Below are 144179 nucleotides of genomic sequence, written 5' to 3'. Positions count from 1 at the left end.
CATTGTTAAGGAGGGCAGCAGTAGCCGCTTTTCCCCTTGTGGAATGCGCTTTAGCCTCGCTAGTAATTGTTTATTAGCTAGCTGGTAAGTAGTAACAATACAAGAAACTATCCATCTTGATATCGTTCGTTTAGATGCTGCCTCTCCTGTCCTCAAATGACCATAATTTACAAACAAGCGGTTAGAGTGTCTAATCGATTTTGTCTTATCCAGATAAAATTTCAGCACTCTTTTCAAGTCTAAGGAGTGCAATGCTTTCTCTGCCGGAGTCTCCGGATTGGGAAAGAAAGTCGGTAAAGATATAGTCTGATTGATATGGAATTCTGACACCACCTTCGGAAGGAAAGATGGGTGAGTTCGCAGAACCACTCTATTGTCATGAAAAACCGTGTACGGTTCTTTGGAAGACAAAGCCTGGATTTCGCTGACCCTCCTCGCTGAAGTAATGGCCACTAGAAAAGCCGTCTTCCACGTAAGGTGTTGTAAAGAGGCCTTATGTATAGGTTCAAAAGGAGGGCCCATAAGTTTTGCCAATACTATGTTCAGTTCCCATGGAGGAGAAGGTCTCCGAAGGGGCGGAAAAACTTTTTTCAAACCTTCTAAGAAATCCTTGACTACAGGTTTCGTAAAGAAGGATTCCTGAGAAGGTGACTTGCGATAGGCTGTAATAGCAGACAAATGTACCATAATAGATGATACCTGCAGACCGGACTTTGCTAGATGAAGCAAATAGGACAGTATGACATCCTCCTGAGCCCGTATGGGATTCTGACCTTGTTGACAGCACCATATGTAGAATCTCTTCCACTTAAAAGCGTAAGAACGCCGCGTGGAAGGCCTTTTGGACTCTTTCAAGATGTTCATGCACTCCTGTGAGAGCCCTAGGTGCCCATACTGCAGGAATTCAGGAGCCATGCTGTTAAGCTCAGAGAGGGTAGGTTGGGATGTAGAACTCTGCCCTCCATTCTGCTCAGAAGATCCGGTCTGCACGGCAGCCTCCTGTGAGGTTTTTCCGACAGGTTGAGGAGATCTGTGTACCAGAATTGACGGGGCCATTGTGGCGCTATGAGAATCATTCTGGTTCTGGATCTGTAAAGTTTGTTGATCACTGCCGGTATGAGGGGAATCGGCGGAAAAGCGTAGAGAAATATCCCTGACCAGTTGATCAACAGGGCATTCCCTCGAGATCCCGGATGGTAGAACCTGGATGCGAAGTCTGGGCATTTCTTGTTTACTTCGTCTGCGAAGAGATCCAGTTGAGGCCGACCCCATTGCGCGAAGATGTATTCTGCGACTTCGCCGTGTAGGACCCAATCGTGAGCGTCCTCTAGGTGTCTGCTCAGAAAATCTGCTTCCACGTTTTGCTGACCTGGCAGGTGGACCGCTGTAAGTGACATTCCTCTGGCCAGGAGCCAATGCCATATCGCTTGGGACTCTCGAGATAGGGGTAGGGATCTCGTTCCCCCCTGTTTGTTCAAATAATACATCGTGGTTGTATTGTCCGTTTGTATTAGGAGAGTTTTCCCCTGAATTAGTGGTATGAAAGACTTGAGAGCCAGATGGACCGCTCTGAGTTCTAGCAGATTGATGTGGTACTGCTTTTCCTTTTCTGACCACAGGCCCTGAGCTTGAAGGGGACCCAGATGAGCCCCCCATCCCTGAAGAGACGCATCCGTTACTAGGGTGTTGGATGGAAGTACCTGGTGAAACGGAGCACCCACTGACAGGTGAGGTCTGTGCATCCACCATCTCAATGATTGAAGTGCTACCGCCGGTAGTCGCACTCTGTCCTCCCAGCGACCTGTCCTTTGGCTCCAGTTGCTCTCCAATGCCTCTTGGAGAGGCCTCATGTGGAGTCTGGCATTTGGGACAATAAAAATGCATGATGCCATGGAGCCCAGCAGCGATGTCACCTGACGTGCCGTAGGTGCGTTGGCTCTCAACAGGTCCTGACACTTCCTGTCTATTGAGGATAGTTGTTCCTCCGAAGGATACACTCTTTGGAGTTCTGTGTTTATGATAGCTCCCAGGTAGTGAAGGTTCTGTGTTGGACTCAAGGTTGACTTTTGGTAATTGACCTGAAGACCTAGAGACTCGCAAACTCCGAGCACAATGTCCCGATGGCTTCTCGCCTGCTCCGGAGAAGAAGCCTTCAGTAACCAGTCGTCCAGGTATGGATATATGAATATCTTTTGTTTTCGAAGATGCGCCGCCACCACCGCCATACATTTCGAGAAGACGCGTGGGGCAGATTTCAGGCCAAATGGTAGAACTCTGAACTGGTAATGCTGTAACGCTACTTGGAAGCGCAGGAATTTTCGATGTTTGGGAGCTATTGGGATGCGAAAATACGCATCCTGTAGGTCGATGGAGCACATCCAGTCTCCCTGATGTAGCTGAGGGAAAATCTGGTGAAGTGCCAGCATCCTGAACTTCTGTTTCCTTATATATTTGTTCAGCAGCCGTAGGTCCAGAATTGGCCTGAAAACGCCCTCTCGACCCTTCTTCGCCACCAGAAAGTAACGGGAGTAAACCCCCTTTCCTCTGTGCGCAGGTGGAACCTTTTCTATAGTATTCTTTTTTAGGAGGGCGAGAGCCTCTTTGCGCAGCAGGCTGAGATGAGATGGATTGCCTTTGGTTGGCGGCAAGTGTGGTGGAGGCTGTTTGAAAAGAAGAGAGTAGCCATGTTCGACAATATTGAGCACCCATTTGTCTCTTGTGATAGAGTGCCACTCGTGAAGATAAGCTGTAATACTTCCCCCCACCGGAGTGGTGTACAGTGTCGAGGGAAGCGAGATCTCATTGTTTGGTGGGTGCTTTCGGAGTGGACTGCTGAGGTCTACTTGACCCTCGCTCCCTTGTGTTCCTTCACTGAAAAAGAGGGCGTCCCTGTCGTTGCTGTGACCTTTGGGACCAGTGAGGGGTTTGAACCCTCTGCTGGAAAGGGCGCCTGTCATAAGGCCTGTACCTCCGCCTGAAATCTTTCTTTCTTTTCAGGCCCACTGCCCTCATGGTATCCACCTCGGTCTTCATGCGGGCCATTTCCTCGTCTGCATGGGCACCAAATAGAGAGTTCCCGGCGAATGGGAGATTCACGATGCGTTGTTGTGCTTCCTGCTTTAAACCAGTGAGCCTCAGCCAGGAAAACCTCCTTGCACAGATTCCATGCGCGTACCCATGTGCAGCTAAATCCGCCCCATCTGCTGCCGCGCTGATAACCTGGTTGGATACCAGGCATCCTTCTTGCAGGATCTCTTGGAAATCTTGTCTGTCCTCTCTGGGCAATTTCTCTGTGAATCTATTGAGAGAGTCCCACAGAGAACGATCATACCTACCCAGGAGTGCAGAAGCACTGGAGACTTTCATTGCCGAAGCCGCCGTCCCGCATATCTTTCTCCCCAGAGAGTCTAGATGCCTGCTCTCTTTATCCGGGGGGACCGTGGATGATGATGCCACCGAGTGGGTCTTTCGGGCTGCGGCTAATATTACCAAGTCCGGTGGCGGATCCTTCCTTAGGAACAGAGGGTCCTGTTCGGGAGACTTGTATTTTTTGAGAATCCTAGCCGGGGCAGATTTGAGCGAGGCTGGGGCCAGAAAAGTGTCCATGGTTGGCTGCAACAAACCAGGCACCAGAGGCAGCAGCTTTTTTGATGCTGATCTCTGTTGTAGAGTCTCAAAGATGACTGATGAGGAGGTAGATGGCTCTGGAACTTCTATGCTTAGTTTCTGCGCTCCTCTTAGCAGCACCTCGTTAAACGTGGTAATGTCATCCACCGGTGAGACCCTAGCAGGTGGTGAATCTGTTAGGGTGGGTGAATAACGGCCGACAGATGATCCTGAAGACGACCAAGAGGGTGATCTTCTTCGTGAACGAGACCTGGATCGTCGTTGAGAACGAGACCTGCTGCGAGACGCTGTAGCAGAGCGCCCAGGCCTCGCGGCCGGTTGACGAGGAGCAGAACGAGCCCGTCCTGCCCTTGCTGTCGGTGATGGCGTTCTTGGTAGGGAGGCAGTAGGCGAGTACATTCGCGAATATTGCGAATCTGGGGAGGCCGCTGGTCTGTTAAGGCTCTCCAGCCATCTTGGAGATAGATTGATGGGCGAGACATGCCCAGATGATGCCGCTCTTGACCGAGAAGAGTCGCTCGGTATGGAGACCACTGGAGATGGTGCGGCCTTGTCTGGCGTGGGGCGATGTTCTACTCCCTGCGGGACAGGTAAAACCTGTGTCGACGTCGATGGCTGAGTCGACGTCGAAGGGCGCCCCACCGGTTGCTCATGCCTCGACGTTGAGAGTTTCGACGTTGAGTGTCTCGACGTTGAATGTCTCGACGTCGAACGCCGATCTTTGGACCTCGACCTGCTCGCCGTTGTGTGCCTCGACGTGGAGCGGTGGGAAGCCGACGGCGGATGTCTCTCATGCCGTCGTGGCGATTTCGACGTCGTGTCTCTTGACGTCGGGGGGCGCACAGCCTTTGGCGGCGACCTGGCACGCCGGCGATGGCTCGACGTCGATCGGCGGGCTGCCGTCGACGGAGACCTGCCCCTGCGATGGTGTTCCCTCACCGCCGTCTCCTTCGACGTCGGGTGTGTCGCCGTCGACGGCGATCTATGCCGGTGAGACGTGGTAGCGACGACGTCGACGGGGAACAAACAGGTACTTTCCTACCTGCTGACGTCGACCTAGCCATTCTCTCCTGAGAATGGCCTGCTGGTTGTCTGGGAAGTGAAGAGGACGATGTTTTCTGCCTCTCCTGAAGCCCATGCAGCCTGATCTTTTCTCTGTCTTTCAGAGTCCTCTTTGACATATTCTTGCAGTGCTTACAAGTGTCAGGGCAGTGACTCTGAGGCAGGCACACTATACACAGAGAGTGTGGGTCTGACTGGGCCTTCTTCTTCCCACAAGCAGGGCATTTGACAAAAAGTGAAGGCATTTTTCTGTCAGGAAAAAACTGCCAAGCTCAGACAAAGATGTTATTTGTCGAATGAAAAAGGAAAAAAGGCTTTTTTAAAGGATTTTTCTGAGAAAAACTCAGAAAAACTGAGAGCTCAATGCTCCAGGATCCTCTCAGAAGAAGCCGGAAAAAAGAACTGGCCTAACTGTGAACCAACTGTCACCTTTCCTTCACCCCTGAGGCATGGTGGGATACTGGAGGTGCTCAGGGTCGTAAAGGCACGGTGCCAAAGTTTTTATGGTTCTCCTGTGTTAACCTGCATGCAGCCTATTGGCTAAGAATGCTCCATTGTTTTTCAATGCAGTTTTTTCTCTTTTTCTCTAGAGTTTACTGCTGCTTGCTTCCCTAAGCCCAGTTTTGGGGGCTTGCGTAGATATTTATTCTCTATTGTAATTTTATAATATAAAAAAAAAAAAAAAAAAAAAAAACTTCATAGAAATAAAGCATTTTAGCCTGTTTTAACATTATAGCCTGCATTGCTGTTTTACACATGTATAATATGTGTGTATTTTATATATGCTCCGGGGTCCCCGCACAAGGGCGGGAATATTCAATGTTTAATGTTTATGACTATTGATGAGGATCCCCTGGAAGAGAACACAGCATGTAGCTGATTAGTTTTTCGGGCTATCCAAAACGGGATTTTCTCTCATTCTGTTTTGCACTTTTCCCATGATAGAATGTACGATTTGTGGATTAATCCCAGTAGTAGCCAATTGGTATCAAGCAGGTGCTAGTGGTGCTGGACGTGCTGGTGGTGTGTTCAGAGTTCTCATTACGAACTGCACAAGTCGTCTTTATAGTGTTACTTGCTCAAGGTATAGATTGCACAGATCATCTGCCTGCATGTTTTGTACACTGGGGTGAGGTGTATATGTGGCAAACATGGGCCACATTGGTCCTCCATTACCTAAGGGACCTATTACGTGTGGTGGGTGCCATTAAACCAGTTCTGATGTTCTTGATACGTAATTGGAATTTCATGATACTGGTATGCTTGGTACCGTTTTGGTATGTTGTGGTACGTTTGCAATTCTGTGTGTGTTGAATGTGTATGATCTTTGGTCTTCCTGAGGAAAGGTGACCCAAGAATAAAATGTTTCTGTTTGGTAAGCTTCATTAGCTTATACAATGAATGTGACATCCTTGCCCTCGTCTGTTAACCCATGCGATAATAGGTGTACTATTAATGCCTGTCTGTCATTCTTAGGATTGTCTACAGCATTAGCCATATTGTGTTAATGGGTAAAGAGAAGGAACACCAAGTGGGGAGGAAATTTCCTTTCAACAGTTCGTGTTCAAACAACCTACAGCCTAATTAGGAGGGAGAGCTGAAGCTGGTTTGGGCCAGCTGTGCACGACTGGTTGCGAAGCCACTGCCGCCGTCAGACTGTTTGAAGAAGTTTGATGCTTCTTTTTGAGGACCCTTTTTTGTTTGCATTTGTGGTGTGCTGCCAGCCTTGCTTCGTGTGTCCCAGGGATCTGTCTCTTTAGTCCAAGAGGATGAAGATTGTGATGTTGCTGCTTCTCCCACCAGTCTATCTGATCCTTGTCCGTGTCCCTCTGAGTGTGTTATATCCACCAAGGTTGGTCCTTCGAGGTGTGGCGGGAGTGTGCTTTTTATGGTCATGGTGTCTCTTCACTTCTCCAGTTCATTGAGTGGGAGGGACATAATACATATATTTGAAAAGCGCCCTTTTCCCCGAGGGCTTCTTGACACAAATGACTCCAGATATTTAATCTAACCCAACTCAGTAGTTTTCATTTGATCAGCCCTGGGAGGATGAAAGGCGTAGTAGCCATGGAAGGATTCCTATCTGTGTTCATGCATGATGGGTTCAAGCACATATCTGCTTAGGCAATGTATTAGTCCATTGAGCTCCCAGATTCAGGCTGCTTTTAGTGAAACAACCTGCCTTTATGTTTACAGCAACTGTAGTTGACAACTACCAAATGAAACAAACACACAGTTAGTTATTTGAAGGTAGGTAATGCAGATATAGCGCTTTTCAATCTTTTATGGGGTCATTTACAAGTGGAGAACAGCTTTTAAGATGTAACTAAAAGACTCTTAAAAACAATGGTAATACACAATCATGACAGCTCTTAACAAGAGGCACATTGCTATGGCTGCATTCTGTTTAGCCAGATAAAGTGCCATGTTCACTTCTCCCCCACAGCCATACCCTAAAACAACAGAATAGAATCCCCTTATCATTATTATCTTATGAAAGTATTTGGGCACATAGCTAAATGTTTCACTTCACTTTGCATTTAACAGCGAAAGTTAAATGCAAGTAAAGGACTCCAGAATGTATTCATTTGTTAATGCATCTGTGCAGGTAGCATGCCCTACAGTAATGTGCTTTTGTCATACACATGTGTATGCAGTCAGCCGTGGCGTGATGGCTGTGTCCTTTCTGGAAGATTGTGGTCCACAGCAGGAAGAAAGAGCCCAAGAGATGGGGGAATTGTAGAGCCTAATGTTGTATACAAGTCTAGCAACTATGACCACCAATCAAACCCTTGATGGCAAATCTCTCTTGTTAAGGTCGAGCACGCAAGCGCTCTGACGTGTTGTAATCTATCTGTGGGCTTTTAACCACGCCCACTGCACCCCATCACTATCACTCGTTCATGGGCTTTCCTTTCAAAAATACTTTATCATCATTGGTAAATGCATTACGTTTGTCCCTGCATGGGGCAGTTTTGTTACCGCCTTGGCCATCATTTCTGTTAAATGGATAATTGCACGTTTGCCAATACATTTGATTGTGAGCAAACTTTTTTTCCTTTTGTCTCTCTCTCCCGCTCATGGTGGCCATGGCGTTTTGAATTGGCTCGTTTAAGTCAACTGTTTTACTTTTCAATTTCAATTTATGTGGCAAGAAAAGACCACTTAGGAATTTACAATGATATTAGCTCTAACTCGGGCAAACTCGAGACCCATTGCATTGCAAATATTAGTTTCACAATGTTTATAGGGTAAACCCCTCGGGCACTGATTGAGGAAGGTGGGCGTGTTCACTTTGCGTGCTCGCAGTCCGGATTTAGGCATTCAGAGACGTGGCTTTAGGGGTGGGTGTGTTGTGTGGAGTGAGACACCCAGGGCCGGCCTTAGCACTGGTGGCGCCCTGTGCAATAGTGTTGTTGGTGTCACCCAATGACCACCTCCGCCACGGATTCTCTCGCTACCACCCTTTAACAGTGCCCCTCAAGTCTCCATAACCACTCTCTCTCGGATACATTTAATTTGTTCTATAGCGCCATTCATACCAGTGTAGGGTGTCAGAGCACTTTACCTTGCACACACATTACACAGATTCAATCAACTATAGGTATGTAAGTCAGTTTATAAGAAATGTTACATGAGACAGAAGTCAACAAGGTTTAGGAGTCACATGTCATCCATATTAGTAGGCTGTATAGTTTGAGTGCGTGGTCCGGAGAAGCACAAACTCAGGATTTAAAATGTAACACCAAGATTTGGGAGTTCCCTTAAATAATAATTGGTTTCTACCCAAATCAACCCTTTTAGCAATATTAGGATAATGCAAGGTTCGAGAAAAAAACAGACAGCTCTAATCTATACCATGCAGAATGCATGCATTTCTTTGATGACAGTTAATAGCTTACTGTTCTATATTAGGATTTTTACTTTAAACAGCAAGTAACAAAAGGACCTCTGACAAAAGTAGTAACCCAGTAACCTATTTTCATTATTTTCACTTTATTATCGGCATAGTACACGTTCTCTGCAGGAGGCATATTAACCCTCTGCGCTAAAAACTTCCACTAGAGAAAACTCTGATCTCCCTCCAGGCAGAACATCACCAGCCTTGTCTTGACATATTTTTTGTTGCCTGAAAATTGCTGGAGGCAAGGAACGCTGCAGCAGGTGCTTTTAAAACAATAATATACCTGCAAACGTTGCTCCCAACTGAATTCAGAACCCCTGGTGCATTGGCACCTGCTGCACCATCCTAGAGCTGGCTCTGGAGACACCCCCCACTAATAATTTTGTAGTCGGGTCATGGCCTGGAAGTGACAGTCACATCAGTGACCTCTGCATCAGTGACATTAATTCACCGTAGCAGCAGACTGGGTAGAAGTGGGTAAGCCAACAAATAACAAGCACTGGCAAAGCTAATAGGTATCACCCATGCAAAACCTATTGGTTTTGCCACTGTGTTTTAGTCATGCTGTACCCCAGTGTGACTGCTGTCTAGCATGGATAAAAGTGAGTGGCATAGAGGAAATTGGCGTGGAGTGTTTTAGAGTTGAATGGTGAAGAGTGGAGTGGAGTGGAGTGGCATAGAGCAGTATTTCGCAAACTTTTTCAACCCATGGCTCCCTTGACCTATTGGCCGAGGCTCCCCATTATGTTACTTTTTTTGGTGGGTGGGGTGATATACCCCTGGCCTCGGGAGTAGTTCTATTTTTCTCCCAGAAAATAATTGGATTGAAGCCTATTGAGTATTATAATCATAGATGTAATCCTTTCCTATCCCCTGCAGAGCCCCATGCAGTGTCAGCAATTGAAAGGAGGGACATAGGGTTCTCGGAGAAGTGAAGCATTACTGCATTGTGATGTAGTACTCTTTAAAGAGGTGTGTCTTTAGCTCGTTCCTGAGCAGGGTTGGTGAGGGTCTGAGCACCTATAAAGTTTCTTCATACTAAGGGCCTGATTTAGGTCTTGGGGTAGGGGACTACTCCGTCACAAGCGTGACGGATATCCCATCCACCATATTACGATCCCAGGATATCCTATGGAGATCATAATAAGGCGGAGGGGGTAGCCGTCACGTTTGTGACAGTGTAGTGCCTCTACCAAGACCTAACTCAAGCCCTATGTTGGTTAGTTAGTTGAAGGTGTTTCCATTTCTGCTGCTTTTAACGGTTGACTGAATTAGAAGTCATCATTATCCAATTGGTGTTTGAACCTGGGGGCAATGGCACAAGTGACAGACTTGTGTGTGTTAATGTATCTTCACTGTGGGCACTTGTTGGTTCACCTTTCTCAAAAACAGGGCCATAACATGAGGAATAAAACTGCAGGTTAACCACTGCTAAAGAAATGAATCGGGAAATAAGTTTAGTAAGTAACATGATCATTGCTGGCATCTGTGTGTATACTGCAGGCCACATGTTTAAAACTTGGAAAGGCCAATTCAGCTTCTTGGCCTTCTGAGGAATTGAGAAACTGACCACAATTTGTGTAATGTAGGCATTCAGCATGACAGAACACTCATTTAGGACAGACTGGCCGTCTATAATCGTACCGCTATCAAGAACGTCCACTGGATGGCTCCATTGCCTAAAGAATGATCCCGACCTCCACGGTACTACAACATTTTACTCCTTATAAAAGGAAACTTATAACAGAACAAAAAGCGGTTACTTTCAAACAGGCTCTTTACAGTATCACTTTCTTCTGTTTGTGGCACCGACGGCTAATTTAGATGGTGCACCAAGGTGCCAAGGTACTTGGGTGGGACAACTGGCACAGAGTGTTGTGTTCAGGAGTGGCTTAGAGTGGAGTCGCCTAGCGTGGCGTACAGTGGAGGGACATAGAGTGGCCTAGTGCATTGGCATAGAGTACAGCAGCATAGATTTCAGCTGTGTACAATGCAGCACCGCAGAATGCAGTGGCGTAGATCAGAGTGTTGCATAGTAGAGTGTAGTGTTATGTTATGATTGCTTGTATAGCACTTAAACTGCCCGAAGGCCTCGTAGCGCTTATATTGCAGGCAGAATCGCAGAAACACACAACACCACATAAGTTCAGGCTCTGAATAACCATGTTTTCAGGGTTTTTCGAAATGTAATTTCCTGAGAGCTTGCACGAATATTAATAGGCAGACTGTTCCAGAGTTTCGCTCCTTGATGGGACAAGGATCTTCCTACCCATCTCGCTTTCCTCACTAAAGGAACATTCGCTAGGATGGCAGAGGATGATCTAAGTTGTCTACCTGGTGCGTCTGAGCATCTCAGGACCAAGGTTACGTAATGCTCTGTACATATAACATAGGGTCTTGAATTGAATTCTCTTGGCAACAGGGAGCCAGTGTAATGAGGAAATTCCATTACGTATAGACTGATGTTTTGGGATTATTAAGAGCATTCGTGCTGCTGCGTTTTGTACCCTCTGAAGTCTGTCTATAACATATTTTGGTGACCCTACAAATAAAGCATTACCATAGACAATCCGGGACCCTATCAGGGCCTGAATGATCAATCTTTTTGCGGCAAAAGGCAAAATTGCCAGTACCTTCCTAAGAGTCCTGAGAAGAGCAAAGGAGGCTCCAGCAATTCTGTTGGCATGTTGGGACATTGATAGAAGGGGATCCAGCCAAACCCCCAAACTTCTTACAAGATCTTTAGGCAGCGGGAGAGTGCCCACCCCTTCTATTATTGTTGAGGCTGGTGATACATTTTTTGAGGGCCCAAAAAACATCACCTCCGTTTTTCCGTCATTCAGCTTCAATTTACTCTCCGTCATCCAGGCAGCAACTGCTTGAAAGCAAGGTCCAAGTGCTGTCCCAAGATCCGGTTGCTTGCTGGCGAAGGAGACAATAAGTTGTGTATCGTCTGCGTAGGATACAAGTTTTTAACCAAACGCTTGAACAATCTCTGCAAGTGGCAGCATGTGGATATTAAATAGCAGCGGACTCAGGGAGGAACCGTGAGGTACCCCGCAGCCACTCGTAATGCGTTTAGATAAACAGGATCTCTCTAGTACCTGATAGGATCTACCATTAATAAAAGAGGAGATCCAATCAAGAGCAGTCCCGGAGTGGTGCTGTGTGGAGTGGTGCAGAGGAGAGTGCAGTTATCTATAGTGCTGCAGAGTAGAGTATAGCTTTGTAGAGTGCAGTGGCATAGAGTGTAGCGCTGTGGGGTAGAGTGCAACGGCACAGAATACAGTGTTACAAAGTGCAGTGGTGTGGTGTACAGTGGTGCAGAGTACAGTGCAGTGGCATGTGGCATAGGGTGCAGTGGCATAGAGTGGAATGTGTAGAGTGCATTGGCATAGAGTGTTGCAGTGTATTGTGGCCCATAATGCATTAGTGCAGTGTAGAGCGTCATGGCATAGAGTGGCATAGAGTAGTGGCATAGAGTAGAATGTAGTCACATTGAGTACAGTGATGCAGAGAGTGCAGTGATGTGTGGTGTGGAGTGCAGTGGCATAGAGTAGAGTGGACTGGTGTTAAGTGCAGTGGTGTAGAGTGCAGCAGCATAGAACTTAGTGGCATAAATGCAGTGGTATAAATTAGAGTGGTGCATAGAAGAGCACCGTGGTGCAGAATGGAGTGGCATAAAGTGAAGTGGCATAGAATACAGTTGTGCTGAGCACAATGGTGCAGAGTACAGTGGTGTGGAGTAAACTGGCATAGAGTGCAGTGGTATAGAGAGGTGCAGAGTAGAGTGGCATAGAGTTGTGCAGAGTAGAGTATAGTGGTGTACGTTGGAGTGGTGCAGAGTGAAGTGCTGCAGAATGCAGTAGTGCAGAGTAGAGTGACGTAGAGTTCAGTAGCTGCGAGTGCAGTGTTGTAGAGAACAGTGGTGTAGAGTGGATGGGTAAAGAGTAGAGTGGAATAGAGAGCAATGCGTAGCCTACAGCAGGGCCGGGTTTAGGGCGGTGCAAGCTGTGCCGCTGCACTGGATGCTTAGCTGGATTAGAGGTGCCAACCTCAGGGAGGCACTGTGTTTAGAAATAACTTATGAAACTTGTTTAAAAGCAGCTGCTGAAAGGTTCCTTGTGCATCCAGCCTTCAAGAAGCAATTAAAATGTCAAGATACCTCTTGTAATTAATGTTCCTGCTAGGGAGAGAGATGGGAGTTAGCGTAGAGGGTTAATATTCCTACTGTAAAGAACAGAACTATATTTTGTGTGGGTAGCTGAGTGGATTAGTAAAGCCAGCCTTTACAAGAGCTTTAAAGCAAATGAATGTATGGGAAAGGGGGGCTATGGAGAGATGAGGGGCACATTTCCCGGGTGGTAGTGAGGGAATATGAGGAGGTGTTCATGGGGTGGGCTGCCAAAAAGGACTGTCGCACAGGGCACCACCAGCGCTAAAGCCAGCGCTGGACTACAGTGGTGTGGGGTAGAGTGCAGTTGCGTAGAGTGTATTGGCATAAAGCACAGTAGTTTAGCGTAGAGTGTTGTAGAGTGCAGTGGCATAGAGTACATTGGCATAGAATGCAGTGGTTTAAAGAAGAGTGATGTAGAGTAATGGCATAAAGTGGCGTAGAGTAGATTAGACAGGCATACAGTGGATAGGCATAGAGTGCAGGGGCATAGAGGGGTGTGATACAGAGTACAGTGTATTGGCATAGAATTCAGTGGCCTAAAGTGAAGTGTTGCAGAGTGGCATAGAGTGGAGTTGTATAGATTGAAGTGACCTAAACTGGTATGGTGTAGAGTACAGTGGCGAAATAGGCAGTGGTATAGAGTAGAGTGGCATAGAGTGCATTGGCATAGGGTAAAGTGATGCAGAATATAGTAGAGAGGCATACAGTGCAGTGGGGTAGAGTGAGTAGTGCATAGTGGAGTACAGTGCTGTGGCTCAGAGTGCAGAGGTGTGGTGTAAAATGGAGTGGTGCAGAGTAAAGTGTGGTGGCGTGCAGAGTAGAGTGGAGTGGTGTTGAGTGGAGTATGCATGCAGTGAAGTAGCACATTGCCATTATGGACAACACATTTTCAGTTGAAATGACCATTTCATTTGCACAAACATACAGTTTTACTAATAAAACTATGCAGTGCACAAACAATAATGCGTGGAAACGTCATCACCTATGTATTGATTTGATCACTTTCAAGTATTTGTTCCCAACATACTTCAAAATTAACAAAATGTGCTTCCTTTGTGCTTTGCTAATTCTGATTTATTCTGAAATACTTGCACAGTTCATTTAAATTTGTTGTATGATAGAACAAACCCTCTCCTCTACCCCAGTATCCAGCAAGATTGTCATATAAAGCCTCTCACTTTGAAGTCAGAGAAAGGAAAGTAAATACCACACTCCCTCGGAAGGCAGAGCCTGACATCTGGCCTCTGTCTTTGAATGCACAGCAAATGTGACAAGATAAGAAGATTTACAGGCCTGTTTACAGAAAAGAACACTCATGGAAGAATGCAAGGAGAGGTAGTGTGAAAAGGCTTTGCTCCTTAGGAGAAACAAACTGAACCTGGACAGCCTAAAACAAATAAAGCCAGCAAATAGTCAGAAGATGTGAGTTACAAACCACAAAGCCAATGGTAAGCAACAGGTGGAACGCATTCCCAGGGAAGCTTTCTGAATGACCCCAAGATGTCTTTAGCCAACCAGACAGCTGTGCTGTTTGGTAGGGTTGGACCTAAAAAGGGTGCCCTGACCCAGAGCTGTTAGGAGCTGGGCTTGGCTCTAAGATCTCGTAAACGAGACGCATCATGAAAACATTTGACTTGTAAATAATGCAACAAGCATTTAGTATGAATATTATAAAGTTGCTTCCAGATTACCAAAAATGTGTATTAAACTTGCTGACATGCTGAGGTGTTTCACCTTAATACATCCGTTTATATCACTGCATAGAGAGGTATTTATTAAAAGATAGTTTTAAAATATGACCTTAGATAGTTTTAAAACATGACCTTAGAAACATTCGGGTAAATACTGAACTCTGAGGCAAGTCAGTTGTTCTGTGTACCCTATATGCATAGACTCCTACTATAGATGAAGCAATATTATAGTTTGTTAAATGAAACATAAGAGTTTTTTGTACTACACACTTCCTGAACTCACTCTTTGGAATACACTGCCTGCACAGCTTTAAATGGATTGGTTCCTGTCAGGTCCCAGATGTAGCAGTAATTAACAACTGTCTTTTAAATTGATCCCTATTGGGCCTTAAAATCACGTCTTTTACAGGCAAAAAAGGAATGCTCGAATTTCCAACTATCATATAAAGCCTTGAGGTAATCCATAAAAGAGACTGAGTCACCCTGGCCTAAAAAGCAGTAGGGCAGCGAGTGCACAAAAGCCAGTGTGTGTGCTGGAATTTTGGTGTTTGTGGCCTCTTTTATGGTCTGCTGGCCCGGTTTTTACTTTTGATTTCCATGGCATTAAAAGAAACATTGCCTGCAGAAAACTCAAATTTGTGCAGTGTTCAATATGTTATCAAATATTTATAGTGCATGTCTTTACAAGTTCAAAACAGAATCAATTGGCAAATATGGACTATTTTTTGATAATTCACTAATGGGTCTGCTTTTATTTTGGTGCCCAGGCCTAATCTGTGTCCCAGTCCGACCATGAACAGCGATGCTGCCCCTGATTATATTTCATTTTAACTTTGCCTTGCTTCCCCTAAGAGTCTTTGTTTTTTCCCCCGTATTGTGTTTCTGTAGTGTTTTCATGACATTTTATGTGATCTGAGCTCCCTTTCAACGCGTTGGTGAGTTCCGGTTGTCAGTCAGTGTTTATTACATGGCAGGAATAAGAGCTTCTTGCACATGCAATTCCTAGCCTCTCTGCAGTACGCACAGAGCAATGTGTACCATCCTGTTGTCTTGTGCTGCAAGCTCCACATGGAACCCTCTGCTTTTGGAGATCTAAGTAGAATACTGTGGCTGAGGGTTTCTTTCCAGGCAGCTGGCTTGCTGTTCCCTCCGTTAGGATTCATCTAATAATCATCTGTTCACACTATACTTTGCAGTACCTGGATTAATTTAACTTGGAGATTTAGACAACCCAGAATATGAGGCTGATTTATTGGAAGGGGGCCCATTTCTCTACCAGGCTGAGAGAGTAAATTACTCCATTGCCCTGATTTTGATGCCGCCCACGAAATTTAGAAATGAATGCCTAGCTGGTGGTCATTTCTAAAGCATTGGCAGGAACTGTCTCCACAGAGGTTTCAGTCAATGCTTTAAGCAGTTTGGTGCTAGAATCTATCAACATGACAGAACCTTCCACCAAACTGCTTTTATTTATTTATAGTTTTTAAAAATCCCAAAACAAGATTTTCGATTTGAAAATAAAAAAGGTAATGCCCTTCCTTGCCATGGGAGATATCTCACATTGTGAGGAGGGCATTTTTTTTTCACCTTTCCTTACCGCCAGGGTTTGCCTGGCAGTGATGGACCATAAAAAGGCTATATGTCCACCCAGCCTAATTGTGTGGATGGACATTTAGCCAATTCTCTGATGGCCTTTCTTGGTTGGGCCATCAGAGAAGTTTGGCTACAGCAATTACGAAGTAGTCACCGCCGTAGCCTAACCTATGATTCGCCCACATTTGAATTGGGTGGGTGGACCACTGTGTTAGCGGGGAAGGAAATCTGTTGCAGTTTTGATGGAGTCCCCTTCCGCCAACATCTAAATCGGCCCTGTTTCTTTCAAGCGTGGGACTAAGGGACACTTGTCTTCTGATAAGTGCCATTGGGCAAACTTGCTGTTGTAAATGAAAAATGAAGGGACACTATGCCCATGTGTGCTGAACCAGAAGGGTTGGGAATCAGAGCAAGACCAAGGGGACAGTTAATTAAGTGCTTTTTGGAGAGTGTAATGAAATAAAAGAAGAGTTTATCCTGCAGATTAGTGAGATGGTAATCAAGAAGGGGGCAAACAATATTGGACCATTGAAGTTGATGGGAATGATGTGAGAGTGATGGTGGATTCGGTGGCATGTTACACTTTAATTGGAGAGGATCACTGGCCATTATTCTGGAAATATAAGTTGAAACCTCCAGACTTTTGGCATATGGAAATAAGCTCATTGATGTTTTGGGATACTTTCAAGCTGAACTAAGTTTTATAGGTGTAAAAGTCCAGTCCAAAGTGTATGTGGCACATCAAGTATCTTGTTTATTAGGCTGTCTCCAGCAGGGTGATTTACAAATTTACCTTGATCCAAATCACCCTAACCAGGTCCTCAGAAAAGAGGTGGCAGAGGTAAATACAGTTTTATCAAATGATTGGGCAGAAACGTTCCATGCAGTGTTTACAGAAAGTTTGTGGTTGCTTAAGGGATTCCCACACAAAATAATTTTGAGGAGTAGGGGCGGTACCAATTGCACAGAAAGTGAGAAATATCCCCTTGGTTATGTGAGAATCCTAAAAGAGAGCTGGAAAGTTTATGTAAGGAAGACATGACTGAAGGCTTTGAGGCATCGGAATGGATAGCCCTCTATAATTTTGGCAAATAAATCAAATGGTGAGCTGAGGCTTGGTGTGGACCTGCACAACCTCAGTGCTGCTATCTGGGTGAATGGGCATCCCTTACCTAACATTGGTGAAATGTTGAGGACAGTGAAGGGAGCAGTAATGTTCTCTACCTTGGATCTGGCATTAGCATATCACCAAATTGCTCTACACACTGAGTCCAGACCTCTGGCCTTATTTGTAACTCCTGAGGGAGGCTATAGACATAAACACATGGTATTCGAGGTGGCTCTTGTAGCCCAACATTTTTACTGTCTAAGAAAAAACTGTTTAACAATACTGAAAGAAAAATGCATAATTGAAGTTGATGGTGTAGTTTATTTGGGGCACAGATTGGACTGGGATGGCATATCACCCAAACGGAACCTTGTGTGAGGGCCACTGAAGAAGCTCCTTTGCTCAGAACAAAGATCAGTTAGAGTCAGAGGAGTTACTGTCTTTTGCCAGATTATTCATGCTTTATATCAAATATTGCCACCAAGACTGTGTCCATGAGTGGTTTAATGAAGAAACATGAAATGTTTGTGTGGTGTAGCAAATGCAAAGAGGAGTTTAAGGTGTTAAAAATGGCATTGTTGACAGGTGGCTTCGGGCGTCAAGATGGCGGTCGCACTCTGAGAGTGCTCTGGACCCCTCCGTCATCCGCCCTTAACCACCGCGGTCCAAGAGAGCAAAAAGTGCTATACATGGCTCCCCGGCGTCCCGGGGGCCCGTCGAGAAGTCTGCTGGGGCGATCTGGTGAAAAGCCGGCGTCTCACCTTCATACGGCGGCCCGGCTGATCCCGTGAAGAGGTGTTCAAGATGGCGGCCACCGCGAGATGCACCCCGCGGGTCTGAGGTGGGCTTGGGGGCCCTGCCGGAGACGAGTGCTGCAGATTGAAGGGCGGCGGGAGGCCCGGAGAGAGCGGGGGCGCGCCCCGGCGGTGGATCCCTGCCGCGGGAGTGCCGACGGGCCCCCCCCTCTTGTCGAGGAGGAAGACACCAGGTGAGCGGCGCCGTGCTGACCCGCTCGAGCGGCTTGCGGTGCCGCACTGAGGCCGCGGCGGAGGTCCTTCCCCCGAGGTCCCCCTACTAGCTGGAATTAAGAACTGGAGACACGCCGAGGATCAGGACCCGGCCGGAGATCCGGGTGGCACCCCGGGGGGACAAGGACGTAAAATCGGAGATCGGGAGGGGGTGGAAGGAGAAGATAAGCGGTGGCATCCCCCGCCCCCCCCCCCCATCCCTGCAGCAACAAGAGGGAGCCCGAGGGCCTGGAGGCCTGGTTCCGGCCTCCCTTCGGACCCGGACCCGGGCGGAGCACGAGCTGGACTGCTGCAGAACCTAGACTGCGAGCTGAGCAGTGGCGGACAACACCTTGGGGCAATTGGATATCCTGGGTCCCGGGTCGTACATGGTTGACCTTAGACCCTGGTCGGAACGACTCAAGAGATTGAGAGCGCGGTCGTGACGGCGCGGGGCCTACAGCGGGGTGCAGAGCCCTTAAGGTGGAGAAGCCTGGGTCTGGGTCTTGGACGGGTCCCCCCCACCCCGGTGGAGGGAGCGAGAAAGGGACCTGATAAGAAGGAGCCAACGGTGCCAACGCCGGCCGTCCTTACGTGGTCAGACACTGCGAGCCCCCCCACAGTCCGAGGCACTTGACAACGCACTGAATCCTCAGGCTTGAAACCGCATTATAGAAGGTGTGGCCCACCTGACACCCGCCTCAAGCACCACGATGGGAAAAGATAAAACGAACAAACAACCTCCGCCCTCCCAACAAAAAATCGACCAGTTCACGACTACGACGGGCCAACGGGGAGGGGGAGAAGTGGCTGGTGGGGGCTCGGCCCCAGACGGGGTGAGTGCCATTCTCCAAGCTATTCAATCATCGCAGATGGCCGTGGAAGCGAAAATTGGAGAGGTGCGAGTGGACATGGGCCTCATTAGGCAGGACCTTAGAAATGCAGTAACCCGAATTACGGAGGTGGAAACCCGAGTCTCCCAAACCGAAAGCAATTTGTCTGACCTCAAAACCAAAGTAGCCCAGCTACAATCCCGAACCGGCGAGCTTCACCGCCGTGCAGAAGATGCGGAAAACCGGGCCAGACGCAACAACCTACGCTTCATAGGTTTCCCGGAGGGCATAGAGGATGACAAGGCCGCCGAATTCCTGGAGACGTGGATCAAATCTTGGATGCCGGACCAATCTCTCTCGCCCTTGTTTGCAATTGAAAGAGCCCACAGGGCGCTCGCGCCTCGCCCACCCCCGGGCGGCCCGAAGCGCCCGATGATCGCACGATTCCTTAACTTTAAGGACAGAGACAATATCCTCAGGGAAGCGAGGCGGCAAGATGGTACGCAGTGGGAAAACCACAAAATCCTAATTTTCCCGGACTACACCAGAGAAGTCCAAACCCGCCGTAGGTCTTACGAACATGTTAAGCAAAAACTAAGGACAATGCAACTCTCGTACATGCTCCTTTTCCCCGCACGCCTCAAAGTCCTCATGGCTGGGAAAGCCTACTTTTTTGAATCTCCTGAGGAAGCTTGGGACTGGCTGACAGAGGAGGGCATCGGAGCCCGAAGGGGTCCCCCCGAAACCACTGGAAGAATCCCACATGTCGGGCCCTCGCCATCGGAGGGGCCCCGGAGGAGCAGGCGACGCATCAGATCCCGGAGAGGCGGACAGAAAGACTTGAGCGCCCCTGCAGAGGATGGAACAGCCCGGGACCCTGGTCCTCATACCGAATCTAGCACTAGGACTCTTCCGGTGTCTCGAACACCGTCCCAGCCCGCCGAGGATGGGCAATTGAGTCAGTCTCCGGTACTCGGCTGACGGGATGTGTGAGGCCCCTGCGCGAGACGTAGGGGGATTCGGGCTACGCTTGATCCTCTCAGGCGACCCCTAGCGGGAGTAACATTGATAGCACCAGAGACTTCCTAGAGTATGGTGTTGAACGCTTGATTTGTGAATGCTAATTGCAATTGATCCGAAGGAAAGGAGGGGTCCACCACTCCACTCCAATGACAGTTTTACTGGCTGTCTGGTTTTGGTTGGGTACATGGGCGACAGATGCTTCCGGGGGGGGAGTATGGGGAGGGGGGGAGTTCAGGGGGGAGGGGAAGTTTAAGTTAGGCTTAAGAGGCGACAAGTTAGTTAGCCTGGTTTGTAAATGTAAAATTTCGTGGTCACGTTCGAAATGGTCATCCCTGGGCCTGCACCCACACATCCAAACATGCCCAACATCGGCACACCTCACGCTTGGCCCTCAGTAACCCAGGTCCTCTCCTGGAATGTAAACGGCCTATTAGACAAGATCAAAAGATCGGCAGTATTTAACACCCTCCGCAGATATTCCCCCTCAGTAGTTCTCCTGCAAGAGACCCATCTTCTTGGGTCCAGATGCCCTAAGCTTGCGAGGGGAGGATATGATAGGGTATACCATGCAGGGTTTTCCAGAGGCTCTAGAGGAGTGGCAATTCTGCTCCATCGATCTCTGCCCATGGTGGTCACTTCCACGCAATCTGACTCACAAGGTAGATTCATGGTAGTCACAGGGACTCTTCATGGACAACCGCTAAACTTGGTGTGCGCCTATGCGCCCCCGGCAAATCTTGACTCCTTCCTACTTTCGCTCCACCGAGTAACCTCAGGATTACCCCAAGGAACCACCCTACTGGGAGGCGACTTCAACGCGGTCCTTGACCCAAAGCTGGACATTTCTGGGGAAACTACCATAAATAGATCCAAGCGGGCCTCAGCCCTAAGTAATTGGGCGGAGAGCCTCGGCTTGTGTGAGGTGTGGCGCACCTGGCATCCCAGAGAACGCCAATACACACATACATCGGCAGCCCACCAGACGCAATCCAGAATAGACCTGGTGTTCATGCCCGCCCTAGATTTCTTAAAAGTCGCAGGGGCAGAGATTCTTCCACGGGGGGTCTCCGATCATGCACCAATACGAATCCGATTGGGTAGAGCAGACCTTACCAGACGGCCTATGTGGCGCTTGAACGCGTGGCACTTACAAGATAAAGAGTATACCCAAGAGATCAGGTTGCACCTCGGCCAGTATTTCGAATTAAATGAGGGCTCGGTTCGGTCCCCAGGAATGCTATGGGCTGCCTGCAAGGCCACTATTAGAGGACATGCCAGAAGCATTCTTCGGTCCCGTGAACGGGATCAAAACTCCCAGATCACCGAGCTAGAGAACAAGGTCCGGAGACTCGAATGCCAACATATAAACTTGGCATCGGCCTCGACAATGAGGAAACTGACCAGGGTAAGAGAAGATATCAAACATATAATGCTAGAATCGGCCAAGCACATGTGGAGAGCCTCAGCAGCCCGAATCTATGGATGGGGGGATAAAAACGGGAAGCTACTGCACTGGCTGGCCACCCGCCCCATGGCTAACAGAATTATACCGGAGATCTTAGATGACTCGGGCACCCTTGTCAAAACAGCAGTGGAAATCGCACATAGCTTCGCCTCCTACTACGCCCGTCTCTATGCCCGTCTATATGCCAGACACCCACGCCCTGCTGTTGAGAGAGAGTCCCCCCTACTAAATGAGATTACCCTTCCCGGGGTATCCCCAGAGGCGAGAGACAGACTGGACGAGGCCATCGGTCTCGTAGAAGTCTGCAGCGCAATATCGGGCCTGGCATCAGGCAAAACACCAGGCCCCAACGGCTTTCCAGCGGAATTTTATAGTAAATGCGGCGATATTCTGGGTCCCCACCTGCTCAACATGTACGAAGAAGCGGAGAATCATGGCCGCTTCCCAACAGAAATTGATCAAGCCACTATTGTGGTGATCCCCAAAACCCAACCCCCATCACGACACTGTTCGGCGTACCGGCCTATCTCGCTCCTAAATGTGGAAGTCAAGGTGCTCTCTTCGATCCTTGCCTCCAGACTGAAGGAGGTAATGCCCACGCTGGTGCACCCTGACCAGTGTGGTTTTATGCCCACTCGTAGCACAAGGCACTGCATCAGACGATTGCATCTTGCTTTGGCGCACCGCAAAGCGCTATTGCATACGCAATTGGCACCGCTTTTACTTGACTTCGAAAAGGCCTTTGATACGGTAGATTGGTCCTACCTCGAACAGGTCCTATATAAAAACGGGCTCGGACCTAAATTCCGGGGATTGGTGAAACTCCTATACTCTAATCCGACTGCCCGAATCAGGGTGAATGGAGTAGTCTCCGACCCAATCCCCATTGGCCGTGGGACTCAACAGGGATGCCCGTTATCTCCCCTGCTCTTCGCACTAGTGGTAGAGCCACTGGCGATACTACTGAGAAGCGACCCACTGATCGAGGGCTGGCACTGGCCCTCTGGTTCGGAAGACAGAGTGGCATTGTACGCAGACGATGTGCTCCTGTATATCTCCAACCCATCCAAAAGCGGCCCACGCGTCCTGGAGATCCTTAGACTTTTCGCGGAAGCCTCAGGACTGACCCTGAACCCAGCCAAATCTTTACTGATCCCCCTTCATTGCTCGCGCGATTGTATAGATTGGCAACGGAATATCCCTGTACGGAAAAACAGCTTCAAATACCTCGGGATGCATATTTCACTTCTCCCCGAGCTAGCGTGGGAACTCAATGTCACGCCGCTTACAAAGAAAATCTGAATCGACCTCCTGCGCTGGAAGGCCCTCCCCCTGAATCTACTTGGTAGAATAGCGCTGTATAAGATGATGATTCTCCCCAGGCTCTTATACCTCCTGCAGAATTTCCCACTCCCCATCCCCGTGAGATGGTTCAAGGAGATGGACTCTTTAGCACGCCAATTCATATGGAGTGGCTCACATACAAGATTGTCGCTAAAAACCTGTCAGAGGGATGTATATGAGGGTGGACTGGGCATGTCGAAAATTCAATACTATTATCTAGCGATGCACACACTTGTAATCAATGACTGGATGGGAGGTGGATGGACAGACCCCGCATACCAACTAGAATTACAGACAATGGGCTACCCACGGATCCTTGACACACTTTACGGGAGCCCGATACCCCGAGAGACCCCAGATGTGACCAAAGTGGTACTTCTGGGATGGCGTACAGCCCAGAAAGTGACGGGGTGGTGGGGACGTCTAACCCAACAAACCCCGCTATGGCATGGAAAACAGCTGATACATGTGGCAGGTCTGGAGGGCTTTCAGAAATGGGACACCATAGGGATCTCCACGCTGGGAGATATTTGGAGAGGGGCACACATACGATCTTTTCAAGACCTCCAGAAACAATATTCCTTAAACAAGACACAATTCCACCGATATCTCCAGTTACGCCATGCCCTACTAGTTCACCTACAGACAGGAGACACCATACCCGAGCATAGCCCCATGGAAGCCAAGGCACTGATGGGAAACCTGGGAAGGGGAGGGGTTTCTCAGATTTATCGCACCTTAATCGCCGCCGCTGGGGGACCCCTGAGAGAGCTTCGCCAAAGGTGGGAGAGTTGGGTGGGACCCATGGAGGATGCGGACTGGGCAGAAGCACTAATGGCCCCGCGCTCCCTAACAATGGCCACACGCTTCCGGTTAATACAATCCTATTTCCTACATGCAGTATACCTCACACCCGCCATGTTGCATAAAGCAGGCCTCCTCCCCACAGCAGAATGCCCCCGCTGCAGGTATAATACAGCGGATTTCTACCACATGGTATGGACATGTCCGATTATAACGGCCTATTGGGAAAAGGTGGTGCAAGAGACATCCGGGGTCCTACAGGAGGAGGTAAAGAGGTCGCCACTGCCCCTCCTTCTGGGGGTCATGGGAGATACAGAGCTACGAGGAGCAGATCGGTCCTTCTTAGGGGTGGCGTGTCTAGTGGCCAAAAGGGACATAATGGCAGATTGGAAGGCCAGGGTGGCGCCGGCACTGGCTAAGTGGAGACGGGGAGTGGACTGGTGTGCGCAGCGGGAGAAACTTGTGTACGAGGCCAGAGGTTGCTTACACAAACACAAGAAGATATGGGGGAAGTGGGAGGACGTAGCGGGCCTTTAAGCGTTGATGGTGAGCAATATTTAGTAATAAAAAGTGGCAGGGACCGAGGACTTGACCATTATTGTTTGATGCTCGTTGGCATCATGTTGTACTGTAATCACAATTGGTTTATGAAAAAATTTAATAAAAAACTCTTTATCAAAAAAAAAAAAAAATGGCATTGTTACAGCACCTGCATTGAAGCCATGTGAAACCCGTAAGGAGAGTGTTATAGGTACCAATGCAGTAACACAGGAAAAGGGGAAGTTTTATCCCAAATTAGAGATGTGAGAGAATTCACCATTGTTTAAGCTTTAAGGTCTTTTAGGGATGCATAGGGAAACTACTCCACAATAGAAAAAGAGGCATTGTCTTGTTGATGGGGATTTTGTTACTTTAGGAGGTATGTTTGGAGGACAGATTTTATTATTAGGACAGATCCTCATCCTCTTGTTGATATTTTTACCACCAAGCGAGCGGGAGTGCCACCTCAAGAATATGAAGGTGGTTATGAAGATTGCAAGAGCACAGCTTTAAAGAAGAGTACAGACCGGGGAAAAGGAGTGTTTTGGCTGATTGCCTTTCAAGGCTAACTTGCATATGCAAAAACAGAAGAGAATGTTGTTGGTGATTTGGAAGAATGTGTGGTTGCCAGGATAAAAGAAGCAACTGTCGGGCACATTTAGGAGGAAGAGTGGTTAGATATTTGATCAGGATTTATCAAACGTTTGCAGTCTACTCTGTTCTGGATGGCCAAAACAAAAAGGAGTACTGAAGGACGAAGTTGTGGCATACAGGAATGTGAGTGTAGGACTGTCATATGAAAGAGGACCTTTATTTCAAAAGGATTTGCTGGTTGTGCCTGCAAGTTTGAGAGAGAAAGTTGTCACCTTAGCCCATGAAGGACATCTGGGTATGGGTGGAACAAAGCGTTTAGTGAGAGAAATTTTGGTGGCCTGGGTTTGACCATGATGGTGAGACACAAAGTTAGGAATTGTGGGCCAGATGTATCAAGATTCAAGGTAGCAATTTCCGAATTGCAATTTTTAAGAAATCACAACTTTAGAAATGCAAAACGTGATGTATCAAATTTGAAAATCTCAAATAACGATTTCTTAAAATTCGCAGACGCTATTTGTGAGATGCAAATACCGAATCACAAATAAATCTGCGACTCAGTAACTGAAAATCGCAAATAGCGAAAATGGCAAAACGGAACAGCCTGATGACATCACAACCAGGAAGTGAGTCATCCCATGCTGTTTCCAGATGCCACACCCTTAGGAGCAGTGAGAGAGACACAGCCCAGCACCAGGGAGTCAGCATTGTGAGGAAGCCAGGACCAAACTGGAAGATGGCCAATGCTTGCAATAGAAAGGAGAAGGGAGACAGGAAGAGGAAGCTGAAATTCAGTGAGAAAGAATTGGAGGAGCTCATTGAGGAGGTTGTTGGGAACCATGATAGACTCTTTGCCAAGACCTCACTCCAAGTACCTGAGAGTGAGAAGCGGAAACTCTGGTCTGACATCCAGACAAAATAAATGCGCTGTGGGTGTTGCGCAGCGCTCTGTGGAGGAGATACGCAAGCAATGGTATGACTTGCAGTCCCGTGCCAAGGAGAAGGTGGCCAGCAAGCTTAGGGATGCAAGGAGCACCGAAGGCGGACCATCCACCCACACACTGTCCACCCCTGTGGAGGACCTGATGGAGTCCACATTGCTGCCAGAAGCTGTCAGTGGTGTAACTGACATTGACACTTCAGGGACACCTAGCACCAGCAAAGGTAAGGTAAGATTGTGTGTATCCCTACATGTGCATGTACACATGCCCCTTAGGAAATAGAACACAGCTTGATGCACAATGAAATTTACTTTGCTCGCGCAATGAAATTTACTTTGTGAGCGCGGGCAGCCATCGTGATATTGCAATACCGCTTTACATCTTGCTTTAATTCCTTGGTTTTTGGCTGATTGCAGACATGTTGTTTGTAAAAAATCACCAATAATGTGTGGAGAAAATGAGTGACACTTATATCATAAGCCCTGAAGAAGTCCTTCAATAAGGATGAAACGCGTTGGCTGTTTTGTTTTTATATTCAAGGACACTTTAATAAAGAGAAACTACGTTTGTCACAATATGGACTAAGTCGATTTAATTATTTTGCCTTTTGTGGTGCACGTTCAAAAAATAATTTTATTTGAAACTCTTTTGAGTTAGTACCTTGGCGGCAGGTACTTTGTTCAGTGCACACATTCCATGATGAATAATATTTTTTGATTACAAAGACTTTACGTCAGCTGGCGATAGGAATAGGTGCATTTCTTTCTTTCAATTTCCAACCCGCTGCCAGCTTTTGTCTATTTTTGCACAATGAAAAGTAGTCCATGTCACATCTTACATACAAAACAACAGTGCCTTGTGGGAGTGGTAGTGCACAACCCTAAGGTGAATACACAACATGAATAGCAAGACAGTGGTCAGCCACATAGAGAAACACCACAAATGACTCAGGGTGACATCATTTAATTGTACAGTTAAAGCAACACTGTGGAAATCTGTGACAAATGCTAGAACTGAGATGCTGCACATTATCCTTGCAGATGACTCAGTCCCTGCTGCTGCAGGATCTGAAAAAGTGGGGGAAGCAGAAACACAGCCACAGTCACACTTAAATACAAGTGAGTCCTACAGTATTGTACCGACTAGACGCAGGGCAAGGGTGTTACCACTGCAAGAGTACAACCTGAACGCAGATGAGATGCCAGAACAAGAACCCACACCACCACCAGAGCCGAGTCCCACAGGAAGACAGCAGTCCCAGCACCAGGGCCAGCATCAGTCAACTCCCCTCAGGAGACCCCACGGTGCAGGCAGACAGGGCACAGAAGAAGGAGTGGGCCCATCAATCTTTGGCAGCCTGGAAGCTTCCATGCTGAAGGTGCAGCGCCTGCAATGCAAACATTTGAAGTCACTGCACAGACAGTTTGTATCTCATAATAGCAATGTGGGGTTACAAAACAAGCACTTGGAGACCCTGATTGAGGGACAGCAAAGAGTTGCTGAAAACACCAAGGAGTTGACACAGGCCATTGGGGAACTATGCACTGAGAGAAGGCAGAAGCGTGTCAGCCAGCGCAGGTGCCATCACCAATATTTGGCTAAGTTTGACAGCTTCTGTAGATCAGTCAATCAGCTTGCAAGTTCAACAGCCCACATATTATGGCGTGACACTGCCACACAGGTGGAGATGGCACATGGCAGTCGGGAAATTGCACAGGGACTGGTGCAAATTACCAACGTAGTGGATGCCATGCAAACAGCACGCAGTGCCACAACCAGAGAACTGGGTGTTGGTGACAGTGAGGAGTCCTCAAGCCTCAGCAGTCTGACAGTCCCTGTGATTGACCCGAAGTGTCGCAGTGCCAGACACAGTAGTGCAGGTGAACCTGCTACTAGAGGTGCCAGCCAGGGCACTTAGCACTCAAGTGGAGTGCGTGGACGTAAGAAGTGATGTGGAGGGCTACAGGGGACCACCTCAACATGTGGAATTAAGTCATGCTATGATGCTAATAGTGTGACACTATGAATAGATCATGTCTGCCCATTGTGAATAGCTATGTCCTACTGACACATTGTTTACCTGAAGCCAAGGTGATAAAGATGCTAACTACTGAAATACATATTATTGAAGTGGATTTGTCATTACTTACATCAAAAATGGGTGCGCGTGAAGTCAGCATATCTTTGCCTGCCCTCTGCTGCACTGGTCCTGTCTGCTGGTAGAAGGTGTGGTAAGGGATCATCATCCTTATCTGAGTCTGGCTCCGTGAGTTCCACTGGTATGCCCCTAGTGGTTGCTATGTTGTGCAGGATAGCACATGTGGCCACAATTTTGCATGTTGTCTCAGGGCTTTACTGTAGTGTACCTCAACTCCTATAGATGCACCTGAAACGGCTCTTCAGCAGCCCAAAAGTGCTCTCCACCACATTGCGGGTAGCCCTATGTGCAGCATTGTACCTCCTCTCTGCTGGGGTGGCAGGGCTCAGGAAGGGTGTTAGCATATATGTGCGTACTGCGTAGGCACTGTCTCCTGAATGCACAGACAGTAAAATGAGTACATTTGCTGTCTGACGTCATGCTTATTGTGAACTATCAAATTACCTAGTAGATATCCTTCCCCAAACTCCCCAGCTACCAGTCTTGTGTGTATCCCACTGTGGCGAAAGATGCAGGAGTCATGTTTGCTCCCTGGGTATCTGGCCACGAGATCGGTAATGATGTAGGAAGCATTGCATATCACCTATATGTTCATAGAATTATGGTTTTTACGGTTGCAGTACACATACTTGGTGGCCGATGGTGGACAGATTGCTACATGTGTCCCATCAATGGCACCTAGGACATGTGGGAACTGAGCTATCTGGTAAAAATTAACTTCAGTTTGTTGTAATGCCTGTGGAGTGTTGGGGAATCTTATGTACAGTTATATTCTGCTCAGCATGGCATTGAGAAATGCGTTGAAAACTCTAGAGAAGGTACTCTGTGATACCTCTCCAGCTGCTGCTATGACCCCTTGATAGCTCCCTGAGGCTAGTAGGTGCAGGGAGCATAATACCTGCACATGGGTGGGTATGCTATTGGTCCTGTGTGTTGTGCGCTGCAGCATGGGTTGTAGCTCAGCCATCAGGTCAAGTATCATGGCTGAGCTTTACCTATACTTATCATAAATTTCCTCCTTAGTCTGCTCAAAAAGGGTTATGCGCACTCTGAAAATGCACTCCTGTCTCCTCCTCCTTCTCCTCAAACCTGCCAAGATCCTCATTCTCCTTGCCATGACGTAGAGTGCAGCCATTGTGGAAGAGGGGCTGAGGCACTATGGGCCTCTTTATATAGGTTGCACCTAGTTACCACCTGGTTTCAGTTCGTGGTAAATTGCATGTGCAAATGGCCATTCTGCAAATATTCGCTATATGCAATTTTTTGCTACATCACATTGCGATTCTGTTTTTGTGTGTCGCGATCTGCATCTCGCAAATAGCGGCACGATTTATGAGATCGCTACATGCAAATCGCTAATTTGTATCACAATTAGAGTTTCGCAATAAGCGATTCAGTAAATCATATCGCAAAATCGTGTCTCATTCGCTAAAAATTGCTATTTTTGCAATTTCTTTTTTTCCCACTGCGAATGCCTTTCATACATCGTAAAACGCATTTTTGCATTCGCTAACGGGCATTCGCACCGTTTGCGAATGCAAAAAGGCTTGATACATCTGGCCCTGTAGTCTTTGGAGGGAAAAGTCTCATAAAACTGCCAAATGTCCCCCAGTGGTGACTGTTAAAACTAAGGAACAGTAAAGAAAACTGACATTAGAAATCACCGGCCCATTTTGTAGGCTTGAGGTTTGACCAAGTGTGCCATTGTTGCAATAGACTACTTTTTTTTGCATTTGCCCGAAGTCAAGTTTATCAAGTTGTCAGAGAGTTCCTGGAAGAGCTATTTGCCAAGATGGGCATCCCAATGACATTAGTTACTGACATTTGGGGTATAATTAGTTTCAAAAGAAGTGAAGGAATTCCTGCTTGAAAAGGGGATTAATCACATTAGGACCTCTTCTCTACTACACTCCCCTTACGATGGTAATGGTTTCATCATAAGGTGGAATTGTGTCCTGAAAGAGGTTCTACAATTGGCCCATTATGAAGAGGGTAACTGGAGAATTTCCATCAAGACACTAGTGTGGGCATTCTGCACCACCCCGGTAAACGATGTAGGTAGAAGTCGTTTTGAGATGAGGAGGAGAAAGCCAAGAACTTTATCGTGGGCAAGATGGATGAATAAGGATGGTGAAGCTATTCGTTCTGGGAAACATGTTTGTGGGAATTGCAGTTATCACATCCATACCAACCTGCACACAATGCTTTAGGAAGGAGATTGGGTAAAAGAGAAGAGAGGAAGGAGTGTTGGGAAAGAGTGGTCAGGTTTTTCAGAGCCACTCAGGGTCAAGAGAGTTGACAGGTATAGATATGTGTGGAATATACCAGCCAGTTGGCTGGCTATTCCCTCCCTGCTAGGATTCATCTAATAAACGTCTGTTTGCAGTTTACTTTTGAGTACCTGGATTAAGTTCACAGTAGTCATATATGTGCCAATTGTAATTGCAGTTTTTTTGAAGAATGTGAGAAGGAGGTACACAGCTGTCAAAAAATTGACAATGCCAAATGGAAATAAAAGGGAATAGTTAAAGCCCTGTTGGTGGGTTGGTTGTACGGGGTGTTGGTGAAGGTAGGAGAAGAACTGAAGTACATAAAGAAGAAGAGAGTGACAGGATGGCATGGAGAGGAAAATGATGATGTGTGGGGTATGCAGATTGAGAATTTCATAAAGATGTAGGAAGGAAAATGGAGTGTCTAACCTAATGAGACAATAGAAGATAGTGACATGAAGAGGAATTGATGTGACTGAGACAACTTCCCTTACTCACACCTTAGTGTTTATTTAGTATCACTGTTTCAGAATTGAAACATTTTCAGGTATAATTATTCATAGCACAAACATCCTGTTGACACTTTTAATAAGCATTGGCAAAACCAACATGTTAGGCTTTTTTAGGTATATGTAGGTCGTGGTATTTTATGTCTGAGTCAAATTTAAAGGAACTCAGACACAAATACTGGCCAGATACCATCCTCTGTATAGCAGAGGAATTTAGTTTTCTGGTTTTAAGTCACACTTTAATTGCATAGGGCATTCCTCTTTGAAAGGATTGCTAGTTGCATTTCTTTACATTATAGAGGCCCGCCACCTTTTTCATCCCACTTAAAGCATTGGTTACTTGACATGGTGATGACCAAAGTGATCCAATCAATTCTCAGTGTTCAGCCTTCCCAGCCTTCTTTGGCCTCTGGTGTGGTGCTTCGTCACTAGGGACACAGGGCTTCAGTGACTGAAGTCCACTCTTAAATGAAGTCTTCCCCACTTCTGCATTAGTTTTTCCTCATTGAGTCCCCTCAAGTATATGCGTATTACCAGGCATGGGATCAGCATGCTAGGTCACGTCTTCAAAGACCCAGTACTGCACAACCTGCTTCCCTAAGGCACCGTCTGGACTCTCTCATCTGTCTCTGTAGTGCAACAGTGGGTTGCAGGGCCATGGTTTGTGGCGGTTCTATATCTACTCTGAGAATAGCAGCACAAACAGGTACTTTTGTTGACAGCCCATTAGCATCCCAGAAATTAGTTCTTATGATGCTTCACGTGGTGTCATTCTCAAGCACTGTAAATAATAAATGTTATGATGAATTGGAGCATGTGATTAACACAATTGCTGGAGTCACAGTTGCATGTTTAAACTTCCATCTGGAGTATATGTCAAGAACATGTCATACATCACTGAGATGGCCCACAGTTGTTAGTCTGATATAAGCTTCTCTTACGGCCTTTAGTGGCCAGGTTAAGCTGTCATATCAAATACATCACTTTTGTTGTAGAACCTTTTGTTTTTAGAATGTGATTCCTAAGTGCACATAAGACAACCTGAAGTCATTGCGCAGTATCAGCATTCATGATGAGTTTCAATAATAATGCGTCCAAATCACAGATATTTATTGCGCTTTGTTGCCCAGCAGGTAAATGTACATGCCCTTCAAAGTCAGTAGGCCCTTTGAATAGCTCTGCAAGGGGAGCAGCGCCAAACACACTAGCATTAGAGTCATTTATACACATCCCATCCACATATATATCCATCTGGGCACACAAGCCTCACTCCTATTTACACACACCCAAATTTATGCTTCCACTGCTGATGGTGTGCTGTACTTATTCTGTGAGGAAATTAAACTTGTGCTGAAGCTGGCCATCTCATGATTTGAAAGCATCAATCATACCCTACTGTTCTATACCTGTATGCTTGTGCCATGGTGGCTGCATCTAGCTGTGGATTCTTATCATGATTGTAAGCATCCAGTGGGTCCCCCTATCTTTGAGGACCCACCAGGAGGGTGATCACACTCCTGGTAGAACAATACTTGACATTTCTTTGCATTCTGAGGTTGTGGAAGGTCCAGGAGATGGTGTAGTAGGCTGGCCTGGATTGTAGTGGGTACCAAGGGGTACCTACACTCTGTGCCAGGTCCAGTAATCCCCTATTAGTGTAGAAGAGGTGTTTCTAGCATCTTAGGCTGATAGAAGGTAGCTGTAGCAGAGCAGCTTAGGCTGAACTAGGAGACATGCAAAACTCCTACTATACCACTGGTGTCATATGCACAATATCATAAGAAAACACAATACACAGATATACTAAAAATAAAGGTACTTTATTTTTATGACAATATGCCAAAAGTATCTCAGTGAGTACCCTCAGTATGAGGATGCCAAATATACACAAGATATATGTACACAATACCAAAAATATGCAGTAATAGTAAAAGGAAGTAATGCAAGCAGTGTAAAGTTACAATAGATTGCAATAGGAGCACATAGGTATAGGGGCAACACAAACCATATACTCCAAAAGTGGAATGCGAACCACGAATGGACCCCAAACCTATGTGAGCTTCTAGAGGGTCGCTGGGACTGTAAGAAAACAGTGAGGGTTAGAAAAATAGCCCACCCCAAGACCCTGAAAAGTAGGTGTAAAGTGCACCTGTATTCCCCAGAGAGCACAGAAGTTGTGATAGGGGAATTCTGCAAGGAAGACCAACACTAGCAATGCAACCAAAGTGGATTTCCGGACCCGAGTACCTGTGAAACAAGGAGACCAAGTCCAAGAGTCGCGACAATGTCGAGAGAGGGCAGATGCCCAGGAAATGCCAGCTGCGGGTGCAAAGAAGCTGCCACCGGATGGTAGAAGCTGTGGATTCTGCAAGAATGAAGAGGACTAGGAACTTCCCCTTTGGAGGATGGATGTCCCACGTCGTGAAGAAGCTTGCAGAGGTGTTCCCACGCAGAGAGACCGCAAACAAGCCTTGCTAGCTGCAAGGGTCGCGGTTAGGGTTTTTGGATGCTGCTGTGGCCCAGGAGGGACCAGGATGTCGCCACTTGGATGAGGAGACAGAGGGGGCGCCCAGCAAGTCAGGGAGCCCTCACAGAAGCAGACAGCACCCGTAGAAGTACCGGAACAGGCACTTGGAAGAGAAGTGAACCGAAGTCCACCCGAAGTCAGAAAAGGGAGTCCCACGACGCCGGAGGACAACTCAGAAGGTTGTGCACTGCAGGTTGGAGTGTCGGGGACCCAGGCTTGGCTGTGCACGAAGGAAATCCTGGAAGAGTGCATAGGAGCCGGAGCTGCTGCAAATCACGCGGTACCCAGCAATGCAGTCTAGCGTGGGGAGGCAAGGACTTACCTCCACCAAACTTGGACTGAAAAGTCACTGGACTGTGGGAGTCACTTGGACAGAGTTGCTGAGTTCCAGGGACCACGCTGGTCATGCTGAGAGGGGACCCAGAGGACCGGTGATGCAGTCTTTTGTTGCCTGCGGTTGCAGGGGGAGGATTCCGTCGTCCCACAGGAGATTTCTTCAGAGCTCCTGGTGCAGAGAGGAGGCAGGCTACCCCCAGAGCATGCACCACCAGGAAACAGTCAAGAAGGCGGCAGGAGAAGCGATACAAGGTTGCAGTAGTCGTCTTTGCTACTTTGTTGCGGTTTTGTAGGCGTCCTGAGCAGTCAGCGGTCGATCCTTTGGCAGAAGGTGAAGAGAGAGATGCAGAGGAACTCTGATGAGCTCTTGCATTCGGTATCTGAAGAATTCCCCAAAGCAGAGACCCTAAATAGCCAGAAAAGGAGGTTTGGCTACCTAGGAAGGAGGATAGGCTAGTAACACAGGTAAGAGCCTATCAGAAAGAGTCTCTGACGTCACCTGCTGGCACTGGCCACTCAGAGCAGTCCAGCGTGCCAGCACACCTCTGAATCCAAGATGGCAGAGGTCTGGGGCACGCTGAAGGAGGTCTGGGCACCTCCCCTGGGAGGTGCAGGTCAGGGGAGTGGTCACTCCCCTTTCCTTTGTCCAATTTCGTGCCAGAGCAGGGCTGGGGGATCCCTGAACCGGTGTAGACTGGCTTATGCAGAGATGGGCACCATCTGTGCCCATCAAAGCATTTCCAGAGGCTGGGGGAGGCTACTCCTCCCCAGCCCTGACACCTTTTTCCAAAGGGAGAGGGTGTAACACCCTCTCTCTGAGGAAGTCCTTTGTTCTGCCTTCCTGGACCAGGCCTGGCTGGACCCCAGGAGGGCAGAAACCTGTCTGAGGGGTTGGTAGCAGCAGCAGCTGCAGTGAAACCCCGAGAAAGGTAGTTTGGCAGTACCCGGGTCTGTGCTAGAGACTCGGGGGATCATGGAATTGTCTCTGGCATTGGGGGTGACAATTCCATGCTCTTAGACATGTTACATGGCCATGTTCGGAGTTACCACTGTGACGCTATACATAGGTAGTGACCTATGTATAGTGCACGCGTGAAATGGTGTCCCCGCACTCACAAAGTCCGGGGAATTTGCCCTGAACGATGTGGGGGCACCTTGGCTAGTGCCAGGGTGCCCACACACTAAGTAACTTAGCACCCAACCTTCACCAGGTGAAAGTTAGACATATAGGTGACTTATAAGTTACTTAAGTGCAGTGGTAAATGGCTGTGAAATAACGTGGACGTTATTTCACTCAGGCTGCAGTGGCAGGCCTATGCAAGAATTGTCAGAGCTCCCTATGGGTGGCAAAAGAAATGCTGCAGCCCATAGGGATCTCCTGGAACCCCAATACCCTGGGTACCTCAGTACCATATACCAGGGAATTATAAGGGTGTTCCAGTATGCCAATGTGAATTGGTGAAATTGGTCACTAGCCTGTTAGTGACAATTTAGAAAGCAGAGAGAGCATAACCACTGAGGTTCTGGTTAGCAGAGCCTCAGTGAGACAGTTAGTCATCACACAGGGAACACAAACAGGGCACACTTATGAGCACTGGGGCCCTGGCTGGCAGGGTCCCAGTGACACATACACTAAAACAACAAATATACAGTGAAATATGGGGGTAACATGCCAGGCAAGATGGTACTTTCCTACACATGGTCCTTTGCGTGTAAAAAGTGAAAAACAGCAATTTGTGTAAAACCATCTATATTTTGTTTCTTTAACGTAGAAATTCTGCCTCTGTTTTCATTAATATTTAGGAACAGTCCAGACAGTTTTGACATGTTTTCATATTGTTGCTGCATGGTGTGTGTGTATATACCAAAGGGGATAAATGGATACATTTAAGATTGTATTAATTTTTGTGGTTTTATTTTTGTGTCTACATTGGCATGAAAATACTGACCAGTTCAATGGTCACAGTTTCAATTCTACTAAAGCAGCTTGGATGGTTAATGTGTCTGGACCAGATCATTAGATATAAATCCTAAATCTAGGGTTTAATTAAGATAGTTTAGGGATTAAGGCCCATATTTATACTTTTTTAGCGCCTGACTTGGGACTTTTTTGGCGCAAAATCGGCGCAAACTTACAAAATACAATTGTATTTTGTGAGTTTGCACCGTTTTTGCGTCAAAAACGGCATAAATGCGGCGCTAAAAAAGATTAAAGATGGGCCTAAATCCTTTGATACAGATATACTTGTGTAACCTTACCCGCCACTTGCTCCATCTTTTTGTGTCTAACTAAAGGCCTCTCATCATCTGCTGGCCATGGGGTGGTTGTGGGGGTGTTCACTGGACTAATGTGTCTATCAGTGAAGTTTTGTGTGCCTTGTGTCATTACACTACAATACATTAGGTATTCTGCAGAATTTTTACTATTTCACAACTTTCACCTAGTCTGCTCTCCCTGATTTCTCTCTTCTTCCACACAAGGTCTGCTGCTGATCCTGAGCTACTAATAGGCCAGCTTTCATTGTCTCCCCTAAGACTGGTCTGTTTATCTTAGGTATGGGCTTATGCTAGTCTACTCTCCTTGGCCTCTCTGCCCTACATTCCAGGAGGAACTGGACTAGAATGAATAACATACTCCAGATTATTTTACTGAGGACCTACACTGACTGGCCTTACTTTTCGAAATTACTGGAAACAAATACCCCTAAAGCTGCCCCTTGCCAACTTCCTCTGGCCCAGGCCGCCCTATCCCTTTTAGTTTGGAACACCTCATTGCTTGTTGGGAAATCTCATACTCCTCCAACTTTATTATTCACTAAGCTATGACCCTGTGTGCATTGTTCATGCAGACAGTGGATCAGGCTAATAATGGAAGTGGGTGGGTCTAGTTGGCGAGTAGGCATTGGTGACCTCGCAAAAATATCTTGGGCACCTTCACGTTTTTTAACAAACTAAGCACTATTTTTCCTAATTAAAACACCGCAATGAAGAGTTAGCCTCATGTGACGTACATCTGCGATAGCACACACTGTGTACTTCTGGTCCTTTGGCTAATAAACCGTACCATGTCAGGAACTCTGACTCCGACTAGGAATTTGGGGGCTGATTTAAGAAAAGTGGTGCTGCACCCAGTTCCTTGTACCACTTAGCGCCCCCTTACCGCTACCCTGTGCACGCTGTATTTAAAATACGGCGCACCATGGCGCAGGGTAGGGGGCAATGGGGACACAATTGCTGACGCTATTAATGTACACTGCAGGAGAATGCTGGCAATAGTCCTGCAGAGTAAAGAGGGGCCCATTGCATTCAATAGCATGCCCCCTTTGCAGGCTTTAAGAGTGCTGAAAAAAATGGCACAAGGAAATCTCATAGATTTCCTAGCGTGATTTTTAAAGCCCCCCTAATAGGGGGGATGCCCCACTAGCATACATTCTGCCTGACACAGGCATAATGTGTCACAAGGGTTCACAAAGTAGCGCAATGCATGCATTGCACCGTTTTGTAAATATGGCAGGTGTAACAAGCTACTTTAGTGCAACATTAGCATAAAAAATGACGCTATGGCAGTGCTAAGGTGGCATTAGGGCCTCTTAAATCAGGCCCTTGGTGTCTCAGTGATGGTAAAAGTATGCCATGAAAGCCTTACCTTGAATGGCTTGGGCTATATTGATTCTCATGTCCATGTCCAGTCAGTCTCTTTCTTTATTCACTCACTGGTGTCTAGGATGGGGCTAAAACAGCCAGAGTAGGTGATCATTCCCAGGGCGCTCCTTATCTTTGACGTAGTCTGGACAGCCTTGCCATTTTTTATGTCTCTAAAAATTGGATGATCCACTTGATCACCATCTGCTAAGAAAGTTTGGTCAAATAATTTCAGCAATGTTTTCTGTTAGGAATTCATACATGTTCTGGTGGAGGGGAAGCAATTTTTCAGTGTTAGTTGCATGACTTTCAGCCATATGTGGTATCTTGTCGTATGGGTGCATACATTAGTTTATTGTCATTTACATTTAGGAGTTTGGCAAATTCTTCCTGTAACTTCTAGGTTGTGTTGTTGAGCTTTTGGGCAGCAGATGCATAGTCTCTTATAGCAGTGCAGACCAAGATGTGTTGGAAGTGTGATGATGCTACAAAACCTGTCTTAGAGTTGTGAGCATTCTTGGTGAAAAGTGAGAGATACAGAACTTTGTTCTCATATGAATTGCTGCCTGAAATTAAATGAATGAGATCCCATGATCTGATTCCTAACCAGCATCTGTCACTGGTACATGTGCCATCTCTCTCCTTTAGGTGGGCGTGAAAGGTATCAATTGATTTTGCCACTTCATTGCGAGCTGTCTGTAGCAAACGTAGGGCATGAAGTGGGCATTTAGTGCATCCATTACCCTATGTTGTTATCAGCATCCATGTCTGAAAGAGTCAGAAATATTTGAAGTATGTCCACACCTTATGAAGACAACAGAAGTTGCCCAAAGGCCACATCTTTAGTATCCACAAACATCTTTGGGAACTTGGGAAGGGGCATGTGTAAAGGAAGAACAAAGAACAGTTGGAATGGTGATGGTAAATGCCCTTTACCGGGGGGGGGGTCAAGTTTTCTCTGTTGGTCAGTGGTAGCAGTGACTGCAGGTGTTGTTCAGTCGAAGACATGGGTGGAATGGTGAAAAAGGTGAGTTTTCAGCCCCTTCCCCACCACATTCCGCCAACTCAGACATAGAGGTTGAACTGACACTTTTTTTCATGGTGGTAGGGTACATTCAGATCTGCACAGTGGGAAGGGTGGCTGGGGTCCCGTCGGCACAACGCACACACCACATGTGACACAGTAAATACACCACAAAGGAAACCCAACAACAAGTTTTATACAATACAGTTTATTTTTATATAACACCATTAGACCAAACACAACATGTATCAGTAATATCCTGCTACATAAGCAGTTGTCAGAACATCACACTGGTTACTAGTACTCTGCGATGATGAGCAGTAGTCAGGTAAACATATAGGTTACTGGTATTCTGCAACACTAACAGTAGTCAGGTTGTCATTATCACCAAAAATGCACAAGTCAGAATAAACACTTTACTAGGAATGCCAGGACATCCTCATGATTGCACATAAAATGAAACATTCCTATATGGCATAGGTAAGACACCCACAATGCCCTGGTCAGGAAAAACATATTATTAGAGAGGCCAGGACATCATGAGGAGTGCACATAAAATGAACCCTTCCCATCTGGCACATGTTCAAAAAACATTACCCTCCAAATTCCTGCAAGACTAAAACCTAGTAGAGATATCTCACACAAGGGGGTAACGTCACAGGGTCATGAACTACAGGGGAGACACTCCTACATGAACACCACAGCACAATTATGTGTCAGGAAATGCAGCAACTGGGACCCTTCGTCCGCAAAGGAGTTTTGCACTCCTATTACTTAAGAAGTGGTATGCAAAGGTGGTGAGGCAGGCACAGGACCTCCGTCGAGGTTCTCCTCCTATCCCTGCCAGCCGTAATGTACAGCCAAAACCAACCCCACCTCGGGGGCGATCATTCCGAAGTAAAGGCCCCCCAAAACCCTCCTCAGGGTATGGCAACCTGGGGGAGGTATCCCACACACCTAATCTGTCAGCATTATGATGGGGGAGTGGGGCGGCTCCAGCTGGCTTTGCCTCTCATCCAGGCAACGCCCCTCAGATGAGCGAGACTCCCAGCTCGAGGGCATGCAGTTCAGCCGCCTTGCCCAACCGGTAGGAAGCTCCTTTCTCCTGCCCAGTTGGCAGGTGTCTACGAACTCCCTGAGTGCCCACAGCTTCCTCTCCTCGAAAATTCCTTCTTGTGCCCCTGGGGCACAGCATGGAGCACGCTTGTCTGTGCAAAGCCAGTGGGCTCCCAGCGACCTCTCCATGTCGGGGAAGAGGGGGGCTACAACCAAGAGGAAACCGGGGTGCCTTTCCCTGCACCCGGAGCAGATGCACACAAATCGCTCTTACCGTGCTGTAAGTAAGGCGCTCTCCATGCGCTTTAGGGTTGCTGCGTTCTTCACGCTCCTAATGCCACTAAAGCACTCTCTCTGCACTGAGTGGAAAGGAGGGAGCACTCTAGGTAAGATACAAGCACTCTCCACACGCTTAGGTAAACCGAGGGAGTGCCCTCCATGCTCTGACCAGCACATTCCAACTGTAGAGCAGCACTGCCTGGAGAACAGAGGTGCAGCAGAAGACAGGCCAGCACAACTGAGCAGACAACTCTGATGGCGGTTCCTCCTGTTAGCACCCAATGTCCTTGGCAGTCAGGGACAAGGCGGGCAGCAGGGCAGCATACAAAAAAGCAATCCAGATGAGTCCTTTGGACTCCCCAGCAGACACCAGGCAGTAGGGCAACAAAAGGAGAGCAGACCAGATGAGTCATTTGTGCAGTCCAGCAGTCCCTCTGGCAGAGGTTCAGTCTCAGTTCCAAAGTGCTCTACCCATGTGGGGGGGCAACCCCCTGTACTTATACTCATTTTGTGCAGCTTCCACACAAGGGGAAGAAGGTGATCCAACCAGCACTAACTGGTTCCAGGAACGTACCCTTTTTCCTCCAGCACTGATCCAGACATCAGTAGGGGGTAAACAAGCCCTTTGTGTGAGGCCAGAGCACAGCCTTTACAGATGCAGGTGTACCCTGTCTCTACCTCTCCCAGCCCAGAAGACCATTCAATATGCAGATGTACACTTGTGACACCTCCACCCTCCCTGTGTACAGGCTGTCTGAAAAGTATGCACAAAGTCCAGCTGTCACTCTGCCCCAGATGTGGATTGTAGGCAGGCTGTAAAAGAGCAGATCATAAGCACAGAGAACTACTCACTTTCTAAAAGTGGCATTCCTATAATGGTAATAAAGAATCCACCTACACCAGTTAGCAGCATTTCTCACTACCATTCCAACCATACCAAACATGCCTATGCCACCCCTCATAGATCAGACAATACCACACAGAAATATGTTAGGGTGTTTCCAATGCAATCCTATGGGAGAGCCAGCACTGACAGTAGTGAGGAACCAAATAGGCTGTTTGTCACTACTAGGATATGTAGTACATAAAGACATGCACTACCTTTTACATAAACAGCACTCTTCCCTTAGGGCTAGGTAAGGCCTAGCTTAGGGGCGACTTATATGTATTAAAAGGGGAATTCCAGGCCTGGCAAGTAAATTTAGATGCTAGGTCCCTGTAGCGGAAAACTGTGCACGCAGGGTCTGCAGTAGCAGGCCTGAGACAGGTTTGAAAGGTTACTTTCGTGGGTGGCACAAGCTACGCTACAGCCCCAGTAATAGCATTTAATTTACAAGCCCTGTGTATAGGGATACCACTATACATTAACTTACAGGTAAAGTAAAGGTGTAAGCCAATCATATCAAGTTTAGAAGGGAGAGCATATGCACTTTAGCACTGATTAGCAGTCGTAAAGTGCTCAGAGTCATAACGTCAACAAAAAAGGGTCAGACAAAATAGGAGGAGGAAGGCAAAAAGTTTGGGGATGACCCTGTAAAAAGGGTCGGGTCCAACAGAACCATCCCACCAGCCTAAAGCCAGAGGAGACCAATCAATACCTTGATGGGCTTCCTTGCTTGAGGTGATAGAACATGGACCCTGGCCCACAACTGCAGCGGCATGTTCCAGTTCTACACCAATCTGAACCCAGTTGGATCCCTCTGTTTATGCTTCCCAGACAATCTAAGCTAACCCATGGGGGCTTCCTAGTTGTCTATGGCCAGCCCCAGGCCATCCAGGGGCCTCTGAAATCTCTCTGAGTGGGGGGAGGTAACCCCAGGTGCATAGCATCCTCTCTCCACTCCACTTCCCACCAGTTCAGGGGTTCTACCATGCCACCGGTCCCACAGTTTAGGGTCTGCACCCATAGACTGGATAGGGGCCAGGGGTCAGGCTTTCTTCCCTCCTTCTGGGGTTCCGTACGATCCTTTTGGTAGTGGTACCCCCAGAATACAGAACTGGCAAGGCGCTGATGTCAGTCGTCCTGCTCAACTCTCCTTCCAGCTCACGGGAGCTACCCTATAACTGGTCTCCCAACCCAGGGTCTGCCCCCCTCGGCTGAACTGAGGTTAGGGGAGAGTCCTCCCTCTTCCTCATATCCTTCCCTGTATAGTTCTGCACCCTCCCACCAGGAGTGGTACCCCTAGAAGAGAAAATGGTAGGGATGCTGGAAACAGCTGTCCCTACTCCCAGCTCAAGGGAAGATTCCCTGGGCATGGTTCCTCAACCTAGTTTCTTTTTAGAAATGGGGTTCCTGGTTGGCTGGGGTAGGCACCTAAGCCAGGCAGGGAACACCACTCTAGTCAGGGTGAGGGAGTTACACACCCAAGATAACCCCTGCTCACCCACTTGGTAGCTTGGCACAAGCAGTCAGGCTTATCCCAGAGGCAATGGGTTAAGTGTTTGCACAATACACACACCACACGTAACACAATAAATACACCACAAAGGAAACCCAACAAGAAGTTATAAAAAAATACATTGTATTGTATAAAACTTAATTAGACCAAACACGACATGTATCAGTAATACCCTGCTACACAAGCAGGTTTCAGAACATCACACAGGTTAGTAGTACTCGGCAAAAATAAGCAGTAGTCAGGTAAACAAATAGGTTACTTGTATTCTACAACACAAGCAGTAGTCAGGTTGCCATTACCACCAAAAAGGCACATGTCAGAATAAACACATTATCAGGAATGCCAGGACATCCTCATGAACACACATAAAATGAAACATTCTTATATGGCATAGGTCAGACACCCACAATGCCCTGGTCAGGAAAAACAAATTAGTAGAGAGGCCAAGACATCATCAAGAGGGCACATACAATGAAACATTCCTATATTGCATAGGGCAGACACCCACAATGCCCTGGTCAGGATAAACATATTATTAGAGAGGCCAAGACATCATCAGGAGTGCGCATAAAGTGAAACATTCTCATCTGGAACATGTTCTAAAAATGTTACCCCCTTCTTCAGGCAATGCATGACACATTTATGGTCACAACCAAGTAGCAATAACATCATCAATCAGGGCATAATCACACCATAAGCCCTGGGGGCATGAGACCCTCATAGTGAACTGTGGAATGTCTACGAAGGGCCCCAAAGCTCTCTATGCCTGAATGCCATAGCGCCTCTGCGCTTCTTTTGGGAAGGTCACAGTGAGAAAGAACCCACCACAACAGTATAGGAGCTACTGCGTTCCTCTTCCAGTAACTGTGGTAAGGTTCACAAGGGAAGTGACCCGCTCCTCTTGCGGGGGCCACAACCACCAGGAACACCCTCCCTGACCGGGTGTATCCCGGACAAGGGAATGATGGGGGGGAACCCTCCTGGGGCTTTCCGGTACATGGATTCAGGGAGGGCCGCTGCTCATGAGGATTCTGCGCAGTAGCTCAGGGAGATGCGGCTCCTACCATGTCCCTCCCCTAACCGAGGCAACTACATGGCAACTACTACCGTTCCCATAGCGCTGCCTTACAAGTAGCACATCCGAGCCCTCCAGGGCATCCTGGACTGCTACCTTCCTTCTGGTGAGACGGCAGCTTCTCCACACTCTCTCAGGGTGTGGCGGTAATTCCCCCAAAGGAAGTGTCTGCGAGTGCCCCTGGCGCACAGCACGCGGCATGCTCATCTGTGCAGTCACAGAGGGCTCCTTACAGGCTCTCCTCCAACGGGGAGGGAGGAGCCTCACACACAGGGCCACGGGGTGTTTCCTGGCACCCGAGGGGAAGAAAAAAAAGAACTCATGCACAAGCAAAGTCAAGCGCTCTTCACGTGCTGATAAAGCAAGGAGCGCTCTCAAAGCACTGTTGAAAATAAAGGAAGGAGCGCTCTACTCACGCTCTACTCTGCCCACGGCAGGAAACCGCGCTTTACATGTGCTGGAGAAACATGAATGCAGGGGTGAAGGGGAGGCACGCCACCGAGCCTCTGGAGATCACTGCGGGGCACCAAAGCAGGGTGCAGGCAGGCAGGCCAGCACACTGGTCCTGGTGAACTAAAGGGGCAATCCTTCTGGTGGCCTAGCAGGTCACAGGCCAGCACATCAGCAGAACAGGCCTATGGTAGTTTCTGGCAATTCCTTCTGGTGTCCATGTACTTACAGTGCCTCAGAATGTGGGGGACAGCCTCCACAAAAGGGGGAAAAAGGGGTTCCAACCAGCACTAACTGGTTCCAGGGATGTCCCCTTCTCCAGTACTGGCTCCAGACATCCGTAAGGAGTAAATGAGCCCTTTCTGTGAGGCCAGGGCACAGCCTTTGCAGATGCAGGTGTGCCCGCCTCTACCTCTCCCAGCCCAGGAAGACCATTCACTATGCAGATGCACTCTTGTGACACCTCCACTCTCCCTGTGTACAGACTGTCTGAAAAGTATGCTCAAAGCCCAGCTGTCACTCTGCCCCAGACATGGATTGGGGGCAAGCTGCAAAACACCAGAGTCATAAGCACAGAGAAATGCTCACTTTTTAAAAGTGACATTTCTATGATGGTTATAAAAACATTCACCTACACCAGTAAGCAGAATTTCTCACTACCATTCCAACCATACCAAACATGCCTACGCCACCCCTCAGAGATCAGGCAATACTAATTAGACATATGTTAGGGCATTTCCAATGTAATCCTAAGAGAGGAGCAGCACGCGCAGTAGTGAAGAACCAAATAGGCTGTTTGTCACTACTAAGACATGTAGTACATAAATACATATGTCCAACCTTCTACATACACAGCACCCTGTCTGTAGGGCTAAGTCACGCTTACCTTATGGGTGACTTATATGTAGTAAAAGGGGAGTTCCAGGCCTGGCAAGTAAATTTAGATGCCAGGTCCATGTGGCAGTAAACTGCGCATGCAGGCTCTCCGGTAGTAGGCCTGAGACAGGTTTGAAAGGTTACTTCTGTGGTTGGCGCAAGCTGCGCTGCAGGCCCACTAGTAGCATTTAATTTTCAGGCCTTGGGTATAGGGATACCACTATACAAGGGACTTACAAGTAAAGTAAATATGCCAATTCGGTGTAAGCCAATCATATGATGTTTGGAAGGGAGAGCCAATGCACTTAAGCACTGATCAGCAGTGGTAAAGTGCTCAGAGTCCTAATGCCAACAAAAAGGCTCACAAAAAATAGGAAGAGGAAGGCAAAAGGTTTGGGGATGACCCTGTAAAAATGGCCAAGTCCAACAATGGTCACCACCTCAATCAAAAACCCAATTTCCTACATTGGTGTTCAGAGGTGTGATTCAGTATTTGTGTTTGTGCAGCAAAATTCAGTGATTTGTGTAACACTAAAATCCCAGAAATAATCTGACATCAGTTTTGACTTTTTCTAAATTTCTTCTTGATGTCTTCATGTGCCTTTTCTAAAACTCTCCTTAGTTTTTGATTTGGTATTTTTTCCTTTTTCCAAGTTTGTTACCTCCCCTCTTTTTTGCTCACAATGGAGATGGAGCTGATCAATGTAGATAACTTCAGTAGGGCTGAGCTGCAGAAGCTTTGCATGGTGAGGAGGCTGAATGTGGGGAAGAAAGTCAGAAAGGTGGATCTCCAGGTAGCCCTCAGAGCCTTTGAGGAGGTTAGAAAGATGCAGTCCACTCTAGAGGAGCAGGAAGTGGCTTTGGAGGAGGAAGAGGAGAAGTACCAGGCCACAGACCCTCAGCTACAGCACCCGGAGGAGGAGAGAAGACAACTTGTCCAAGGAGGGACACCCCTGCCAGGGCATTGACAGGTATGTTTGCCCACAACCTGTCCTCTAAGGAACTGAAGGGGAGTACAGGCTGCAGATTCCCAAACTAAAAATGGAAGAGGCAAGAGCCGAGAGGGCTGAAGAGGAGAGAAGGGCAGAGACAGAAAGAGTCCTGGAGGAGATGAAAATTCTGCTGGCTCATCAGAGAAGCCTGAAGCAGCTGGACCTTAAGGCTAAGCAAGCAACTGAAATCAGCACCAATGGTGACAGCAATCCAGTGTCCCAGTGAGGGGTGAGGATCCTCAAATCCCAAGATCTGTTGCCCAGATATGTAGTTGGAGATGATATAGATAAATGTTTCTTTGCAAATGAGATAGCTCTGATGATGCACAGGGTTCCAGAGGAGGTCTGGCGGCCAAACCACTGGAAACACACGTCCCCTGTGCTGTGGGGAGCAAAGGTGGGGAAACCAGATGGTGTACACTACTGTGAAAGCCAGTTTGCTCACAAATTTTGGGCTAACCCCTGAGAGGTATCACATTACGTGCAAGGCCAGCCCGAAATTGCCAAACCAGCCTTGGGGGAATTTCTAAGACTACTCAGGCAAGGCATTGAGTGGTTGGTTGAGGGGCAGCAATGTGAGTGAATTTACTTGCCTATACAATCTAATTTTGAAGGAGCACATGCTCAGTAACTGTTTTACAGAGCTGCACCTGCTTGCCAGCAGTCTAACTGTCCCCATGGGGCTTGCAGAGAAGACAGACCTCTGTGCCAGCACCAAAGTGTCCAAGAAGGCATCTGGCGTGATTCCCATAAAGGTGGACTTGGCCTCCAACAGAAGAAGGAAGGGGGAGACACAAATAAAAGCAGGCAGTTCTCACGAGGCCCCGAAAACAGTTCACAGGGGAAGGGAACCCAGCCACCATCTGACCAAAAGAGGAGTGGGTTTGTAGACCAGAAGACAGGAAAGTTTGTCCGCAAGTGCTACGCATTGTTACAGATATGAGCACATAAATGGGGATTTTTAGTCTCTCAAGAGGGATCACTCCTACCCATTGGTGGGTAGGCCCAAAGATTGACAAGTGTAGCACTTGGGGAGGAGATTGCCCCAGCCAGTCTGTGAGAGATAGCAGCGGTTATGCATGGACCGGTGTGTTTGCCCACCACCTGTCCTCTGATGAACTGTTTGGGAGGTCAGACTGCAGATCCCCAAACTAAAAATGGAAGAGGCAACAGCCCAGAAGGCTGTGGAGGAGAGAAGAACAGAGAAAGAAAGAGCACTGGAGGAGATAAAAATTCTGCTGGCTCATCAGAGGAGCCTGATGGAGCTGGACCTTAAGGCTGAGCAAGCAGCAGAAATCAGCACTGTGTCCCATATAGAGGTGAGGATCCTCGTACTCCAAGATTGGTTGCCCAGCTATGTGGTGGGAGATGATATAGATAAATGTTTTTTGCAAATGAGATAGGTATGATGATGTACATGGTTCCAGGGCTTTTGCAACCAAGCCTCTGGAAACACGTCCCCAGTGGGGAGGGATACTCTTTTTACAGCAATTTTGGGGAAACCAGATGATGTATACTCCTATGAAAGCCAGTTTACTCACAAAGTTTGGGCTAACCCCTGAAAGGTATCACATTAGGTAGGTTCAAGGCCAGCCTGAAATTGCCAAACCAGCCTTGGGGGAATTTCTAAGACTACTCAAGCAAGGCATTGAGTGGTTGTTTGAGGGGCAGCAATGTGAGTGATTTTACATGCCCGTACAATCTAATTTTGAAGGAGCACATGCTCAGTAACTGTTTTACAGAACTGCACCAGCATATGCTTGACAGCAATCTAACTGTCCCCACAGGACTTGCAGAGGAGACAGAAATCTGTGTCAGCACCAAAGTGTCCAAGAAGGCATCTGGCGTGATTCCCATAAAGGTGGTCTTGGTCTCCAACAGAAGAAGGAAGGGGAGACACAAATAAAAGCAAGCAGTTCTCACGAGGCCCCAAAACAGTTCATAGGGGAAGGGAACCCAGCCACCACCTGACCAAAGGAGTGGGTTTGTAGACAAGAAAACAGAAATGTTTCTCCCCATGTGCTATGGATTGGTACAGATATAAGCACATAAAGGGGGATTTTTAGTTTCCCAAGAGAGATCAGTCCCCCATTGGTGGGCAGGCACAAATATTGAGCAGTGTAGCACTTGAGGGGAGATAGCCCCAGTCAGTGTGGGAGAGAACAGAGGTTATGCTAGTGCCCCTGAGTTACAAGAAGATGTAGCCCAAAGCACACATGCCTGATAATACCTCTAGGTAGAGGCAGTGGGTCACCATAAATGGGCAGAGGGTGGATGCTGTAAGGGACACCGGAACCGGTATGACTACTGTAAGGTGGCACCTGGTGTCCTCAGAGCAGGTAATCCCTAATACATTCCATCAGGTGGTAGTAGTAAACAACCTTGAGAGACACTATCCAGTGGCTCTGGTCCCCTTTGAGTCAGGTTCTCTAAAAGTAGATATGAACTCGGCCATGCTTCTGAATTGTCTGTTAGGCCATAATATGGAGCACACTGTCTGGAAAGAAGTCGATTTGAGGTTTCACCTGGAGATGATAAGGTTGCCCGAGTACGTAGTTTGGACCACAAGGTCCATAGCAGCCTGAGAGACTAGTCAAGGTGGCCTAGAGCCAGGAAAAATGACCCAGGCAGCTGCCAGAAAGAGGAAGGGAGGGGCATGGAAAACCAGCCCCTGAGGCTCCCACAGTCCAGGTTGAAGGGGTGCCTAAGGACCCCACTCTGGAGCCTACCAAGTAGGATATTGCAGGCCTCGGAGACCTGCCTGAGCTTACTGGATGCAAGTTGAGGGAGGGCCCATCGGGGAGGAATTCTGTCGAGTTTAGGAATAGTGCGCAACGCTAGAGGGCTTGAGGCAGCAAGCTGAGGCCCAGGCAGCTGGTGACACATCTGGAGGTCACCTGATCTGTTGGGAGAATGATATCCTATATAATATGCCTAAAGTTTCTAAGCCCTGGGCAACACATATATTGGTGGTCCTCCAGTGCTACAGAGCCTTCCTACTGGTTATGGCTCATGATATACCCCTGGCAGGACAAGACCTTTGCCAGACTTGTCACCCACTTTTATTGGTCCCCAATGAAGAATGCCTCGGATGGATTCTGTAGGTCATGTCCCACCTGCCAAGCCAGTGAGAAGTCAGGGAAAAAGTTAAAGACTCCCCCGGTTCCCTTAACTTTTGTTGGGACACAATTTTAAAGGGTGGGCATCAACACTGTTGGGTCTCTGGACATCCAAACAGCCTTTGACTATAAGTGTATCCTGGGTTTGTCAGACCATGCCAATAGGTACTCACAGGCCAGACCTTTAATGAGCGTGACTACAACAGTGGCTGTGGCCTTAGTGGAGATTGTCACCCGGGTGAGGTTTCCCCAAAGAAGTAGTGTTTGCCAGTGGCACAGTCTTCATGTGTATATATACATGAAGTCAATGTGGGATGAGTGTGGGGTAATTTATAAGTTTTCCACACTCTATCACAGTCAAACCAATGGCCTTGTTGTTGATTAAAGAGAGGTGGGGTAAGGTCACAGGAAGCCCAACCCAGGATATAGTTACCTACATGATGGCTCTTAGAAACCAGATGTACATATTCTGGAAGAAGGCTTCTGAGACCGTAGAATCTAGCTAGGAGGTAAAGAAACTCTGGCTTGAATAGAAGGCCACTGGTCGACTTTCATACTGGACAGAAAGTGTGAGTGATGGAGCCTGTGATCCTCAAGATGGGGGAGGTCACCATCTGGTGGACCTCAAGACCCCTAGAAACCCCTTAAGAGTAATACAGTTAAATCACGTTTTACCATAATATGAGAGGTCTGAAGTTACCATGCTCCTTGTGACAGATGATGGACTTAAGAGAAGACTGAAATTGTCCCTGACCTTCTGTCTTCTAAGGAGCAGGATGGGTCATTTGAAGGTGTCAACCACTCTTCTACCCGGACCCCAGAGTAGCAGAAGGCTGTTGCCAGTTGTATGGGCAGTTTGCCTCTCTTTTTCTTCCCCACCCCGGGAAAACACATTTGTGTATCCACAATATTGAAGTAGTAGACAGTATTCCTGTGCAAAACAAAATTAACACGGCATCTGATAATGTGAGGACTAGCACTAAAAAGAAGTCTCCAGGATGCTTGAATAGGGGTGAATGAGCATCCAATAATCCTTGGTCCAGCCCTGTAGAGCTTGTACTCAAAGCCTCCCCTCCAGGCACTGCCCCAGAACTGTGTGGACTATAGGGGTATCCATTAAGTCAGCAACACTGATGCTCACGCCAACTCAGAGCGAATAAGCTACAAGATAGGTTACTGACTGTCAAGTTCCTCAGTACTTTTGACCTGACACCTAGGTATTGGCAGATTGCACTAACTGAGGGGGCTAAAGAGAGGTCAGCATTCTCTACCCTAGAGGGCCACTTCCAATTTAGGGTGTTTACCTTTGGATTGAAGAATGCCCCTGCACCTTTCAGAGACTGGTAGACTGAGTCCTGGCTGGGATGGAAGCCTTTAGTAATGCATACCCTGATGACATAGCTATCTTCAGCTCATTGGGAGGAACACCTGTTTCATCTAGGAAGTGCTTCAGGCTCTACAATAGGCAGGCCTGACTATCATGGCCAGCAGGTGCACGACAGGGCAGGGTTCCGTGGTGTATCTGAGAAACCTCGTGAGTTGGGCCAAGGTGCCGCCCCTCCAAGCCAAGATAGTAACTGTCCTGGCATGAGAATATCCCCCACCCCCCCACTCATAGAGAAGCCAAGGTACCGCCCCACCAAGCCAAGACAGTAACTATCCTGGCATGAGAATCAACCACCACCCCCCCAAACTCAGACAGATGTGAAAGCTGTCCTGGGCCTCAATGGATAATACAAGAGGTTAGTCAAGAGAGATAGCACCAATGTAGCCTTCCTGACTGAGCTGACTTCAAAGAAGCAGCCCAAGAAGGTGATATGGATGGACACATGGCAGAAAGCCTTTGATACCCTCAAGGTACCCATTTGTACAGCACCTGTACTCAAGCCCCTGACAAAGAAGCTTAGACGATACCTGTTTGGGACTCACTTCCAATTTTAGACAGACCACAGGCCACTCATGTATCATGCAGATGGTTAATGCAGAATTTCCTACACCTAGCCTAAAACAACAAAAGCTTGCAAGTTAAAAAATATACATATGTATATATAATGCCCAAAGGTAATGCTAAAAACAAAAGGAACAGATGATGAACAGAATGCTGAACAATGTAAATATTCAACCCCAGTCACAAAGATCTGGGTTTAATCCATTGTTTTTTTGCCCACCACGTCACCCTAGTTTGGACAGAGCCATATGTAAATCAATCTTGACCCTGTTCCCCATGGGAACAGTCCAGCCTGAACTGCCAGGCCACGTCCTCCCTAGACCCGAAACAAGCCTGCTGTGACCAATTTCGGGGTATCAACCCTTGTCAGCCAGGCTAGCTTGAATCCAGTGGTGCATTGAGCACAGAACTCACATCTAGGCATACCCTTCCCACTTAGGATGACAAAAGCAAAAAGAACAGATGATGGACAGAATGCTGAACAATGCAAACATTCACCCCCAGTCACAAAGATCTGGGTTTAATCTTTAATCTTTTTGCCCACCACGCCACTCCAGCTTGGACAGAGCCATATTCAAATCAGTCTTGATCCTGTTTCCCATGGGGCAGCCCAGCCTGAACTGCCAGGCCAGCATCTCCCTGGACCAGAATCAAGCATCCTGGAACCATTTTGGGGTATTACCCCTCATCAGCCAAGCTAACTTGAATCCAGTGGTGCAGTGGACATACCTTTCCCCCTTAGGGGGACAAAACCCAAAAGAACAAATGATGGACAGAAGGCTGAACAATGCAAACATTCACCCCAGTCACAAAGATCTGGGTTTAATCAACTGTTTTTTGCCGACCACGCCACCCCAGTTTGGACACAGCCATATGCAAATCAATCTTGACCCTGCTCCCCATGGGAACAGTCCAGCCTGAACTGCCGGACCAGGTTCTCCCGGACCGGAAAAAAAAGCATCCTGGGACCGGTTCGGGGTATCACTCTCATCAGCTATGGGAAGCTGGCCTGGTGTGTAGTGGGTACCTAAGATATTTACACCTTATACCGGGTCCAGATATCCCCTATTGGTCTAAGGTAGGCAGTGTCTGAAAACCAGGCTCTCTAGAGGTAGATGTGGATAAACACCCAAGGCTTATCTAGGAGACATGCAAAGCTCATGCAGTACGACTGTAGTCAGACAGCACTTACACACATGAAAGAAAACACCCAGTGTTACAAAACTAAAGGTACTTTACTATAGTAACACAGCACCAAAAATAGTAGAGGCAATACTCCCTTGGGATATATGCACTAGTAGTCAGAAATAGGCATAATATCAGTTAGAAAACAGTGCAAAACAGTGTAAAACTCAAAGAGAATAGTGACCCGGGGGGGGGGGGGGGGCACAAACCATATACTAAAAAAATGGAATGCAAAAGTTGGACCCCCCACCTAGGTAAGTGAAATATGTGGAGGGGTGCTGGGGTACCAGGAAAGCACAAAAGGTAAGTACCACAACACCCCCCCAGCGACCAGGAAAGCATGAGTAAATCACTAGAATTCCCCCAAAACACCCAATAACAAGAAAAGAAGAGAATTGCAAAACCAAGAGATGAATGCAAGAACCTAACAGTGGATTCCTGAAGAGGAAGACCTGGGGAAAGAGGGGACCAAATATAGAAAGCCCAGCAGAGTTCAGTGAGGGCAGGAGCCCCTACCGACCAAGCTGAGGATGCAAACGTTGGTCAAGGGTGAGGAAGGAGAGTCAGCACTGCAGCCCTGGAGTCGGAGCCAAGTTCCTGGAGGATGCAGGTGATGTCCCACACAGGAAGGAAGACTGCAGTTGGGTTTGCGTGTTCGGATTCAATCAATAAGCCTTGGCACAGGCAAAACTCGCAGTTGGCGGATAGTGGTGCTGCCGGGAAACAGCAAGGCCCAGGAGGACTCAAACCAGGAGGGGGAATTAGAGGGGGCCCTCAGCATCACAGAGAGCCCACAGAAGCACAGGTAGCACTCACAGTAGTCCCACAGGACAGGGACACAGAAGTTGCACATGGAGCCCACGCAGCACTAAGAAATAAGTCCCAAGCCGCATGAGAGCCACCCAGGGAGCTTTGCATCGCAGGAAGGAGTATGAGGGCTTGAGCTACACAATGCCCCTTGGAGGAAGTGCCAACAAGCTCTGGCAGCTGCAAAAGACGCGGTGCACGGGAGTACTGTCCTGCGTGGGAAGGCAAGACCTTACCTCCACCCAAGTGGGACAGCTGGTAGAGAGGACTGACGGGACCACATCCGACTACCACTCATGATACAAGATCCATGCAGCTCAGCAGGAGAGGGGATCCAAACAGCTGGTCGTCATTGCAAGCCGAAGCTGAGGAACCACCCAAAAAAGAGACCCTAAATAGTTCTGAAAGGGGGACTGTCCACCTAGCTTGGTGACCACATATCAGGAGGGAGCTCTTATGTCACCTGCCGGACCTGGCTAATCAGATGCTCCCAAAGATCCCTGCCAACCTTAGATTCAAGATGGCAAAACCCAGGGACCCTCTGGAGGAGCTCTAGGCACCACCCCTAGGGGGGTGATGGACATGGGAGTGGTCCCTCCCCTTTCCATTGTCCAGTTTCACGCCAGAGCAGGAACTGGAGGTCCCTAAACAGTGTAGACTGGTTTATGCATGGAGGGCACAAAATGTGCCCTTCAAAGCATACCAGTGGCTTGGGGAGACTACCCCCTCCCATGCGCAGTAACACATATTTCCAAAGGGAGAGGCTGTAAAACCCCTCTCCCCAGTGCTTAATTTGTAAATTAGGAGGTGCCGGTGCTCAAAGCCCTTCTCTTAAACACGAGGCTGCTGTAATTAAATCTGCAAGCACTGAATACTGAGGCAGCATAATCCTGAAGCCATCTCGGCCTCTTCAATCCATTTACGGCCACCCCTGCCCCTTCAACTCATCCTGCAAATTTCTCCCTTTATGACGTTTTTTAGTTTTTCCTTCTTCCGTCTTTCACATATGTGTCTTTTGCTCGCAGCAAATGCTTGAGGCATAAGAATAAGCCCCGGCCCTCACAAATAAGTGTCGGTGTTCAGCACCGGAAACAACAAGCACAAATTAAGCACTGCCTCTCCCAAAGGAAATCCTTTGTTCAGCCTTCCTGGGCTTGAGCTGCTCAAGCAACCGATGGGCAGAAACGTGTCCCTATCTCACTGTGCCACTGGATTCAAGCTAGCCTGCCTGATGAGGGGAGATACCCCGAAACCGGTCCCAGGATGCCTGATTCTGGTCCAGGGAGGTCCTGCCCTGGCAGTTCGGGCTGGACTGTTCCCATGGGGAACAGGGTCAAGACTGATTTGCATATGCTTGGGTCCCAACTGGGGTGGCATGGTGAGAGAAAGAACAATGAATTAAACCCAGATCTGTGACTCAGTGAGTGTTTGAAAGTATCAGCACTCTGTCCATCATCCTTTTGTCTTGCCAAGGGTAATGCTAAGCACATGCATTTCAATCTAGCTGAAAGGCATTAGAGACCTCTAGAACGTCAAAACCAAAGACACTGTCAACTGTAATAGGAGAGGTATCTGGTTTATGGACAGTTACTGCATCATGATGTAGTGTTTTTATTTATAGGTACGTGAGTATATGATTCCAGGTCTTTAGTACTTAGACGGGGAAGGCCTTCTGATTTTTTTTCATTTGGCACTTCTTCATCTTTCTTCAATATGAAAGGTGTCTTTGCTGGAGGTGTGCAGAAAGCTACAGGAGATGGCAAACTTTTCATCCAAATAGGCAAGGGTGCCTGTTAGGGAGACTTTGAAGATAGGCAGACTTCTTTAGGCCATCATGAAGTGTGCTACAGCATGTAGAATGCTCTTAAGGAGTTTAAAATTCCAAGATGATTTCCCAGATAGCCAGTGAAAGATAAAGGTGTATTGAATAGACGATTTCTGAGCAAGGACGATGTGAAACCAAAGAGAACAGTTGAAAACAGCTTGATAGATATTAAAGGCAACACTTGTCCAGTGCTTAATTTGTAAGTAAAAGCGTGCCAGTGCTCACAGGCCTCCTCTTAAACATGTGGCTTCCGCAATTAAGTGTGGGAACACGGAATACTGAGGCAGAGTAATCCTGAAGCCATCTCAGGCCTTTTCAATACATTTTAAGCCACTCCCTGCCCCTTCCGCTCACTCTTGCAACTTTCTGCTTTCTTCCTTTGTGACGCTTTTTCGTTTTTCTCTTCTTCCATCTTTCCCCATATGTGTCTTTTGCCCACAGCAAATGCTTGGGGCAGAAGAATAGTGCTGGCCCTCAAAAATAAGTGCTGGTGCTCAGCACCGGAAACAACAAGCACAAATTAAGCCCCACACTTGTCACAGAACCTATCCGAATACAATTATAGGTAGCTAAAAGGGTGTAATGGCATGTGCCCTGAGCCATAAATAGAAAAACCCTTATCAACACCCTCTGTAGCCGTTAAAAATTCTGATGTTAATTAGTAATAAACCCTTAGGTTTTTCCAGAGTGCATTTCCTTTAGTAAAAAAGCATGATGCAGATTCAGTTAACTGTTTTAATATATAACTCCTTTCGCCTGCATACGATTGTTTCCAATTTTGCAGCACACATGGTAAGCAAAAAACAAAATACGGCTAAATGATGTTCAAGCCTGGCTCTCTAATCACCCCGTTTACTTGGGCATCACATTGGTGACCTATGGCTGCAAGGCCCAGAGGGGGAACCGAGGCCTGCAGGGCTGCCTCCTGGCCACTATTATACTGGCATGTCCAGCATTTTAATGTCAAAACAGAAGAAAAATTGGGCAAAGGAACAAAAGCTGGTATTTTTCTATGTTTGTCACAGGAGGACCAAGGCTTATATGCATATGGTTGGTCCTCGTCTGTAGCCCACTAGTAAAAATAACAATGGCCTAGAATGCTTGCTATGATAAAAGCAAGGTCTGAAATTAATTCAGGCATTCTACCCTTCACCTTTTGATTTTACTCAGTGTGCCATATGACGCAATCTGCACCTCACTGAGGAGGCTTAAATGTTGTCACACGATTCCAGAGTTGCTTGTGTTTCCTTTGAGAGGGACATGACATGGTTGGACTTTTCTTATCTGAGTAGAACCAACTCTGATTTGCATAAGGTTGGCCCTTGACTATAGAAACTGTGAATAAAAACACATGGATTTGAATTCTGCCCAAGTAATAACCAATGTCTAGATTAATTCAAACATTCCTTACATCCCTTTTCGTTTTTCTCAGCAGAACAAAAGAGCAAAAATCTCAACAGAACGTCTTTGGTTATAACTTTACTTCTTTGAATATACCTTTACAGAACAAACAACCCTTGGTTTGCCAACAAATTAAAATATCATTTATTGAAATTGCACAGAGTATAAAGATGTATATCAGTGTAGCTAAAATCAGGGAAGCCAAGAAAAGCTACACCTCTGATCGTTTCTTCCAAACTTTGACCCTATTGAAAGAATTATTCCATATTGTATTAGAACTATAAACTCCTTCAGCTTTCTCAGTTACCTTACAACAATCGAAACAACTAGCTGATAGTCTTGCTCAATTTTTCTTCAACAAGAGTAAACTAATACATGAACACATCCATGCAGACAAAAATTCCTAAACTTGGTAATATTTCTGAGACAACTTGCAACATGACCGCTGTGATTACTTTAAACTCGTTTACACCTATTGATGGGTCTGATCATGATGCCACTGTTACAAGCTGTCGTACTGCTGGCTTGTTCATAGCTAACTTTATGAAATTTCGTATTTTTCTCAAAACCCAGTTTCTGGACTTGCTTAACTGTTCTCTGTGACAAAGTATTTCCCCCATCGCATGTTTAAAGCCACTGCGAAATCCATTTTATAAAAAACCTTACCCTTAACCTACAAGATTTCAACAACCTTCGGCCAATTTCCCTTCTCCTATTACCTTGGCAGAATTTAGGAAAAAATGGGTTTTAAACAGCACCTGCAATTTGTCAAAGATAGTGATCTTTTGGCTAGCTTTCAAGCTGTACTCTAAAGAGTACACAGTATACAATCGGTGTTCCTGATGGATTTGAATGATCTTCGGTGCCAGGAGGACAATGAGAGCGTTAGGGGACTGGTACTTTTAGACCTGTCAATAATCGTCAACACCATAAAGTATTACATCCTAAAGAAAATCCTAGAAGAAGTGGGGCTGGACCTGGGCTGCAGCGTAATCAAAAGTATTACATGATTTCTATTTGATTGCTAGTGGATCACTAAATTCCCTTTTTTTTTCTTCATTCCACACTTTTGTAATTGAACTGTGATGTTAATCATATCCACACTGCTCTACTTTAAAAACACTCACCTACAACACCTAGGGGTCAATTTCTATACAAATGTGGACAACACTCAAATCATATCTAGCCTCTCTAATCCGAGTGCAAATAGGATCATTGCACAAGATGAAAAGACTTCCACCAATTGCCTTATTTGACCATGCTAATCGATGGCTTTTTACATCCTGAGAATAAATCCTTCAGACCTAGTTGCTTCCACTAATGACCAAAGCATCTCCTTCCTGGCTCATTGCCCGCTGGCCTGAATTTATGCCCCCCTCTCCATCCCCCGCCTAAGAGCATATGTAATATGGGCATAAATCTCACAATCAATCTGTCATTTGAAACAAAGTGTCAAGTGTCCTCTATGCACGTTGGCCAACTCAGTGAAAAAATATTTTATCTTCCATCCACAGCAAATGGCACATAACAGTAGTGAATGTCTTGATTCAATCTAGGTTGGGTTACAGAAAGGTCATTTATGTAGCCATTCCTGAAAAAATGATGCAAGATGCTACTGCCTGCATCATATTCTGCATCTCAAGACATGACAGGATATCACCATGCCCAAGAGCCCTACACTGAACACCATTTGTTGTAGAATTACCTTTAAAGCCCTTATGATCATACATAAACTCTTACATCACCACTGTCCCACCTTTCTAATCACCACACTTTTAGTTTTTCAAACACATAAAATCTTATGCTCCAGCAGTCAGTTCTTACTAACCACGCTACGACCTAGAGCAGTTGCATATGGGCACATATCCTTCTCTTTGCAGCTACCAAACTGTGGAAGTCTCTACCAGTGACCATTCACTCAGAACCCATTAAAATTAAATTGAGAAAACCTGACTTTTTAACGAGTAACTTCTTTTCTCTCGGTGCGTGATTTGACGCCAATGGCATAGGAAGCACAGAGCGGTGCTCCTCCTGGCAAAGCCCCATCCAGTACCAACCTGACGGAGTTGACCAACTCAGGGTCAAGACTGAGATGGAGCCCCTGATGCCGTGGTGCCCTTCTAAAGACGACAGCGACCATTGGGGAGAGGTTAGCAGCTTAGGCTGCTGATACAGAGCAGCGCGGCTGTTGCACCAAAATGGCAGCTGCTGCCTATAACTCGAATGAAGGCAGAGCCCTCCGGAGCCTGTCCTGTCTCTACCCCCAAGGCCAAGTGACAACCGTCCCGGAGACAATCTGGGGCTGCTCTGAGCAGTAGGCTAGGGAGCGGGTGCACTGCTGCCCCAGGAAGCCATCCAAGGGGTGCTGAGAGGCTCGCGGGCTCGGCATGCCGACGATGGAGAACTGCAAGGGGCCCGAGAAGGGAAACATAATGCAAGAGAGCAAAGTGCAGGCCCGACGCCAAGAGCAACAGAACGGCGTATGGGCGCTGTGACTTGTAAGAGCAAGTCTGCCGCACGGCCTGACTAAAAATAAGAACTGCAGCGGTCCCTGGTTGAGATTGGCGGTAGGGCACCTGCCAATCACAGATAGCCCCTCCCCCCCATTGGAGCTACCTACTCAGGGCTGGCGACCTGAGAGGGGAACTGACAGGAATCCCAAGGCTGACAGCTGAAGAGCCGCCAAGCTGTGCAAACAGCTAAAGGCCTGGTCGTGGCTGCACAGCTCCAGAAGTAAAGTATAGGGCAGCTGGAAATAGCAGCAGAAGACCTGTCCGGACACGAGACCACCTTGATAAATGCCTGCAGCGAGGGATGGGGCGCACCAGGGTCACTAGCAGCAGGATGAAGACACCGCAGGGATTGATATGAATTGAGCTGGCGGCCCCAGGAAAGCAATTAAATCACCAAACCCCAATAAGACATAGGATATGAGCCCCCACCTTCGCCTTGGGGCTAGACTGTAAAAAAATAAAATAAAAATCTGTTTAAACGGCCACTACTACTGGATGGTTCCTGGCGAATCCTTTGGGGCCCCGTCAGAAATTGACTTCCTTTGCCGCTGATAGATATTAAAGAGAATCTCCAAGTGCGCCGGAGAAAGTGGAGATCGGCTTGGAGATTGTGGTTAGGGGCTTGATAAGTAACCTTATCCAGAAGCACTAAAAGGCTGTTGAACTGGCTAAGAAAATACTATAGACACCCCCAACAGTGGGCAGGCAGTGGCAACAAACCCCCACCCCCTAAAAAATGCTAATGTCCTCTAGCGGTGATCTTGCCCAGGTGACAGGCGGGGACGACGAGAGGCTGCTGCCACAGCACTGAAAGTCCTGAGAGCAATAGAACACTGGGGAGCTGCACACAACCCAAAAGGGATTCCCTCGAGGTTAAGCTAGCTGCCTAGCTCCTACTTGTGGTTGAGTGTCTCCACAGGTGGAGGTGCATGCAACATAACAAAGAGGACTTGCTCCCCGCCATCATGTGAAAAATCAAATGGAAGAAGGACCAGGACATCGGGGGGGGGGGGGGCGGGCACTGGTGTGGGATACACTGAGAGAGGATGGAAACCAAGCCCTGCAGCCTGGACCTTAGAGGCCCTACCCTTCAGGACATCCTACAGACAATAACAGCTTCCCTGGAGGTACTAGAGACTAAAATAACCACCCTGGAGCAGATTTGAGAATCCTAGGAGATGACCACAGCCATCTGGCAGAACATGTCACCACCACGGAGAGAGACCTGGCTGAAGTGCCCCCAGTCTTGACAATGGTGAATGAGCGACTTGCTACCATGGAAGCAAAGGTATGAATGCTCAAACTGCACGCGGAAGATGCTGAAAATAGGTCATTATGAAACAACATACAAGTGGTGGGCCTACCCGCGAAAGTTGAAGGAAACAACTGACTGCTTACTTGGAGGGATGGCTCCGGGAGGAAGTGGCAGCCAAGGGCCTCTCCTTGTTTTTCACTTTGGAATTAGCACACAAAGTGGCAGGGAAACCACAGCTCTTGGGAGCCCCACTGCGCCCTGTTGTGGCCCAACTGCTGTATTACAAGGACCGCAACCAGTTCTTAAACCAGACAAAAAGGAGAACTCACAGTTGAGAACAGCAAATTTAAAATCTTTACAGACTTCTTAAGAAAAGTACATTGGCAACACTCCAATTACTTGGAAGCAAAGAAGAAACTCAGGCAGATTGAAATTCCGATTGCAATGACATTACTGAACCAACTGCGGGTCGCGACATCAGAAGGCATCCAATTCTTTGAAACCCTGCAAAAGGTCTGGAGTTGGATTGATCGACATCTGCAACCTGGGCCCAGCCATGACTCCCGAAACAGATGCTCACGCAGAGCCAGATCCCGGCGCAGACACAAATCCTGCAACCAGCTCCCCCCCGCCACTGCCGCGACTCAGCAGGAGCGGCAGAAGGTGATCGCGGCAGTGGCTTCAATGAGTGACAGCGGGACTGGACACACCCATCACCAACAGACGATGGGGGAGCACAAGACTCAGACTCTGACCGCAGTTCTAGTATAACTGGGAACTTGAGCCTTGAACAGCCTTGGGTGATGAAAGTTTGGATGGGGGTAGTTACCTACATGTCCTGGGGAGTGGGAGTTGGGGTTACTGTTGTTTATTAATTATATGGGAAACCATGCGTTGCAGTCTCCTGAATTACTTGTCCACGACCTATCAAAGGGTATAATTAAATATTAATTGGGATGCTATAAGGGGGCTGAGATACAAGGATGTCCAAGAATCAGACAAATGGCTGCTCCCATGACTTATAAGCTCCTCTCCTGGAATATCAGAGGGATGCACACAATGTTGAAACGTAATAAGGTTTTCTTATTTGAACAGAAGAGGTATCCATGTTGCACTCCTAAAAGAGACACACCTGACAGCTAAGGAGGGGCAGTACTGCAGCGCAGATGGAGAGGCTAGACCTATTTTATGACTTATTCAGTCTACGCTAGAGGTGTGCTGATTTGCATGCGAGTGGGGATCTGCTTTCTGCATATGGGAGACGAAGTAGACCCAGAGGGTAGATATGTGGTGATGATGGGCCAGATGGAAGGCTAAGACATAGCAATAGTAAACTTTTATGCCCCCTATGTGGAGCACGTTGCTTTCCTGATAGGATTGTTGAGACCTTGAAGTGGGAAGCCACGGAACAGGATGACACGCAAGCCTCAGCCGGGGGTGGGGCGCCTACTTGTTCCCCTGGGGCACCGCAGAGAGGTGCTCAGGGGAAGATCCAGAAGACTTCCAGGGTTGGGAGGAAGGAGAAAAAGGCAGAGAGCGAGGAGAAACACGGGCAGCAACCACCGGAACAGGAGGAGAAACACTGGAGGCAAACCCCAGAGAGGGAATCGAGATCCAGAAGGCGAGTCCCTGCACGCTAGGAGAGACATAAATGGCGAGCCCAGGAGCGAGAGGATCAGAGGACAAAGTAACGTGGAGAACAACAGAAAAGGCGAGCCGGGACAGAGACAGAGCCGATCAAGGAGCCTGGGAGGCACACGGCCCGAGCCACGTTCCAGGAGGAACATGGCTATCCAAGGTAGGTTCTTCCTAGGGCCTGACAGAACGGCCCATATGAACAGTGGGAAAAAGAGGGTATAAGAGAAGGGGAGAAAATGGGGTTGGAAACCCAGAAACACCAACATGTGCCACATATCCTTTGGGGAGGACTTATGTGACACAGTGGAGCATCCTAGGGTTACCCTCACTGACACTACCTTCACCCCTATTTTTTTTTATTCGATTTAAAAACACTTACCTGATTCCTTGTCACCTTTTGCCTTATATCGAGGTGTGGCGAACGTCAACAGTGATGCCACCTAAAAGAAAGAAAGAAATGCAAGGATTATAGGACTGAAGAGAAAAGAGACACCACAAAAGAATAAATCCACATATAAGAAAAACCCAAAGAAACAAAAATAACTTGCATAACCGTGAGTACCACCTATTCATTTTCACTGGGGGAACATTTACAGACTTTTAGCCTCTTATCTAATTAAATCAGCCGTTATGCGTAGCAGATCAACAGGAAGACCGCTCACCCCCCTTCCACCTCACCCCTTGCTGAGGGACTCACCGGCATGCCAGATGGGCCGTCTCATTACAAGACTGGTGAATGAGAAGGGGGTTAATAGACACCTGGTGACAGATACGTTCACAAGCCCAAAAATATTCCTTTTTCTCGAGCCTACACGAACTTCACATACATCTGGACACATTTCTGTGCCCCCTGATATCCATTGATTAGTACACAACATAGAATATGGTGCCCGCACTATGGCCCTCATTACGACTGCAACAGTCTTTTCTGAAGACCGCCGCAGCCGTGGCCGTCGGAAGACGGACAGTGCTGGTGGTCTTCTGACCACCCTATTACGGCTGCAGCCGGATAGCTGCACCCCCGGCAGTTGGATATCCTGCTGCATTTGTGACAGCAGCCGACGGTACTTAGGCGGCTCCACCGCAGGCACCACCACAGCAGAAAAAGACTGCCCACAGAATTACGATACGTAATTCTGTGTGGTGGTTTTATGGTGGGGGGGTTGCTAGCGGTGGGAGCGCCGGGTCCCTTCCCATCATGGAGGAGCACCTCGTCGGACAAAGTAAGTGTTGTCTGCAAGTGGAGATGTGTGGGGGGGGTGAATGGGTGTGTGTGACTGAGTGCCTGCATGCAGGTGTGTGTATGTAGTTGTATACGGTATGTAAGTGTGTGCGTGCAGTGAGGTACATTTGGGGGTGGGGGTGAGGTTGTGTGAAGATGAGTGAGGGGGTGGGCGTTGTGTATGTATGTAGTTGAAGGGAACGGGGTGGAGGATGGAGCGTGTATGCATGTGTGATGTGTACGTATGCATGTCTATGTGGGTGAATATTGTGAGTGCGTGTGTGAGTGGGGGTGTGTCTGTGTGTGATTGTGTGTGTGTGGGTGCATGAATGCATGTGTGCAGAGGTGTTTTGGGGGTATCCCGGCGACAGAAACGCAAGATCCTGTCGCCGGGATACCTTTCCGCCAGCATTTTCGTGGTGGTGAAATCTTCCAGGAAATTGGCTGGAGATGGAAACCTCCAGGCCAGCGGGCCATGGTAAAGCAGTCGGATTGTCGAGGTAGTGGCAGTTTGGCAGTAGCCAAACCACTGTAGTCGTAATATGCTGGTCTTCACCGCCGGTCCCACGACGGTGAGACCGCCACCGCGGCCTTGGCAATCCATGGACTGCCAGGGTCGTAATGTGGGCCTATATCTAATCATAACCCTGTTCTTTTACAACTGAGATGGGAGAGATATAAACCATGTATCACTACTTGGAAGTTGAAACCTGAATCCTTGGAAGATTAGATGTACCAGGAGGTGACTAGGGAGAAAATAGGGCAATATTTTGCAGGTAAGAGTGGCACAGCATCCTCTCCTTAAATAGAGTGGGACGCATCCAAGACATTGATCAGTGGTCATTGTATAGTTGAATCGATGGGAGTCAGGAGCACTCTGATGCAGGTGGTACTGCCAGCAGAACAAAAACTGTGGGACGGAGAAAAACAAGAATCCAGGGCACCCAGATTTACAGCAGACCCTGATAGACCCTAAGGAGAAAGTGGCAGTTCAGGTCGAAAGACGATTATAGAAAATATATGGAGCAAGCCCACACTAAGCAGGTTCGTACTGGGTCCAGGCTAGCCTGGCTACCAAATCCAACAAAGAGAGGTTCTGTCATAATCAAAATTGAGGCTGCTTAGGGAACCAGGCTGTATAGACAAGAATAGATCAATCAACGCTGACAAGAAGAGATCAATCAACAAGGAGATAGTGCATGACTTCCTGACATCATTGCCTCTCCCAAACCTCACAGAACAAGATGTAGAGGCACTAGGAGATATTACAAGAGGTAAGGGCAGCAATTAGAGGTCTAGCGTGAGATAAGACACCCAGGAACAGACCGGTTTCAGGCCGAGTTTTTTGCCACCTATGCTGAAGAACTCCCCCCCCAAATTAGTAGACCTCTATGAAGCAGCCTGAGAAATGGGTTGCCTACCGAGATCCACCTGGGAAGCGCTAGGGGTGCTAAAGCCGGGAAAACCTGAATATGACAGCAAACCCTATCAGCCATTGTCAATGCTTAACATCGAGTACAAGATTCTAAGTAGGATCTTGGCTTCTAGGCTCCTTCCGTTCATGACCAAGCTAGTGCACCCTTAACATGCAGGATTCATCGTAGGCCAAAAAACGTCAGTCAACATACGGCACCTTCTGACGCTGTTGGAGGCTAACACCTATGACCACAGGAAGGCAGCTGTTTTTGTTGTCAACATAGAAAAAGCCTTTGACAACATGCAGTGGGGCTTTTTATTCAGGATAAAGGAACACATGCAGCTGGTGAGAGGCTTCTTGACATAGACTAAGGGCCTGATTTAGAACTTGGCGGAGGGGAATACACCATCACAATCGTAACGGATATCCCGTCTACCGTGTTACGATCCCATTATATCCTGTGGAGAGCGTAAAACGGCGGATGGGATATCTGTATTCCATCCTCCAAGCTCTAACTCGCGTGCTAAGTTGCAATACAGTGACCCCACAGCCAGAGCCTGCATGGGCCAGACCATGTCCAAGAGCTATAGAGTGGGGCAAGTGATAACATAGGGATGGCCTTTTCACTCTTGCTCTTTGCACTGGCCTTGGAATCCTAAGGGTATAAAGATTGGGGAAAGCCGTCATTTTATAGCTCTATATGCGGCCGATCTACTGATCTTCCTCAGAGACCCAGCAGAAGATCTTGCAGGAGCTAGGGGCATGCTGGAAGAGTTTGGCTCCCTATCGGACTTAAAAGTTGACTGCAGAAACCTAGACTGTACCCGACCATGGAGGGCCATGACCCACCGGAGGGATTAGAGTCACTGCAACGGGAGCATCGCTGTCTGTCCTATCTAGGGGGTTTGGATTTTTCATGATGAGACTGATCTACTTGAGAGGAGCGTGGAGCTAGCGAAAAGCTCGCTGGGAACAAACAATGTCTTTTGAAAAATGCTACCCTTGTCGGTGGCAGGACGCATGGCATTGCTAAAGATGGTACCACTCCCTAGTTTGCTATACTTTTTTGTGACGCTCCCGGTGTAGATACTTTGGGCAATGTTCAGAGAGCTGGATTCCCTGTCTCTGCATTTGTATGGGGATCGGGCTGCAAGAAGGTAACGCTGTCCACACTACAACACTAGCAGTCCCCGATTTTGAGACATATTATCTTGCAGCACAACTCCAATGGTTCACACAATGGCTAGCGGCCAGACAGACTCTGGACCGTACTATGGGACCATTAGTCCCACAGTTTCACAGACTAAGAATGGGGCAGCCTTCAGTCGCTGACATTCAAGAGTTTCTGGTAAAGCAACGGTGCTGGAACAGCACCTCCAGAAAACACGTAGACAGGTACTATGTTCACCTGCCCATGACCATGCTGGTGGTTTTGCCTCACAACAGACATTGGAGGGGATTAGAGGACTGGGCCACCACAGGAGCGACAAGAGTAGATGACCTGTTTCTCATGACAGAACTTCTCTAATTTGAAGAATTATGCTCAGAATGACCTCCTGCAGGGCCACGTCTTGCTCCATAGAGCAGTGAGGGCCCCTTACCGTAAACACTGGAAGACACATATGTCAGAAGCAAGGTCTCCTAAAAGCTGTCAATATATTGCCCTTTCTTTGGGCACTTTCAAGGCTGTCACATGTCTGCATAGTGCGCTATGGGAAGATATGCTCCAGCCCCTGGACACCTTGTGGGTGCAATGGGAAGAAGACCTAGGGATCCCCGTAACACAAAGGGACTGGGACGCCATCCTAGAAAGAGTCCCCAAGGTATCTAGACATGCCCAATTTAAATTGATCAATTACTACATCCTTTATAGAGCATACTTCACACCGGGGCACATTAATAAATACTTCCACATGACTAATGTAGTTTGCCCGAGATGCGGAGAAGTAAGAGCTGAGCTTCTTCATATGTTGTGCACTTGTCCCTCATTACATAATTACTGGGAAGAGATAACCAGGGCAGTTGCTGAAGTTATATAGAAGGAGGTCCCCTGCTCTAGGAACTTCGACACAAGTTTATAGGCAGAAAAATACCTGGAAAAATATACATCCTTTGAACTTCAGAAGTAATCAAAAGAAAACCTAGGGCCTGATTTATACTTTTTTAGTGCCGCATTTGCGTCATTTTTTTGATGCAATAGTGGTACAAACGTGCAAAATATAATTGAATTTTGTAAGTTTGCGCCACTTTTGCGTAAAAAAATGACCCAAATGCGGTGCTAAAAAAGTATAAATCAGGCCCATACTGCCCCTTCTCTGGGCTTCACAGTAATGATGCAAGGTCCAAGGAAAGTAGGGCTCTTCACATGGCCTTGCACCAATGGTCCAGTCTTGCAAGGTCAGGTATGGCCCTCCCTCAAGCCTAGGAGAGTTTGACCATGTCTGTGAGTCCCTAGGCATGGAGGACCGCTGTCCCAGCCCACTGAGGCCCAAGATAGGGCCCTTCCTTCCTATCATAGGCCTCACAGCGTTGGGCCATGACTGGTAACCCTTGATTTTTATGTAAACAGATTGTATTGATTTTACAGAGTTCAATAAGCATTGCCAGATAAATTACACATTCTGAGTCAAAACTGTGCATTTGTCGAAGAACATATCATCAATACAATGCTATCTTAAGTGCTTCTTTTCACCTCCCTTATCTCCCCACCCTGCATTGCGCATCTACAGTATTACAAGTGTCTCAGTGTGAGTGTCCAGTATCCCTTTATTGCCCACACCCCTCCCCTTGTGGAAATGCAGTACACTGTGAGAAATGGATTACTGAAAACTATGTCCCTGTCAACAGAATCCCTCTCTCAGTGTCCGGCCCCAATGGAGTATTGGTTAGGGACCCAACCAAGGGGTTATCAGGGTGTTTCAGGTCTTCTACTAGCGCTTCCCATTCCATGGCCATTTAGAGAGTGTAGGAAAGTACCATCTTGCCTGGCATGTTACCCCTATTTTTCACTGTATATATGTTGTTTTAGTTGTATGTGTCACTGGGACCCTTTTCTCCAGGGCCCCAGTGCTCATAAGTGTGCCTGAATGTGTTACCTGTGTAGTGACTAACTGTTTCACTGAAGCTCTGCTAATCAGAACCTCAGTGGTTATGCTCTCTCATTTCTTTCAAATTGTCACTGACAGGCTAGTGACCAATTTTACCAATTTACATTGGCTTACTGGAACACCCTTATAATTCCCTAGTATATGGTACTGAGGTACCCAGGGTATTGGGGTTCCAGGAGATCCCTATGGGCTGCAGCATTTCTTTTGCCACCCATAGGGAGCTCTGACAAATCTTACACAGGCCTGCCACTGCAGCCTGAGTGAAATAACGTCCACGTTATTTCACAGCCATTTTTCACTGCACTTAAGTAACTTATAAGTCACCTATATGTCTAACCTTTACCTAGTAAAGGTTGGGTGCTAAGTTACTTAGTGTGTGGGCACCCTGGCACTAGCCAAGGTGCCCCCACATTGTTCAGGGCCAATTCCCCGGACTTTGTGAGTGCGGGGACACCATTACACGCGTGCACTACATATAGGTCACTACCTATATGTAGCTTCACAATGGTAACTCCGAATATGGCCATGTAATATGTCTATGATCATGGAATTGCCCCCTCTATACCATCCTGGCATAGTTGGCACAATCCCATGATCCCAGTGGTCTGTAGCACAGACCCTGGTACTGCCAAACTGCCTTTCCCAGGATTTCACTGCTGCTGCTGCTGCTGCCAACCCCTCAGACAGGCATCTGCCCTCCTGGGGTCCAGCCAGGCCTGGCCCAGGATGGCAGAACAAAGGACTTCCTCTGAGAGAGGGTGTTACACCCTCTCCCTTTGGAAAATGGTGTGAAGGCAGGGGAGGAGTAGCCTCCCCAGTCTCTGGAAATGCTTTCTTGGGCACAGATGTGCCCAATTCTGCATAAGCCAGTCTAAACCGGTTCAGGGGACCCCTTAGCCCTGCTCTGGCGCGAAACTGGACAAAGGAAAGGGGAGTGACCACTCCCCTGACCTGTACCTCCCCTGGAAGGTGCCCAGAGCTCCTCCAGTGTGCTCCAGACCTCTGCCATCTTGGAAACAGAGGTGCTGCTGGCACACTGGACTGCTCTGAGTGGCCAGTGCCACCAGGTGACGTCAGAGACTCCTTGTGATAGGCTCCTTCAGGTGTTGCTAGCCTATCCTCTCTCCTAGGTAGCCAAACCCTCTTTTCTGGCTATTTAGGGTCTCTGTCTCTTGGGATTCCTTAGATAACGAATGCAAGAGCTCATCCGAGTTCCTCTGCATCTCTCTCTTCACCTTCTGCCAAGGAATCGACTGCTGACCGCGCTGGAAGCCTGCAAAACTGCAACATAGTAGCAAAGACGACTACTGCAACTCTGTAACGCTGATCCTGCCGCCTTCTCGACTGTTTTCCTGGTGGTGCATGCTGTGGGGGTAGTCTGCCTCCTCTCTGCACTAGAAGCTCCGAAGAAATCTCCTGTGGGTCGACGGAATCGTCCCCCTGCAACCGCAGGCACCAAAAAGCTGCATTACCGGTCCCTTGGGTCTCCTCTCAGCACGACGAGCGAGGTCCCTCGAATCCAGCAACTCTGTCCAAGTGACTCCCACAGTCCAGTGACTCTTCAGTCCAAGTTTGGTGGAGGTAAGTCCTTGCCTCACCTCGCTAGACTGCATTGCTGGGAACCGCGACTTTTGCAGCTACTCCGGCCCCTGTACACTTCCGGCGGAAATCCTTTGTGCACAGCCAAGCCTGGGTCCACGGCACTCTAACCTGCATTGCACGACTTTCTAAGTTGGTCTCCGACGACGTGGGACTCCTTTGTGTAACTTCGGGTGAGCACCGTTTCCCGCATCCTCGTAGTGCCTGTTTCTGGCACTTCTCCAGGTGCTACCTGCTGCTAAGAGGGCTCCTTGTCTTGCTCGACGTCCCCTCTACCTCCTGGTCCAATTGCGACCTCCTGGTCCCTCCTGGGCCACAGCAGCGTCCAAAAACGCTAACTGCACGATTTGCAGCTAGCAAGGCTTGTTGGCGTTCTTTCGGCGGGAAAACACTTCTGCATGACTCTACAAGTCGAGAGGGATCCGTCCTCCAAAGGGGAAGTCTCTAGCCCTTTGCGTTCCTGCAGAAACCGCAGCTTCTTCTGTCCAGTAGAAGCTTCTTTGTACCCGCAGCTGGCATTTCCTGGGCATCTGCCCATCTCCGACTTGCTTGTGACTTTTGGACTTGGTCCCCTTGTTCCACAGGTACCCCAGATTGGAAATCCAGCGTTGTTGCATTGTTGGTTTGTGTCTTTCCTGCCTTATTCCCCTATCACGACTTCTTTGTCCTTTGGGGAACTTTAGTGCACTTTGCACTCACTTTTCAGGGTCTTGGGGTGGGCTATTTTTCTAACCCTCACTATTTTCTAATACTGTAGTCCCAGCGACCCTCTACAAGGTCACATAGGTTTGGGGTCCATTCGTGGTTCGCATTCCACTTCTGGAGTATATGGTTTGTGTTGCCCCTATCCCTATGTGTCCCCATTGCATCCCAGGGTAGGTCGCTCCCCTGTCCTCACAGCGCCACCAGATCCAGATCCCCTGTTCTGCCTTCTCTTTTGCCTGCATCGCTGCCTGTGCCCCGAGTGTCTGTGTTGCCGTGTGTCTGCGTTCGCGCTCCCCTTTTTTTCCTTCTGTATCCCGAGTGCCTGTGCTGTGTGATCGCGCTCCCCTTTTTTCCTTCTGTATCCCGAGTGCCTGTGTTGTGTGATCGCGCTCCCCTGGTTTTCTTCTGTATCCCCGAGTGCCTGCATCTTCTGAGTGCCGTCCCCCTTGCCCTCCCGCCGTCTCCCCCTTGTTTTTCCTGTTTTTCTGCACCTTTCGGCACTTCGCCATTTTTCTAGGCCTCCTCGCCTTCGGAGCCTTTTTCCCACCGCTTTTTTGCCGCTTTTTTCGCCCTACCCGCCCTCCTCCCGCCTCCCAGCTGACCCCGCCTCCCCGGCTACCCCTTAAATGGCGGCCGCTGCGAGGCAGTAGTAGCGACCCTTGACCCCAGGGTAGGTCGCTCCCCTGTCCTCACAGCGCCACCAGATCCAGATCCCCTGTTCTGCCTTCTCTTTTGCCTGCATCGCTGTCTGTGCCCCGAGTGTCTGTGTTGCTGTGTGTCTGCGTTCGCGCTCCCCTTTTTTTCCTTCTGTATCCCCGAGTGCCTGTGCTGTGTGATCGCGCTCCCCTTTTTTCCTTCTGTATCCCCGAGTGCCTGTGTTGTGTGATCGCGCTCCCCTGGTTTTCTTCTGTATCCCCGAGTGCCTGCATCTTCTGAGTGCCGTCCCCCTTGCCCTCCCGCCGTCTCCCCCTTGTTTTTCCTGTTTTTCTGCGCCTTTTGGCACTTCGCCATTTTTCTAGGCCTCCTCGCCTTCGGAGCCTTTTTCCCGCCGCTTTTTTGCCGCTTTTTTTGCCCTACCCGCCCTCCTCCCGCCTCCCAGCTGACCCCGCCTCCCCGGCTACCCCTTAAATGGCGGCCGCTGCGAGGCAGTAGTAGCGACCCTTGACCCCAGGGTAGGTCGCTCCCCTGTCCTCACAGCGCCACCAGATCCAGATCCCCTGTTCTGCCTTCTCTTTTGCCTGCATCGCTGCCTGTGCCCCGAGTGTCTGTGTTGCCGTGTGTCTGCGTTCGCGCTCCCCTTTTTTTCCTTCTGTATCCCCGAGTGCCTGTGCTGTGTGATCGCGCTCCCCTTTTTTCCTTCTGTATCCCCGAGTGCCTGTGTTGTGTGATCGCGCTCCCCTGGTTTTCTTCTGTATCCCCGAGTGCCTGCATCTTCTGAGTGCCGTCCCCCTTGCCCTCCCGCCGTCTCCCCCTTGTTTTTCCTGTTTTTCTGCGCCTTTCGGCACTTCGCCATTTTTCTAGGCCTCCTCGCCTTCGGAGCCTTTTTCCCGCCGCTTTTTTGCCGCTTTTTTCGCCCTACCCGCCCTCCTCCCGCCTCCCAGCTGACCCCGCCTCCCCGGCTACCCCTTAAATGGCGGCCGCTGCGAGGCAGTAGTAGCGACCCTTGACCCCAGGGTAGGTCGCTCCCCTGTCCTCACAGCGCCACCAGATCCAGATCCCCTGTTCTGCCTTCTCTTTTGCCTGCATCGCTGCCTGTGCCCCGAGTGTCTGTGTTGCCGTGTGTCTGCGTTCGCGCTCCCCTTTTTTTCCTTCTGTATCCCCGAGTGCCTGTGCTGTGTGATCGCGCTCCCCTTTTTTCCTTCTGTATCCCCGAGTGCCTGTGTTGTGTGATCGCGCTCCCCTGGTTTTCTTCTGTATCCCCGAGTGCCTGCATCTTCTGAGTGCCGTCCCCCTTGCCCTCCCGCCGTCTCCCCCTTGTTTTTCCTGTTTTTCTGCGCCTTTCGGCACTTCGCGATTTTTCTAGGCCTCCTCGCCTTCGGAGCCTTTTTCCCGCCGCTTTTTTGCTGCTTTTTTCGCCCTACCCGCCCTCCTCCCGCCTCCCAGCTGACCCCGCCTCCCCGGCTACCCCTTAAATGGCGGCCGCTGCGAGGCAGTAGTAGCGACCCTTGACCCCAGGGTAGGTCGCTCCCCTGTCCTCACAGCGCCACCAGATCCAGATTCCCTGTTCTGCCTTCTCTTTTGCCTGCATCGCTGCCTGTGCCCCGAGTGTCTGTGTTGCCGTGTGTCTGCGTTTTCGCTCCCCTTTTTTTCCTTCTGTATCCCCGAGTGCCTGTGCTGTGTGATCGCGCTCCCCTTTTTTCCTTCTGTATCCCCGAGTGCCTGTGTTCTGTGATCGCGCTCCCCTGGTTTTCTTCTGTATCCCCGAGTGCCTGCATCTTCTGAGCGCCGTCCCCCTTGCCCTCCCGCCGTCTCCCCCTTGTTTTTCCTGTTTTTCTGCGCCTTTCGGCACTTCGCCATTTTTCTAGGCCTCCTCGCCGTCGGAGCCTTTTTCCCGACGCTTTTTTGCCCCTTTTTTCGCCCTACCCGCCCTCCTCCCGCCTCCCAGCTGACCCCGCCTCCCCGGCTACCCCTTAAATGGCGGCCGCTGCGAGGCAGTAGTAGCGACCCTTGACCCCAGGGTAGGTCGCTCCCCTGTCCTCACAGCGCCACCAGATCCAGATTCCCTGTTCTGCCTTCTCTTTTGCCTGCATCGCTGCCTGTGCCCCGAGTGTCTGTGTTGCCGTGTGTCTGCGTTCACGCTCCCCTTTTTTTCCTTCTGTATCCCCGAGTGCCTGTGCTGTGTGATCGCGCTCCCCTTTTTTCCTTCTGTATCCCCGAGTGTCTGTGTTGTGTGATCGCGCTCCCCTGGTTTTCTTCTGTATCTCCGAGTGCCTGCATCTTCTGAGTGCCGTCCCCCTTGCCCTCCCGCCGTCTCCCCCTTGTTTTTCCTGTTTTTCTGCGCCTTTCGGCACTTCGCCATTTTTCTAGGCCTCCTCGCCGTCGGAGCCTTTTTCCCGCCGCTTTTTTGCCCCTTTTTCGCCCTACCCGCCCTCCTCCCGCCTCCCAGCTGACCCCGCCTCCCCGGCTACCCCTTAAATGGCGGCTGCGCGCGCCTAAGGCAAGCCCGTCTGCGCCCATCCGCGCCTGGACCGCGCACAGCGCCCGAACCCCTGGCCCCCACGCCCCCCGCCTGACCTACGACTCCGCCACCCTCGTCAACCTCAACCCCGGCCGCACTCCGGGCTGCTACCGCGCCCCCCCCAAACGGACCCACGGACCCTTCACCAGCAACCACTGTCACTTCACCTGCCTACGGACCAACACCGCTCCCGTCAAAAACGACTCCCCCGGAAGCAATCTCCACTGCATCCTGGTCAACACCCGATGCGTCCACAGGCACGCCATCGAACTGTGGAACCTCATCAACTCTACGAACCCGGACATCGCCTTCCTCACCGAGACCTGGATGAATCCCTCCTCGGCACCCGACATCGCCATAGCCATCCCCGACGGCTACAAAATCATCCGGAAAGACCGCACCAACCGCATCGGAGGAGGCATCGCCATCGCACACAAAAACTCCATCCGCATCTCAACCGACACCGACAACTCACTCCCCGACGCCGAACATCTCCACTTCACGATCCACAGCGACCCCAAGACCACCCTCAGAGGCACCCTCATGTACAGACCACCAGGACCCCGCACCAAGTTCAGCGAAGACATCGCAGACTTCGTCAACCCTCACGCACTCTTGTCCACCGACTACATCCTCCTAGGAGACCTCAACTTTCACCTGGAGAACCTCACCGACAACAACACCACCGCCTTACTGGACAATCTCACCAACCTGGGACTGAATCAGCTAGTCAACACCCCCACCCACTACGCCGGACACACGCTCGACCCCATCTTCTCCTCCAGCAAACACATCACCTTCAGCCACACCACCGAACTCACCTGGTCGGACCACATCTGCGTCCACTTCATCTTCAAGAAGACCACTGTGCACCACCACACCCAGCAACCACCAAGAAGACACTGGAATCGTATCACCACGGATCAGCTCGCATCAACCCTCTCCCAGAACCGACCCACCAGCACCACCGACCCAAACGAAGCCGCCAACAACCTCACCAACTGCATCTCCGACTGCGCCAACCTCCTGGCCCCCCTGAAAACTCAAGCCAGCACCAACAACCACAAGAAAAACTCCTGGTTCACCCCCGACCTCAAGGACTCCAAGAAAGAATGCCGCGCCCGCGAGAAGACTTGGCGCCTCAACCAGACCGAAGAGAACATGTCAGCTCTCAAGGACGCCACCCGCCAACACCACCAACGCCTCCGCGCCGCACGAAAAACAGCCTACCGGATCAGACTTGACAACAACGCCCACAACAGCAAGGAACTATTTGGCATCGTCAAAGAGCTCTCCAACCTGGACGCAGAAAACAACTCCATCCCTCCATCACAGGACCTCTGCAACTCCCTCTCGACCTTCTTCCACCACAAGATCACCGACATATACAACAGCTTCCCGACCACCGACGCGAACCCCCCCCCCGGAACCCGCTACCGACATCGCCACCATCCTCACCTGGAGCCCAACCACCACCGAGGAGACCACCCGCGTCATGAACTCGATCCACTCCGGATCCCCATCGGACCCCTGCCCGCACCACATCTACAACAAAGCCGACGACATCATCGCACCGCACCTCCGAGATGTCATCAACGCCTCCCTCACCACCGCCACCTTCCCGGAGAGCTGGAAACACGCAGAGCTCAACGCCCTCTTAAAGAAACCCACAGCAGACCCCACCGAACTCAAAAACTTCCGGCCCATCTCTCTCCTGCCGTTCCCCGCCAAAGTGATTGAGAAAATTGTCAACACTCAACTCACCAACGCCCTGGAAACCAACGACTCCCTCGACCCCACACAGTTCGGTTTCAGGACCAACCACAGCACCGAAACCGCCCTCATCGCAGCCACGGACAACATCAGAGCCCTGACCGACAAGGGTGAGACCGTGGCCCTCGTACTCCTGGACCTCTCCGCAGCCTTCGACACGGTCTGCCACCGCACCCTGATACGACGCCTCAGCAACGCCGGCATCAGAGGCAAGGCCCTCAAATGGATCATCTCCTTCCTCTCCGGAAGGACTCAGAGAGTCCGCCTGCCCCCCTTCAGATCCACAGCCACGGAGATCATCTGCGGCGTACCTCAAGGATCCTCCCTCAGCCCCACTCTCTTCAACATCTACATGACCCCCCTGGCGAACATCGCACGCAAACACGGACTCGACTTAATATCATACGCCGACGACACCCAGCTCATCTTATCCCTCACAAACAACCCCACCTCAGCTAGGACCAGATTTCATGAAGGAATGAAGGAAGTGGCGAACTGGATGACAGACAGACGGAGGTCCTCATCCTCGGCCCCACCCCCACCGCATAGGACGACTCCTGGTGGCCCCCCACCCTAGGCAGCACTCCCCAACCCACCGACCACGCACGCAACCTCGGCTTCATCCTGGACTCATCCCTCACCATGACCAGACAGGTGAACTCGGTGACCTCAGCATGCTTCAACACCCTACGCATGCTCCGCAAGATCTTCCGCTGGATCCCCACCGACACCAGGAAGACTGTCACCCACGCCCTCGTCACCAGTCGCTTGGACTACGGGAACACCCTGTACGCGGGCATCACCACCAAGCTGCTGAGGAAACTCCAACGGATCCAGAACGCTGCCGCAAGACTCATCCTGGACATCCCTCGCCACCACCACATCTCAGGACACTTGAAAAAACTCTATTGGCTCCCCGTCAACAAGAGGATCACCTTCCGACTCCTCACCCACGCACACAAAGCCCTTCACAACCTCGGACCCAAACTCATCAACAACCGCGTCTCCTTCTACACTCCTCCGCGCACTCTACGATCCGCCGGACAGGCCCTGGCAGCCGTACCCCGCATCCGCAAAGCCACCGCCGGAGGAAGATCCTTCTCTTTCCTGGCAGCGAAGACCTGGAACTCTCTGCCCAGCCACCTTCGCGCCATACCTGAACACCTCTCCTTCAGAAGGCAGCTCAAGACCTGGCTCTTCAAGCACTGACCCCCCCGCCCCCAGCGCCTTGAGACCCTTTATGGGTGAGTAGCGCGCTTTATAAATGCGAATGATTGATTGATTGATTGATATTGTAGCTATACATTGTTTGCACTGTTTTCTAAGACTATACTGCATATTTCTGGTATTGTGTATATATATCTTGTGTATATTTCCTATCCTCTCACTGAGGGTACACTCTGAGATACTTTGGCATATTGTCATAAAAATAAAGTACCTTTATTTTTAGTATAACTGTGTATTGTGTTTTCTTATGATATTGTGCATATGACACTAGGTGGTACTGTAGTAGCTTCACACGTCTCCTAGTTCAGCCTAAGCTGCTCTGCTAAGCTACCATTATCTATCAGCCTATGATGCTAGACACCCTATACTCTAATAAGGGATAACTGGGCCTGGTGCAAGGTGCAAGTACCCCTAGGTACTCACTACAAGCCAGTCCAGCCTCCTACATTGGTTGTGCAGTGGTGGGATAAGTGCTTTGAGACTACTTACCACTCTTGTCATTGTACTTTTCATAAGAGAAAAATATACAAAACAAGTTCAGTGTATATACACATAACCACAAAGTTTTGCATTTCCTCTTTTCACTCTTTTCTAAGTGTTGAAAAGTACTTCTAACTTTCTAAAAAGTTCTAAAAAGTTTTAAAAGTTTTTTTTCTCTGTCTTTCTAAAAGCTCTGACAAACTTTTTTCTCTTTTTCTATCACTTTAACTCTCTCTAAAAATGTCTGGCACAGGCCAAAATGTTGATCTGTCCAAACTTGCATATGACCACCTTAGCTGGAAAGGAGCAAGGAGTCTCTGTGTAGAGAGAGGTTTGAGTGTAGGGAAGAATCCTTCCTTGGAATTGTTACTTAACATGCTTAGAGAACAAGATAAGGCAAGAAGTGCCCCATCTGTTGAAAAAGTAGCTAATGGTTCCCAATCTGATCCAGGGACTCCCCCAGGAAAAGATTCAGGAAAGAAACTTCCAAGCCTGCCCATTACTAGACAGTCTAGCATAGTTGGTACTGATGTTGAGTCACACCATACAGATAGTGTTGTCTCACATCATAGCAAGAGCATTCATTCTCATCACAGTAGAAATGATGTTTCTGTTAGCCAAGCTGTTAGGGTGCCCTCTGTAAGGGACAGGTCTCCTTCTGTCCATTCTCATCATACTTCTGTTTCAAGACATGTCCCTCCCACCCACCCTGATGACAGATTGTTAGAAAGGGAGCTCAATAGATTGGGAGTGGAACAAACCAGACTGAAGCTCAAGAAGCAACAACTGGATTTGGATAGACAGACTTTAGAAGTAGAGAAGGAGAGACAGAAACTGGGTTTAGAAACCCATGGTGGCAGCAGCAGTATTCCCCATAGTCATCCTGCAAAAGAGCATGATTCCAGGAATCTGCATAAGATAGTTCCCCCTTATAAGGAGGGGGATGACATTAACAAGTGGTTTGCTGCACTTGAGAGGGCCTGTGCTGTACAGGATGTCCCTCAAAGGCAGTGGGCTGCTATCCTATGGCTATCATTTAGTGGAAAAGGTAGGGATAGGCTCCTTACTGTAAAAGAAAATGAAGCTAATGATTACAAAGTTCTTAAGAATGCACTCCTGGATGGTTATGGCTTAACCACTGAACAATACAGGATAAAGTTCAGAGAGACCAAAAAGGAGTCTTCAAAAGACTGGGTTGATTTCATTGACCATTCAGTGAAGGCCTTGGAGGGGTGGTTACATGGCAGTAAAGTTACTGATTATGACAGCCTGTATAACTTGATCCTGAGAGAGCATATTCTTAATAATTGTGTGTCTGATTTGTTGCACCAGTACTTGGTGGACTCTGATCTGACCTCTCCCCAAGAATTGGGAAAGAAGGCAGACAAATGGGTCAGAACAAGGGTGAACAGAAAAGTTCATACAGGGGGTGACAAAGATGGCAACAAGAAGAAGGATGGTAAGTCTTCTGACAAGGGTGGGGACAAATCTAAAAATGAGTCTTCATCAGGCCCACAAAAACACTCTGGTGGGGGTGGTGGGCCCAAATCCTCTTCGAATCAAAACAAGGAAAAGAAACCATGGTGCTATTTATGTAAAATAAAAGGCCATTGGACAACAGATCCCAGTTGTCCAAAGAAATGCACCAAGCCTCCTACCACTACAACCCCTACTGCTACACCTAGTGTCCCTACTAATAGCAGTGGTGGTGGGAGCAAACCTACTAATAGCCAATCCAAGGGAGTAGCTGGGCTCACTATTGGTAACTTAGTTGGGGTTGGTCTTGTTAGGGAGACCACAGAGGCTATATTAGTCTCTGAGGGGGCTATTGATTTAGCTACCTTAGTTGCTTGTCCCCTTAATATGGATAAGTACAAGCAGCTACCCCTAATAAATGGTGTTGAGGTTCAGGCCTACAGGGACACTGGAGCCAGTGTAACTATGGTCATAGAGAAACTGGTCCACCCTGAACAACACCTACTTGGTCACCAGTACCAAGTAACCGATGCTCACAACAACACACTTAGCCACCCCATGGCTGTTGTAAATCTCAACTGGGGGGGGTTACTGGTCCAAAGAAAGTTGTGGTAGCTTCAGATTTACCTGTAGACTGTCTATTAGGGAATGATTTGGAGACATCAGCTTGGTCAGATGTGGAGTTGGAGGCCCATGCAGCAATGCTGGGCATCCCAGGGCATATTTTTGCTTTGACAAGGGCTCAGGCCAAAAAGCAAAAAGGACAGGGAAGCTTGGATCCTGGAACAATGGACCAAGTGCTCCCTAAAGCTAGGGCTAGTAGAAGCAAACCACTTCCTACTATCCCTCCCTCTACAGTGGATTCTACTTCTGAGGAAGAAGAATTCCCTCCCTGTGCAGAACCTACACCAGAGGAGCTTCAAGCAGACACTGCTGAGCTTTTGGGTGAAGGGGGGCCTGCCAGGGAGGAGCTGAGTGTGGCACAGCAAACCTGTCCCACATTAGAGGGTCTAAGACAGCAAGCTGTCAAACAGGCTAATGGGGATGTCAGTGACTCTCACAGAGTTTACTGGGAGGACAACCTCTTGTACACTGAGGCAAGGGATCCTAAACCTGGAACTGCCAGGAGATTAGTGATCCCTCAGGAGTACAGAAAGTTCCTCCTAACTCTTGCACACGACATTCCCCTAGCTGGGCACCTGGGACAAATGAAAACTTGGGACAGACTGGTTCCCTTGTTTCATTGGCCTAGGATGTCTGAGGCCACAAAAGATTTTTGTAAGTCCTGTGAAACCTGCCAAGCCAGTGGCAAGACAGGTGGCACTCCAAAGGCACCCCTTATTCCACTGCCTGTGGTTGGGGTACCCTTTGAAAGGGTAGGGGTTGACATAGTTGGCCCCCTTGACCCTCCTACTGCTTCAGGCAATAGGTTTATCTTGGTGGTAGTGGACCATGCCACAAGATATCCTGAAGCAATTCCTTTAAGGACCACTACAGCACCTGCAGTGGCAAAGGCCCTCCTGGGAATATTTTCCAGAGTGGGCTTCCCAAAGGAAGTAGTATCAGACAGGGGAAGCAATTTCATGTCTGCATACTTAAAGGCCATGTGGAAGGAGTGTGGTGTAACTTACAAGTTCACTACACCCTATCATCCACAAACAAATGGACTGGTGGAGAGATTTAATAAAACTCTCAAAGGCATGATTATGGGTCTCCCTGAAAAACTCCGCAGGAGATGGGATATCCTGTTGCCATGCCTCCTTTTTGCCTACAGGGAGGTACCCCAGAAAGGAGTGGGCTTCAGCCCCTTTGAACTTCTTTTTGGACACCCTGTTAGGGGTCCACTCACACTTGTAAAGGAGGGTTGGGAACAACCTTTAAAAGCTCCTAAGCAAGATATTGTGGATTATGTACTTGGCCTCAGATCAAGGATGGCTGAGTATATGAAAAAGGCCAGTAAAAACCTTCACGCCAGCCAAGAGCTCCAGAAGCAATGGCATGATCAGAAGGCTGTTTTGGTTCAGTACAAACCAGGGCAGAAAGTGTGGGTCTTGGAGCCTGTGGCCCCAATAGCACTCCAAGATAAATGGAGTGGACCCCACACAATTGTTGAAAAGAAGGGTGAAGTCACCTACTTAGTTGACTTAGGCACTGCAAGAAGTCCCCTTAGGGTACTCCATGTAAACCGCCTAAAACCCTACTATGACAGGGCTGATCTCACCCTGCTCATGGCAACTGATGAGGGACAGGAAGAAGACAGTGATCCTCTACCTGATCTCTTCTCTTCCACAGAACAAGATGCTCTTGTGGAAGGTGTAGTTTTGGCAGATTGTCTTACTGCTGAGCAGAAAGACCATTGCATAAATCTCCTAGATCAATTCTCTGAACTCTTCTCTACTGTGCCAGGTACCACTTCTTGGTGTGAGCACACTATAGATACTGGAGACAGTTTACCTGTCAAAAGTAAGATCTATAGGCAGCCTGACCATGTCAGGGACTGCATAAAGCAAGAGGTGCAGAAAATGTTAGAACTAGGAGTGGTTGAGCACTCTGAAAGTCCATGGGCTTCTCCTGTGGTACTTGTACCAAAACCTCATTCCAAAGATGGAAAGAAGGAAATGCGGTTTTGTGTAGACTATAGAGGTCTCAACCTGGTAACCAAAACGGATGCTCACCCTATACCCAGGGCAGATGAGCTCATAGATACACTGGCATCTGCCAAGTATCTAAGCACTTTTGATTTGACTGCAGGGTATTGGCAGATCAAATTGTCAGAAGATGCTAAACCTAAAACTGCATTTTCAACCATTGGAGGCCATTACCAATTTACAGTAATGCCTTTTGGTTTGAAAAATGCACCTGCCACTTTTCAAAGGTTGGTGAACACAGTCCTGCAAGGGCTGGAAGCTTTCAGTGCAGCATATTTGGACGATATAGCTGTCTTTAGCTCCAGCTGGGATGATCACCTGGTCCACCTATGGAAAGTTTTAGAGGCCCTGCAAAAGGCAGGCCTCAATATCAAGGCTTCAAAGTGCCAGATAGGGCAGGGTAAGGTGGTTTATCTGGGACACCTTGTTGGTGGGGAACAGATTGCACCACTTCAGGGGAAAATCCAAACAATTATTGATTGGGTTCCCCCTACCACTCAGACTCAGGTGAGAGCCTTCTTAGGCCTCACTGGGTATTACAGGAGGTTCATTAAGAACTATGGCTCCATTGCAGCCCCTCTTAATGACCTCACATCCAAAAAAATGCCTAAAAAGGTATTATGGACAGCAAACTGTCAGAAAGCTTTTGAGGAGCTGAAGCAGGCCATGTGCTCTGCACCTGTCCTGAAAAGCCCTTGTTACTCTAAAAAATTCTATGTCCAAACTGATGCATCTGAATTAGGAGTAGGGGCAGTCCTATCACAACTTAATTCTGAGGGCCAGGATCAACCTGTTGCTTTTATTAGTAGGAGGTTGACCCCTAGAGAAAAGCGTTGGTCTGCCATAGAGAGGGAGGCCTTTGCTGTGGTCTGGGCTCTGAAGAAGTTGAGGCCATACCTGTTTGGCACTCACTTCATTGTTCAAACAGACCACAAACCTCTACTTTGGCTAAAACAAATGAAAGGTGAAAATCCTAAATTGTTGAGGTGGTCCATATCCCTACAGGGAATGGACTATACAGTGGAACATAGACCTGGGAGTAGCCACTCCAATGCAGATGGACTCTCCAGATATTTCCACTTAGACAATGAAGACTCATCAGGTCATGGCTAGTCTTATTGTCCTTCGTTTGGGGGGGGGGGTTGTGTAGGAAAGTACCATCTTGCCTGGCATGTTACCCCCATTTTTCACTGTATATATGTTGTTTTAGTTGTATGTGTCAATGGGACCCTGTTCTCCAGGGCCCCAGTGCTCATAAGTGTGCCTGAATGTGTTACCTGTGTAGTGACTAACTGTCTCACTGAGGCTCTGCTAATCAGAACCTCAGTGGTTATGCTCTCTCATTTCTTTCAAATTGTCACTGACAGGCTAGTGACCAATTTTACCAATTTACATTGGCTTACTGGAACACCCTTATAATTCCCTAGTATATGGTACTGAGGTACCCAGGGTATTGGGGTTCCAGGAGATCCCTATGGGCTGCAGCATTTCTTTTGCCACCCATAGGGAGCTCTGACAAATCTTACACAGGCCTGCCACTGCAGCCTGAGTGAAATAACGTCCACGTTATTTCACAGCCATTTTTCACTGCACTTAAGTAACTTATAAGTCACCTATATGTCTAACCTTTACCTAGTAAAGGTTGGGTGCTAAGTTACTTAGTGTGTGGGCACCCTGGCACTAGCCAAGGTGCCCCCACATTGTTCAGGGCCAATTCCCCGGACTTTGTGAGTGCGGGGACACCATTACACGCGTGCACTACATATAGGTCACTACCTATATGTAGCTTCACAATGGTAACTCCGAATATGGCCATGTAATATGTCTATGATCATGGAATTGCCCCCTCTATACCATCCTGGCATAGTTGGCACAATCCCGTGATCCCAGTGGTCTGTAGCACAGACCCTGGTACTGCCAAACTGCCTTTCCCGGGGTTTCACTGCAGCTGCTGCTGCTGCTGCTGCTGCTGCCAACCCCTCAGACAGGCATCTGCCCTCCTGGGGTCCAGCCAGGCCTGGCCCAGGATGGCAGAACAAAGGACTTCCTCTGAGAGAGGGTGTTACACCCTCTCCCTTTGGAAAATGGTGTGATGGCAGGGGAGGAGTAGCCTCCCCCAGCCTCTGGAAATGCTTTCTTGGGCACAGATGTGCCCAATTCTGCATAAGCCAGTCTACACCGGTTCAGGGGACCCCTTAGCCTTGCTCTGGCGCGAAACTGGACAAAGGAAAGGGGAGTGACCACTCCCCTGACCTGTACCTCCCCTGGGAGGTGCCCAGAGCTCCTCCATTGTGCTCCAGACCTCTGCCATCTTGGAAACAGAGGTGCTGCTGGCACACTGGACTGCTCTGAGTGGCCAGTGCCACCAGGTGACGTCAGAGACTCCTTGTGATAGGCTCCTTCAGGTGTTGCTAGCCTATCCTCTCTCCTAGGTAGCCAAACCCTCTTTTCTGGCTATTTAGGGTCTCTGTCTCTTGGGATTCCTTAGATAACGAATGCAAGAGCTCATCCGAGTTCCTCTGCATCTCTCTCTTCACCTTCTGCCAAGGAATCGACTGCTGACCGCGCTGGAAGCCTGCAAAACTGCAACATAGTAGCAAAGACGACTACTGCAACTCTGTAACGCTGATCCTGCCGCCTTCTCAACTGTTTTCCTGGTGGTGCATGCTGTGGGGGTAGTCTGCCTCCTCTCTGCACTAGAAGCTCCGAAGAAATCTCCCGTGGGTCGACGGAATCGTCCCCCTGCAACCGCAGGCACCAAAAAGCTGCATTACCGGTCCCTTGGGTCTCCTCTCAGCACGACGAGCGAGGTCCCTCGAATCCAGCAACTCTGTCCAAGTGACTCCCACAGTCCAGTGACTCTTCAGTCCAAGTTTGGTGGAGGTAAGTCCTTGCCTCACCTCGCTAGACTGCATTGCTGGGAACCGCGACTTTTGCAGCTACTCCGGCCCCTGTGCACTTCCGGCGGAAATCCTTTGTGCACAGCCAAGCCTGGGTCCACGGCACTCTAACCTGCATTGCACGACTTTCTAAGTTGGTCTCGGGCGACGTGGGACTCCTTTGTGTAACTTCGGGTGAGCACCGTTTCCCGCATCCTCGTAGTGCCTGTTTCTGGCACTTCTCCGGGTGCTACCTGCTGCTAAGAGGGCTCCTTGTCTTGCTCGACGTCCCCTCTACCTCCTGGTCCAATTTGCGACCTCCTGGTCCCTCCTGGGCTACAGCAGCGTCCAAAAACGCTAACCGCACGATTTGCAGCTAGCAAGGCTTGTTGGCGTTCTTTCGGCAGGAAAACACTTCTGCACGACTCTACAAGGCGAGAGGGATCCGTCCTCCAAAGGGGAAGTCTCTAGCCCTTTGCGTTCCTGCAGAAACCGCAGCTTCTTCTGTCCAGTAGAAGCTTCTTTGCACCCGCAGCTGGCATTTCCTGGGCATCTGCCCATCTCCGACTTGCTTGTGACTTTTGGACTTGGTCCCCTTGTTCCACAGGTACCCCAGATTGGAAATCCAGCGTTGTTGCATTGTTGGTTTGTGTCTTTCCTGCCTTATTCCCCTATCAAGACTTCTTTGTCCTTTGGGGAACTTTAGTGCACTTTGCACTCACTTTTCAGGGTCTTGGGGTGGGCTATTTTTCTAACCCTCACTATTTTCTAATAGTCCCAGCGACCCTCTACAAGGTCACATAGGTTTGGGGTCCATTCGTGGTTCGCATTCCACTTCTGGAGTATATGGTTTGTGTTGCCCCTATCCCTATGTGTCCCCATTGCATCCTATTGTAGCTATACATTGTTTGCACTGTTTTCTAAGACTATACTGCATATTTCTGGTATTGTGTATATATATCTTGTGTATATTTCTTATCCTCTCACTGAGGGTACACTCTGAGATACTTTGGCATATTGTCATAAAAATAAAGTACCTTTATTTTTAGTATAACTGTGTATTGTGTTTTCTTATGATATTGTGCATATGACACTAGGTGGTACTGTAGTAGCTTCACACGTCTCCTAGTTCAGCCTAAGCTGCTCTGCTAAGCTACCATTATCTATCAGCCTATGCTGCTAGACACCCTATACACTAATAAGGGATAACTGGGCCTTGTGCAAGGTGCAAGTACCCCTAGGTACTCACTACAAGCCAGTCCAGCCTCCTACAGAGAGAACATTGTCCATGGCGGGTATCACAGAGCAGCGTTCCGCCCTCATATTCTACCCATCTTTCCAATTCACGTCTCCAAATGGTCAGTCTAGGTCCTCTAGCCGATTTCCAATTCCAAGTGATTTCCCCCTTGGCCAGGATGAACCCAGGTCCTGAAATGTACAAGTGGTCTTAACCTTACCTGTGAGGAGGAAGTTGCTAAGTCATGGGTCATGATGGATATCTTTGTCTACTACCTCTTCCAGTGTCTCTATGACACCCGCCCAGAAAGCATATAGGTCTGGACAAGCTCATTTCATATGAAAGAATTTGGCGCGGACTGTCACACATCGTGGGCATTTCACGTCAGTCATGTGCAAAAACCTATTGAGACATCCAGGTGTGAGATAATCTCTGTGTGCTATGTAAAAAACAAGCTCGACTTTTGCCAGCTAACTCTCAACCTGTGACGGTCCACAAGTGGTCCAGTAGACTTCTAGCCCCGCTAGGTCAATGTTGCTATCTTTCAAAAAGAGAAGTAGGTTGTCTGCATGCAGCTCTAAATATTGTGCTCTGTCATTCACTATCAGTCCCCAATATGCATGTCCCATTCTGCCCTGGCGCATCAGGGGTTCCATCATTATGGCAAAAAAGAGTGGTGATACCGGGCAACCCTGGCAGGTTCCTTGCTCAAAATAGAGCAATTTGGTCCAGTCAGGAACCCCTCATCTAGGTGAAAGCCCTCCGTGACCCCATACAGATAGACCCATTCTAGGCTGTCGAATGCTTTCTCAACATCGCCCGCAAAGATCGCAGAATGCAAATCTGTGTCAGCAATCACTTATAGGAGCGTCATTAGCCTGTAGATGTTAAAGGCCATATTACAGCCTGGGATAAACCCTGCCTGATCTTGGTGGATAAGTTTGGACATATGAGGAAGGAGTCTGGAAGCCAAAATCCACCCTGCTGAGTATTTTATAGTCGACATTCAATATGGACAGAAGGGCAGTATGCCCTCATGTGCTGGGTCGATTTCCTGGTTTCAAAAGTGGGACAATAAGAGCTTCCCGGATAGTATCCGGGAGCCTACCTGAGGTCCTAGCTTCTTTGTATATGTCCACTAATTTTGGAGCTAGGAGGTCCACATAAGTAGTGCAATATTCTATCTGGAAACCATCCGTTCCCGGTGTCTTCCATTTTGCTACATGTTTAATGGCTGCCCTCACTTCCTGCAGGGCAATGTAATTTCCCAACTGTTCGGCCTCTTTGAGTGTCACTTCTGGGAGCTCTAGCGATGCCAAATAATCTTGGACCTCCACCTCGTTAACCATAGCTCGTCTCTCAGAGGGCGGAGTAATATGCATGAAATTCTCAGTTGGTATCAGATTGCCTATACAGCCTTGTGCCTTGGTCTGTCTCCAATTTCTCTATAGAAGAGACTCGCTGTCTATAGTGCTAACCATGCTAAGAGCTGACCGGTCTTATCGTGCTTAGCGTGGGACTTAATCATACAGTGCTTAGAATCAAATCATTGAAGGCATTCAACTCCTTCTGCCACTTTTTATCGCGCATCCAGGAGGGCTGGTTGGAAGTCCGGAGCCTCCAGTCTAGCTATCTCTCACTTCCTCAAAGCATCTTCAACTGTTGAGACATCGTTTAATTGGATGTGTCTAATGCCTACCACTTCCATGATACACCACCCCCATAGCACAACCTTGAATGCATACTGTTCTCCCCCCCTTTGTGGATGCTGTTCCTGTATTATCCTCAAAATAGTATGTGCTACACACACCAATCAGATCCTGGAACGTATGATCTTCAAGGGTTTCTGTTTTTTGTTTCCAGGTAGGTAATAAGGGAAGGGCATCTCACCAAGTCAAATGCAGTAGGAATGGATTGTGGTCAGATAGGGTTCTAGATAAGTATTCTATGCTATGTACCTGACTGGTGTGCAGAGGAAAGTATCAAATCATACCTGAAAATCATGTAGAGATAAGAAGGAGGAATACTCCCTCTCCGGTGGGTGGAGTGTTCGCCAGGAATCGAATAATTTCCAATCTATTTGCCGTGTGAAGAAGAAATGGGTTGTTCTCAATGGTGGGTGGGAGCGATCCTCCACAGGGGCTGCTACACAATTAAAGTCCCCACCCCATTATGACATCTCCAACTAGTAGGGCACCGGGTGCTTAGGCAGCTCAATCAGGAATCCTAGTTGGTCTTAGTTGGGGGTGTAGCTGTTAATTATTGAAATATCTCTGCCATCCAGCTGGCCTGTCACTGCCACATACCTGCCATCAGGCTCCATATGGTGTCCTGTCTGGTGAAATGGCACCTCTGGTTGGATCCATATCATTGTCCCTGGATCAAACACAGTAAAACATGTGTAACAAGTATGCCTCCACAATCAACGATGTAACGCTGTCCCCTCCTTTGCCATGATATGAGGTGCCTGAAGGAGAGCAATCTGCACCCTGCTTCTGGCCAGATAGGAAAACACCTTATATCATTTAGTCATAGAATGTATCCCTCTCACATTCCAAGATAGGATTTTGTATGTCGTGGGAGTGACCATTGTACCTGTGTAATTGAGGTATCCAATCCCCTCCAGGTGGCATGCATGTCTGAGCCTACCCAATTCTCATCAAATTCAATGTCGATGTAGATCCCTGATGAGCGATAAACAGAGTGTACCCCAAATTGCAAAATGCTAACTCCCTAACCACAGGACAAGTGGTATTGCGTCCCCCTTCCAAACCTACAATATATGCGTATCCAAAGTGGGTGAAGACACTAAAATACAAAACTAGGGTGAACCAAGTTATTCGTTCGGCCCACTCTTGAACTGGACCTTACCCTTGCACCAGTCATAATCAAACTACATAGGTGAGAGTCCAAGTGGCCTATACATGTTCTACACTCAACAATCTTACGTAACTTTAGTGATTGTCTTGTCGCCGACCACCCCAGCGGGTATTGTCGATTACAAGCCAATATCTTAATTCACCATGGGACAATAAGATCAGGTCATCTGCTGACCTAAGTGTCACGCTTGACAAGTCAGAATCAGATTCTGAGATCTAGGCTGAGGCAGTTCCATCATCAGGAGCAGAGCTGCTGCCCTTCTCTCCTGCATTGCCTATCTCTGATGCAGGGGATAATGTTTCCAACCCCACCCAGTGCTGCAGCCTCCTCCAATGCCCGCCACTGGTCCTGCTGCACCTAGCTGCAATCGGGAGCCCCCCTCTGTGCTCCTCGAGGTCCTCAGTGTTGTCATTTTCATTACCGCGGTTAATCAGCTGCATCCCAAGGAGTTCCTGCTTGCGGTTTACATTGAGCAAATCCCTCACCAAGAATTGTGCCCCTCCTGGAGTGACCACTTGGAGTTGGACTGGAAAGAGAATGCCATAGGTCACTCCCATTTATCAGAGGCAATGCTTCACAGCAAGCAAGGTGGCTCTTTGCTTCTACACATCTATAGTAAAGTCAGAGAAAATCATGACCTTGCTATTGTTCACTACAAGGTCAACGCTCTAACAGGCTTGTTCCAGTATGCAGTCTCTGTCCCTCGAATAGAGCAGCCTGGCTACTACAAGACGCGATGGGGCCCCAGGATGAGGGAGACTTGATGGCACTCTGTGCACTCTCTCCAATGCTCAAAATGGTGACAAATCTGTGAGGGCAAGCTCTTCCCAGATCCACGTCTTTAGGAAGGTGATTGTATTATTACCCTCCATCTTCTTGGGAGGCCTATTGACCCGAATAGTATTCTTCCTAGAGCGATTTTCGGTATCCTCCACTCTCTGCTCAAGATATGGACCTTATTCTCCATTGTTGTCAACCTCTCTCATGCATCTCGAATCTCAATGGGGACTTCAGAGAGCATTTGTTCTGTTGTGGTGACACGTTCTGCAAGTCGTGGATGGTTGTTCTTCAGTATTCCAAATTCGTCCCCCAAGGTTTTGTTTCCCGGTCTTTCCTGGTTGCAGTAATTGCCTGAAGTATGACTTGCTGTTGGGAGGGGGGGGTGGGCCTCTCTACTCCAGTACAGGAGGATCATCTCGCACCTCAGAGCCTGTCTCTGAGGAGTGCCCAGCATCCTGGTCTTTCTTCGTAGTGTATTTACCCATATGTGGATCGTGGGCGTGTGCTAGTTAATTGTTGTCATTTTTCCCTCCGAACCCAGCTATTTCCAGTGGGCGAAGTGGGCAACATAGTGGTTAATTGTGCTTGTCTTGAGTGCAAGGTTACAACTTTCTGGTAGGGCCTAGCATATGGCCCTTTCAGGCTTGTGCTTTAGTCAGGAGATCTCACTATGGGTATTAAGCATTTACACAAGACCTTTCAATTATCAGGTGCCTGGGGCCGGTGACCTCTGAGACAGTTCAGATAGTTGCTCACTCGCTCTCAATACTCCTCAGGTAGCTGTATGATTCTAGTGGGGTCTCACACATGTTGGGCGTCTGTACTCGGAACGCAATATGCAGACTCATATAGTACTGTAACAGTTGTGGCGCTCCTGTAAGTCAGCTCAGCCTCCGAGCCACAACCTGCTAATTCATGGTCCAAGTGGGGTCTCAACTTAGGATCGCCGCATGTGGGGGGACGACAACACTGTGGCCTGTCATCCAGCAATATCTCACTGCTCCCCTGGGCGCATCATTTCCTGTGATTGTTTTCTGCTCCCGTCGTTCCTACTGGTCTATACAAAGCCTCAGCTCTGTCTGGTAGGAGTCCTGTGGCCCGGGTCTGGTGGGGGAAGAATGGGTTGAGTCTCCCATCCCAACTGGAGCCATCCAGCAGGCTGGCTCACGTGGTCCTGGAGATGCTGCTCCCTCAGGCTGCAACACAAGTTGTTGGATCTCTCCTGATGGGCTCTCTACCACTCCAAGTCCATTTGCCTTCCCCAAGCTCGCTGTTCCTGCTATCCATACCTCTAAGGGATTCCTATGGGCCCCACTGGTGCAATATTTGTTGGCTAACGCTCTGCCGTTGTGGGCCCTAGAGTCCAGGATCGGAGCTCGCTGGCTCTCACTCCTTCTAGTGATGGGGGCGCCGAGGTTCCTCTCGGTCCACTCACTCCAGGCTGGCTTCCTCGCAGCTATGGCACTTCTCCGCTACCAGAAGATTTAGGCCCTGCTGGGCTGATCATCGGAGCGGCTGCCTTTTCACCAAAACGGCCTTGTCCTCCCAGTTTGAGCAGTGTCAAGAGGCCTGGTACATCGGGCGGGGGGGTCACAGCAAGGATAGTTTAGCACCCCCAGACTGGGATGCTCAAGATGTAAAGCAGGATATTGGTGGTCTGTGGCAGAGTTCTTCACTGCACTTCTGCTCTTGCCACCATCTTGGCCACACCTCCGCCTGGGAACCTTTGATGGCAAGAATCAATCTCTAAGTTCTAAAAGTGAAGTACAGGCTCTGCCCTCACTACCCTATCCCAAGAACTCCCTCCTAAGTATGGCAGCCAGCATTCCATTATCACTCAACCAGACACTTAGGGTGTTTGTGGTTACACCAAGAAGATGTTTATTGGGCAGTTTCCAAAAATCACTGAGTTCATTTTTTTTTTTTTATTTCATTACACTGTGTCCTAAATCTCATATCCTAATCATTTTAGATAAAGCATGTTGTTTGGTGTTTTTTTGTTTTTTTAAATTTTTGAATATGGAGGAGAGTATAGAAAATCACATGTAAATCCAAAAATCATAAATTTCATATACACATCCATAATAAGAAAAAAATGTAACAAAAACAAGCAGTTTAATTCTGCAATACTGCTATGTGCCTGGAAGCATAGTTAATACCCATTTGTACACTTGACTCAAAAAATAAATCGTAATAGTTGGAAGTATAGATTATAAATATGCCACTTCCAAATGAATTAGTGACCCAAATTTCGATGGAATCGCTTCTGACCTTCTAATTATCCTTCTGAACAACTATCTCAAGTTCGTATACTCAGATGATCCACAATCTGTCAATGCAGGCTGCATTAGAATTATTCCAGTCTCGGGTGATGCACAGTCTAGCCATAGCTATAGTCTTATATATAAATTTGACATATCTTCTCGGAAATGTCACATCAATACCAAACATAATGCTCAGAGGTGTCAACATGAGTTTATACTGCCCTAACCCCAATCCCAAACTTTCTTAGCTGGGTACGTTCTCAAACGTGTAAGTCGGATGGCTTGGGCATCCGACCGCATGGGCATTTAGAATCAGCCCGACACCTTCACCAGCATAGGTTAATTGGTATGCAGTATAGCTTATTTAAAACTTTGAACTGCTGTAACCAAAGAGTGGCAGCTCTTGCTATTTTATTACCTGTATTGATTGGCAAGAGGAGTACATTATTTTTGACTGAAACAAATGCCACGTTTTGCAGACCATTCAAAATAGAGGACAACTTTCACAGCCCTTCGTCAGCTAAATTAAATAAAAATAGTATATATCTTGCGTAAATTAATTTTATTTTAGGACTCGCGATAAAAGCTCAATTGTTTCCTTTTTAGTGGGCTGCAAAGTAAACATATTTTATTTGAAGAAGAAATCTCCGCTGTAAGGTCTTTAAAAAAGTAACCTTACAGTATATTATATTGTCTCTGTGATTTTAAAAACGAACAGGTGTCCTAATTAACAAACATTTGTCTGACCGTTATCAACCCTCTTTGTACCCATTTTTGAACAATAACGTCCTGGAAAATACCAGGGAAAAATTCAATTACCCCTCAACTGTGTATAACTGTTTATCATTGGGATATTAAACAATTTGCCACATTTCTCCCAAACACGCCCAGTGGTTTCAATGATCCTTAAAGCAAATCCGCTTAAAATAATTTGGGTCAAAATATTTCAGCAACACTGTTTTGTAATCTGTGCCAAAACTAAGTTGCATCATTTTATTTTATGAATAATAAGAAGCTTCTGTGAATATGATACTTCTTCTCTATACAATGGAAGAATTTAGGGGCAGATTTAAGAGCCCCTAGCGCCTCCTTGCACCACATTAGCATAATCTTTTTTTAAAGCTAATGTGGCCCAACAAGGCCAAAATCTCTGCGCCATATTTACAAAGCCAGGCATAATGTATGCAAAAGGGGTGTTCTAAGAGATTTCTTTGCTGCATTTTTTTTGCCACTGTTAACACCTGCTCAGAGCAGGCGTTAAAAGGAGGCACATCATTGTTTACAATGGGCCTCAATGGGCTTTGCAGGAATAACGTCAACATTTTTGATGCAAAACCTGCAAAGATCCAAAGTAGCGTCAAACATTTTGACGCTAGTTCCCCAACTACCACCATGGTGTGCCATATCTTAGATACGGTGCACGCATGGTGGCATTAGGGGGACGCGAAGGGATGCCTGAAAAGTGACGCTGCACTGGCTGCAGCACCACTCTTCTTAAATCTGATCCATAAAGTCAGGGAGTGCTAACCCTCCTTTACCTAAAGCAAGTTTCAGAAAGCATGAAGCACACTTAGGCTTTTGATATGCCCAAATAAAGCTGCTGATTATGGAATCCAGTCTACAAAAAAACGTATTAGGTATAGAAAATAGAATAGACCGAATTAGATACAAACACTTGGGGAGAATACCTAATTTTAGTTATTGGAAGTCAATTTCAGTTGCAAGCTGTGCATTTCACTTTTTTAATAAAATCTCATAATTTACACACATCATTGCGTGGCCTGATACCAAGATACGTGGCCTCCTGAACAATGTGTAGGTCCCTACGCTCTTGTCTATCATTCATCAAGATTTGTGTCGTAGTTCGATTTAATTTATTTCCAGAGAGTACCCAGACTTATCAGCTTCCTTGTCAATTGCAAACATGACCTGTACTTTATTAGAAGAATAAACTTCAATATCGGCCACGTAGGCAGAAAATCCATGTAGCATTACTGGTGAAATGTTGGATATGATGATCAAAGTGCCAACATATGTTCTAAGTATAAGGTGAAAAGCTTAGATGATATCGGAGAGCCCTGGCGTGTGCTCCCCGAGACCGAGATCTTATGCGAAGCCGTCTTCTTAAGAACTACAGTTGCAATGAGAAACTTATATAGGTCCTGCACAAGCTGAATATATTTTTGCCCAAACCCTGTTTTATACATGACACACAGCAGAAATTGCCAATTAATGTGATCAAAGGCCATCTCTGCATTGAGCAGGATCATACGTCATAAGTGTCAGTATAGTAAAGAGTTTTTGTAAAATTTGAAATGGCCAGACAATGCTTTCTTATTCATTAACCATATGCCCTGCTTCATCCAGGAAACCGACTATGTTCATGGCATTCCTTTGCTCTTGGGTCGTATATGCAAGAAGGAGACCAGTAGATTCCCCATCTTCAATCTATTGCCCTCTGTGATTTCTATATGCCACTGGCACTTTTTCCCTAAAATGCCTGCCAATTCGATGTTGACATATTATCAATTAACTATCTATCTCTTTTGCACTGGTCAATAAGCTGGAAATTGTAAAAGCCTAATGGATTTCAAGTTTGCTCACTTTGACCAAATCTTCATTGCACCTACGTTCCTACCCGTTTTACAAGTACTAACATATGAAACAGTCTCAGCAAGCATATAGGCTTTCAAGGCATTCCATACGACTTGAACAGGAGATGTACCAATATTATGACTAAGAAATTCTCGTTACTCATCATGTATTGGCAACGTGCATTCCCTTTTAGCAAAGCTCTATCGAAAGTCCCCATTCTATCATTCAGCATGGAACCTTTGATATCTAGTTCAATTAACAACTGGTTGTGGTAGTTCACCATGGGACATATTACCATGTTCGCCATAGTGATCATACTTCTTGAAATCAGTGCCATATCTATATGTGAGTAATGTCCACGCTCAAATGAGCAATACGTTTTTAGTGAGCACAATAGATCTTTAAGCCCATACATTTGTGTGAATTTCTTGCAAGCACTGCAAACTTTGTTTATTCTTGGGGTAGCTAAGCAATTGGTTGAATCTAGTTTATAGTTCATTACACAGTTAAAATCAGCATCTACTGTCATTTAACCAGGCCATCTGGCTAATTCAAAAGAAATATAATCAATAATGGGGAAGTCATCTGTGTTAGACCCATGCATTGCACTGATGATGAATATGTGTTGTTCAATTTGAGCCTATATAGCCACCCACCTACAATGTGCCTCACTAAGAATTTGAAAAACCTGACATCGCACATTACTCGTACCAAATATAGGAACATTTCTAATTAATATTTCTTGCGAGGTACATTCCATAACATTAAATTCCATCTAAGACAGCATTTTTTTATCTCTATAGGAGATGTGGGTTTTCAGCAGGCAATCTATATGTGGGTTATATGTTGTTACAAAAGCACTAACTGCTCTACACCTATAGAGATTATTCAGCCACCTTCATTAACCACCAAGAAATATCTACATTTTGCAATACTCTCTTATTACAGGCTCCCCTTTATATCAACATTTTAAAATTGCTCCACCACCACCCCTCTGTAATAAATATCCAAATTCCCTCAAATTAGAAGGCGCACCCCCATCCCACAGGGAAATCAACTCTTGAATTGCCCTTGAGGCGGACCGCATGGATCGGAGCTCGTACTGTTCTACAATTTTGTAAAGTTATCCAGTGTTTAGCGTTTATCAGTTACTGCCAGGATGTATCTAAATTAGCCGAACACGTTTACTACTCCAGTATACATCATGTTCTTCATGATAACTACTTAGATGCTAACCAAGATCCAATGTAATCCACTGCTAACCCTTTCTATGATTATTCAGTACTTGATTATCAATTCAAATAAACAAAAAATTAGAGAAATAATAAAGTATTACATTTAAATTCATTAGGAGGATTGTTCTATTTTCTTTTATGCACTTCACACATCATTGCAAAAGTATGTACAAACATTCCTGTGCACTTTCAGTCCACAGCGTTCTTGTAGGTAGACCTGAGACCCCAGTGCTTGAAGCGGTTTGATAACTTGTGTAGCTGCCATATTCGGTCTACCATTAAATGGCAAAAATGGTATATCATCGATAGTGAGTGGGGCAGTCAGTCGAGCTTTTGCATAGATCTCCTGTTGAAGAATGTCCAATATCTATAGTTTGCCTCACCACTGGCATTTCTCCAAGTCCCAAATTTCGCTTTTAACTCACTCACTAAAGAATCTTGCTAGTCCACCTGGAGATTGATCCTACAGGTAGCTTGTTCAATTTTCACAGTATGTTTCTCAGGATCAGTCATGCATTGTATCATTGTACTAATAGTAGGACCGATTTCCTTATATGATAAACAGATTTCCTTTTGCAGATATTGCCAGTGCGACTCTTTGTGCTAGACAACTATTTTTGGGCGATTGTGAACATCGCGTTTCATACACCATTGGTCAATGTTGCCGCCAACTACTGTCTGTCTGCCAATTTTTGGAGGCACTATCGCAGCCCGGCCTGGTTCATCATCTTTGCCTAAGCAAGGGTTAACACCTGCCCCTTTCTGTAGGCATTCGCTCAGACCTTTATGAGTCCAGTTTTAGGGGTTCAGCCAGTAACACCATGTCAGGGATGAGATTATTATGGTTTACAGTTGTCATTAATTACAACTCTTTGTACTTGCACTTGCGTCGCGTCTGCACCAGAGCAATCATTTGCTATTATTTTTATCTCGGTATTGGCCGTAAGTAGCAAATGTCAACGATTTTTGCATTGAGTACTGTCTTTGAAAAATACTGAGGGCCTCGTTTACACACCCTTTGCGCCACAGCTGCGTCATTTCCTCTTTGGTGAACCTGTGGCACTAGCAGTGACCTACACTGCAAACTGAAGCATTGGACCCAATACGTCAGTTTGTAAAGCCCTGTGTCACATTTTACCTGCGCTAGGTATAATGTATGCAGGGTAGGCTTTCCTTTGGAAAAAGCCACTTAGACCTGACACAGTGAAATTTATAACTTTTCACTGTGTCATTCGAAAACTTCACTGCATCCAAATTTTACCTCCTGCTCAGAGCAGGCGTAAAATTGACACAGGGCTTTTTTTTATGGGACTCTCCTCACTTTGCTGGAGTTGCATCAGTTTAACAAAGCAACTCCAGCAATGCTTCACTTTAGTGCCAATAGATGGTGCAGAAATTCTGAAGCATCTGTGAAAACGTGAGCCATGGAGCTCTGTATTGTAAATACAGAGCATTCATGGCGTAGTTAGGGGATGTGCAGCTGGCGCAGGAAATCTGACGCATCAATGACGATGCTTCAGATTCTTGTCAATTAGGCCCTTAATTTAAAAGTACAAACAAGGAGGCATATTTACAATCTTTTGACACAGGGCACTGCCGTAAGCCTTCTTTCTGGATTGCCCTGCATCGAAAGAAAAGGGCAGGAATGCACTGCATCTACAAGATACTACACATTCCTGTCCTTTTCCCCTCCGCTGGTGCACAATGGGCTATCATGCTCCAACGCAGGCACTCTTGCGCCATGGTGCAAGGGGATCTGAGTTGTCGGAGTGATTATTTTTGTGCACGAAGGGACACCCTCCTGCACAAAAACAATCACGAGAGACGTTTTTCTCTTTCTATGTGTGCTGCAGAATGCATCACCCATAAAAAGAGGAAAAAGCGAGGAGAAATAAATGTATTTCTCCTTATTGCGTCTCTCTTACGCCTCCCGTGGGGAGGCGTAGGCTTTTGACACATTCCCAGGTTTACAAATCCTTGCCAATCTGGGAGTGCGTTAAAATCCATGGATGTTGCCTGGGAACACCCACCTCAACACCCATGGAACACCTCATTGACACACAGTAAGGCAACCCAGCGACTTGCACTGCGTTGCCTTACTTTATATCTACAAGGCCATGAGAAGCCACACAAAATGGCTTTGCGTGGCCTTGTAGATATATGCATGCACAATTGGTACGTCAAAAAAAGTGATGCACCAGCGGCGCAAGCCACTTGTAAATATGGCCCCAGGCTCTTATCATTCCTCACAATGGGGCATATTTAGGAGCCCCTAGCACCATTCCAACACCACAGTAGCATAATTTTTTCTTTTTCACTAATGTGGCATTAGAATGCCAAAAATGCAGTGCCATATTTACAAAGTGGCGCAATGCATGCACTGCGCCAAGTTGTAACCATTTGCGCTACATTATGCCTACGCCAGGCATAATGTATGCAAAGGGGGCGTTCTCCCATTAGGGTGGCCAAAAAATGGCGCAAGGAAATCTACGAGATTTCCTTGTGCCATGTTTTTCAGTTTATCAGCACTTTTAACACCTGTTCAGAGCAGGCATTAAAAGGAGGCTTCCTTTGGTTACAATGGGCCTCTGGGTGCTTTGCAGGATTAGTGTTATAATTTTTTATGTTAATCCTGCAAAGCGCTAGACTTGCATAAAAAATTCAGACTCTAGTCCCTTAACTACCACCATGGTGCGCCGTATTTTAAATATGGTGCACACATGGTGGCATTAGGGGCGCTGAGGGGTGCAAATAAAGTGGTGCTGCACTGTGTGCATTGCCATTTTTCTTAAATATGCCTCTTAGACTCCAGTTTGCTCATTCTCCAGGCCTACTGCCAAATAATGGTCTAAGTGAGATTTTAGTGTCACTGTTTACACTGTTGTCAGCATGTATCAGGAGTGGGACGGTTCTATTAGAGGTTTCTGGCATATCGGCTAGGGAGACAAGGCCAACAGTGCTGACTCTGCAGGCTGCACCCTCAGTAGGTGAATCAGTGCCAGTTATAACAGAATCTATGCACAATAATCTGTGAGTCCCCTTGTCTCTAAAAGCTTTTCAATCTCTAGCTCTGTCACTGTTAGGCCCTTGAGAGATTCAGCAGACGCTTGGGCTATCATGCTTCTCTATGTATGGCAAACTGGATTCTGTGGCTTCACATTTTGCTGCCACGTCCTCAGTCCTGTCACAGCAGGTCCAGCAGTCTTCTGGACACGCAAACGAAGGGAGGAAAATAGATCAGCAAGCACAATGCCACGCATGCAGCTCATTTCTATTGCCGTATTAGTGTGTGAGAAAAGCCCAGCTTGAAGTTAGGACTTGTTGGAGTGTGTCTTTTAAAAGCAAGATTAACATGAAAAGCTTGCAATGTATTGTGTAATGAAGCAGCATAGAAAATGTGTTAACATAGAAAATAATGCGTTTGAAATGTGCCCATGGGGAGTGGCTACCAATGTATACGAAGACTAATTAAAGCTTGTTAATTCTGAATTATTATGCAATAATGTTTTGAATCTGTATTAGCGTATCGTAAATTAGAGCTATGTGATGAGGGTTGCTTATTAATTTAAGGGCCTTAGGGGCATATTTATACTCTGTCTGCGCCGATTGTGCGTCAAAACTTTTGACGCACAATCAACGCAAACGTTGTCCCGTATTTAAACTTGGACTCCCGAGCACGCGGACAACAAAATTCCGCCGTGTGTGTCATTTTTTGGATGTAGCAACCCGCCTTGCGTTAATTATATGCAAGGTAGGCGTTCCCGTCCAAAAAATGGCTTAAACGGCCGTGCGTCATATTTATGCTTTCAGGCAAAATTGACGCACGGCCGGGAGGCGGAGCCAGAAAATGACGCACAGCCTGTTTTGCGTCAAAAATTAACGCCTGGGTCAGGGCAGGCGTTAAACTGGGGCAAACACACCTGTATTTAATAAGAACACACAGAACAAACAGCAGAGCAGCAGAGCAGCAACAGGGAGCCATGGAGGTGATTCTAATCCAGCGTGCACGCAGACGCAGAGCCCAGGAGCAACAACAGCAGCTACAACAACACCAGCAGGGGCCCCAAAGGTAGCGCAGAAGGCAGGAGAGGATATTCCGCCCAAGAACAACCCTTCAGGGCCTCAGGGAACACGACATCATACAGAGGTACCGGTTGAACTGGCAGGCCATTCAGCAGCTGCTGCGCAACACTGAACAGCAGTTGGCCCCCACTTTGGTGACACCCTGCACCATCCCAACAGAAACAAAGCTGCTTGCCGTACTTCACATGCTGGCAAGTGGCTCTTTCCTAACAACTGGTGCCCTGGTTGGCGGAATATCACAACCATCATTCTCCGCCTTTTTGCCCAAAGTACTGGATGCCATCATTCGACTGACACTCTGCCACATCTGCTTCCCTAACATACTGCAGAAGCAGCAGGAAACAAAACAGGGGTTCTACGCAATCAGTGGCTTCCCACACGTCCGTGGTGCAATCGACTGCACACATGTATGCCTTGTGCCACCTGCTGCAACTGAACACCTCTACCGCAACAGGAAGCACACACATTCCATCAACGTGCAGGCCATAGTCGATCACCAGGGATTGATCACCAACATTGTGGCTAAATATCCTGGGAGTGTCCATGACTCATACATCTTCCGTCACTGCACCATCAATGAACACTTCCAGGATGGACGGTATGGCAATGGACTACTTGTTGGTAAGTACAAAAACCTACTTATATACACACTGCACAGCAACCCTCTAGGACACACAACACATACAAGACAACAGCAACATGTCAACAGGAACACACTGAGGTCCTGACACCACTAGCCATGTTTCTTAAGTCACCATTGAACCTGTCACACATTGGAAATTACAGCCTAATGTTAAGACGTCAATGAGTGTGGTTGCCTAAATGTCACCTTGCAAATTGTAAGTGTCCCAATGACCTTTAAATTAATACATTGCATAGGTTTCAAGGTATGGGATGTTCAGGGTACTTTGATATGAATGTGTTAACAACACTTTCAATTTTAACTGTGCATGGAACTATCATCTCACCCCCAGTGACGACACACGGACACCTGTATCACAAGTCACAATGCTAGGGAGGGCACACTGTACTGCAAATCCCAAAACATACTGCTGACAAATGGTTAGCAGACAAACACTCGTTCAGCCAAGGAAACAACACAGTGCAGATGGTACATCCTACAAGCATAGGATGTCACATTAGTACACAAAAGAGTCACAGACAACACAAGACAACTACTGCCATTAAAGGTCTTTTCAATAGTGCCAGCTACATCAACATGATCCCATTCATTTTCTTTTGCAGCTGATTAGGGGTATGGCATCAAGCTATGGATTATGACACCACTTGGCAACCCAAGTACAGCTGCAGAGCGTGCATACAACGAGGCCTATAGGAGGACACGCAGCATTGTCGAGCGGACCTTCGGCATCCTCAAGTCAAGGTTCCGCTGCCTCGACATCACTGGTGGTAGCCTCCTATATTGCCCCGAATTGGTCTGTAGGATCATCCTCACATGTGCAATATTGCACAACATTTGTATCAGAAGAAACATTCCCCTCCTGGAACCAGAGCCACACATGCCTGAAGAGGAGGAAGAGGAGGATGCTGGCCTGCAACAGGAGGGGAAACTACAGAACACAGCTGCTGGTATACGCAGGCGGCAACAGATTGTAAATAATTTCTTCTGAATATGATCACCTTCACCACTTTAGTTAACTAACTTAAATAAACACCTATTCTAATCACCATATCATGGTCTGGCTATTCCTTTTTGCACACCTTCATCTCTACTTATCAGAATAAGAGTGTTGCCTCGTGGAGCATTATGAGATACTGAGTAGGACACTGAACATCCCAGAGGTAATGTGATGCCTAACATACAATGGTAACATACACACACTCTTAATGACATATATCATGTACATATCTCCTTTGAAGGCCAATAGCAGAGGACCACAACTATTTCACACATACATGTTGAAAGCAAGGTCCAACGCAGCATATGGCACTCAACTATGACACCATCACTCAATAAGGGGAAAACAACCCTTATACATGAGGCAGTCAATGTGCTTTGGCATCACTAACAGGAATGTCTGACAAGACTCTTGATACAGTTAGACCAACTGCATCCAATATTTGTAAGGAATATCTGTGACTACAGTTCCATAGAAGCAGAACATAGACAGCACAAGTGCCACACCTATGACATGCATTGCGCACATGACATTCCATGCACATGCCAGCCCATTTCCTAACTCCTGACACACCCATGCACCTGGTCACATCCCACCTGTCGGAAGAGGTCCCTGGAATACTAAGATGTGCACCCTGATAATACCTCCTCTACACACACAGACCAACATTAGCAAACCAGTGTGCTACACCCTTTCCTAAGGTATGCCATTGTCATATAACATATGACTGCATGGATGTCAGGTCAATTTATACACTGTCTTCTAGTTTCAAAGCCCTGTTAGCACATGTAGATTGCTTCCGCTTGTGAAAATGTTGGCCCTTAGAATGTAAGTCTCACCTACAGGACTGGTGAGAAACAGATGCAGCCCACACCTGTGATCACCTCCATGCACACCACCCATTTCAAAAAGCATTGCCCCTGATGATGCCTGGAACAGCATAGGAGTTGCCATTATGTCAAATACACCGTCAACCATTGATACTAATTAAGCCGTGTAACACAGCCCTTGGGTTCATTTGTCACCTTCAAAAACACATGACGTACACAGTTTGACATTTAAACTGTCTAGTTTGTCCTCCAAACAGTCTCAGTCAGACCACTGATTATGTAACTTGTCCAGTAGCTGGCTCCTGAATCACCTTGCATTCTGTCAGCCTGACTGGCAACTGTCTGTGCGTCACACTAAAGTATCCCTGTGTCTACATATGTACCACACGTGCGTAAGAAAACCTCCCATTCATCAGGGGGCATTGGGCATGGGCTTCTTCCATGCATACCCAAATAGATTGTATAGCATCATCTGCCTTTTAACTGTACCATTTGAGTTACATCCTCTTGGAAATGCAAAATTCATGGCCCATCCCTTGTCTGGGTTGCATATATGCATGAATGACAAAGTGTGACAGTGTCCCAGGGTCATAGGCAGGGATTGGGTACGGGGCTTTCAGCACAACCAGCAACCTCTGATAATGTACATGAATAATACACAAATGTCAGAACCATGACAGTTCACACACAGCATCACAGTGCGCACAACATAGTGATGGGCCGTGTGTGGTGAATAGCTGCGAGAATAAACAGCACAGAGGCTATGATGTTCCCAGATGCAGTGGGAAGTGCAGAGGCCAACCTGTGTACAAATGTTGTAATGACACCTACCAGAACATGACACCTGAGACATTTTCTCACTCAGCACACTAAGGTTGCCCTGTTGACTGTCTCATTACACGTCTTTAGTGACAGGGTGGGACGATCCACATGTTGGTTCACATGTCCACATCTACTTTAATCACATTGATCAACCAAGGATACTCAGTAGTTAAAGGAATAGCTGCCACTGACTCATGATGAGTCCTGGTCCGAACTGTGACAAATTACACCCCAAACAATCTACAGGATCATCATTGGACCACACACATGAACAAGACACCTATGTGCAATTGATCACTGGAAATATGTGGACACGTGCTGTCTTGTATGCTGGGCCACCACAGCCACTTGATAGTTGGGACTTACTTCTATGGCCTCAACTGTGGTGCCATCATACATATGAGATTGACCCTTGTCTGTCTGTGCAAACAACATGGTACCTACTTCCTCAATGCATGTGTATGACTCACTGTGGGATTCATGAACTAGTGCCTAGGAAGCTGTTACCAATACTCTAGGACACAGGATGTAGAAAATGTGGACCATTGACATGAACATGCGTCTGCCATCCATCTGGTGCATGCTATGTCACATGTGGTGTCTACGTGACCCTAAAACTTGGAAGTATACTTTACGGGTGTTGTTACATGTATAACTAAAACATGCCCTTGCTCATTCCAAATTTGACTTGCATCTTAGGATTGGACACATGGACGTCACATTCATACAACCATATGTACAATAATGCTTCATGTGATATACACACACACTTGGTCAACCAACACATTAATTGTCAAAGCACACACTTTGAGCCAAAGGCATTTAGGTATTGTACATATGTGCGTCACATTGCTATCCTCTCCTTATGACAAACATGCACAGTTTGTGCCACACATATATGTTGGCCACACTTATGACCATCTATGACGTCAGCCAACTGTAAACATACTGTGAAGGATGTAGTGGATGATGTTCCGCTGCAGTATGATGTCACACATGTGAACATACACCATCAACAACATACTGTCTTCAATTAGCCAATCTCTGATGTGTTCCAAATGTAAAATAACCAAAAAACAAGTAAAAATGCCCCAAACCAGTTAATGCACTGTAATGTTGACGTCCCTAGCGGTGTGCGTCATTTTTTGTTTACCAAAACTGTATTTGCGTCATTTTTTTTGACGCACAGGAGTGAAATTTAGCCCGCATCCAGATATTTGTACAGTCCATGTATCATTATGTGGATGCGGGTTAATATTCACGTCTGCGTCAAAAAAAATGACGCAAGTACAGTTTTGTGCAACAAAAAATCACGCATAACACAAAAAAGGCGGGACTTTTCATACAGGAAGTGATGTAATAGGATATCCTGTTTACAGATCATGTACTTTGGGTGTACTTTCACTTTCACTTTGTAGTCTATGATCCTTCTAGACTGTGTGGCTGTGTAGAGAGTGTTGTCCAGAGATTTTGTGCTGTATTTGTCCTGTGTGCTATCTGTAAAGTTTTTTTGTGAAATAAATATTGTTTGTGTATACTGTAGTACTGTGTTTTGTCTACATTTGTCCATTTATCTTGTGTATTTCTTGTTTGTGGGAGTCTGTTGTGGGTAGTGTTAGTTTGGGGATAGTTGGGCTCTTTTAGTGTTTAGGTTTACTTTTTTTCTGTCTTTTTACCCCTACTTTCACCCATTTCCCCTTTCTATTTCTTTTACCCCTATTCCTTATCTTCAACTATAAGTATGTCTGGTAGGCCACGTCTTGGCAGGATGGGGGAAGAGGAGTTGGGGGGCTTCATCTGGCTGGTGACACATTTCTTGCCGCTCATGATCCAGGCAGGGGGCAGGGCCATACAGGGGTACCCAACAGAGGCGCGCAGAATCCGGTGGAGAAAGGTGCTGCATCACCTGCAGCGTGTGTATGCCAGCCAGAGGAGTGACCACCAGCTGAAGCACCGGTGGGCTGACCTCATCACCAGGGAGCAGGATCTCTTGGACCACCTGGGAATTATGATTGGTGGCACTGTTGGTGAGTACGACAATTGTTAATGTGCACGATTAAATGCTCTGTAGTGACATCAGGGGATTAGTGCAATGTCTGCTAGCTAACTTGATGACTGTGTGTAATGCTGGGGAAATATAAGGGGATCAATGATGCACTATGGCAAGGATCACAATTGCTAGATGTCAGGTAGCACGTGCTCAGCAAACTTATAGGTAACTTTACCATGAAGGAAATTGGTGCGGCATTTTTGTCAGCACAGCTAAAAAAATAGGAGACAATCATGTCTATGTAGGGTATTATTGACAGAGAAGTACAGATGTACCAACATTTAGGCCAACTATGTTGACGCAATCGCTAGACTGACTTTAGAATCACTACATGATGCTGAAAATGAGTGCTGCCTTCACGTCAATTGATAATAGCAAAGTGGCTCAAACATTGGTCTCATGTTAGTCTGGTGAGTGTGGAAGGGAAGCGTTCACAGAAGTACTATGAATGTGTGGGATTATTTGGTTTCTTGATCTTTTTGGATACATGTCAGTTCAGGATTTTAAAACATCGTGAAAAGGTGTAAGGTGCCCTCAGCTAACATCTTAAGATGTTTGTTGGAATTAGTTGAGCCACAATCCAAATATGGATGGCAGTCCAAGTGTATGCACATGGCTTCACACCTCCATGGTTGGTGCAAATCACCATAGCTGGGCCACATCAATTGACAATACTGTAACAACAGGATGGCTTACAGGAGTCCCTGCCCCTCCCGCTGTACATTGGGCCTATGTGCAATAAATGTGCCATGGCCACAAGGCATGTTTGACTGGTAATGCAGTCCTCAAGTAACCAGGCGTTGGATGTTTCTCTTGGATGCACATGATGAGACGATTACACTTCATATTTTTTAGTGCTCACCAATTATGGGGCAAGTTTGCAACCACATGATAGTTAGGGCCAATGTATGTGTGCAGATATGTGTGTAACTGTCACAGGAAACCAATGCTATGTACAAGTTGGCCGTGAAATATCAGATGCAGTACCATCATGTCTGAATGGCTGCCATGTCCCTATTCAGCCTACACATTGTAAATGATTATGAAATTGTTGCACTGTGCACAGATTTTGAGCACATTTCTTCCTTCCATACCTTACAGGTGGACCGGCACCCTACACTGTGGGAGAGGTGGCGACATTTGAGGACCCCGACCACTCCAGTAAGTGTTGATATGTCTGTTATGTGTTGTGTTTGCTGGTTACGGACTCGTGTGAGTTGGACGCATAGCAAGGTGTGATGCGTTGGGCAAGTTTTTCACTTGTTCCATGAGTGGGAATGCAGTTCTCACATGTTTTGAGTTTGCCAATGCGGATCCAATGGTATCATGTAGGGATTGTAGGACATCCCTGTAGGCCCCACTGTGAGTACAGGGGATAGTCATGTGTCTGACACTTGTATCACCAAGAGTCGCAATGGAAGTCAGCCCCTATTTAGTCAGTCTGTCAGACCCACATTCTCTAAGATTGGTGGAGCTAATAGCTTCCCAATAGACATCTGCTTCACTATTTACCTACGTAAGTTTGAAACAGTAGGTAGAACCTCCTAGCAGCATGTACTTCCACATGTAGTGCATCAAGTCTGTGGAACCTGAGTGTAATGGCCTAGGTGTGCATGCAATTCATGATCATGGGTGTTCTAGCAACTCTGTGTCTGATATAAGTCAGGCCTCACTGGAAGTATATGTTGTGTACTAAGTTCTGCATTTCCTGACATGTCTGACCCTATGAGTGCTCTAGGGTTTGCTGACTCCAAATTGTAGATAGACCTTACCTGTGGTGTGTCTGTAGAGACAAACATGTGTGCAGTTTCCTATACACTCCTCGGTGTACATGTTGTTGGCAAATTATAGTTGTGTATCCACCGACCCCCTCAAACACGGCCATGGGTTTGTGAATGGGGTACCTAGTATTGATGCTACCAGTATGTTACACATACCTGTGAATAAGTGACGGTTTGGTTGCATACTAGTATACACACTCAGGTTTGGCACTTGGTACCAAACTGGAAAGTCCAGGTACAACTTGCAGACCATGTGGCTTTAGTTTTGCTTTCCGTACACTGACATTTGTAGCCCAGCTCTTGGTGGATGATATGCAGCATGATTCTTAGATGTTAACTGTCAGAACTCAGATTGCAAGTCAAAGCCAGTTGTTACCCATCTTGTGGGTTATGGATGTGCTTTGTGTGATGTCACCTTTGTTGTCTGGCCTGCCATATACTTCCTCAGGGACATTCAATGCTCTGTATCGTGATATGAGCTGTTACAAGTACAGTAGATGTAATGTCTGATTAACTTGCTGTGCCGTTTCACACAATGCAGTTACTAATGTAGCATATATGCATTTGTCTTCACAGCAGCTAACATGACTCCAGACCACGTCCGTGAATTTCAGCGTCGGGCCATGCGATACTAGAACATCCTGCTGGTGGAGTCAGGGTTCCGGAGGATGGCCCGGCGATATCGCCATGAACTTGCCTCCGGGGCATGGCGAGCTTTCCCACAGGGTGAGCCTACTTTGCCCACCACAGCCACCACAGAAACAGCCACCAATCAGAGCCAGGTGGCCCCACCCACAGCTGCCACTGTTGATCCAACATCTGCTGGACTTCCTGGCCCCAGCATTGCCACCAGTGCCGGACAGCCCACACAGACCTCCTCCACCGGTACCCAGACTGCCACTGCTCCAGCTGTTGACCCTGCAGCCTTCAATAGACTTGAACATAAGATGGACAAAGTACTGCGCAAGGTGAGCCACCTGAGCCGGGACGTGCGGCACATTAAACGGTGGGTCAAGGATATTAAGAGGACCCTCCGGAGGGCCAACCTCTAGACAGTTGATTTGATGGACATGATACCCTCGCCTCTCTCCTCTTTCCTTGTTCTTATACTTAGTGGGCTTAGGGGGCTTAGTGTTAGGTTAGTATAGGCTGTTAGTTTAGTTAGTGTTAGTGGGTAGGGGGTCCTGCTTGTTTCTTTTTTGACTTATTACATGTGTGGTGAGTGGGTAGGGGGCTATGTTGGGGTTCTTGTGTGTAAAAAAAATATATATATATATATTTGTTTAGGATAGTATAGTATGTGTTTAGGTTAGTATGTGTTGTCCTCAATGTGTCCTGTCTCATAAGGGGGGTTGGGGGTAGATGTTTAGAACATTTCGTTACATGTGATTAGTAAGTGTAGCTTAGGTTATTTAGGGACAGTTGTGGGTAATGAGTAGTCAGGGTAGATTAGGGTAGGTAAGATTTTTCCTTCAGTTTCCTCATCTATGGTTAGCTTTTAATAAATATTTGGTTACCCCTTAATAGTTATTGTTGAATGGTACTTGATCGTGGGTTTGGATTCAGTGTGCATCAATTTTGTACTATAACATCTGTGTCCTATGCTACAAACAAATCCCAACTGAGCTGTACGATTGGCAGCTAGCCCAGAGCTACCTTGCAAAGTGTCTACCCTTTGTTGCAACCACCAATCATAGTTAATATGGTTCCCAATGTGTTTCTGTTGATAAGTGTGTTTTCAAAGTCACTAACAGTGCTTCCAGACTTGATATTGGGGAAACAGTTTTAGGTCTGACTGCAGTGTGATGATCATGCACACCCTTATAAGATGAGTTCTCATTGGCAATCTTGTATTCTTGTCTTCAGGACACTCATGCATCATTTGTGACACAGTTCGGCGTGATTACCTATTTGTATGTTAACTCAGACACCTTCATTTGTGCAGTTTTTGTTGTTGTATTTACTTAGATTAGTGTGGCATGTTTATTGTGTTATTTTTGCATGTTGACAACATTTAGTGGGCACTATTTGATGACTTAGTTATCCCCTGAGGAATCATTCTTCTGTCCTACACAGCACGGTGGTGTATGGTTTCTCACTTCATCAGATTATTCCCTCAGGATGGGCAGAGTATGATGCAATCATGGTCACTGTGCAGATGTCTCTAACTACATAATATCTGGACAGTTGTATTGACAAGCTACGTAATTTGACAGTAGGCACATTTCAGTTATCTACTGCACAGTTGATATGTCACATTACCCAGAGACAGATTTGTTGTGTAAGTGCTATTTATTGAAAAGTGCTGTAGTGCTATATGTACATTGTCCATGATTGTGAGTCCATTATAGTGATATCTTCCATTGTGATCCAACACAAGGGTTTACCAAAATGCTTTTGTCATGCTGGGGTTGCTGTTTCAGACAGTGCAGAGGGACAGACTTAGCCAATGAGTAGGAGAGAGACAATCACTGGGCTGGGTGACAAGATATACAGTGGTTAGCAGAACAGTGCTTGAGTACTGTTGTTGTAAGACTGTAATGTTTCAAAACGCAGGACTTTGGTAATAGTTGGCCATGTGGCAGGGACTAGTGCTTCCGGGTACTTTTCCTTGTGAATGTGATCTGTTCCATGTCTCCTTCTTCTGATGTGTGTGTTGCCTGCTTTTCCTTGCTGTTGTTGGTTGTGAAGGGGCAACACACACCTCAGTGTTAGAAGACGTGGAGTCAGACATCCCGGTCGCTGCTCCCTGTGAAGGTCTTAAGGGCAGTACTGCAGCAAGGAGTATCTGCTGGTTCTTGAGAATAGCAGCCACATCACAATGGTAGGCAGCCAGGTCGGCCCTGAGGGGTTCAATGTTTCATTTGTGCACGCGTTGACAGGATTGCTGTTGTAGGTGTTGGGTCAACTGTGTTACAGCTGTGCTGATTTCCTTCTGGGTTTTCTGCAGTTCCTGCAAGATAGATGTTAGGGCTTGCATAGCTGCTGCCTGATCTGCAAATGACATCATGCACGAACGCACCCCCTCAAGGCTGGCTGCCATATTTTGCATCCCCACCCGCACCTCCTTGGCCAGCTCCCGCTGTACTCCAACTACAGTTCTCTCAAAGCTGGTGCCAGTGTCGTCTGAGTCCTCAGCTGTATTGGAGCTGGCAGGTCTTACAATTGGGGTGGTGGGTGATTCCTCTGCGATGGCTGCTTGTTCTGTGTTCCTCCTTGTGACAGAAGGTGGGGTCTGGAGGGTTTCAAGGACCTTTTGGATAGTCTCCTGGGGAATGTTTATCGGCTCGTCATCCATGTCATCAGGGAAATCTGGGACAAGCATATCGGCAGGAGATCCATCTTCCTCTGCAATGAAACAGGGTACAATTAGTGTGTCTGTGTTATGGCAATTTTGATGTGACGTGCCTGCCTTTTGATGAATTCACTTTGTGATCTTGTTTTGTGTTAATACCTGCAAGTCCTTCAGATGAGCATTGTTTCAGGCCTATGGCCCACCTGTGTGTCACATGTATGTTATTGAGTTATTAGACTTGTCAGCCTCATCGCCTCTAGGTGTTGATTTTAGCCAAATAGAGAATCGCCACCTTCTTTTCCTACTCGACCCTCCGTGTACATCCATTCTCATGGTGAGACCTTTCACTGGCTGTGGGTGTTCTGATGGCCCTGGCAGCACACTTAACAATCTGGACCTGCCTCAATCCCTGATCGTTCACATCGACTTAAATGTAATTGACATGTGGCATATCCTATGCATGGCAATGTTATGATCCGATTTGGATGTTGACATTGTTAATGGGTCCTGCTGATGTTGGGTAATGTGTGTTACATTGGATTGCCCTGATAGTCGTATCAGTGTCCTATTTCCTCCTCTGACTGTGCAGGTGTATTTCAGTGACCAGTTACATGTGTCCCCTCCTCTATGCTGTTGTCTGAGCAGTAGGACATTTGGGATGTTGCCTTGTTACCCAGGCACAGGATGGACCCTGACATATGCAGCATGGGTGTGTCCTTAGTGCTGTGTCGCTCCTATTGTTGTTTACTTTGGCTGATGTTTGTGACAACTATGGGCATTGACATTTGAGTGTACTGGGGCCTTTGTCTTGTTTCTGGGGATTGTTGCAAATGTCATCCTCACCCCCTAATTTAGGTGTGTATGATCCATGGGGAGGTTACTGCCATTGGCTACTTGAGCTGCACACAGATCAGAGGTGGTAGTGGCAACTGTTGTCGCAGTTACATTGCAGTTGTCGGTTTGGCTAGAGTATTGCTAATAGGGCCCTAGTTAATGTAGGAGGTATGTTGGCTGACGAGTGCCAGGATGTAAGTTTGACGTAGTGGCATTCCCTCCTGTCGTGGCTTTCCCTTTGCTCCATCGTTGGCATGACAGCATGCCCCCATGGGACTGTTGTTGGTGTAGTGTAATGGTGTGCCCCAGCTTCTGTCTGTGCAGGCCATGCCCCAATGCCTTGGCCCTTTACCCATGCCTTTTGGGGTCGGTATCCCCCCCGCTTGCAGTTAACATTTGTGCATTTTAATTCCCCATGCAACTTACCCTGCATGTGCGTTGTCTCCTGGTAGTCTGCGCTGTCCCAGTGACGATCTCCTCAGGGATGACGGCTGCGACCATCTCCTCCATGTGGTCCAGGGTCTCCTGGTGTGCTGGACTCCCCCCTCCAGTCTGCAGTGCTGCCTTCCTGTTCCTTGCCATCTTTTCCTTGGTCCTGCGTTTGCAGTCATGCCAGCGTTTCTTGCACTCGATGACTGTTCTGCGTACTTCAGCCACACTGTTAATCTTGTCGACAATTTGTTGCCATATAGCCTCTCTCCTAGTGATTGGCAACTTTGAGGTGACAAACAGTTGGTGCTGGTGTTTCGTCACCTCTTTAACCAGAATTTCCTGCTCCTCTGCACTAAAGCAACACGTTCTTTTCTTCTTAAAAGTGTGCTGGTTCTTGTGTGGGTCCTCCTGGCTGGTTCCTGGTCTGCTGTCATCTTGCTGGGGTCTGTAGTGGCGTCTGGGATCCATTTTGGCTCTCCTCTGGTGAAATGGCTGTGTTCGCTGTGTTTTTTGACGCTATTGCATCAAAAAAAACGGCGCATATCCGGTTTGCAGTGTCGTAAATCGACCCACAGTCATTTCCGCCGCGTTAATGTCGTTTTCCTTTACGACTTGACGCCACGGTGTGCGTAAAAAATAATTATTCCCACCTGTTGTTTGCATCGCGTGCGTCAAAGTATAAATATGCCGCCCGCATGGCGCACCAAAATGGCGTTAGCCGGCGGTAATATTTTTTACGCAAAACTGCGCCGGCGCAGTTTTGCGTCAAAGAGTATAAATATGGGCCTTAGTTTGGCGAGGGTTTGGGCCTAGCTGCCTTGCCTCTTATTAAACTGCATTTTCCAATGTGTAATGTGCTGTTTTTCCTGAAGGACACAAGGCTATACTTTTCCAGAAGTTGTGTGTAGCAGTAGTAAATTCTTTCTCATGAGAGCCGACTTGCTCAAGGCGACGTTCTTGTTAAATACAACAGTGTAATTCGTAACAGGTGCAAGGTTAACAGAAGTAGGCGAACACAATGGAGACACTGACTGGAGCGCAAAGTGTGACTTTTCTTACCTGACATTCCAATCGATGAAAACGTCAAAAATGTGGACCAATCCGTGACATGAGAACTGTGGTTTGTGGAAAATTCTGGCAAGTTGCTTGAACAATCATTGGACAGAGATAACGATGCACCCTTTAGAGAGACTTCACCTTACTCACTCACAGAGACATTTCACTCTTTTGCTTTGTCCCGATACTTTAAATCATTCTCTACCCATCCTTACCTGATATTTTTTCTCCTCCATATGAGGGAAGGTCCTATTCCTTAGCTATGCTATATTGAGACTATGCCCAGTCCTATCTCTGCTGATGAAGAATCAATTGATGTCCAGAGGACAAAGACTGATGCTGTTTGCTGATCCATTGGATTGGTAACTATCAGATGTGAAATTGTAATTGTCTGTTTGCCTTTTCTGTCTAGGTACCAACTGCTATTTTGATAGAGCCCTTAGTTTAGATGTTTTCTAAATTTGTGTTTACTAAATTGTTTTGCATGAAGCCCAACATGCTAATGCTGATTTGAGATTAGTTAAGGCTTTCACTAATAACTTGGTGCAAATAGACAAATGACTGAGTTCTTGCTTTGTTGAATTGTGTATTAATGAGACTTTGCTAAGTTGCTTCATATTAATGATGCGCCTGAATAATGAATGAATATTCTCTATGCATTGATTAAAATTTGTGTTCTAATTGCTTATTAGAAGAGGTTTCTAATTATATTAATTGCAAATGAGATTAACAGAGATGACATATAAATAAATTGGTGTGGTTACTTATGACTGAAAGTTGGTTGATTAGATATTGAAAGTATTGATTGGTTTATTGATCTATTGATTTGTGATGTCAAGAAGAAATCTCGTACTGGGAAGTCCCTGAACGTGGTCCAAAGGTTCATCGACCTAGGCGTGTCTCCTTGTAAGTTTACTTATCAAGGCTCTGACGCGCTATCAATTTTTGGTAGCAGTGCGGATGGTTTGGCCCTTTGGGGCCCTAGTGCGAAAGATCACGGTTTGATGACAGTTTTAGTAGTATTGCGGATGATTAACGGTCCCAAAATTATGGTTTGGGGTAGAAAAGGTGTTGGTTTCTGGTAGAGATTGATGAGAATGGTTTGGAAGGAAGCGAGGTGTACCGTCTACATTGGGTTGCGTGAAGTTTTCTTTCTTTCAAGGATGCAAATTGAAGAGATGATGTGTCCCTAAGTCCCGAATGACTTTCCCGGGATCTCGGAGCTTGCTGGAGGGAGTTGAGTATGTTCTCGGCGTTCTAGTGTTGGTGTGAATGAAGTAGATTTTGCGCTTGCACAGCTTATGCATATCGCAGGTGAATTGTGACGTTTGTGAGGATTTAGGCCAGATGATGATATTTTAGTAGGAGTGTGCGTACTCCGCAGTATGAGAGTAGGGAAGTCGGCGAACTTCATGCGAGTGTGGCGCTTTGTGCCCAAAAATTGTCCACGTGGTTGTTGATGATGTACGGACCCTGCGTGGTCTAAGACTCCGGAGTATATTGATAAGTGTATGAGGCACTTGGTTTATGTTGTAATTTGCGCGGTTTAATAGGTCGATGGTGAAGTCGACGAGTCGAGTTTGAGTCAAAGTGAGTGAATGAAAAACTTCGATGGAGATTTGGTGAGTTCTAAAGTGCACTAGGACAATAATCCATTGACAAGTCAAGAGTAAAATTTGCGGTCAAATTTTGCTTGCGAGTGAGGGATCTGAGAAGGAGAGAGAAGCGGCCGAGGCTAAGTGAAATCTCTGTAAAGTTCTGAAGCAATTGTGTTACCCTTTCCTGTAGCAAATTTTGAGTTTTGTTTTGTTGGTGCTCGCAATATATTTGCATTAGTTTTGTGTGAATCGAGAGTGGGAAGACAAGCCGCAAGACTTTGTCAGCCGCAGTGTGTGTGAGTGTGACGTCATTGGAGTCGCGCTGGAATAGGTTGGTTAGTGAGAGGGGTCGCGCACCGGATTGGCAGCCGTCCGTGAGAGGCAATTGGTTGAGAAGGTAGGCAAAGAGAGTTCTGGGAGACGTAAAAATTTTATGTTTCAAGGCTCTAAAGAGCGCTTTGAGAGGAGACGTATATATTACTGCAAGTGTAGGAGAGGTTACACCAACAGAGGATACACCAGCTTATACTTTAATGGAGGAAAAGGGTGTTGCGCCATGTCTTTGGCTAAAGCAGTGGTGCAAAGCTACAGAGAAAGAGGGATGCTTAGCGTTTCCGGAGCACGGAACGTTCAAGTTTGAAGATTTGGGAAAATTTGTGGAGGGTGCTAAATGAGCTAAAGCCACCTCTGAGGCCAGCACAGTTTGAGGCGTTAGCAATTTAAGAACTGATGGCAATATGACAACAGCAACAGAAATTTGAGAGGAGAATGAGGAAAGCAGAAAAGACACTAGCAGAGGCTAGGTGGGAGAGTTTGGAGAAGGGAAACCATAGATGGAGACAGGCTGTTTCCAGCAATAGCTCAAGAAGGTGAAAACAAAGGGGGAAAAGCCACTTGCAAGACTTACAAAAGTCCTTCCAGAGACAAAGAGTTTAGGAAGCCTTGGTCAGAGGTAGATGCCTCAGAAGATGATGAGTTCCTTAATCAGTTACTGAATGACCGACCGCCGCCATATGCGATAAATGACAGTAGACCGAGTACTAGTACATGTCCTGCAGGTTCGACCCAAGAGAAGGTGACAACGAACATGCTACAGGTTAGTCCTGTCTCGACACCAGTCCCGGCACAGAGTAGTTTTAGTGTGTCCTCTACCCAGGGTATGCAATCTCAGCTGCAACCACCACAGGTTCAGAGACTTTACCCTGATGTTCCAGTTTTAGAGACTACCACAAATTTGATGGTACCGACAGAGCAAGTATATGGGACACCAAAGTGGATTCAGACTGATCCAACTCCACCATTATTGCCCCAGGTGCAGCAGCAAATGATTCCGAATTATACTTCGGTCACTGGGCCGCAATCAACCATGGCACCAGTGGTGAACCAGAATGTGGGAGTTAGTCCTCCACAGGTTTTGGGAAACAGACAGATGCCAGCTGCCATATCTTTGCCTATTACAGTTGGTCCACCAGTACCACTGTATGTGCAGGCGAAGCATAGTGTATGCAACCAAGGGGTGATTACTCAAGATATGACAAGAGGAGGGTTCGTAGTAAGCTCCCAAGGAACGACTCCAGTGGAACCGACATTTGAAGTATCTAGATCCCTGTTAGACTTCAGTCTGATTGGGGCTCCTCCAGAGGCTATGAGACAGACAGGTTCGAGACTGTTAACTCCGCAGGTCACAAGTGTGAACATGCCACAGACACCTTTAGTGCAGGCTGGGAATATTTCGTTACAAGGAGAACACCTGAATTTCGTGAGGTTGGGCATGGAGGCAAATGAACTTGTTGAAGGGAGCATGGGTGTGAACAGGTTAGAGTCATATACGAAAGCAGAATTGAGATACTTGTGTCCAAAGATAACTAGAGAAGTGAGCAGGATGTACCAGAGGTTGGCAACTTTGACAGATAAATATGGCATAGATTTAGAAAACACCAAACATCTGAAGAGGAGTTATAGGTTAGATTTTGAGCCTAAAGGTTTTGAACACATGAGGTCTATTGGGATGAAGGCACATCTCAAGGAGAAACTACAGAGTGCACAAGTTTGGGGAGCCTTAGAAAAGCGGGGAGCCAGATGGGCGAAGAAAAGAGACAAAAGGAAGAGTGATTGCTTAGAGCAGCCAGCGAGAGCATTACCGGACGCCGGTACGGTAAAGATGTTACCAATGAGAGAGACTGTCGGAGGGGTTCTCGTCCATGTACCGTGGACTAGAGGTGATATTCTATCATTTTCGAATGATTTCCCCAGGCTAAGGGAGAAGCCAATAGAATGGTATCAGCAGACGGACAGGTTTGTGAAACTTGCAAAATGTCTTTGGGAAGACCTGAATAATCTCTTTGAGATCATAGTTCCAGCTGATTTGTGGCTTGAGTGCAAGTGAAGTGTGGATTGACCGACCGAGAAACCGGCAAGGGACAGAATCACAGGAGCACCGTCTCCTGAGGTAATAAAATATTACTATAAGGTGATTGAGTTTCTGAAATCAAGAGTTTTGCCAAAGAATATTGATTGGCAAAGGATTGATCGAACGGCTCAGGAAGCCAAGGAGTCGATACATGCCTACTATGAGAGGTTGTTAAAAGCGTTCAAGCACTACAGTGGTACAGAGGTTGTTGAGGCGAAGGACTTGAATCACCTTGTGTTTAGGTTTGTGGAAGGGTTGAGACCTGAAATTGGCCAGATGATTAAGAGTCACTTGATTTGCTGGCAAGCCAAGCCAACTGACGAGGTGTTGCAGTATGCGAAGTACTGTAGTGACGAGATTGAGCTAAAGCAGAGAAAGTTGAAGGAGAAAGCGATGGTGATGCAAATTAAGGCAGCATAGTCAGGGATGCAGGAAGGTTGTCTACAGCAGATGGTGCAACAGCCGCAAGGAAATGGAATGTTTCAGGCACAAGTGAGAGGTAGAGGTCGAGGAGATTTTGCGATCAGAAGTCGGGATTTGAACACTGTAGTAGTTCAAAACGATGTGCAGGGGATGAAGAAGATGTTAACTTGTCATGCTTGCGGGGTCGTTGGACATTGGAAGCGGGAGTGCCCGATGATGGTGCAGGAGGGTGTTGTTCAACAAAGCAATGATGTCAGTTCATTCCAAAATGTGAGAGGACCGAGATTGAAAGGTTCAAATAAAATTTTTCAGAATAATGCAAATCAAATGCAGGGTTTTCAGATCATTCCGCAGGTGCAGATGCCGCGTATACAGCCGATGCAGCTATAGCAAGTGCAACAGCAGGTTCCTATGGTACCTAGACAGCAAATGCAAGTACCTTTAGCGCCAATGGAACAGCAACAGGTGATGCTTCCTCAACAGGTCACAAGTCAAAGAATGAGCCAAAATAACACAGTGCAACAGTACCCATTGCGTGGTGAGAATGGAATAAACGATGAATGGTCGGATGAGAGTTCACATAGTGAAGAATGTAGGCTTGCAGCGTCCTTAGAGGTAGATCAGAAAGGGCCTTATGTTCAGGGAAAGGTAATGGGTCACAAGGTTTCATTCTTGGTTGACACAAGAGCTACACGCTCTAAAGTCAGATGCGCAGAGGTTCCAAAACTGCCCCTTTCGGGACGGACAGTTAAGGTAGTGGGAGTAGCAAACCAACTCCTAACTAACCCGATCACGGATCCGGTACAGGTTGAGATTGGCACTTTCCAAGGATTGCACAGATTTGTGGTTTGTGATTCAAGTCCCGTATCCTTACTAGGAAGAGACTTACTGTGCAAGATGAGGTGTTCAGTCACTTGTTCCAATGAGGGGATTGAGGTCCAGACAAACAGTGATGATGAAGGGTAGGAAGAGGTTTCAGAGCCTGAAACCGAGACCACAGACGAGGAGTATCCTCTGATTAATTTTTCTGATGTTTACTGTGGCTGATCTCCCTGCAGACTTGTAGGGAACAGTCCAAGAGAAGGTGGTGGATTTGACAGGGAAAGAAGTAGGACTGATAAAAGGAATAGAGACGGTTAAAGTCAGTGTGAAGGCAAATGCTGCGTTTCCCCAGATACCGCAGTACCATATGGTACAAGATGTCCTTATAAAGGTTGCGCAATTGATTGCAGACTTTGTAAAACAGGGAGTCTTGAAAGAGATGATGAGCAGTCTATGTAATTCACCGATAATGGGACTGAGAAAGCCTTGTGGGAAGGGCCGGATTGTTCAAGATTTACAAAAGATCAATGACATAGTGGTGAAATGCTGCCCAGTGGTACCAAATCCAGCTGTGATTATGTTTCAAATTCCATGCGATGCAGAATGGTTCACAGTAATTGATCTGTCCCAAGCGTTCTTTTCTGTGCCTCTTCATGAGGACAGCCAATTTCTCTTCAGTTTTAAATTCCTGGACAAGGTTTACAGTTGGTGTCGAATTCCTCAAGGGTTTTCGGAATCACCTTCCATATTCAATCAGATATTGAAGAAGGATTTGGAGTCATTGGAGCTGCCTTTCCAATCGACTCTAGTGCAGTACATTGATGATTTGTTGATCGCATCCAAAACAAGGGATGAGTGCAAGTACGATTCGATTGCCTTACTGAATCACTTGGGAAAGAACGGACATAAGGTGTCCCCAATGAAATTGCAATATTGCCAGAAAGAGGTGAAGCACTTGGGTCATCAAATGGAGAAAGGGTCGAGGAAGTTATCCAGGGAAAGAGTGACTGCACTGTTACAGATGAATCCCCCAACAACAAGGAGAGATGTTAGGATGTTTTTAGGAATTGTGGGTTACTGTCGTCAATGGATCCCGAATTTCTCAGTCATCTCCAAGCCATTGGTGAGACTGACGGTCAAAGAGGGACCGGATGTCATAGTGTTGGGAGAGAAGGAAATTAAAGCGTTTACTGAGTTGAGAGAGAGCATGTGCAGGGCTCCAGCTTTAGGTATGCCTGATTACACAAAGCCTTTTGTTCTGTTTTGTCATGAACGTGATGCATGTTCTTTGTCTGTCCTGACACAGGTCCATGGAGGTGTCAACCGACCAGTATCATATTTTTCAGCTACTTTGGACCCAGATGCAGCAGCCTTACCGGGTTGTCTGTGTGCAGTAGCAGCAGTTGGACAAAGCCTCACACAGTGTGAAGGTATAGTGATGGGACATCCTGTAACAGTCATGGTCCCTCACTCAGTTGAAATCCTGTTGACCCGTACTAAAACGCAGCACATGACAAATGCAAGATTGACAAAATATGAAACAATTATATTGGGGTCACCAAATGTAACGTTGAAAAGATGTACAGTGTTGAACCCGACAACTCTGCTTCCAAGTGAAAGTACAGAGATTGAAAATAAGGAAGATGTAGAACATGATTGTAAGGAAATGCATCCTTGGCACGGTTACCCCCTGACTTTTTGCCTTTGCTGATGCCAAGTTATGATTTGAAAGTGTGCTGAGGCCTGCTAACAAGGCCCCAGCACCAGTGTTCTTTCTCTAACCTGTACCTTTGTTTCCACAATTGGCACACCCTGGCATCCAGGTATGTCCCTTGTAACTGGTACCCCTGGTACCAAGGGCCCTGATGCTAGGGAAGGTCTCTAAGGGCTGCAGCATGTCTTATGCCACCCTCTGGACCCCTCACTCAGCACAGACACACTGCTTGCCAGCTTGTGTGTGCTGATGGGGAGAAAATGACTAAGTCGACATGGCGCTCCCCTCAGGGTGCCATGCCAACCTCACACTGCCCATGGCATACATAAGTCACCCCTCTAGCAGGCCTTACAGCCCTAAGGCAGGGTGCACTATACCATAGGTGAGGGCATAGGTGCATGAGCACTATGCCCCTACAGTGTCTAAGCAAAACCTTAGACATTGTAAGTGCACGGTAGCCATAAGAGTATATGGTCTGGGAGTCTGTCATACACGAACTCCACATCACCATAATGGCTACACTGAAAACTGGGAAGTTAGGTATCAAACTTCTCAGCACAATAAATGCACACTGATGCCAGTGTACATTTTATTGTGAAATACACCCCAGAGGGCATCTTAGAGATGCCCCCTGAAAACACACCCGACTTCCAGTGTGAGCTGACTAGTTTTGCCAGCCTGCCACACACCAGACATGTTGCTGGCCACATGGGGAGAGTGCCTTAGTCACTCTGTGGCTAGTAACAAAGCCTGTACTGGGTGGAGGTGCTTCTCACCTCCTCCTGCAGGAACTGTAACACCTGGCGGTGAACCTCAAAGGCTCACCCCCTTTGTTACAGCGACAGTGGAGATGCCCGCCCCATCCGGCCACGGCCCCACTTTTGGCGGCAAGGCCGGAGGAGATAATGAGAAAAACAAGGAGGAGTCACTGGCCAGTCAGGACAACCCCTAAGGTGCCCTGAGCTGAGGTGACTCTGACTTTTAGAAATCCTCCATCTTGCAGATGGAGGATTCCCCCATAGGATTAGGAATGTGCCCCCCTCCCCTCAGGGAGGAGGCACAAAGAGGGTGTAGCTACCCTCAGGGCTAGTAGCCATTGGCTACTAACCCCCCAGACCTAAACACACCCCTAAATTGAGTATTTAGAGGCCCCCAGAACCTAGGAAAACCGATTCCTGCTACCTGAAGACGAAGAAGGACTGCTGACCTGAAGCCCTGCAGAGAAGACAGAGACACCACTGCTTTGGCCCCAGCCCTACCGGCCTTTCTCCCCACTTCGAGAAAAACTGCAACAGCGACGCATTCCCCGGGGTCCAGCGACCTCTGAAGCCTCAGAGGACTACCCTGCATCTAAAAGGACCAAGAACTCCAGAGGACAGCGGCCCTGTTCCAAAGAAACTGCAACTTTTCAACAAAGAAGCAACTTTTAAAGACCACACGTTTCCCGCCGGAAACGTGAGACTTTCCACTCTGCACCCGACGCCCCCGGCTCGACCTGCGGAGAACCAACACTACAGGTAGGACTCCCCAGCGACTGCGACCCTGTGAGTAGCCAGAGTTGACCCCCTGACCCCCCACAGCGACGCCTGCAGAGGGAATCCAGAGGCTTCTCCTGACCGCGACTGCCTGCTTCAAAGAACCCGACGCCTGGGAAACACACTGCGCCTGCAGCCCCCAGGACCTGAAGGATCCGACCTCCAGTGCAGGAGCGACCCTCAGGTGGCCCTCTCCCTTGCCCAGGTGGTGGCAACCCAGAGGAGCCCCCCCCTTGCCTGCCTGCATCGCTGAAGAGACCCCTGGGTCTCCCATTGAAACCTATTGCAAACCCGATGCCTGTTTGCACTCTGCACCCAGCCGCCCCTGTGCCGCTGAGGGTGTACTTTTTGTGCTGACTTGTGTCCCCCCCCGGTGCCCTACAAAACCCCCCTGGTCTGCCCTCCGAAGTCGCGGGTACTTACCTGCTGGCAGACTGGAACCGGGGCACCCCCTTCTCCATTGAAGCCTATGCGTTTTGGGCACCACTTTGACCTCTGCACCTGACCGGCCCTGAGCTGCTGGTGTGGTAACCTTGGGGTTGCCCTGAACCCCCAACGGTGGGCTACCTTGGACCCAACTGTGAACCCTGTAGGTGGTTTACTTACCTCCAAAACTAACAAAAACTTACCTCCCCCAGGAACTGATGAAATTTGCACAGTGTCTAATTTTAAAATAGCTTATTGCCATTTTTGCCAAAACTGTACATGCTATTTTGCTGATTCAAAGTTCCTATGATACCTAAGTGAAGTACCTTTCATTTGAAGTATTGATTGTAAATCTTGAACCTGTGGTTCTTAAAATAAACTAAGAAAATATATTTTTCTATATAAAAACCTTTTGGCCTGGAATTGTCTTTGAGTGTGTGTTCCTCATGTATTGCCTGTGTGTGTACAACAAATGCTTAACACTACCCTCTGATAAGCCTACTGCTCAACCACACTACCACAAAATAGAGCATTAGAATGATCTCTTTTTGCCACTATCTTACCTCTAAGGGGAACCCTTGACTCTGTGCATTCTATTTCTTACTTGGAAATAGTACATACAGAGCCAACTCCCTACATTGGTGGCAGCGGTGGGATACAAGACTTTGCATTTGCTGGACTACTCAGCCAATACCTGATCACATGACTAAATTCCAAAAATTGGCATTAGAAACAGATTTTTGAAATTTGAGCTATTTTTCTAAATTTTTTAAAGTCCTGCTAGGGCCTTGTGTTAGTCCCTGTTAGCATTTCTTTTAGAGTTTAAAAGTTTTGTAAAAGTTTTAATTAAGTTCTAGACATAGTTTTAGATTCTTAAAAAGTATTCCAACTTTTAGAAACATAGGGGGTGATTCCAAGCTTGGCGGGCGGCAGGAGCCGCCCGCCAAGCGGGAACCGCCAGAAGACCGGCGGTCATTCTGGGTTTCCCACTGGGCTGGCGGGCGACTGCCAAAAGGCCGCCCGCCAGCCCAGCGGGAAACACCCTTCCACGAGGAAGCCGGCTCCGAATGGAGCTGGCGGAGTGGAAGGGGTGCGACGGGTGCAGACACTGAAATTCTAAGTGGGGCCCTCTTACGGGGGCCCCTGCAGTGCCCATGCCATTGGCATGGGCACTGCAGGGGCCCCCAGGGGCCCCACGACACCCCATACCGCCATCCTGTTCCTGGCGGCCGAAACCGCCAGGAACAGGATGGCGGTATGGGGGTCGGAATCCCCATGGCGCGATTCCCCTGGGCAGCGGAAAGCCGGCGGTACACCGCCGACTTTCCGTTTCTGGCCGCGGCGGTACCCAAAGGAGCACCGCCAGCCTGTTGGTGGTGCTCCCGCGGACCACGGCCCTGGCGGTTTTTACCGCCAGGGTCGTAATCAGGCCCATAATGTCTACTACAGAAGAGAATGTGATGGAACTCAACCTCACCCCTTACCTGCATCTTAGGATGTCAGAGTTAAGGTCTCTCTGAAATCAAAAAGATAAAGACTGGTTGTAGGAAGTTGGCTCTGTATGCACTATTTCAAAGTAAGGAATAGTATGCACAGAGTCCAAGGGTTCCCCTTAGAGGTAAGATAGTGGCAAAAAGAGATAATACTAATGCTCTATTTTGTGGTAGTGTGGTCGAGCAGTAGGCTTATCCAAGGAGTAGTGTTAAGCATTTGTTGTACATACACATAGACAATAAATGAGGTACACACACTCAGAGACAAATCCAGCCAATAGGTTTTTATATAGAAAAATATCTTTTCTTAGTTTATTTTAAGAACCACAGGTTCAAATTCTACATGTAATATCTCATTCGAAAGGTATTGCAGGTAAGTACTTTAGGAACTTCAAATCATCAAAATTGCATGTATACTTTTCAAGTTATTCACAAATAGCTGTTTTAAAAGTGGACACAGTGCAATTTTCACAGTTCCTAGGGGAGGTAAGTATTTGTTAGGTTAACCAGGTAAGTAAGACACTTACAGGGCTTAGTTCTTGGTCCAAGGTAGCCCACCGTTGGGGGTTCAGAGCAACCCCAAAGTCACCACACCAGCAGCTCAGGGCCGGTCAGGTGCAGAGTTCAAAGTGGTGCCCAAAACGCATAGGCTAGAATGGAGAGAAGGGGGTGCCCCGGTTCCGGTCTGCTTGCAGGTAAGTACCCGCGTCTTCGGAGGGCAGACCAGGGGGGTTTTGTAGGGCACCGGGGGGGACACAAGCCCACACAGAAATTTCACCCTCAGCAGCGCGGGGGCGGCCGGGTGCAGTGTAGAAACAAGCGTCTGGTTTGTAATGGAAGTCAATGGGAGATCTCTGGATCTCTTCAGCGCTGCAGGCAGGCAAGGGGGGGGTTCCTCGGGGAAACCTCCACTTGGTCAAGGGAGAGGGACTCCTGGGGGTCACTCCTCCAGTGAAAGTCCGGTCCTTCAGGTCCTGGGGGCTGCGGGTGCAGGGTCTCTCCCAGGTGTCGGGACTTGGGACTCAAAGAGTCGCGGTCAGGGGAAGCCTCGGGATTCCCTCTGCAGGCGGCGCTGTGGGGGCTCAGGGGGGACAGGTTTTTGTACTCACAGTCTTAGAGTAGTCCTGGGGTCCCTCCTGAGGTGTTGGATCGCCACCAGCCGAGTCGGGGTCGCCGGGTGCAGTGTTGCAAGTCTCACGCCTTTTGCGGGGAGCTTGCAGGGTTCTTTAAAGCTGCTGGAAACAGAGTTGCAGCTTTTCTTGGAGCAGGTCCGCTGTCCTCGGGAGTTTCTTGTCTTTTCGAAGCAGGGGCAGTCCTCAGAGGATGTCGAGGTCGCTGGTCCCTTTGGAAGGCGTCGCTGGAGCAGGATCTTTGGAAGGCAGGAGACAGGCCGGTGAGTTTCTGGAGCCAAGGCAGTTGTCGTCTTCTGGTCTTCCTCTGCAGGGGTTTTCAGCTAGGCAGTCCTTCTTCTTGTAGTTGCAGGAATCTAATTTTCTAGGGTTCAGGGTAGCCCTTAAATACTAAATTTAAGGGCGTGTTTAGGTCTGGGGGGTTAGTAGCCAATGGCTACTAGCCCTGAGGGTGGGTACACCCTCTTTGTGCCTCCTCCCAAGGGGAGGGGGTCACAATCCTAACCCTATTGGGGGAATCCTCCATCTGCAAGATGGAGGATTTCTAAAAGTCAGAGTCACCTCAGCTCAGGACACCTTAGGGGCTGTCCTGACTGGTCAGTGACTCCTCCTTGTTGCTTTCTTTGTTCCCTCCAGCCTTGCCGCCAAAAGTGGGGGCCGTGGCCGGAGGGGGCGGGCAACTCCACTAAGCTGGAGTGCCCTGCTGGGCTGTGACAAAGGGGTGAGCCTTTGAGGCTCACCGCCAGGTGTTACAGCTCCTGCCTGGGGGAGGTGTTAGCATCTCCACCCAGTGCAGGCTTTGTTACTGGCCTCAGAGTGACAAAGGCACTCTCCCCATGGGGCCAGCAACATGTCTCTGGTGTGGCAGGCTGCTGGAACTAGTCAGCCTACACAGACAGTCGGTTAAGTTTCAGGGGGCACCTCTAAGGTGCCCTCTGTGGTGTATTTTACAATAAAATGTACACTGGCATCAGTGTGCATTTATTGTGCTGAGAAGTTTGATACCAAACTTCCCAGTTTTCAGTGTAGCCATTATGGTGCTGTGGAGTTCGTGTTTGACAGACTCCCAGACCATATACTCTTATGGCTACCCTGCACTTACAATGTCTAAGGTTTTGTTTAGACACTGTAGGGGTACCATGCTCATGCACTGGTACCCTCACCTATGGTATAGTGCACCCTGCCTTAGGGCTGTAAGGCCTGCTAGAGGGGTGTCTTACCTATACTGCATAGGCAGTGAGAGGCTGGCATGGCACCCTGAGGGGAGTGCCATGTCGACTTACTCGTTTTGTTCTCACTAGCACACACAAGCTGGCAAGCAGTGTGTCTGTGCTGAGTGAGAGGTCTCCAGGGTGGCATAAGACATGCTGCAGCCCTTAGAGACCTTCCTTGGCATCAGGGCCCTTGGTACTAGAAGTACCAGTTACAAGGGACTTATCTGGATGCCAGGGTCTGCCAATTGTGGATACAAAAGTACAGGTTAGGGAAAGAACACTGGTGCTGGGGCCTGGTTAGCAGGCCTCAGCACACTTTCAATTGTAAACATAGCATCAGCAAAGGCAAAAAAGTCAGGGGGCAACCATGCCAAGGAGGCATTTCCTTACACTGGTCCAAACCCTACCAAAGTACAACTCCATGAGCTCTTGGCAGAGTTTGCTAAAAACAACCCCTCTGATGATGCCCTCACAGAGGGGGACACTAGTGAGTTGGAGGAACTCCCACCTCCAGTCCTAGATAGGGAGACCAGGGTTTCTCCAACCCTGACTCCACAAGTGATAGTCAGAGATGCCGCTTCTCTCACAGGAGAGTCCAGCAACTCTGGAAGCATTGAGGAAAGCCTCAATGAAGATGACCTCCTGCTAGCCAGGTCGGCCAAAAGATTGGCTTTGGAAAGACAGATCCTAGCCATAGAAAGGGAAAGACAAGAGATGGGCTTAGGTCCCATCAATGGTGGCAGCAACATAAATAGGGTCAGAGATTCTCCTGACATGCTAAAAATCCCTAAAGGGATTGTAACTAAATATGAAGATGGTGATGACATCACCAAATGGTTCACAGCTTTTAAGAGGGCTTGTGCAACCAGAAAAGTAAACAAGTCTCACTGGGGTGCTCTCCTTTGGGAAATGTTCACTGGAAAGTGTAGGGATAGACTCCTCACACTCTCTGGAAATGATGCAGAATCCTATGACCTCATGAAGGCTACCCTGATTGAGGGCTTTGGATTCTCAACTGAGGAGTACAGGATTAGGTTCAGGGGGGGCTCAAAAATCCTCTAGCCAGATCTGGGTTGATTTTGTTGACTTCTCAGTCAAAACACTGGATGGTTTGATTCATGGCAGTGGTGTAAATGATTATGATGGGCTGTACAATTTATTTGTGAAAGAACACCTATTAAGTAATTGTTTCAATGATAAACTGGATCAGCATCTGGTAGACCTAGGACCAATTTCTCCCCAAGAATTGGGAAAGAAGGCGGACCACTGGGTCATGACTAGGGTGACCAAGACTTCCACAGGGGGTGACCAAAAGAAAGGGGTCACAAAGACTCCCCAGGGGAAGAGTGTTGAGACATCCAAGGGAAAAAGTAAAGAGTCTTCTACAGGGCCCCAAAAACCTGCTCAGGAGGGAGGGTCCAAGGCCTCTTCACAATCCAATTTCGGGTACAAGGGCAAAAACATTGATCCCAAAAAGGCCTGGTGTCGTAGCTGTAATCAGCAGGGACACCAAACTGGAGACAAGGCCTGTCCCAAGAAAGGTTCCACTTCAAACTCTACTCCAGTTAGCACTGGAATAGCCAGTCTCCAGGTGGGATCAACAGTGTGCCCAGAGCAAATCAGGGTTCACACTGAAGCTACATTAGTCTCTGAGGGTGGGGTGGACTTAGCCACACTGGCTGCCTGGCCCCCTAATATGCAAAAATACAGGCAGCAACTCTTAATTAATGGGATTAGTGTAGAAGGCCTGAGGGATACAGGTGCCAGTGTCACCATGGTGACAGAGAAACTGGTTTCCCCTGGTCAATACCTGGCTGGACAAACTTATCCAGTCACCAAAGCTGACAATCAGACCCATGGCTATGGTAACTTTAGAGTGGGGAGGGGTCAATGGCCTGAAACAGGTGGTGGTCTCCTCAAATATCCCTGTAGACTGTTTGCTTGGAAATGACCTGGAGTCCTCAGCATGGGCTGAGGTAGAACTCAAAACCCATGCAGCCATGCTGGGTATCCCTGAACTGGTGTGTGTCAAGACAAGGGCACAGGGCAAGGCTCAGGGTGAAAAAGTGGTGTTGGAGCCTGGAATAATGGCCCAACCCTCCAAGAGGAAAGGAAAGAAGACTGGGGAACCAGCTTCAACACAACAAAAGAAAGAGAACCTCTCTTCCCAGGAAGAAGTTCTGCCTTCTGAGGGAACTGAGCCCATGGAGTTGGAACCTTATCAGGTTGAGCTCCTAGGCCCAGGGGGACCCACATGGGAACAGTTGTGTAAGGGGCAAGAAACATGTCCCTCTCCTGAAGGCCTTAGGCAGCAAGCTGCTGAAGAGACCAAAGGAAAAATCATCACTGGAACACATAGGGCCTGATTCTAACTTTGGAGGACGGTGTTAAACCGTCCCAAAAGTGGCGGATATACCACCTACCGTATTACGAGTTCCATAGGATATAATGGACTCGTAATACGGTAAGTGGTATATCCGCCACTTTTGGGACGGTTTAACACCGTCCTCCAAAGTTAGAATCAGGCCCATAGTCTATTGGGAGGATGGACTCCTTTACACTGAGGCAAGAGATCCCAAACCTGGTGCCACTAGGAGAGTGGTAGTGCCTCAGGAGTTTAGGAAGTTCATTCTGACCTTAGCTCATGATATTCCACTTGCTGGGCATTTGGGACAAACCAAGACTTGGGAAAGGTTAGTTAACCATTTCTATTGGCCCAACATGTCCCAGAAGGTAAAGGAGTTTTGTGTCTCCTGTGCCACCTGTCAAGCCAGTGGTAAGACAGGTGGACACCCAAAGGCCCCCTTCATTCCACTTCCAGTGGTGGGGGTCCCCTTTGAAAGAGTGGGTGTGGACATAGTGGGTCCACTGGAACCTCCCACAGCCTCAGGGAACCAGTATATCCTAGTGGTAGTGGATCATGCCACTAGGTACCCTGAAGCAATTCCCCTTAGGTCCACTACTGCCCCTGCAGTAGCTAAAGCACTCATTGGTATCTTTACCAGAGTGGGATTTCCTATGGAGGTGGTGTCTGACAGGGGTACCAACTTCATGTCAGCATACCTGAAGCATATGTGGAATGAGTGTGGGGTGACTTACAAATTCACCACACCATACCATCCACAAACCAATGGTCTTGTAGAAAGATTTAACAAGACATTGAAAGACATGATCATGGGGCTCCCTGAAAAGCTCAAAAGGAGATGGGATGTCCTCTTGCCATGTCTGCTTTTCGCCTACAGAGAGGTGCCTCAGAAGGGAGTAGGGTTTTCCCCCTTTGGACATCTGTTTGGCCATCCTGTCAGGGGACCACTAGCTCTTGTAAAAGAAGGCTGGGAGAGACCTCTTCAGGAGCCTAAACAAGATATAGTGGACTATGTACTAGGCCTACGTTCCAGGATGGCAGAGTATATGGAAAAGGCAAGCAAAAACCTTGAGGCCAGCCAACAACTCCAAAAGATGTGGTATGACCAAAAGGCTGCTATGGTTGAGTTTCAGCCAGGGCAGAAAGTCTGGGTTCTGGAGCCTGTGGCTCCCAGGGCACTTCAGGACAGATGGAGTGACCCTTACCCAGTGCTAGAGAGAAAGAGTCAGGTAACCTACCTGGTAGACCTAGGCACTAGCAGGACCCCCAAAAGGGTGATCCATGTGAACCGCCTCAAACTCTTTCATGACAGGGCAGATGTGAATCTGTTGATGGTAACAGATGAGGACCAAATAACTGAGAGTGAACCTCTCCCTGATCTCCTCTCCACAGACCCTAAAGATGGCTCAGTAGATGGAGTGATCTATTCAGACACCCTCTCTGGCCAACAGCAATCTGACTGTAGGAAAGTCTTACAACAGTTTGCTGAGCTCTTTTCCCTAAACCCTGGTCAGTCACACCTGTGTACCCATGATGTGGACACAGGAGACAGCATGCCTGTCAAAAAAAACATTTTAGACAGTCTGACCAAGTTAAGGAAAGCATCAAGGTGGAAGTCCACAAGATGCTGGAGTTGGGAGTCATTGAGCACTCTGACAGACCCTGGGCTAGCCCAGTGGTCTTAGTCCCCAAACCTCACACCAAGGATGGAAAGAGAGAGATGAGGTTTTGTGTGGACTACAGAGGACTTAATTCTGTCACCAAGACAGATGCCCATCCCATTCCAAGGGCAGATGAATTGACTGACAAACTAGGTGCTGCCAGATACTTAAGTACATTTGACTTGACAGCAGGGTATTGGCAAATCAAAATGGCACCAGGAGCAAAAGAAAATACATCATTCTCCACACCTGATGGGCACTATCAGTTTACTGTAATGCCCTTTGTTTTAAAGAATGCCCCTGTCACCTTCCAAAGGTTGGTGAATCAAGTCCTTGCTGCCTTGAAGTCCTTTAGTGCAGCTTATCTTGACAATATTGCTGTCTTTAGGTCCAGCTGGCAGGATCAACTGGTCCACCTGAAGAAGTTTTTGAAGGCCCTGCAAGCAGCAGGCCTCTCTATCAAGGCATCCAAATGTCAGATAGGGCAGGGAATGGTGGTTTACTTGGGACACCTTGTAGGTGGAGGCTAAGTTCAGCCACTCCAACCCAAGATCCAGACTATTCTGGACTGGGTAGCTCCAAAAACCCAGACTCAAGTCAGGGCATTCCTTGGCTTGACTGGGTACTACAGGAGGTTTGTGAAGGGATATGGATCAATAATGACATCCTCACAGAACTTACCTCCAAGAAAATGCCCAAGAAGGTAAACTGGACTGTAGAATGCCACAGGCCTTTGACACCCTGAAACAAGCTATGTGCACAGCACCAGTTCTAAAAGCTCCAGATTACTCCAAGCAGTTCATTGTGCAGACTGATGCCTCTGAACATGGGATAGGGGCAGCTTTGTCCCGAACAAATGATGATGGCCTTGACCAGCCTGTTGCTTTCATTAGCAGGAGGTTACTTCCCAGGGAGCATCGTTGGAGTGCCATTGAGAGGGAGGCCTTTGCTGTGGTCTGGTCCCTGAAGAAGCTGAGACCATACCTCTTTGGTACTCACTTTGTAGTTCAAACTGACCACAGACCTCTCAGATGGCTAATGCAAATGAAAGGTGAAAATCCAAAACTGTTGAGGTGGTCCATCTCCCTACAGGGAATGGACTTTATAGTGGAACACAGACCTGGGACTGCCCATGCCAATGCAGATGGCCTTTCCAGGTTCTTCCACTTAGAAAATGAAGACTCTCTTGGGAAAGGTTAGTCTCATCCTCTTTCGTTTGGGGGGGGGGGGGGGGCGGTGTGTAAGGAAATGCCTCCTTGGCATGGTTACCCCCTGACTTTTTGCCTTTGCTGATGGCAAGTTATGATTTGAAAGTGTGCTGAGGCCTGCTAACCAGGCCCCAGCACCAGTGTTCTTTCCCTAACCTGTACCTTTGTTTCCACAATTGGCACACCCTGGCATCCAAGTAAGTCCCTTGTAACTGGTACCCCTGGTACCAAGGGCCCTGATGCCAGGGAAGGTACCTAAGGGCTGCAGCATGTCTTATGCCACCCTGGGGACCCCTCACTCAGCACAGACACACTGCTTGCCAGCTTGTGTGTGCTGATGGGGAGAAAATGACTAAGTCGACATGGCAGTCCCCTCAGGGTGCCATGCCAACCTCACACTGCTAATGGCATAGATAAGTCACCCCTCTAGCAGGCCTTACAGCCCTAAGGCAGGGTGCATGGCATAGGTGCATGAGCACTATGCCCCTACAGTGTCTAAGCAAAACCTTAGACATTGTAAGTGCAGGGTAGCCACAAGAGTATATGGTCTGGGAGTCTGTCAGGATTAGGGATGTGCCCCCCTTCCCTCAGGGAGGAGGCACAAAGAGGGTGTAGCCACCCTCAGAGCTAGTAGCCATTGGCTACTAACCCCCCAGACCTAAACACCCCCTTAAATTGAGTATTTAGGGGCCCCCAGAACCTAGGAAAACAGATTCCTGCAACCTGAAGACGAAGAAGGACTGCTGACCTGAAGCCCTGCAGAGAAGACGAAGACACCAACTGCTTTGGCCCCAGCCCTACCGGCCTGTCTCCCCACTTCGAGAAAAACTGCAACAGCAACGCATCCCCCAGGGTCCAGCGACCTCTGAAGCCTCAGAGGACTACCCTGCATCTAAAAGGACCAAGAACTCCTGAGGACAGCGGCCCTGTTCCAAAGAAACTGCAACTTTGCAACAAAGAAGCAACTTTTAAAGTCCACACGTTTCCCGCCGGAAGCGTGAGACTTTCCACTCTGCACCCGACGCCCCCAGCTCGACCTGCGGAGAACCAACACTACAGGGAGGACTCCCCAGCGACTGCGACCCTGTGAGTAGCCAGAGTTGACCCCCCTGACCCCTCACAGCGACGCCTGCAGAGGGAATCCAGAGGCTCCCCCTGACCGCAACTGCCTGCTTCAAAGAACCCGACGCCTGGGAAACACACTGCACCTGCAGCCCCCAGGACCTGAAGGATCTGACCTCCAGTGCAGGAGAGACCCCAGGTGGCCCTCTCCCTTGCCCAGGTGGTGGCTACCCGGAGGAGCCCCCCCTCCCATGCCTGCCTGCATCGCTGAAGAGACCCCTCTGTCTCCCATTGAAACCTATTGCAAACCCGATGCCTGTTTGCACTCTGTGCCGCTGAGGGTGTACTTTTTGTGCTGACTTCTGTCCCCCCCCGTGCCCTACAAAAAAAACCTGGTCTGCCCTCCGAAGTCGCGGGTACTTACCTGCTGGCAGACTGGAACCGGGGCACCCCCTTCTCCATTGAAGCCTATGCGTTTTGGGCACCACGTTGACCTTTGCATCTGACCGGCCCTGAGCTGCTGGTGTGGTAACCTTGGGGTTGCCCTGAACCCCCAATGGTGGGCTACCTTGGACCCAACTTTGAACCCTGTAGGTGGTTTACTTACCTGCAAAACTTACAAATACTTACCTCCCCCAGGAACTGTTGAAATTTGCACTGTGTCTAGTTTTAAAATAGCTTATTGCCATTTTTGCCAAAACTGTACATGCTATTTTTCTGATTCAAAGTTCCTATGATACCTAAGTGAAGTGCCTTTCATTTGAAGTATTGATTGTAAATCTTGAACCTGTGGTTCTTAAAATAAACTAAGAAAAGATATTGTTCTATATAAAAACTTTTTGGCCTGGAATTCTCTTTGAGTGTGTGTTCCTCATTTATTGCCTGTGTGTTTACAACAAATGCTTAACACTACCCTCTGATAAGCCTACTGCTCGACCCCACTACCACAAAATAGAGCATTAATATTATCTCTTTTTGCCACTATCTTACCTCTAAGGGGAACCCTTGGACTCTGGGCATGCTATTTCTTACTTGGAAATAGTACATACAGAGCCAACTTCCTACAATGATTGTCTTGAGGTATCCGAAATGTGCACCAAACCGAGGCCGGATATTAAAGATACCCAATTGGAAGAAAATGACCAAATTATCTTTGTCGATGGCTCATGTTTGAGAGACTCAGTAGGAGTTCTGAGAGCCGGAAATGCTGTATGTACGATTATTGGTATCCTGGAAGCGTCCTGGCTTCAAGGAGTATATTCAGCTCAAGTAGCTGAACTGGTAGCTCTTACCAAAGCTTGTCATGTCCCTGCCCAGATGAGAGTGACTATCTATACTGATAGCCGATACGGATTTGGAATTGTCCATGATTTTGGCCAATTATTGTCACAGAGGGGTTATTTGAACTCCTATGGTTCGCCAGTGAAAAATGGTGAGAGGATTAAGGAGTTTTTGCATGCGATTCAGTTACCTCATGAAATTGCCGTGGTGAGATGCAGTGCACACATGAAATCACAAGACTTTGTTTCAATGGGAAATGGATATGCGGATCAAGTCGCAAGGTTTTGCGCATTGAACTGTATATCATTTAAGGATCAATGGGAATTGTTGCCTGAAAAAGAAAATGAGGTATGCACAGGTTACGCATTAAGGGTAATAGACACACTGGAAGAGTTGAGATTATTGCAAAGTCATGCTAGCAAGGATGAGAAGCGTTCTTGGGTTAGGATGCAATGCGTACAAAGACCAGATGACTTGTGAGTTTCAGATGAAGGGAAAATGGTTTTGCCTAACAGTCTTTTGTCACAGTTTGCAAGGTTTTACCATGGTCAAGCACACATTGGAAGGGATGCCATGATCAGGTTGTTCAAAATTGACTGGTTTAACCCAAAGTTCAGACAAGCTGCGGAAGTGATTTGCCATAGGGGTGTCATCTGCCAACAGATGAATGCGGGAAAAGTGACAGTGGTGAATTTGAGCCACATTGGGAGCGCTGGAGGTCCATTTAGCAGAATGCAATTGGACTTTATTGAGATGCCTGTGTGTGGAGGTTTGAGATATGTGTTGGTGATTATGTGTATTTTTAGTCATTGGATTGAAGCGTACCTTACACGCAGGAATGACAGTCTCACAGTAGCGAAGCTGCTGCTTAGAGAATTGATACCACGTTTTGGTTTTCCGATCTCTTTAGAATCAGACAGGGGAAGTCACTTCAACAACGAGGTGGTTAGGTTGCTGTGTGCAGCACTGAATATTGAGCAGAAGTTACATTGTAGTTACCGCCCTGAAGCATCAGGACTAGTGGAACAGATGAATCGTACCCTGAAGTCGAGAATGGCGAAAATGTATGCAGCTACGAATTTGAAATGGCCTGATGCATTGCCTTTGGTGCTAATGTCGATGAGAAATACACCTAATAGGAAAACAGGATTGTCCCCTCATGAGATTCTCATAGGTCGAGCTATGAGACTGCCCGCAGTGCCTGCGAATGCTCTTGTGAATATCACGGATGATATGGTGTTGGACTAGTGCAAGGGTCTGGCTGATGTGGTCCGCTCTTTTTCTCACCAGGTGGAAGCTACCACCCTGCCACCGATTAATGATCCAGGACACAACCTGAGAGCTGGGGATTGGGTTGTTATCAAGAAACACGTAAGGAAGACGTGTTTGGAGCCACGTTGGAAGGGGCCATATCAAGTGATACTAACGACTACTACTGCTGTGAAGTGTGCGGGAATTCCGAACTGGATCCATGCCAGTCACACAAAAAAGGTGACGTGTCCCACTGATGAGGAAGTTGAGTTATTGAAAGTACCAACAACAGAGAAGGAAGTCTCAGGGCTGGGAGTGATCGAAGGGGAACTGAGACAGAAGGGGGGCCGGTTGAGGACGGCTTGGTCACTCCAGTAAGAGACGAAGGAGAAGAGATCCAGAGGGGTGACAGTGAGCCTATCTCAACTAAGGCAGCAGGAGAGCCTAATCAGAGGAAGGTTATCCCAGAAGCAGAAGATTATGAGAATGAGCTAGAGCATTTGACAAACCCAGAAGGCAAAGGAGTTGAGGTGGAAGAGAGTCAGAAGACTCAAACTCCTCCTGAGCTGACTGCAGGTCCATCAAGAGAAAACACCATAGAGCAGAGAGAAGAGCGAAGGGTTGCCAGAGGAAATTTAAGAGCTGGAGAGATATTGAAAGGAGACAAGTGGCCAGAGTTTCAAGTGAAAAAGGGGGAAGTGGCTGTCGAAGATGCAATAGAGAAAGAAGTGGATTCTACAAGGAGAGAAGATCTAAGTGAAGGAGAGTTGCAAGGTGATCGCAAGTTGAAAAGGAAAAGAGTAGCAAACAGAAGGTACGCAGGTCCTGAATGGGCGTATGCAACAACAGCTGAATGACAACAAGAGTTCTTGGCGTTTTGCTTTGATCGAGAGATTCCAGGTCAATACTTTGGCACCTAAGTCTGGCTGAAGAGACTGAATTGGTGTAAAGATCAAACTAAAGTTGAAAATTGGAAAAGAGACTAAGAATTTACCGGATGAGACTTTGAAAACCTGAATTGACTTTAGAAAACTGATTTTGACAAGCTGCTAACCTGAATTGACAAGGGGGCTGGGGGTGAAACTGTAAGCTGTAAATAACTGCTGAAGGAAGATTTTTGCTTGCTTTGACTTGGCTGCGAGGAAACGAAAAAAAAGAAAAAAAAACAAAAACATTTTAACCATCCTCTGTTGTTGTTTGAATTAACAAATTTTCCACTTTCTGATTCTTTACAGATCATGGCTGACACTAGGCAGGATAATAGGGGGAGTAGGCGTTGTAAATATTTGGGTGTTGGTTTAGGTGTTGTGTGTGTGATATTCATTATGTTTGTGATTGTGGCTATGACACTAATGGATAAGAGTGGAACTAACAATGCTACAATTCCTGAGACTACCACTGCACTAAAGCTTGGGAGAGGTTTGAGCTGGATCTGAAATATTTGCATTAGGGAACTAATGCAAAGGGGGAACTTTCCACTAACGTTTTCTATCGCTTGCTGAGTGAGTATGTTGACACAATGGATGCGAAGGATTGCTTTGTGTGCACACAAATTCCTGTTTCAGTACAAGAGGGGGTTACCTATCATAGCTTGCCACTAACTTATGGGATAAGTTGTAGTCTGTTACTAACAAGGTTCTATAACCAGGAGGAGATTCAATATTTCTATTCGAATTATGACCTTGTGTTTTCTTATGTGCCTATAATAGGGGATTTGAGTGGGGTAGCTAGATACTCTAGTATAAAATTAGTTAAAGGATTCTTTGAGTCGACATTGACGATTAGTACTTCTTATGCACACCGCAATAACTTGACATGTTTGCTTACACCTGTAGAGAAAAGCTTTTTAGATCACACGGAAGATAGAAGAAGGGCATTAAAGGGTAGATTAGAAAAAGGATTGCAGCAGCGGCCTTTTGCTAGTAGTGATGGTTATGGTACAATTAGAGAACCAGGGAGATTAGCTTTAGATGCATTACACGTAGGGAAGCTTTGTATATCTAGGCCGAAATCATATTATGACAATGTGTTTGTGGAAATGAGTAAATGTAAGCATGTGCTTTTGTTTCAGAGTATATGGACGTTCATGTTAAATGGACAGGGTCCAGCGATCCCAGGGATCTATTACATATGTAGACCAAATGCTTATTACCGTCTTCCAAAGGGATGGTATGGGACATGCTATTTGGGGATAGTTTTCCTAAAGATTTATCAACTTGAGGATTTGAAAAGGTTTCCGAAGTTGTCTGAATTACATTGTACTAGACAGAAAAGAGAAACTGCTGCTGGTGTAGCAGGAGACATATTTGGGGCGATAAATCCTTTGGTAGGGGTTATTTTGAACTCCATAAAGATTCGGAAGTTGTCTACTATTGTGGATAACATGCTTACAAACTTTTCAGGGGCTATACTCCTGATGGATACTGAACTTGCTGCTGAGAGGGCTAGGACTCTTCAAAACAGGCTTGCTTTAGACATTCTTTTAGCGAAAAATGGCGGAGTTTGTAAGATGCTTAATGAGCGTCATTGTTGTGCATATATATCAGATAACAGTAATGAGATTAGAGGTATGCTTACTAATTTGACTAGGGATAGTACAGACTTAAAGGAATTGAAAGAACCAGGTGTCCGGGAGAAGGTTGGGAAAGGATTTGCTTCAGTGGGAAATTGGCTTAGTAACATTTGGCATGGGATATTGTTGAAAATTGAAGATGGCGAAAAATAATAAGAGGAGGGAAGAAAAACAAAGGGAAAAATTGTATAGGGAAAAATCAAAGGGGAAGAGAATAAGGGAGGAAATTGAATTGAAAGAATTTAAATGATTTAAAATTTTGGGAAGGTCTTGTGTGATGACAAGAATCATCAGAGGAGGGATTGTTGGAGTGTGTCTTTTAAAAGCAATATTAACATGAAAAGCTTGCAATGTATTGTGTAATGAAGCAGCATAGAAAATGTGTTAACATAGAAAATAATGCACACGTTTGAAATGTGCCCACAGGGAGTGGCTACCGTTGTATATGAAGACTAATTAAAGCTTGTTAATTCTGAATTATTATGCAATAATGTTTTGAATCTGTATTAGCGTATCGTAAATTAGAGCTATGTGATGAGGGTTGCTTATTAATTTAAGGGCCTTAGCTTAGCGAGGGTCTGGGCCTAGCTGCCTTGCCTCATATTAAACTGCATTTTCTAACCTGTAATGTACTGTTTTTCCTGAAGGACACAAGGCTGTACTTTTCCAGAAGTTATGTGTGTAGCAGTAGTAAATTCTTTCTCATGCGAGCCGACTTGCTCAAGGCGACGTTCTTGTTAAATGCAACAGTGTAATTCGTAACAGGTGCAAGATTAACAGAAGTAGGCGAAAACAACAGAGACACTGACTGGAGCGCAAAGTGTAACTTTTCTAACCTGACATTCCAATCGATGAAGACGTCAATAATGTGGACCAATCCGCGACATGAGAACTGTGGTTGGTGGAAAATTCTGGCAAGTTGCTTGAACAATCATTGGACAGAGATAACAATGCACCAATTATTATCCAATGAGGAGTTATGGGCTAATTTGGTAGTTTTGATTTAACGGAGTGACCCAAGAAGAAACGGGGAATATAGAGACTTCACCTTACTCACTCACAGAGACATTTCACTCTTTTGCTTTGTCCCGATACTTTAAATCATCCTCTACCCATCCTTACCTGATATTTTCTTCTCCTCCATATGAGGGAAGGTCCTATTCCTTAGCTATGCTATATTGAGACTATGCCGCGTCCTATCTCTGCTGATGAAGAATCGACTGATGTCCTGAGGACGAAGACTGACGCTGTTTGCTGATCCATTGGATTGGTAACTATCAGATGTGAAATTGTAATTGCCTGTTTGCCTTTTCTTTCTAGGTACCAACTGCTATTTTGATAGTCCTTAGTTTAGATGTTTTCTAAATTCGTGTTTACTAAATTGTTTTGCATGAAGCCCAACATGCTAATGCTGATTTGAGGTTAGTTAAGGCGTTCACTAATAACTTGGTGCAAATAGACAAATGGCTGAGTTCTTGCTTTGTTGAACTGTGTATTAATGAGACTTTGCTAAGTTGCTTCATATTAATGATGCGCCTGAATAATGAATGAATATGCTCTATGCATTGATTAAAAATTGTGTTCTAATTGCTGATTAGAAGAGGTTTCTAATTATATTAATTGCAAATGATATTAACAGAGATGACATTAGATTGTAACCAATAGGGAAATAAATATCATAACATATAAATAAATTGGTGTGGTTATTCATGACTGAAAGGTCATGGTGTGTTCAATTTTGATTCTTACTAAATGTTATTGAGTAGTTGGTTGATTAGATATTGAAAGTATTGATTGGTTTATTGATCTATTAATTTGTGATGTCAAGAAGAAATCTCGTACTGGGAAGTCCCCGAACGTGGTCCAAAGGTTCATCGACCTAGGCGTGTCTCCTTGTAAGTTTACTTATCAAGGCTCTGATGCGCTATCAGACTGAATCTGCTCAGTCAGGCAGACTCTGTTAGCCCGCTGCCTTCTTTTCTCTCATACTATAGTGGCAAAATTATGTGTTTTGAAACAATCAGTCCTATGTTTCAATCTTGGTTGTCCTACTTGATTAAATTGTTTGACCATGGGCAAATCCTGTTGTCCCTCTCCCCTTTTGTCCTTATCTACCATCATCTCATGGTCTGACTGAGCATCATCGTAAGGTAAAGATTTTAGAGTGGTTGCCAGCTCGTTTAGGATTGTTTCATAATCAATTGTTTTATATTCCACCAAAGTACCTGTAAAGATAAACATTTTAATGAAGCCGTCCGTGTTACCATGTTAACAAATGCTGCCCCTTGCACCTCTTCAAAGTGGTTGCTCCCAGAGTCAATGTTGGGAGATCCTGCTTGGTTGTGCTAGTTCAAGATTCCCAGCTGGCCTGTTTGTTTTACATGCCCTATTGATTAGCCTGCTTACCTGCTCCCAGAACTGCCAACTCCCACTGTGCCACCGTGTGACAAAAGATAACAGCTCCCATCACTCAGTCAGCTGGTGAGGGGCCGATTTCACAAACTAGATGGGAAAACTATCTGAAAGCCACTGCAAACAGTGGTTTTCAGCTCGTTTTTAGAGGCTTTCAACCTCTGACATTCATCAATGAGTGTGAAAACACCCAAGGACATCGGCAAAAGTTTCAGCAAGTTTTTGTTATTTTTTTTTTTTTTAGAAGCGGGGGCTTGGGACCGAGTTGGGGCAAAAGTGCCTTCTAGGGTACTTTTCAGCACTAGACCCCCGCCCCTTCACGCCCTGCCCCCTCCTCACACTGTGTAATTTTTGTCAAAGTTGGCAGGTCTGTGCATCAGTCCCTTGGCGAGCAAAAAATGTTGCACATTTGGGGGCATGTTTACAAGGGATTGGCGTAAGGCAGCGCCGTAGGTCTTCTTACTTTGCTGCCCTGCACCAATGTAAAAGGGCAGGAATGCAGCGTATTTATGAAATATGGTGCATTTCTATTCTTTCTCCCTGTGCTGGCACACAATTGGAAGCCTAGCGCCAACGCAGGCACCCTTGCACTATGGCGCGTTGCATGCAGGATTGTTTTTGTGCAGGAAGGGGCACCTTCCTGCACAAAAACAATTCCGAGAGGTGTTATCCTCTGGGAAGAAGAATAAACGAGAAGAAATACAAATATTTCTCCTTGTTACGCCAGCTTGGGGAGGGGTAAGGTTTTGGCGTTGCCTCAGATTTACAGACTCTTGGAAATCCTGGGCAATGTCAAAATCCATGGATGTTGCGTGGGAAACCCCAATGCAATGCCCATGGAATGCACCCTGGCACAGAGTAAGACAACGCAGTGACTTGTGCTGCTTTGTCTTACTCTATGTCTATGAGGCCATGAAAAGCCACGCAAAGTGGCTTTGCATGGCCTCACAGATATGGTTCAGAGGCTTGCACTGCCGGAGGATCAGAAAAAAGTGATGCTCTGACAGTGCAAGCCTCTTGTAAATATGCCGCTTGGTGTTTTGCAGGAGATCACTGCACGATAAACGACAAAAATCTAAAATGAGGGACAATCCTGCACCCTGCATCTTTCTTCGCTGAGCTTTACAACACTAGACCAGAGCTGCAAACCCCATGGGGAGCCCCATGGACCAGAGGAGCTGGTAGCGTAACAGTTGTGCCATGGGTCCTGCCAAAAGCAAGGTAAATGGATCATTTTTCTCCCGTCCACTATGTAGATACTAAAATGCAGCCATTATTTGGATAAATTGGGCTCATAACACTTCTGGGAGAAGTGTCCCTGCACCTGCTGCACTATTAATAGCTGCATCACTGAGGGGCCACATCCTCTGGGTCTTGCAGCTGTGATCCTGTGCTGCGACGCTCAAAAGAGGGGCCTGATGCAAAAAAGTAAAAGTAAATTGTTCCTCCTCACCACATGCACCACTGACAGTAGAGTACAACCATAATGTGGGTGCATTTGGTTCATAATCCTTCAGGAAAGCGGTGCAGCTGCACTTGCTACACTATTGATATATATGCCAATCATAGGGACCTCTTCCCCCTGGCCTTGCAACTATGGTCCATGGCTGTGACGCCAGGGGATGAGGATTCCTCCCATGGGTTTTGAGGCACTGGACGATGGCTACTGGCCCAGGGAATGACGGTCCTTTCCTGGGCCTTGCTGCTCTGGGTCATGGCTGCAAGGGTCATGAGACAGGGGGGCTGTAACACCATAGTTGTGCTACATTTCCTAATGCAAGCAACTGATGCTGGACAGTAAAACACAGCCATAATTTGAGTGCATATTGTGATTAACATCCTTTAGCTGTAGTGCCATCATACCTGCTGATAGCTACACTACTGAGAGGGACCCCATTCCACAAACCTATCGTCCATAGCCTAGTGCTTCAAAGCCCATGGATAGGTGCCTCCTTCTCTGTTTGCCCACCTATGACTGCAAGGCCCAGGGAAGGGTGAACCTCTTCTGGCCCTTACAGTGCTGGAACCTGACTATGAAGCCCATGGAAGAGAGGCAAGAAGAGAAGCAATGTGACATAGGCCCTCTTGCAAAGTAAAAGTGTCCCCTTGCACCGTCCACTGGCTGCACAGCCGTAATTTGTATAAACTGTCTACCTAATACTTCTGGGGCTCAACACCACAGTGCATACTGAACTACTGAAGGCTGTACCCCTGACATAAATCCATTAACATAGCCATGGTACAGGACTGCGAGGCATTTGCAATTGGGCCCAGAGGTTCACCCTACCCAACATCTTGCAGTGCTACAACAAAGCTATGAGGCCTATGCTAGGTACTCCCAATTCTCTAGGCCTCACAACTATGCTCTAGTGCTGCGTAGTCTAGGGTAATGCATCATGTTATGTAAACTCAGTGTATCTTTTCCACGTGCTAGGGGATAGTTGATCCTATAAGTGACTCAAAATGACATTTAAAGCAAAGAGCATATAAACTTTGTTGGTACATTTAAAAAGGGCAACTTTTTCATGAGTAAGCCAAGTGGCATTTAAAGTGATAGTGCTTTGTCTGTAGTGCTTTGATAAGAGTTAAACATGGATTCCTTTTGTAGCCCAATGTATATTTTTTACTCCTTCCGTCAGCCTTTAAATATGCTAATCAGTCTATGTAACACTTAGGCCCATATTTATACTTTTTTAGCGCCGCATTTGCACCACTTTTTGACGCAAAAGCAGCGCAAACTTACAAAATACAGGGCCATATTTATACTTTTTGACGCAAAACTGCACTAACGCAGTTTTGCGCCAAAAAAATTAGCGCCGGCTAACGCCATTCTGAAGCGCCATGCGGGCGCCGTATTTATTGAATGGCGTTAGTCGACCGGCGCTGCCTGGTGTGCGTGAAAAAAAAACACGTACACCAGGCAGCGCCGGCGTAGGGAAAAATGGCGTTTGGGCGTCCAAAAATGGGGCAAGTCAGGCTGAGGCAAAAAAATCGTCTTAACCCGATTTGCGCCATTTTTTTTGGCGCCCAGGCGCCATTAACATGACTCCTGTCTTAGCAAAGACAGGAGTCATGCCCCCTTGCCCAATGGCCATGCCCAGGGGACTTCTGTCCCCTGGGCATGGTCATTGGGCATAGTGGCATGTAGGGGGGCACAAATCAGGCCCCCCATGCCACAAATTTTTTTTTTTTTTTAAACTTACCACAACTTACCTTTTCTTCCCTGGGATGGGTCCCTCCATCCTTGGGTGTCCTCCTGGGGTGGGCAAGGGTGGCAGGGGGTGTCCCTGGGGGCTTGGGAGGGCACCTCTGGGCTCATTCTGAGCCCACAGGTCCCTTAACGCCTGCCCTGACCCAGGCGCTAAAATCCGGCGCAAATGCAGGTTTTTTAGTCCCGCCCACTCCCGGGCGTCATTTTTGCCCGGGAGTATAAATCCGACGCAATAGCATCGGAGTCATTTTTTAAGACGGGAACGCCTACCTTGCATATCATTAACGCAAGGAAGGTGTTCACGCCAAAAAATGACGCTAACTCCATGAACTTTGGCGCTAGACGCGTCTAACGCCAAAGTATAGATATGGAGTTAGTTTTGCGTCGAAAAAAACTACACAAATTCGGCGCAAACGGATTATAAATATGCCCCACAATTTTATTTTGTACTTTTGCGCCACTTTTGCGTCAAAAAGCGGGGCAAATGCGGCACTAAAAAAGTATAAATATGGGCCTTAGTGTGTCAGAAAGCATTTGCCTCACAATACACAGTGTTCGACATATGACTTCTCGTTCCGCTACACCTTCACCTCTGCTCACAGCTATCTAAGGAGCACCCTTATTTTCAGGTGGTTCATGGTCATCACAGTGAATCTATATAATGTGACACCTATTTCTAGGACACATTGCATATTAAAGTTAGAAACCAGTTTTTTGCGGTATTGCATAGCTACCGGTAGACCCGAAACTCACAAATTTTTAAACAGAAAATGGCTTTATTTTAGGTATCTCAAACCTAAAATTGCCTTTGTTCCAATGCAAGCCTATGAGAAAAATATGTTCCCCTGGTTCTTTATTTTTTTTAAATCTCCCACTTTGCAGTTTGAAAATGTTGCCATATATGGTATTGTCAATGGCCTTGCATCTAAATCAAATCAAGGCAGTGATCCTCCAATGTACTATTATGAGCACATATCTTACTACTCACTCAGATATAGAGAACGTCAACCCCCGTTGGACTTATCTGCATCATCCAGACCAGGATGCCACCTGTAGGATCACCCGCCATGGAGAACCTTCCACACCCTATAGAAATGGTTTTATCTTGGTTGAAAACACGCACTCTCATCCTCATTGAAGACGTAAGAGGTTACAAATGTTTTCTTCTCTATTGATTTTAGTAGGGCCATCCTCCAAAAACAATCTCATTCACCTTTGACTCCTGTCAAAGTGTTTTTAAATGTATATGTGTGCTCTGTTAAAACAAGTGATATACCTACTGAGACAAAACAAATATTGCACATTTGATACCTTATATCTTTTCCCTGTTAATGAAGTGTTCCCCAACTTGGATTACTGCTCCTGCAATTATACATCATACAGCATTCTTTAATATAGATTTTTTTTAGTTTTCAGTTTGTTTAGCTGCTACATAGATGCATATTGTTTGTCTGTAAGTGTATAAGTTGATATCCCTAATGTGTGAATTAATTAAAATCACTGAGTTTGTGAAACAAAAAAGATTTGTTGAAGTAATTGAAAGAAAAAAATTTGACCTAGAAACCTAGAATGTGAAAAAAAAAATCATTCTGTAGAACATTTACTTCATTTTTTCCTGAACGAATACTTACATGAAGCCCGGATAGCTCAGTCGGTAGAGCATCAGACTTTTAATCTGAGGGTCCAGGGTTCAAGTCCCTGTTCGGGCGGTCCCTCTTATTTTTCTCTTGAAATACACTATTGAATTATAAATTGTAATTTTAAGTGCAATTAATCGTATTGAGTCGGCAATTGTAAACAGTTATAAATTTAAAGAAAGGCACGCTTCAAGAAATACAACACTGCTTACTTTTTATTTCAATCTCTCTTTTAGTGCATGATTTTATATAGCCCAGGGATACTGCAGAATGAAACCTAAGTGTAATAAAAAAAAATGCACGTGTACTGCATTGAAGAACACCGAAATATAGATTTAGATAAATACTTACTTCCACGTTGTGGCGTCATTTATCTGCTCTTGTCTCGTCGTTTACCGATAGGCAAACGGTTCCGTGCTATTGGAGGTGTTAAAAAGAAAGATAGCTATGCTAGTTTAAACATTTGTGTTATTTACAAAGTCGCTCTTTTTGCGTGTGGCAACACGTTATTTTAAGAAAGGTTTCCAAGGGAGAGGATAATACGCGCCCATGGAAATAAAAGAAAGAATGCATTTATGTTGCATCGGACAAAGCGCGAGAGAGCCTTTCAGGAAACGCCAGCATACAAGTGACTTTTGTTGTCGCTGACTTTTAATTTACTCGCTGTTGTTGCGAGACACGGTGTTAATATAAAATGGGGTTTAAAAATAACTCTATTAGTACGTGGGCCAAAGATTCCTTGTCGCAGACTGCGGGATTATGGGAATAGAAGAAAGACTCGACATCGCCGTAGTTGGAAACAAGACAGCAACTCCAGTTTCCATTGAATTACGAGACGTTTTTGCAAGGAAAAATGTTTATTTGAAAGCTAAAAAGATGGAGAGTCCCTAGATTAATTCGGGAGTCCAGGTGTATGTGGGACTGCAACTGTGGGGACATTTCTCTGGAAATGTAGAAAAAGCTGTTTCAGCTTGTCCTAGCATATTTTACGGATCTCTATGTGTTTAGGGTTGCCACTACCTCAGAACAACAATCGGCAAAACCATTAGGTTTGCACCTCTTGGATTTATGGGTTTTCCTAGTGCTGTTTGTGCGCCACATTCCTATTTAGGTCGAGCGCGCAAAGCTCTGACGTGTTGTAATCTATCTGTGGGCTTTTAACCACGCCCACCGCACGCCTATCACCTATCACTGTTCATGGGCTTGCCTTTCAAAAATTCTTTATCATCATTGGTAAATGCTTTACATTTGTCCTTCCCTGGGGCAGTTGTGATCCTGTTACATGGATAATTCTGGTCACCCTATGCACAGCATCAGCCAAGCATGCATTTGCAATGCAATAAGTCTTCTGTTTGCTCGAGTTAGAGCTATTAGCGTTGTAAATTCCTAACTGGACTTTTCTTACCATATACATTTAAAATAAAAAGTAAAACAGTTGGTATAAGCAAGCCAATCGAAAGCGCCAAGGACACCATGACCATGATTGAGAAGGAGAGACACAAAAGGAAAAAGAATTTCACTCGCTGTTAAACGTATCGGCAAACATGCAATTATCCATGTAACAGGATCACAACTGCCCCAGGGAAGGACAAATGTAAAGCATTTACCAATGATTACAAAGGATTTTCGAAAGGATGGAGGGAGATTATTATATTTTTTTAAAGTAAAATTGTAGTCCTATTTTTGTGAAATGTCCCAGATTTTGCCTTTAAATTTCTGGTCACCCTATGCACAGCATCAGCCAAACAAGCATTTGCAATGCAAAAGGTCTTGCGTTTGCTCGAGTTAGAGCTATTAGCGTTGTAGATTCCAAACTGGACTTTTCTTACCACATAAACTTAAAACAAAAAGTAAAACAGTTGACATAAACAAGCCAATTCAAAGCGCCTGGACACCATGAGTATGAGTGGGAAGGAGAGACACAAAAGGAAAAAGAAGTTAAATTGCTGCCAAATGTATCGGAAACATGCAATTTTAAAGCCAAAAACCGGGACATTTCACAAAAATAGGACTACAATTTTACTTCAAAAACAAACAAAAAATAATCTCCCTCCTTTTTCAGGCTATCCTCTCTAAAAACCGGGCCATGAGATACATTTCCTGAAATCTGTCGGGGCAGCTGATAAAAATCTGGGACGCCTGGTCACTCTAGCTGTGCAGCATCACAGCATCAGCCTAAATAAAGAAGAAGCATTAGCAATGGAAGGTCTCACATTTACTTGAGTTGGAGCT

The 144179-nt window shown here is 47.2% G+C and overlaps 1 long non-coding RNA gene and 1 other non-coding gene across 2 annotated transcripts; one reads left to right on the top strand and one right to left on the bottom strand.

Annotated features, from left to right (window-relative positions):
* Positions 1-26320: 26320 nt before the first annotated feature.
* Positions 26321-142647, bottom strand: LOC138247261 (uncharacterized). The gene is made up of 4 exons (XR_011194395.1): positions 142299-142647; positions 141942-142047; positions 61377-61437; positions 26321-27100 (listed from the first exon to the last, which is right to left on the bottom strand). It is a non-coding gene; the product is annotated as an uncharacterized lncRNA (long non-coding RNA).
* On the top strand, positions 141947-142019 carry TRNAK-UUU (transfer RNA lysine (anticodon UUU)). The gene has a single exon. It is a non-coding gene; the product is annotated as a tRNA-Lys (tRNA).
* Positions 142648-144179: the final 1532 nt, after the last annotated feature.

The sequence above is a fragment of the Pleurodeles waltl genome, chromosome 7 (assembly GCF_031143425.1).
Source record: "Pleurodeles waltl isolate 20211129_DDA chromosome 7, aPleWal1.hap1.20221129, whole genome shotgun sequence".
Classification (NCBI taxonomy): domain Eukaryota; kingdom Metazoa; phylum Chordata; class Amphibia; order Caudata; family Salamandridae; genus Pleurodeles; species Pleurodeles waltl.
Note: the sequence above shows the minus strand (reverse complement) of the source record. Positions and strands in the feature narration are given on the sequence as shown.